This window comes from Ranitomeya imitator, chromosome 2, assembly GCF_032444005.1.
Source record: "Ranitomeya imitator isolate aRanImi1 chromosome 2, aRanImi1.pri, whole genome shotgun sequence".
Classification (NCBI taxonomy): Eukaryota; Metazoa; Chordata; class Amphibia; order Anura; family Dendrobatidae; genus Ranitomeya; species Ranitomeya imitator.
The window spans coordinates 259,880,846-260,025,024 of NC_091283.1; the positions used below are offsets into that span (position 1 = coordinate 259,880,846).

A 144,179-nucleotide genomic window follows, 5' to 3' on the forward strand; every position below is an offset into this window, starting at 1 on the left:
GGGAGGTGATTTGAACTTTATGTTTTTTTCATATTTTTAAAACACTTTTTTGTGCTTTTGCCATGCTTCAATAGCTTCTATGGGAGACTAGAAGCTGCCACAACCCGATCGGCACTGCTACCTAGAGAAGATAATCAGTTCGCCTCAATGTAGCAGATTTACTCACTTGCTATGAGCACTGACCACTGGGCGCCGCTCACAGCAAGCCGGCACGGATAACCATAGAGGTCCCCAGGAGACCTCCGGTTGTCATGCCAACACACCGGTGACCCGCGATCACGTGACAGGGGTCACCAGTGGGCGTATTTCCATCGCAATTGCCGGAAGCGCATGTTAAATGCCGCTGTCAGCGTTTGACAGCGGCATTTAACGGATTAATAGCCGCGGGTGGATCATGATTCCACCCGTGGCTATTCTGGGCACATGTCAGCTGTTCAAAACAGCTGTTATGTGGCAGGAAAGATGTGGGCTTACCGCCGTAGCCCGCATTAAAGGGAGGAAGTCCGAAATCGTCGTAAATGTACGCCCGATGTTGGAAAAGGGTTACATTTTCTCTTTTACTTTGTTCTAACTTTTTTACTTTGTCCCACTATTGGACAATCATTTTTTGCAGGCTGATCACTTCTATAGCATATAGATGAAGCAGCATCAACATGCTGTAGAAACTGTCAGCTCTGCTCTGACACAGAGGCTTACACTTCAAAAACCTGACCGGCATATCCAAACATAGACTAAGTGTGAACAGGTGCTGAACCTAGAGTCGCCAACTCGTATATAGTTAAGTAAATAAGGCAGCACACTGCAGCACTAAAACCTGCAAACTTGAAACACGAAATTTGAACTGCATTACTGCACTAGAAATATGAAAAATGAGAGCGTTTAGCGCATAAAAATGGCCAATTTTATGTGTACCTGGTAGCCCCTTTACGGCATCTCTCTTATACCAGGTCCTAAACTTGCCTTACCTCGCTGAGAATAAACATCTCCATCTGAATGGGCACATGTGAAACCTCTTCCCAGACTAAAATTCTCTCTCTCTGTGGAGGGGTATTGGACCTGCTGTAATTAAAACACCTGAGGCTAGGAGGCGGAGTGCACGATCAGGAAGCTAAAGAATACATTTCAAAAACCTGACCGGCACATCCAAACATAGACTAAGTGTGAACAGGTGCTGAACCTAGAGTCGCCAACTCGTATATAGTTAAGTAAATAAGGCAGCACACTGCAGCGCTAAAACCTGCAAACTTGAAACACGAAATTTGAACTGCATTACTGCACTAGAAATATGAAAAATGAGAGCGTTTAGCGCATAAAAATGGCCAATTTTATGTGTACCTGGTAGCCCCTTTACGGCATCTCTCTTATACCAGGTCCTAAACTTGCCTTACCTCGCTGAGAATAAATGTCTCCATCTGAATGGGCACATGTGAAACCTCTTCCCAGACTAAAATTCTCTCTCTCTGTGGAGGGGTATTGGACCTGCTGTAATTAAAACACCTGAGGCTAGGAGGCGGAGTGCACGATCAGAAAGCTAAAGAATACATTTCAAAAACCTGACTGGCACATCCAAACATAGACTAAGTGTGAACAGGTGCTGAACCTAGAGTCGCCAACTCGTATATAGTTAAGTAAATAAGGCAGCACACTGCAGCGCTAAAACCTGCAAACTTGAAACACGAAATTTGAACTGCATTACTGCACTAGAAATATGAAAAATGAGAGCGTTTAGCGCATAAAAATGGCCAATTTTATGTGTACCTGGTAGCCCCTTTACGGCATCTCTCTTATACCAGGTCCTAAACTTGCCTTACCTCGCTGAGAATAAACGTCTCCATCTGAATGGGCACATGTGAAACCTCTTCCCAGACTAAAATTCTCTCTCTCTGTGGAGGAGTATTGGACCTGCTGTAATTAAAACACCTGAGGCTAGGAGGCGGAGTGCATGATCAGAAAGCTAAAGAATACATTTCAAAAACCTGACCGTCACATCCAAACATAGACTAAGTGTGAACAGGTGCTGAACCTAGAGTCGCCAACTCGTATATAGTTAAGTAAATAAGGCAGCACACTGCAGCGCTAAAACCTGCAAACTTGAAACACGAAATTTGAACTGCATTACTGCACTAGAAATATGAAAAATGAGAGCGTTTAGCGCATAAAAATGGCCAATTTTATGTGTACCTGGTAGCCCCTTTACGGCATCTCTCTTATACCAGTGTTGTGAATTCTGTGGCTGAATTCACTCCTGTGGTCACAAGTGGTATTGCAGCCTCTGGGCTTCCTCCCTCAGGTTTTTTGGTGAGCTCGTTGGCTGCCTTGCTATTTAACTCCACCTGAGTCTGTCTTCCTTGCTCCTTGTCAATGTTCCAGTGTTGGATCTGAGCTACTGCATCTTTCCTGTGGCCTGCTGCTCTGCTAGATAAGTGTTACTTTGTTTTTGTTTCCGTTTTTTCTGTCCAGCTGTGCTATTCTCTTTTGCTGGAAGCTCTGAGACGCAAAGGGTGCACCGCCGTGCCGTTAGTTCGGCACGGTGGGTCTTTTTGCTCCCCTTTGCGTGGTTCTGCTTTAGGGTTTTTTGTAGACTGCATAGTTCTCTTTGCTATCCTCGCTCTGTCTAGAATATCGGGCCTCACTTTGCTGAATCTATTTCATTCCTACGTTTTGTCTTTTCATCTTGCTAACAGTCATTATATGTGGGGGGCTGCCTATTCCTTTGGGGTATTTCTCTGAGGCAAGTCAGGCTTGTATTTCTATCTTCAGGCTAGTCAGCTCCTCAGGCAGTGCCGAGTTGCATAGGTAGTGTTAGGCGCAATCCACTGCTTCTTTTAGTTGCGTGAGGATAGGTTCAGGTATTGCAGTCTGCAGAGATTCCACGTCTCAGAGCTTGTTCTATTGTTTTTTGGGTTATTGCCATATCACTGTATGTGCGCTGATTACTGCACACTGTGTTGCCTGATAGCACAGCATAACAGTACAAGGAGCCCAAACCAATGATTCTCAATAGAGGGAAAAAAGAAGTCCTGACATCATTTTTTTTTCCTCGGCCTTCCATCCTCAGACTAATGGCCAGACCGAATGAACCAATCAGACCTTGGAAACATATCTGAGATGTTTTGTTTCTGCTGACCAGGATGATTGGGTGTCATTTTTGCCGTTGGCTGAGTTCGCCCTTAATAATCGGGCCAGCTCGGCTACCTTGGTCTCTCCATTTTTCTGCAATTCTGGGTTCCATCCTCGTTTCTCTTCAGGACAGGTTGAGTCTTCGGACTGTCCTGGTGTGGATTCTGTGGTGGACAGGTTGCAGCAGATCTGGACTCAGGTAGTGGACAATTTGACCTTGTCCCAGGAGAAGGCTCAGCTTTTTGCTAATCGTAGACGCCGTGTGGGTCCCCGACTTCGTGTTGGGGATCTGGTTTGGTTATCTTCTCGTCATATTCCTATGAAGGTTTCCTCTCCTAAATTTAAACCTCGTTTTATTGGTCCGTATAGGATTTCTGAGATTCTCAATCCGGTGTCTTTTCGTCTGACCCTCCCAGACTCCTTTTCCATACATAATGTATTCCATAGGTCGTTTTTGAGAAGATACGTGGCACCTATGGTTCCATCTGTGGAGCCTCCTGCCCCTGTTTTGGTGGAGGGGGAATTGGAGTATATTGTGGAGAAAATTTTGGATTCTCGTGTCTCTAGACGGAAACTCCAGTATCTGGTCAAATGGAAGGGTTATGCTCAGGAGGATAATTCCTGGGTTTTTGCCTCTGATGTCCATGCCCCAGATCTTGTTCGTGCCTTTCATGTGGCTCATCCTGGTCAGCCTGGGGGTTCTGGTGAGGGTTCAGTGACCCCTCCTCAAGGGGGGGGTACTGTTGTGAATTCTGTGGCTGAATTCACTCCTGTGGTCACAAGTGGTATTGCAGCCTCTGGGCTTCCTCCCTCAGGTGTTTTGGTGAGCTCGTTGGCTGCCTTGCTATTTAACTCCACCTGAGTCTGTCTTCCTTGCTCCTTGTCAATGTTCCAGTGTTGGATCTGAGCTACTGCATCTTTCCTGTGGCCTGCTGCTCTGTAAGATAAGTGTTACTTTGTTTTTGTTTCCGTTTTTTCTGTCCAGCTGTGCTATTCTCTTTTGCTGGAAGCTCTGAGACGCAAAGGGTGCACCGCCGTGCCGTTAGTTCGGCACGGTGGGTCTTTTTGCTCCCCTTTGCGTGGTTCTGCTTTAGGGTTTTTTGTAGACTGCATAGTTCTCTTTGCTATCCTCGCTCTGTCTAGAATATCGGGCCTCACTTTGCTGAATCTATTTCATTCCTACGTTTTGTCTTTTCATCTTGCTAACAGTCATTATATGTGGGGGGCTGCCTATTCCTTTGGGGTATTTCTCTGAGGCAAGTCAGGCTTGTATTTCTATCTTCAGGCTAGTCAGCTCCTCAGGCAGTGCCGAGTTGCATAGGTAGTGTTAGGCGCAATCCACTGCTGCTTTTAGTTGTGTGAGGATAGGTTCAGGTATTGCAGTCTGCAGAGATTCCACGTCTCAGAGCTTGTTCTATTGTTTTTTGGGTTATTGCCATATCACTGTATGTGCGCTGATTACTGCACACTGTGTTGCCTGATAGCACAGCATAACATACCAGGTCCTAAACTTGCCTTACCTCGCTGAGAATAAACATCTCCATCTGAATGGGCACATGTGAAACCTCTTCCCAGACTAAAATTCTCTCTCTCTGTGGAGGGGTATTGGACCTGCTGTAATTAAAACACCTGTGTTGTGAATTCTGTGGCAGAGCTCCCTCCTGTGGTCACAAGTGGTACTTCGGCTGATTCTCTCTGTGAGCTTCTGTTGGTGGAGGGAAGTGGTACTGCGGCTTCTGAGTTTCCTCCCTCAGGTGATCTGGTGAGGTCGTTAGGTGCTTCTCTACTTAACTCCACCTAATGCTTTGATCCTGGCTTCCTGTCAATGTTCCAGTGTTGGACTTGCTTTTCCCTGGATCATTCCTGTGGCCTGCTGCTCTGCATAGCTAAGTTCTTCTTTGCTATTTGTTTGCTATTTTTTCTGTCCAGCTTGTCTAATCTGTTGCTGGAGGCTCTGGGACGCAAAGGGTGTACCTCCGTGCCGTTAGTTCGGTACGGAGGGTCTTTTTGCCCCCTTTGCGTGGTTTTCTTTAGGGTTTTGTGTAGACCGCAAAGTTACCTTTCTATCCTCGCTCTGTTAAGAAAGTCGGGCCTCACTTTGCTGAATCTATTTCATCTCTACGTTTGTCTTTTCATCTTAACTCACAGTCATTATATGTGGGGGGCTGCCTTTTCCTTTGGGGTATTTCTCTGAGGCAAGGTAGGCTTATTTTCTATCTTCAGGCTAGTTAGTTTCTCAGGATGTGCCGAGTTGCATAGGCAGAGTTAGGCGCAATCCACGGCTGCCTCTAGTTGTGTTTGGAGAGGATTAGGGATTGCGGTCTGCAGAGTTCCCACGTCTCAGAGCTCGTTCTATGATTTTGGGTTATTGTCAGATCACTGTATGTGCTCTGACCGCTATGTCTATTGTGGTACTGAATTGCCTTTCACAACACACCTGAGGCTAGGAGGCGGAGTGCACGATCAGAAAGCTAAAGAATACATTTCAAAAACCTGACCGGCACATCCAAACATAGTCCTCTTCCCAGACTAAAATTCTCTCTCTCTGTGGAGGGGTATTGGACCTGCTGTAATTAAAATGTATTCTTTAGCTTTCTGATCGTGCACTCCGCCTCCTATCCTCAGGTGTTTTAATTACAGCAGGTCCAATACCCCGCCACAGAGAGAGAGAATTTTAGTCTGGGAAGAGGTTTCACATGTGCCCATTCAGATGGAGACGTTTATTCTCAGCGAGGTAAGGCAAGTTTAGGACCTGGTATAAGAGAGATGCCGTAAAGGGGCTACCAGGTACACATAAAATTGGCCATTTTTATGCGCTAAACGCTCTCATTTTTCATATTTCTAGTGCAGTAATGCAGTTCAAATTTCGTGTTTCAAGTTTGCAGGTTTTAGCGCTGCAGTGTGCTGCCTTATTTACTTAACAGAGGCTTACACTGCGCATGATCAGCAAGTTTCCTAGCTCTGGTGACCTGGATGTCATCATAATAACATTGGGTCACCATGGCAACGATCAGACCCCTATGTCATGCCGCGGGGTTTCCAATCCAAAGGCAGAGGGGCTGTCAGTCCTCTGTCGGCTTCCAGAATGCTGCGATTGTGTTCGATTGTAGTATTTCGGGGATTAATGTACCGGTGGGGGTCTGTGACCACTCCTGGCAACTAGTGCTGAGTGTGAGCTGTCAGAATGAACCCGGATGAAGGCGGAAGCCGAAACGTGCGTTGGGGCTGGCACAATCACCCACTAGGAGGTAATATTTTCTGCACTTTTTTGCTTAGTTTGTAGAGATGATTGTGCTCTTTGGAGGGACACCATGACCGCATGGTGTCTCCACTCATTGGGGATAGAGTGCCATTACTAGATGGATTTATTATGTGCAGCCTCCTTATGGCTTTATAGTGGGTTAATGGTGCCATTTTGTGGTTTCCCACTCTTTTAAACCTTGTCTTTTTTATGTGATTTTCTACCTAATAAAAATTATATCTTTTAATATTTTTGTTCTTGAGTATATTTTTTTCTGATTTTTTTTTTCCTGGCACCTAGTGCTGGGTGTCAGCTGTCAGAATCAGCTGACACCCGGTGGCGATCGCCTGCACACCTCCTGTGATAGCTGGTGATCACGATGTCGTAATGTTCCGTCCATGGTCAAATAGGCCCAGGTCACATAGATGGAATATTACGTGCAATGTCAGAAAGGGGTTAACATTCAGTATTTATTATGCACTGTCTGTGATTCTTATATATAATATTCAGCAAAGCGTCCTTAACAAGCTGATCATAGATGTGACTTCTCCATCTGTCGGTGACTTTTATAATATTTGTTTCAGGGTGAAGATCTGACCCATATTAATACTACAGAGACATATGTGAGGGGGGATGAGTGGTGTAAAGAGAAGATTCCCACATATGGCTACCCAGGTGAGTAGTGACCACTAAATGCAGAGAAGTCACAGATTCTTCTCATCACCGGCTGTGGCTGCTTTATCGGTGGTGTAGTCCAGCCGTATTACCATGATCACCATTTTGCCTCTAGACCACAACATTCTCCTCCACCCAAAACTGTTCAAATAACTTTGGTCATTGAAAGCCCTTTACTATAGATCTTACAACCTGGTAGATCCACCTACCCCCTGGGTTTAGGAGACGCTGTTACCTGCCCAGATCTGTAAACTATAAAGCCAAATGACAGCGTACGTAGAATGTGCTGACAAGATAGAAATCACCTGAAGAAAAATATTCTGATGGTCCTGTAAGAGAAAGCGGAGGGTAATGATGCTGTTGGCTTCCTAGAACCCTGAGATCTTATCGGAGGAATCTCCCTTCTCTCCCTACTGTGCTGCTGAATGTGATCATATGGTCCCTACAAGACCAGGTCCCGTCTTTCTGGCCAAACTTCACTTTTATGATCGACAACATTAAATGTGCAGTGAGGCCAAGTGTGAATTTCTGGACAGTAACAGAGTTTCCCTTTATCCTGACTTTTCCATTTCTTTTAAAACCGACTAATTTCAAGGAGGATTGTGATAATCTACATAATACACATTACACCTGTGCCAGGGTTGGTGCAGTGCAACAAATAGTCAGGGACCACATAAAAGTTCAAAGCAAATGTTTTTTAATATCCAAAACTCACAAAATGAACAGCACACAGTAATCTCTGGATTGCAGCCGGGCGTCACAACAGTCCGTATGCGAGACCGGTAGCTGAAGGCGACTGTAGCACCATGTCACGCTCAGGGGGTGCCAGGCTTTTTGATTTCGCTTGGCTCCGTGTTACTTCACACAGGCTGAACCACCTGCTCTGCAGTTTGCAAACCAAGACTGACACACCCAACCCTTGGCTGAAGAGTTTTAAATGGAATCTGTGGCCATGGGCGACTTGTAAGACTCGGCCTGCAGAGAGCAAACCACCCCACTACCATCCTGCAGTTCACTCCAAAAATAAAAGCCTATGGCGGGTTTTCTTAAATCTGCCTTGGGCAAACAGCTTGTCCAAGACCACACTTGCCGTATATACTCGAGTATAAGCCGACCCGAGTATAAGCCGAGACCCCTAATTTTGCCACAAAAAACTGGGAAAACTTAATGACTCGAGTATAAGCCTAGGGTGGAAAATGCAGCAGCTACCGGTAAATGTCAAGAATACAAATAGATACCAATAGAAGAAAAATTAATTGAGACATCAGTAGGTTAAGGGTTTTTGAATATCCATATTGAATCAGGAGCCCCATATAATGCTCCATACAGTTCATGATGGGCCCCATAAGATGCTCCATATTAAAATATGCCCCATATAATGCTGCACAAATGTTGATTATGACCCCATAAGATGCTCCATACATACATTTGCCCCATACAATGCTGTACAAATGCTGATTATGGCCCCATAAGATGCTCCATAGACACATTTGCCCCATATAATGCTGCACAAATGCTGATTATGGCCCCATAAGATGCTCCTTACAGACATTTGCCCCATATAATGCTGCACAAACGTTGATTTTGGCCCATAAGATGCTCCATAGACACATTTGCCCCATATAATGCTCCACAAATGCTGATTATGGCTCCATAAGATGCTCCATAGACACATTTGCCTTTTATAATGCTCCACAAATGCTCATTATGGCCCCATAAGATGCCCCATAGAGATATTTGCCCCATATAATGCTGCACATGGCCCCATAAGATGCTCCATAGACACTTTTGCCCCGAATAATCCTGCATAAATGCTGATTATGGCCCCATAAGATGCTCTATAGACACATTTGCCCCATATAATGCTGCACAAATGCTGATTATGGCCCCATAAGATGCTCCATAGTCTATTATGCCTCATATGCGGTTGGTGCGATAAAAAAAAAATCATACTCACCTCTCGTCGCTCAGGCCCCCGGCACTTGCTATATTCACCTGTCCGCGTTCCACCGCCAGCGCCACTGTGTCTTCCGCGTCCTCTGCACTAACGTTCAGGCAGAGGGCGGCGCGCACACTAATCGCGTTATCGCGCCATCTGACCTGAGCGTCACTGCAGAGGACGCGGAAGACGGAGGGCGCCGACAGTGGAACGGGGGACAAGTGAATATCGCGCACTGCCCCTTCATACTCACCTGCTCCCGGCGCGGTCCCTGCACGTCCCTGGTTCTCCGGTCGCCGGCAGCTTCTTCCTGTATTGAATGGTCATATGTGTTGTGAATTCTGTTATCGAACTCCCTCCTGTGGTCATGAATGGTACTTCGGCGAGTTCTGTCCATGGACTCCCTCTGGTGGCTGTGAGTGGAGCTGCTGCTTCTGAGGTTCCTTTCACAGGTGACGTAGTTAATTCTTTGGCTGGCTGCTCTATTTAACTCCACTCAGATCGTTACTCCATGCCAGCTGTCAATGTTTTTGTACTGGTTCAGTTCACTCCTGGATCTTTCTGGTGACCTGTCTACTCCAGCAGAAGCTAAGTCCCTGCTAGTTTATTATTTGTTTATTGTTTTCTTGTCCAGCCTGCTATCATGATTTTGCCTTGCTAGCTGGAAGCTCTGGGATGCAGAGTGGCACCTCCGCACCGTGAGTCGGTGCGGAGGTCTTTTTGCACACTCTGCGTGGTCTTTTGTAGTATTTTGTGCTGACCGCAAAGTTACCTTTCCTATCTTCAGTCTGTTTAGTAAGTCTGGCCTCCCTTTGCTGAAACCTATTTCATTTCTGTGTTTGTGACTTTCATATTTACTCACAGTCAATATATGTGGGGGGCTGCCTTTTCCTTTGGGGAATTTCTCTGAGGCAAGATAGGCTTTATTTTCTATCTTTAGGGCTAGTTAGCTCTTAGGCTGTGACGAGTTGCATAGGGAGCGTTAGGAGCAATCCACGGCTATTTTTAGTGTGTGTGATAGGATTAGGGGTTGCGGTCAGCAGAGCTCCCACTTCCCAGAGCTTGTCCTGTGCCAGTTTAACTATCAGGTCGTTCCGGGTGCTCCTAACCACCAAGTCCATAACACATATGGTACCGCTCATTACAGTAATTAATATGCGGCTCCACCCCTATGGGAGTGGAGTTGGGTCCATATTCATTACTGTAATAAGCGGTACCATGTGACCGCTTAACACTGGAAGAAGCTGTCAGCGCCCGGGAGAACCAGGGATGTGCAGGGACCGCGCCAGGAGCAGGTGAGTATGATTAGACAGCTGCCGCTCCCCCTCCCCTGCCGACCCCTGGGAATGACTCGAGTATAAGTCGAGAGGGGCAATTTCAGCCTAATAAAATAGGCTGAAATTATCGGCTTATACTTGAGTATATACGGTACTTTTATTCTGCGTTGCAACCACAGCTATACCTGTGACTGCAATGCATTCCAGCGGCCTTAATACACTTCTTTGCGCATCCTGGGGGACACATAGTGACCTTTGCATATAATACCTGTCACTGCCTCACACATGATATATCTCTGAGCTGTACGTGGCTTATGGCTGTAATATACATTTTTTCACACTTGTAGGAGATGTGTTGGCTCCAGCCCTGGTTTCATGGAATCAGCCAACGTCATGAATTGCATTATGTTTTCGAGCCTAAGGAACTGATATTACTGCCCAATCTCTCCCGATATGGAGAGCAAAATATAATTTCAGAACTCAGTAGCTCTTAATGGTCCATGATAAATACGTGCAACTCCGGTTTAGTGGTGGAGCTTTCCCCCAAACATATGTTGTTGGGGATATAACATTTTTTTATTCTATGTCTTTTTTTACAGGTTCATTTTGTGTAGTAGTTCAATAATGGTGGGATCGGCCTGCCTCACTTTTATGAGTCTGCAACTACCTGGTAGCCTTTAAAATAAGGTCTCTATTACCACTTCCAAATTCCTCAGATCTAAATGTAAGACACATCAGCTCTGCACTATAATAAAACGTTCTCTATGAATGTCTATTATTTCTTCTTGAAACTCATCTGACAGAAAATATTGGCCCTTACGACAGCTAAGATCGCCAAGAGCCACAAAGCTACATACTCTAATTACCCAGAGAGTTTTCACCAGGATAATAGGAAACAAATGGACGTTACAAATTATTTTCCAATGTCTCTTGAATCCGACAATACTCTGTATATGGTTATACACTACTTTCTGGGCACAAGTTAGGGTTAAGAAAGGAAGGAGCACAATTTAGCTATTTGAACTCATATCTTGCTGGAATACTTTGCAGACACAATGTATTGGGAGCACTGTTAAGGTACCTTCACACTCAGCGATGCTGCAGCGATACCGACAACGATCCGGATCGCTGCAGCGTCGCTGTTTGGTCGCTGGAGAGCTGTCACACAGACAGCTCTCCAGCGACCAACGATCCCGAGGTCCCTAGTAACCAGGGTAAACATCGGGTTACTAAGCGCAGGGTCGCGCTTAGTAACCCGATGTTTACCCTGGTTACCAGTGAAGACATCGCTGGATCGGTGTCACACACGCCGATCCAGCGATGTCAGCAGGGAGTCCAGCGATGAAATAAAGTTCTGGACTTTCCTCAGTGACCAACGATCTCCCAGCAGGGGCCTGATCGTTGGTCGCTGTCACACATAACGATTTCATTAACGATATCATTGCTACATCACAAAAAGCAACGATATCGTTAACGATATCGTTATGTGTGAAGGTACCTTTAGTGATCACCTGGCAGATCAAAGATGTCCACCATGAGAAGGCTTGGCTCTATCTATTCCATTTTCCAGATCCCGGAGATTGCCTTGCTCATCATCCTTTAACCCCTCTACATGGATCTGGACTTACATAGAGACCCCTAGGCTTTGGCCATGGTGTTACCTGGTATTCTGTGTTGTGAGATGACAAGAAGATTAGTCAAGTAGTCGGGTCAGAATCAGGAGGGCAGAGAAAGTACAAAATTGGAAGATGCAAGTGTAGTCAGTAAGCGAGCTGGGATCACAACAGGATATGAATACACTAGCAGGAGCTGAGCAAAGAAGACTGAACCAGAGGAGAACAAGGCTGTATCTGTCAGCTTCTGACAATATGCTTCAAGCTTTAGTAGTGTTTGGTGCTTAAAGCAGGTAGAAGATTGCTCCAGCTGAACAGTTGCCAAACCCATACTGCCAGACTGGATGGTACTGCTGGTCTCAGGCACCCTACTCTTAGTATAATCAACAACGTCCATGCTAATATAATAGCCCATGGACAAAAAGTGATAAGGCGACGTAAAATATGGATATATAAAAAGTTATATCTTTATTGTACACAAAAACACAAATATAAAATAAGAGACCAAAAACAATAACAGGGCTAAAATGAAACCTCCATAGGGAAGGACCAATAGTGTGACGGACGCACATACACTGTTAAATCACTGGCAGTATATATAAGAATATGCTGATGCTAAAGTATTAGAAATAACTGCGAGTGATCCAACCACAAGTGTATAACACAGGCGGATACTCAATCTCCACAGTCCACTTGTCGATACAAGACTATGATATAATACAATGTCATAGGTATATAAGATAATAAATAGAAAGGATATAAATCAAAGCCAAACAAGCGGTCATATAAAAAATTCAAGATACAAACGCGGTGTTTATAATAAACAAAATAAAGGGGAAATACAGATACCACCCTGTTAACACCGCAATAATATCACAATAATAGATAACCCAGTGGCTATATATATGAACCTAATGCCTAGACAAAAAATCAGTATCGGCAAATAGATCCGGTTCCAGACTAAATCCGAGCGCAAGTGCCGACAAGTAGACAAAAGTATAGGAGAGCTTACCGCTACAGTAAGATGCGTCCGGTGTCCTTCCCGCCTGCCCGACGGGCGCCGTTTCGCTGCTCGCTTCTTCCGGGGGCGTGTGCGGAGAGGGGTGCCGACGCTGTATTTAAGTGTCAGGAGGGGACGTGATGAGAGGTGCCTCCCGGTTAGTAGGCGCATGCGTCAGGGCAGTTACTCCCCCTGATCGAAAGATGACTTCCGGGAGATGCCCGGGTGGAACGCTGTGACACGCACAGCGGTCACCTGATGGACATCCCGGAAGTCATAGGAGACTGAACCCAGCGCATGCGCACACCGGGAGACAACTAAAAGAATGGAGATAATCAGAGTACAAATGCCGTCCGCCACTACTAGTGGTCAAATAGATAGTGACGTAAAGAAATAATCATAACGGGGGAATTGTGATGTAATAATTTGTAAAATTATATAACCCGACGAAAACAACACTTTGTGATGTGTGTAAATATGTGAACCCAAAAATATTAAAAAATTATTATTATAATAAATAAATAATTTTAATACTATAACTAGTGAACTGGGGAGGGTATAATGCAAATAAGTCCCAACCCCAGCATACGAAAACATAAATATACAGTACATGTGATATAATAATATTGTTAAATTGGTGTCCATATTTCGAAAAACAATACATGCTATTAATTCCCCCTATATAATACAATATCTGAGGATGTGCAAATCTGCTATATAACAAAAACCAAAATATATAAATAAAACTAACAGGAGTAACACGGATATCAAACAAATAACATATATATTTAGATATAATATAAAGGAGTCCAACGATGTGATGCATATAATTAATAAAACTCCACTAGTCCCCGATTATTTCTTCAATATGGTCCTCAAATTGCTGGTTATAGACTTGATAAAGGCCGTCCTTGGCGGAAGTAGATCCATCATAATAAAATATATTATACTCCATTCATACTCTCTCATAACGTATACTTCTGTAAAAATATATAAAAAAAGGACATATTAAAATCAATAAAAATAACACAGACAACAATCGCTTTAAAAAGGAACCCCTAACCTAGATTCAGGAAAATAACCATAGGAAGAGACCAACCGCCATTACAGAAATGCATTAAAACCCAAATTTTCGTTAAGCCCTTGTGGTGTTAGGGTACCAAGACGAAAAATCCATCTGCTCTCATATTGAGCCAAAACTTGGCCTAAGTCTCCTCCTCTAATGCCAAGTTCAACCTGATCAATCCCCCAGATTATTAGCCCACGTGGATTGCATTTATGATGGGCCTTGAAGTGCCTGGGGAGAGTTTTGAGGATGGAGATATCTTCAATTGTTGCTGCTTTTTCGATATCCCTTATATGTTCTCTCACCCTTATTTTTAGTTCTCGAGTGGTGAGGCCGATATAAATCATCTCACAAGGGCATTTAGCGTAATAAATAACGCCCCGTGACGCACATGTGAGGTGCTTCCTAATCTCATAATTCTTAGATCCATTCCAATTAGAAAAAGAAAAAGTTCTACGTAGATTAAGGCAGGCCTTGCAGAAGCCACACGGAAAAAACCCATCAGGTAGGGCCCTCTTTTTGATGTTTCGACTTGAGTCGTAATGGCTATGAACTAGCAAATCTTTAATGTTCTGGCTGCGTTTGGCTACCATCTGTGGAGATGTTGGAATCACTTTTCGCAGGATAGGATCTGATTTCAAAATATTCCAGTGTTTATTTAGGATTTTTCTAAGTTCATTCCACTGATTATTGAAATTAGAAATAAATCTCACTGGCTCTTCCATGTTAGAATGGCATTTCTTAATGGGAGGATGGAGTAGTTTGGCACGGGGTGTATTAATGGCTCTCTTATAGCCACGTCTAATGGATTTCTTGCTATATCCTCTGTTGGAAAATCTGCATACTAAATCCACCGCCTGTTCTTCAAAGGCTTCCTGCTGGGAACAAATTCTTCGGGCCCGAAGAAATTGACCGATCGGTATTCCTCTAATCGTAGATGCAGGGTGTGATGAGGAATAGTGCAGTAAGGAATTTGTAGATGTAGGTTTCCTATATAGGTCTGTAGTGATGGTTCCATCGTCCAGGACTTCGATTTTTAAATCTAGAAAATCAAGTTTCCTTCCACATTTATAGGTGAGGTGGATATTTAAAGAGTTATCATTGAGTTTATTCATGAGGCGATGTAATTCATCCATTGTCCCTTCCCACACAAACCATATATCATCAATATAGCGCATCCATCCCTGAACTTTATCCATTTCAGGGATGGTGCCGTCTTGGAAAATGCTTCTTATTGAGCCAAAACTTGGCCTAAGTTGGCCAACTCTCTTATAGCCACGTCTAATGGATTTCTTGCTATATCCTCTGTTGGAAAATCTGCATACTAAATCCACCGCCTGTTCTTCAAAGGCTTCCTGCTGGGAACAAATTCTTCGGGCCCGAAGAAATTGACCGATCGGTATTCCTCTAATCGTAGATGCAGGGTGTGATGAGGAATAGTGCAGTAAGGAATTTGTAGATGTAGGTTTCCTATATAGGTCTGTAGTGATGGTTCCATCGTCCAGGACTTCGATTTTTAAATCTAGAAAATCAAGTTTCCTTCCACATTTATAGGTGAGGTGGATATTTAAAGAGTTATCATTGAGTTTATTCATGAGGCGATGTAATTCATCCATTGTCCCTTCCCACACAAACCATATATCATCAATATAGCGCATCCATCCCTGAACTTTATCCATTTCAGGGATGGTGCCGTCTTGGAAAATGCTTCTCTCCCAAGCCCCCATAAATAGATTGGCATAAGAGGGGGTACAAGCAGCCCCCTTCCCAGCAGGAAGCCTTTGAAGAACAGGCGGTGGATTTAGTATGCAGATTTTCCAACAGAGGATATAGCAAGAAATCCATTAGACGTGGCTATAAGAGAGCCATTAATACACCCCGTGCCAAACTACTCCATCCTCCCATTAAGAAGTGCCATTCTAACATGGAAGAGCCAGTGAGATTTATTTCTAATTTCAATAATCAGTGGAATGAACTTAGAAAAATCCTAAATAAACACTGGAATATTTTGAAATCAGATCCTATCCTGCGAAAAGTGATTCCAACATCTCCACAGATGGTAGCCAAACGCAGCCAGAACATTAAAGATTTGCTAGTTCATAGCCATTACGACTCAAGTCGAAACATCAAAAAGAGGGCCCTACCTGATGGGTTTTTTCCGTGTGGCTTCTGCAAGGCCTGCCTTAATCTACGTAGAACTTTTTCTTTTTCTAATTGGAATGGATCTAAGAATTATGAGATTAGGAAGCACCTCACATGTGCGTCACGGGGCGTTATTTATTACGCTAAATGCCCTTGTGAGATGATTTATATCGGCCTCACCACTCGAGAACTAAAAATAAGGGTGAGAGAACATATAAGGGATATCGAAAAAGCAGCAACAATTGAAGATATCTCCATCCTCAAAACTCTCCCCAGGCACTTCAAGGCCCATCATAAATGCAATCCACGTGGGCTAATAATCTGGGGGATTGATCAGGTTGAACTTGGCATTAGAGGAGGAGACTTAGGCCAAGTTTTGGCTCAATATGAGAGCAGATGGATTTTTCGTCTTGGTACCCTAACACCACAAAGGCTTAACGAAAATTTGGGTTTTAATGCATTTCTGTAATGGCGGTTGGTCTCTTCCTATGGTTATTTTCCTGAATCTAGGTTAGGGGTTCCTTTTTAAAGCGATTGTTGTCTGTGTTATTTTTATTGATTTTAATATGTCCTTTTTTTATATATTTTTACAGAAGTATACGTTATGAGAGAGTATGAATGGAGTATAATATATTTTATTATGATGGATCTACTTCCGCCAAGGACGGCCTTTATCAAGTCTATAACCAGCAATTTGAGGACCATATTGAAGAAATAATCGGGGACTAGTGGAGTTTTATTAATTATATGCATCACATCGTTGGACTCCTTTATATTATATCTAAATATATATGTTATTTGTTTGATATCCGTGTTACTCCTGTTAGTTTTATTTATATATTTTGGTTTTTGTTATATAGCAGATTTGCACATCCTCAGATATTGTATTATATAGGGGGAATTAATAGCATGTATTGTTTTTCGAAATATGGACACCAATTTAACAATATTATTATATCACATGTACTGTATATTTATGTTTTCGTATGCTGGGGTTGGGACTTATTTGCATTATACCCTCCCCAGTTCACTAGTTATAGTATTAAAATTATTTATTTATTATAATAATAATTTTTTAATATTTTTGGGTTCACATATTTACACACATCACAAAGTGTTGTTTTCGTCGGGTTATATAATTTTACAAATTATTACATCACAATTCCCCCGTTATGATTATTTCTTTACGTCACTATCTATTTGACCACTAGTAGTGGCGGACGGCATTTGTACTCTGATTATCTCCATTCTTTTAGTTGTCTCCCGGTGTGCGCATGCGCTGGGTTCAGTCTCCTATGACTTCCGGGATGTCCATCAGGTGACCGCTGTGCGTGTCACAGCGTTCCACCCGGGCATCTCCCGGAAGTCATCTTTCGATCAGGGGGAGTAACTGCCCTGACGCATGCGCCTAGTAACCGGGAGGCACCTCTCATCACGTCCCCTCCTGACACTTAAATACAGCGTCGGCACCCCTCTCCGCACACGCCCCCGGAAGAAGCGAGCAGCGAAACGGCGCCCGTCGGGCAGGCGGGAAGGACACCGGACGCATCTTACTGTAGCGGTAAGCTCTCCTATACTTTTGTCTACTTGTCGGCACTTGCGCTCGGATTTAGTCTGTAACCGGATCTATTTGCCGATACTGATTTTTTGTCTAGGCATTAGGTTCATATATATAGCCACTGGGTTATCTATTATTGTGATATTATTGCGGTGTTAACAGGGTGGTATCTGTATTTCCCCTTTATTTTGTTTATTATAAACACCGCGTTTGTATCTTGAATTTTTTATATGACCGCTTGTTTGGCTTTGATTTATATCCTTTCTATTTATTATCTTATATACCTATGACATTGTATTATATCATAGTCTTGTATCGACAAGTGGACTGTGGAGATTGAGTATCCGCCTGTGTTATACACTTGTGGTTGGATCACTCGCAGTTATTTCTAATACTTTAGCATCAGCATATTCTTATATATACTGCCAGTGATTTAACAGTGTATGTGCGTCCGTCACACTATTGGTCCTTCCCTATGGAGGTTTCATTTTAGCCCTGTTATTGTTTTTGGTCTCTTATTTTATATTTGTGTTTTTGTGTACAATAAAGATATAACTTTTTATATATCCATATTTTACGTCGCCTTATCACTTTTTGTCCATGGGCTATTATATTAGCATGGACGTTGTTGATTATACGTTATGGGAGTGCGGTTGTTGAGGCACCACTATAGATTGTTTCTAGAGATATTTAGTAATAATACCCTACTCTTAGTGGCTGGACAGAGCCAGCCACCCAGAGCTTCTGGTTTGCAGATTCCAGTAGAGATGGGACACACCATTTGCAGATTCCCTAATATAGCAAAATTACAGAAAACTAAACCAGTAGAAATCCTATAAAGTGACTCCATTTTCGAAATTATAACCCTCAGTGAATTATTCTATGGCATTAGTGACTATTTTGACTCCACAACCACTTTAAGGAAATTAGCTTGCATTGGATGTTGCAACATGAAAATATCACTTTTGCCATTCTATTGTCCAATACATAATGCCCAGATTGTGCTTCAGGAGACACACACCGTAAATTAAGTGGGTTCATCTCACTATAGTAATGCCAAATATATGGATGCTGAATATGGTTTGGGCACACTGCAAGGCTCAGAAGCAAGCAAGAAATTTGACTTTAGGAGAGCGGATATTGCTGAATTGGTTTATGGAAGCCATGTTGCTTTTCAAGAGCTTTTGAGCCACTAATAAAGTGGAAACCTTTGTTTTTCCACTGGCAGATGATGGACCTGAGTGGTGTCTTATATTTCATGAGATGAGTAGAAGTTTTATTGGTATAATTTTCACCTATATAACATTGTTTGGTGGCTTTTTATTCTATGATTAGGAGGCAGAATGAACAAACATAGTAACATAGTAACATAGTTAGTAAGGCCGAAAAAAGACATTTGTCCATCCAGTTCAGCCTATATTCCATCATAATAAATCCCCAGATCTACGTCCTTCTACAGAACCTAATTGTATGATACAATATTGTTCTGCTCCAGGAACGCCACGATCCACTGGTTCATGCTATGAGGCCTTCGATTAGACTGTTAACTGTCATTGTCTTGGTGAATAGTTCAATATTTTTACATAAGCTTGCTGTAAAAATTACAAATTAAGTAGAAATGTTCAAAAGTATAAAATGTAAGGATATTTTATTTAAAATTAATAACTGGTTTTATTTTTAGCAGTTGACTGTACCAGGAGATCAGAGGGAACGCTGACATCTTCAGTTTTTAAATCAGATGATCTTGAGATCACACAGGATACAGTTGAAGTGAATGCCATTATCTCAGATATGGCATCATCCTTTCACAGCAAAGATCTGTCATCTGATCCTTTGAAACAGGTTCTGTTTTCTGGTTCATTACCAAATACTAAGAAAAATCAAAGTAACAATATAAGCATTAAAAAACAAATTGATTCTAAAGGAAAGAAGACATTTTCATATTCAGAAAATGGAAATAGTTTTCTCAAAAATACTTTTTTAAAACATGGAAAAATTCACAAAGCAGATAATAGATTTTCCTGTTCAGAATGTGGGAAATGTTTTAATCAAAAATCAAATTTTGTTATACAACAGATAACTCACACTGGGGAGAAGCCTTTTTCATGTACAGAATGTGGGAAATGTTTTAACAGAAAATCAGATCTTGTTATACATCACAGAACTCACACAGGGGAGAAGCCTTTTTCCTGTTCAGAATGTGGGAAATGTTTTAACCGGCAATCAGTTTTGGTTAATCACCATAGAACTCACACAGGGGAGAAGCCTTTTTCCTGTTCAGAATGTGTGAAATGTTTTAAACAGAAATCAGATTTTTTAAATCACCAGAGAACTCACACAGGGGAGAAGCCTTTTTCCTGTTCAGAATGTGGGAAATGTTTTAACCGGCAATCAGTTTTGGTTAATCACCATAGAACTCACACAGGGGAGAAGCCTTTTTCATGTTCAGAATGTGGAAAATGTTTTATCCGGAAAGCAAATCTTGATTGCCACCGGAGAACTCACACAGGAGAGAAGCCTTTTTCATGTTCAGAATGTGGAAAATGTTTTGTGAAGAAATCATCTCTTCTTAGTCACCAAAGAACTCACACAGGGGAGAAGCCTTTTTCATGTTCTTAATGTGAGAAATGTTTTACACAGAAATCAACTCTTAATAAACATCAGGGAAGTCACACAGGGGAGAAGCCTTTTTTATGTTAAGAAATATTTTAACTGAAAATTGTATCTTAACCTCTTCCCGACCTGTGACGCAGCATATGTGTCATGAAAGTCGGTGCTAATCTGACCTGTGAGGCAGTGTATGCGTCATAGCGGGATCATGTTCCTGGGGGTCGGGTGAATGGGTTAACTGAAATATCACCTGACCTCCAGGAACAGGGGACTTGTACTGGAGACCGGGGGGGTGGCTTTGCCCCCCCATGGCTATGATCGCTCTGGTGACCTCTTTGTCACCACCCCCCAGATCTGATTGGAGCTAGCGTCCATGTGACGCTATCGCTCCTATTAGATGTGGAGGGGTGGAGTGAAATATAGCTGCCCTCGCTCTGCAGCCTGATCCCTTCCATGGGAGCTTCAGAGCGATGTCCCTTCTGCTGCTGCCACTGCATCGCCGCCTGACCGCCGCCGCCTGCCATCCGATACTTCCCTCTGCTGCCTTCCGCTCCCCCGCCATCCGACTCCACCCCACGACCTCTGCTCCCTCCCCCTGCCCCAGTGATTACCCCCTGCCCCCCCTGATCACCCCCCTGCTGCTGCTGCTGCCAGCTCCATCTCCATGCTGCATTTCCTCAGCCCCTTCCTGCACCCCCACGCCTGAGACCCCCTGTCCCCCACTTATCTCCCCCCTGCCACGCTGATTTCCCCTCTGCCCCGCTGATCTACCCCTGCCCTGCAGATCACCCCCCTGCTCCGGTGATCTCCCCACTGCCCCGGTGATCTCCCCCCTGCCCCGGTGATCACCCCCTCTTGTCCCAGTTTTCCCATTAGGGTTGAGTTGGGCTAAAGTGAGTTGGGCTAAAGTTAGGGTTAGGGCTAAAATGAGGGTTGGGATAAGGGTTAGGGTTGGGATTAGGGTTAGGGGTGTGTTGGGGTTAGGGTTAGAGTTAGAATTGGGGGTTTTCCACTGTTTAGGCACATCAGGGGCTCTGCAAACGTAACATGATGCCCGCAGACAAATCAATCAAAGTCTGCATTTTAAAACGTCACTACTTCCCTTCCGAGCCCCGACGTGTGCCCAAACAGTGGTTCCCCCCACATATGGGGTACCAGTGTACTCAGGACAAATTGGACAACTTTTGGGGTCCAATTTCTCCTGTTACCATTGTGCAAATAAAAAATTGAGGGCTAAAAAATCATTTTGGAGGAAAAAAAATCATTTTTTAATTTTCACGGCTCTGCGTTATAAACTTCTGTGAAGAACATGGGGGTTCAAAGTGCTCACCACATATCTATATTAGTTCCTTGGGAGGTCTAGTTTCCAAAATGGGGTCACTTGTGGGGGAGCTATAATGTTTAGGCACACAGGGGCTCTCCAAATGCGACATGGTGTCCGCTAACGATTGTAGCTAATTTTCCATTCAATCTTCCCTTCCGAGCCTTGCCATGGGCCCAAACAGTGGTTTACCCCCACATATGTTATTGTTGTACTCAGGAGAAATTGGCCAACAAATTTTACGATCCATTTTATCCTGTTGCCCATGTGAAAATGAAAAAATGGAGGCTAAAATAAAACTTTTGTGAAAAAAAAGTAATTTTTTATTTTATGGATCAGTTTGTGAAGCACCTGGGGGCTCAACGTGCTCATTATGCATCTAGATAAGTTCCTTGGGGGGTCTAGTTTCCAAAATGGGGTCACATGTGGGGGAGCTCCAATGTTTAGGCACACAGGGGCTCTCTAAATGCGACATGGTGTCCTCTAATGATTGGAGCTAATTTTCCATTCAAAAAGTCAAATGGCACTCCTTCCCTTCCAAGCCCTGCCATGTGCTTAAACAGTGGTTTACCCTCACATATCAAGTTTCAGCATACTCAGGACAAATTGGACAACAACTTTTGGCGTCCACTTTCTCCTTTTACCCTTGGGAAAATAAAAAAAATGCTGCTAAAAGATCATTTTTGAGACTAAAAAGTTAAATGTTCATTTTTTCCTTCCATGTTGCTTCTGCTGCTGTGAAACATCTGAAGGGTTAATAAACTTCTTGAATGTGGTTTTGATCAGCTTGAGGGGTGCAGTTTTTAGAATGGTGTCACTTTTGGGTATTTTCTCTCATATAGACCCCTCAAACTGACTTCAAATGTGAGGTGGTCCCTAAATAAATGGTTTTGTAAAAAAAATAATTTTTAATATAAATTTTTATAGAAAATTTGCAGTAACAACCATGTAAAACAACAATCTATAAGCTTCAATCATGGCATATAGACATTACAATTGTTACAGTCACAGTTAAACATAAGTCAAAGTTTTAAACTGAGAATGCCATCTTTCAAAAGCAGCAATGGTAACCTTAGCCATGTTATATAACCTATATGAAATAGCCAAGAAAATTATCAATAATGCAAAAACAAACAAGAAAACAAAAATAGGAGGGAAGGTGGTAAGGAAGGGATTTAAAAAAAAAAAAGGGGGGGGGGGTGAGTCTCTACTAAGTCGCCTAACACGTCTAGCCTGCCTCCCCTCTAAATGATTAAACACCCAACCCTGATCATGTCAAGAACAATCCTCCGGTAATTCAAGTGGACTGAGATTATTCTTCAGTTTTTCCATAAGGTACCATCTAGTGGAGGAGAAGGGAGCTATCATCTTCCGCCTTTCATCAACATTACAAAGTTTTCCAATAAACTGACTCAATTTATTTGTAAGTGCGTTCCCCTGCTCAACTGCCATGTAAAGATGTAATTGGGCTATCAAATCTGACAATTGTGGGGTAGATGAATAGAGCCAATGCTTGAGAATTAGCTTTTTAGCCAAGATCAGTATAGTGTGCAGGGCCGCCATCAGGGCATTACAGCCGTTACTGCTGTATGGGGCCCAGTCAGCAGCAGTACACAGAGGGGCCCGCAGATCCTGGGCCCCACTGTTGTGCTTCTACTGATCGGGCCCCATCATGCACTAAAACACTGTGCACTGCGGCACACACGTCGGCGCTGGGGCCCGGGAGCCTTCTTGGAGCTGTGCACGGCCGTCTCACCTAGTCGGCTGCGCAGCTCCTGCTCGGCTGTAGCTAGAATGTATGGGCTCCCTGCAGGTCCTGACTACAGCCCATACATTCTAGCCATCTCAGTAGTGAATGTGATAGAATGTAGGGGCTCCTGTCCGGTCCTCTCAGCAGCCCATACATTCTAGCTGCTGCTTCACTGCTGAAGACACTAGACGCCCCGGGAACGACTGAGGTAAGTATAAAAACATTTTTGTTTTTTTTAAATAGGTGAGGTGGGGGGGTGTGAGACTGCAGATGATGAAGTGTGTTTTAGGGGGTACTGCACATGATGAAATAATAGGGGGCTGCAAATGATGAAGTGTATTTGAGGGGGTACTGCACATGAAATGATAGGGGGCTGCAGATGAAGTGAAGGGGGGATAGGGGACTGCAAATGATGATGTGGGGGGTGATGGGGACTGCAAATGATGTGGGGGTGATGGGGACTGCAAATGATGTGGGGATGATGGGGACTGCAAATGATGTGGGGGTGATGTGGACTGCAAATGATGTGGGGGTGATGGGGACTGCAAATGATGTGGGTTTGATGGGGACTGCAAATGATGTGGAGGTGATGGGGACTGCAAATGATGTGGGGGTGATGGGGACTGCAAATGATGTGGGGGTGATGGGGACTGCAAATGATGATGTTGGGGTGATGGGGACTGCAAATGATGTGGGGATGATGGGGACTGCAAATGATTTGGGGGTGATGGGGACTGCAAATGATGTGGGGGTGATGGGGACTGCAAATGATGATGTTGGGGTGATGGGGACTGCAAATGATGTGGGGGTGATGGGGACTGCAAATGATGTGGGGGTGATGTGGACTGCAAATGATGATGTGGGGGTGATGGGGACTGCAAATGATGTGGGGATGATGGGGACTGCAAATGATGTGGGGGTGATGGGGACTGCAAATGATGTGGGGGTGATGGGGACTGCAAATGATGATGTTGGGGTGATGGGGACTGCAAATGATGTGGGGGTGATGGGGACTGCAAATGATGTGGGGGTGATGTGGACTGCAAATGATGATGTGGGGTGATGTGGACTGCAAATGATGATGTGGGGTGATGGGGACTGCAAATGATGATATGGGGGTGATGGGGACAGGAAATGATGTGGGAGTGATAGCGACTGCAGATGATGAAGTGTGTTTGAGGGGGTTCTGCACATGATGAAATGATAGGGGGCTGCAAATGATGAAGTAAGGGGGACTGCAGATGAAGTGACGGGGGGATAGGGGACTAAATGATGATAGGGGACTAAATGATGAAGTGGGGGTGATGGGGACTGCACATGAAGTGAATGTGAGGGACGTGGACAGCAATTGAATTGAAGGTGGGGGTGGGAAGAGCAAATGGTGTATTGAAGGTGGGGAGAGCAAATAATGAATTTTGAGGGTGGGGAAGAGCAATTGATAATGAATAGAGAGTGGGATAGAGAGAAGACATGGCAATGAATTGAGGCAGAAGGGGCATATAACTATAATGAATTGGGGTAAGGGTTCGAGCGGGAGGTAAATAGTGGGGGTCGTTGAGGATAAAGTGACTGGTAATAAATTGGGAGAAAGAATACAGGTTCTAATTAATTTATATGTATTAAATGGGGAAAGTGGCTATATACAGATAGTGGGGGCACAGTGGTGGATTATAATTTATATTTGGAATGGTGGGTTGCATAATAACCAATTATATATTAATGGTGGGTGAACGTCTGTAGTCAGATGTGTAGTGTAGAAGAAAGGGAAAAAATGGGGAATGTGCTCTGGAAGCGGTGCTCTAGATAACTGTGTTATTTTATGCAGAGACGAGTCCTGGCAGAAAGAAGTGATAGCGGTCTGCGCTGGATTAAAAAGAAACGCAAAGATGAAGGACTTTAGGTAGAGACGTCACTGGTGAGTATCCTACCTGTACACAGACACCATACACTGTATACTGTATACAGAGCTCCTGTGTATAATGTCACTGGTGATCACTATATTATCTGTACACTATACACTATATACAGAGCTCCTGTGTATAATGTCACTAGTGATCGCTGTATTACATGTACACTGTACCCTATATACAGAGCTCCTGTGTATAATGTCACTGGTGATCCCTGTATTACCTGTACACTGACACTTTATAAAGAGCTCCTGTGTATAATGGCATCGGTGACCACTGTATTACCTGTACACACACTGCATACTAAGTACAGATCTCCTGTGTATAATGGCCCCTATTGGTGATAGTATTTTTTTAAATTAATGATCAGTATTGTACTATTTAGTCACAATGTGGTGGTAATATGTTGTCCGGCTATGTTGTAGCGGTATTTGTTCCTTGTATGTGCTATTATTCGGTCACTGTGTGGTGGTAATATGTGGTCTGTTCATGTTGTGTTGGTATTTGTTCCTTATATGTAGTTGGTTACCATGTGATGGTAATATGTGGTCTGGACATGCTGAGGTGGTATTTGTCCCTTGTATGTGGTATTGTTCAGTCACTGTGGTGGTAGTATGCAGTCTGCACATGGTGTGGCGGTATTTGATCCTTGTAGATAGTATTATAGGTCACTATGTAGTAATAATATGGTGTCTGGTCATGGTGTTGTGGTATTTGTCCAATTGAAAATAAATAAAAATACATCTAAATTGTATTGCATATTTTATCAAATGTTTAATAGGTTAGAGTAGAGTGGGGCCCGGCCAAAAGAGTCTACCTTGTTGTCATCTCAGATTAAAAAAAAACCTTTTGGCCAAAACAAAAGCTGCTGGCTATGTGTTTGATCTGGTGATGGGAACTGTTAATATGTGATTTGTGGGAAGTGGAGTTTTGCCAAGAGACAGCGGTGGGGCTGTGGACAGTTCGAGGGGTGGAGGCGGGGCTGGGTGGAGCCTGGGCGGAGTCTTAAGGGGCCCTGAAATTCCTAGTGGCAGCCCTGATAGTGTGTATTAGTATTGGGGGCTCTCCGTAACCCTCACCTCTCCAATTCTCCCAATAATGTAAGATCGCCATTGGCAGGGAAAGCGATGTCACATTGCTTCAGAGGATACCAAGCAATCCAGAAACTGAGTCCCAAAATGGGACTATGTTACCGCAGGACCACAAACCAAGTAATAAGTCAGAGTTAGATTGATGGCATCTAGGGCAGGCCGTAAGTCTGTCAGGTCTACATCTGGTTTATGAATGTTAAAAGTGTAGATTGCTCCGTGCATGATTTTAAATTGAGTTACCCTCCAATTCTCATTAATTATGTGGTTCTGGAAGAGAGACCAACCTTTTCTTATTAAGGAGGGGGTTTCGGTATCTTCCAGTTGTTGTCTCCAATGCTTATAAAAAGTTTCTGGATGAGGGTCTAATAAGTGAGGTTTCATTATGGAGTATATTGCGGATATAGAGGGGGTCCCAGTAGGGTATTAGAGCAAATCGTCAAGCATATTATGGTTTGATTCAAATGTAACATCCTGCAGATTAGACATAACTGAGCGTTTGATTTCCTCATACTGAAGGGAGTGGGAGGGCGGGAGATGATATTTCTCAAGTACTTCGGGACAAGTTAGCCTTCTAGCCTCCATCGGATGGAGAATATGAGACATTAATAATCTCCTTTTGTTGCCAGGCAATAAATATTTTATTTTCTATACCCTGAGGGAATTCAGGGTTTGCCCACAGAGGTAAAAATTAGGATATTCTGAAAGAAAGACTACCGTATATACTCGAGTATAAGCTGAGAATTTCAGCCCATTTTTTTAGGCTGAAATCGCCCCTCTCGGCTTATACTCGAGTCATACCCAGGGGTCGGTAGGGGAGCAGGAGCGGCAGCTGTGTAATAATACTCACCTGCTCATTACAGTAATGAATATGGACCCAACTCCACTCCCATAGGGGTGGAGCCGCATATTCATTACTGTAATGAGCGGTACCATGTGACCGCTCAATACAGGAAGAAGCTGCCGGTGCCGGAGAACCAGGGACACCGCGCCATGAGCAGGTGAGTATAATGCAGTGCGCGATATTCACCTGTCCACCGTTCCACCGCCGGCCGCCTCTGCAGTGACGCTGAGGTCAGAGGGCGCGATGACGCGATTAGTGTGCGCTCCGCCCTCTGCCTGAACAGTCAGTGCAGAGGACGGGGAAGATACAGCGGTGCCCGTCGGTGGAATGCGGAGCAGGTGAATATAGCAAGTGCCGGGGCTCTGAGAGGTGAGTATGTCATTTTTTATTTTTTTTTAATCGCAGCAACAGCATATGGGGCAAATGTCTGTATGGAGCATCTTATGGGGCCATATGCAGCATTATATGGGACAAATATCTGTATGGGGCCATGTGCAGCATTATATGGGGCAAATATCTGTATGGAGCATCTTATGGGGCCATGTGCAGCATTATATGGGGCAAATATCTGTATGGGGCCATGTGCAGCATTATATGGGGCAAATATCTGTATGGAGCATCTTATGGGGCCATGTGCAGCATTATATGGGGGCAGTTATCTGTATGGGGCCATGTGCAGCATTATATGGGACAAATATCTGTATGGGGCCATGTGCAGCATTATATGGGGCAAATATCTGTATGGAGCATCTTATGGGGCCATGTGCAGCATTATATGGGGCAAATATCTGTATGGGGCCATGTGCAGCATTATATGGGGCAAATATCTGTATGGAGCATCTTATGGGGCCATGTGCAGCATTATATGGGGGCAGTTATCTGTATGGGGCCATGTGCAGCATTATATAGGACAAATATCTGTATGGAGCATCTTATGGGGCCATGTGCAGCATTATATGGGACACATATCTGTATGGAGCATCTTATGGGGCCATGTGCAGCATTATATGGGGCAATTATCTGTATGGGGCCATGTGCAGCATTATATGGGGCAAATATCTGTATGGAGCATCTTATGGGGCAAATATCTGTATGGGGCCATGTGCAGCATTATATGGGGCACATATCTGTATGGAGCATCTTATGGGGCCATGTGCAGCATTATATGGGGGCAGTTATCTGTATGGGGCCATGTGCAGCATTATATGGGACAAATATCTGTATGGGGCCATGTGCAGCATTATATGGGGCAATTATCTGTATGGCGCCATGTGCAGCATTATATGGGACAAATATCTGTATGGAGCATCTTATGGGGCCATGTGCAGCATTATATGGGGCAAATATCTGTATGGAGCATCTTATGGGGCCATGTGCAGCATAATATGGGGCAATTATCTGTATGGGGCCATGTGCAGCATTATATGGGGCAAATATCTGTATGGGGCCATGTGCAGCATTATATGGGGCAAATATCTGTATGGAGCATCTTATGGGGCCATGTGCAGCATTATATGGGGGCAGTTATCTGTATGGGGCCATGTGCAGCATTATATGGGACAAATATCTGTATGGGGCCATGTGCAGCATTATATGGGGCAATTATCTGTATGGGGCCATGTGCAGCATTATATGGGACAAATATCTGTATGGAGCATCTTATGGGGTCATGTGCAGCATAATATGGGGCAATTATCTGTATGGGGCCATGTGCAGCATTATATGGGGCAAATATCTGTATGGAGCCTCTTATGGGGTCATGTGCAGCATAATATGGGGCAATTATCTGTATGGGGCCATGTGCAGCATTATATGGGGCAAATATCTGTATGGAGCATCTTATGTGGCCATGTGCAGCATTATATGGGGGCAAATATCTGTATGGATCATCTTATGGGGCCATGTGCAGCATTATATGGGGCAATTATCTGTATGGGGCCATGTGCAGCATTATATGGGGCAAATATCTGTATGGAGCATCTTATGTGGCCATGTGCAGCATTATATGGGGCAAATATCTGTATGGAGCATCTTATGGGGCCATGTGCAGCATTATATGGGGCAATTATCTGTATGGGGCCATGTGCAGCATTATATGGGGCAAATATCTGTATGGGGCCATGTGCAGCATTATATGGGGCAAATATCTGTATGGGGCCATGTGCAGCATTATATGGGGCAAATATCTGTATGGAGCATCTTATGGGGCCATAATCAACATTTGTGCAGCATTATATGGGGTATATTTTAATATGGAGCATCTTATGGGGCCCATCATAAACTGTATGGAGCATTATATGGGGTATATTTTAATATGGAGCATCTTATGGGGCCCATCATGAACTGTATGGAGAATTATAGGGGGCGTATTTTGTATTGAGCATCTTATGGGCCCATCATGAACTGTATGGAGCATGATATGGGGCTCCTGATTCAATATGGATATTCAAAAACACTTAACCTACTGATGTCTCAATTAATTTTACTTTTATTGGTATATATTTTTATTTTTGAAATTTACCAGTAGCTGCTGCATTTTCCACCCTAGGCTTATACCCGAGTAATTAAGTTTTCACAGTTTTTTGTGGCAAAATTAGGGGGGTCGGCTTATACTCGAGTATGTACAATATTTTTTTTTCTCACCGCTTTCCAAGTTGAGATAGTGCCTCTACATAGGATTGATTGTCTTAAATTTAGGGGCAGAGAGGAAATGCGTGCGTGTAAAATGGCCGAAAGATTCAGGGGGTGAGCAAAATCCGCATCTAGTGAGGTGTCAGTATAAGAATGTCTGTTGTGCAGCCAATCAATAATATAACGCATATTACAAGCTAGGTTATAATTCCTGACACTAGGAAAGTTTATTCCTCCATCCTCCTTAGAAGCCATCAGTTTCGAGATACTAATTCTAAGACGTTTATGGTTCCATGTAAATTGATTGAATTGGCTATTTAGAAAATTAACGTCAGAATGTTTGAGCAAAAGGGGCAATGTTTGGAGAGGGTACATCAGCTTGGCCATACTGATCATCCTAACGAGGTGAGCCCTTCCTATAAACGATAATGGTAGATTTTGCCACGCTTTCAATTGGTTCGATATTTTAGATAGTGGGGGGATAGTTTAGATCGTATAGAGATGAAGGAGTCCTACCAATTTTAGTACCTAAATAGGTAATACAAGAAGAGGTAACGGAGATGCCCCCCAATGAAGTTTCCGTAGCTGGGTTTCTCCCTTCTTAGTTAGCGGCAGCAGTTCGCATTTGTCTACATCGACTCTAAAACCCGACTATGCACCAAATTCTTCCAGCAGGGTCAAAGCTTTCGATAAATAATCCTTAGGATTAACCATAAATAGGATAACATCATCCGCAAAGAAGGCTGACTGTAGCACCTGTATTCCCTCGAAAGTAGACGGCTAAGATAAAGTGAGGACCAGAGGTTCAATTGCTATATTGAACAAGAGTAGGGAAAGCGGACATCCTTGTCTGATTACCTTTTTTAGAGAAAAGGCGCCTGAGAGGAAGCCTGGAGTATAAACCTGTGCACTAGGGAGTGATATAAAGCATGTATATAATCAAAGAAGGGGCCCAATAGTGACATCCTGTTCAAGACTAAGCAGCCAATCCCACTTTACATTATCAAATGCTTTTTCCGCATCTATGGTAACTAATGCCAGAGCATCACACCCATCCGGGCAGATCTTGGTAGAATGGATCTTATCGAGTGCCAATAGAACCTTACGTACATTTAAGGTTGCTGATCGGCCTCTTATAAAACCTGCCTGAGACTGCGAAATAATATCTGGAAGGATTACGGCCAATCTGCCAATATTTTCTAAATGAATTTAATATTGGTGTTAATTAATGATATAGGTCTATAGGAGGATGGCAAAGTAGGGTCTTTTCCAGGCTTTATGATTAGATTGATATAGGCCCTATTAGCTGAAGGAAATAAGTGGTCTCCCTCAAGGATTCTATTAGCTAACTGTGTCAATATTGGTGAGAACTCAGAGGATAAAAATGTAACACATTCAGCAGAATATCCGTCCGGACCAGGGGCTTTACAATTTTTGGATTTTTTTATGGATGAAAGTATCTCTTCTTTAGAAATTGGTTTGTTTAACCCCTTCCCGACCTGTGACACAGCGTATGCGTCATGAAAGTCGGTGCCAATCCGACCTGTGACGCATATGCTGTGTCACAGAATGATCATGTCCCTGCAGATCCGGTGAAAGGGTTAACTCCAATTACACCCATTACACCCGATCTGCAGGGACAAGGGGAGTGGTAGTACAGCCCAGGGGGAGTGGCTTCACACCCCTCCCCCCGTGGCTGCGATCGCTCTGATTGGCAGTTTCACTTTCAACAGCCAATCAGAGCGATTTGTAATATTTCACCTATTAAAACTGATGAAATATTACAATCCAGCATCGGCCATGGCTGGAAACACTGGTCTGCCCCCCCACCACCACCGATCCTTCCCCCCAGTCCTCCGATCAGTCCTGCACACTGCACCGCTCCCCTCCGTCCTCCTGTCCGCTCCCCCCCCGTGCTCTTGTCCGCTCCCCCCGTGCTCCAATCCCACCCCCTGTGCTCCAATCCAACCCGCTGCACTCCGATCCACACCCCTCCATGCTCCGATCCACCCCCGTGCTCCGATCCACCCCCCGTGCTCCAATCCACCACCCCCATGCTCCGATCCACCCCCCCGTGCTCCCCCTACCCCATCATACTTTCCGAGCCTCCCACGGTCCGTCCGTCTTCTCCATGGGCGCCGCCATCTTCCAAAATGGCGGGCGCATGCACACTGCGCCCACCGAATCTGCCGGCCAGCAGATTAGTTCCAAAGTGCATTTTGATCACTGTGATAAAACCTATCACAGCGCTCAAAATAAAAAAATACTAAATGACCCCCCCCCCCCTTTGTCACCCCCATAGGTAGGGACAATAATAAAATAAATAATTTATTTATTTTTTTCCCACTAAGGTTGGGGTAAGAATTAGGGTTAGGGTTAGGGTTTCGGTATGTGCACACGTATTCTGGTCCTCTGTGGATTGTTCCGCAGCGGATTTGAAAAATCCACAGTGCTAAACCGCTGCAGATTTATCGCGGATTTACCGCGGTTTTTCTGCGCATTTCACTGCGGTTTTACAACTGCGATTTTCTATTGGAGCAGTTGTAAAACCGCTGAGGAATCCACAGAAAGAAGTGACATGCTGCGGAATGTAAACCGCTGTGTTTTCGTGCAGTTTTTCTGCAGCATGTGTACAGCGATTTTTGTTTCCCATAGGTTTACATTGAAATGTAAGCTCATGGGAAACTGCTGCGGATCCGCAGCGTTTTCTGCAGCGTGTGCTGCCTTTAGAATTAGGCTATGTGCACACGGTGCGGATTTGGCTGCGGATCCGCAGCGGATCGGCCGCTGCGGATTCGCAGCAGTGCTCCATCAGGTTTACAGTACCATGTAAACCTATGGAAAACCAAATCCGCTGTGCCCATGGTGCGGAAAATACCACGCAAAAACACTGCGTTGTATTTTCCGCAGCATGTCAATTCTTTGTGTGGATTCCGCAGCGTTTTACACCTGTTCCTCAATAGGAATCCGCAGGTGAAATCCGCACAAAAAACACAGAAAACTTTTTCAAAAATGGTGCTGAAAAATCTCACACGAATCCGCAACGTGGGCACATAGGGTTAGGGTTGGAATTAGGGTTGTGGTTAGGGGTGTGATTAGGGTTACGGGTGTGTTGGGGATAGAGCTGTGATTAGGGTTATCGCTACAGTTGGGATTAGGGTTAGGGGTGTGTTGGGGTTAGTGTTGGAGGTAGAATTGAGGGGTTTCCACTGTTTAGGCACATCAGGGGGTCTCCAAACGCAACATGGCGCCACCATTGATTCCAGCCAATCTTGTATTCAAAAAGTCAAATGGTGCTCCCTCAGTTCCAAGCCCCGACGTGTTCCCAAACAGTGGTTTACCCCCACATATGGGGTACCAGCATACTCAGGACAAACTGCGCAACAATTATTGGGGTCCAATTTCTCCTGTTACCCTTGTGAAAATAAAAAATTGCTTGCTAAAACATCATTTTTGAGGAAAGAAAAATGATTTTTTATTTTCACGGCTCTGCGTTGCAAACGTCTGTGAAGCACTTAGGGGTTCAAAGTGCTCACCACATATCTAGATAAGTTCCTTGGGGGGTCTAGTTTCTAAAAGGGGTCACTTATGGGGGATTTCTACTGTTTAGGCACACCAGGCAAACGCAACGTGACGCCCGCAGACTATTCCATCAAAGTCTGCATTTCAAAAGTCACTACTTCCCTTCTGAGCCCCGACGTGTGCCCAAACAGTGGTTTACCCCCACACATGGGGTATCAGCGTACTCAGGAGAAACTGGACAACAACTTTTGGGGTCCAATTTCTCCTGTAACCCTTGGGAAAATAAAAAATTCTGGGCTAAAAAATTATTTTTGAGAAAAGAAAACGTATTTATTATTTTCATGGCTCTGCGTTATAAACTTCTGTGAAGCACTTGGGGGTTCACAGTGCTCAACACACATCTAGATAAGTTCCTTTCAGGGTCTAGTTTCCAAAATGGGGTCACTTGTGGGGGGTTTCTTCTGTTTAGCCACATCAGGGGCTCTGCAAATGCAACGTGACGCCCGCAGAGCATTCCATCAAAGTCTGCATTTCAAAACCTACCTACTTCACTTCCGAGCCCCGGCATGTGCCCAAACAGTGGTTTACCCCCACATATGGGGTATCAGCGTACTCAGGAGAAAGTGGACAACAACTTTTCGTTCAAATTTCTCCTGTTACCCTTGGGAAAATAAAAAATTGCAGGCTAAAAAATCATTTTTGAGAAAAGAAATTTTTTTTTTTATTTTCATGGCTCTGCGTTATAAACTTCTGTGAAGCACTTGGGGGTTCAAAGTCCTCATGACACATCTAGATTAGTTCCTTTGGGGGTCTAGTTTCCAAAATGGGGTCATTTGTGGGGGATCTCCAATGTTTAGGCAAACAGGGGCTCTCCAAACGTGACATGGTGTCCGCTAATGATTGGAGCTAATTTTCCATTTAAAAAGCCAAATGGCATGCCTTCCCTTCCGAGCCCTGCCGTGCGCCCAAACAGTGGTTTACCCCCACATATGGGGCATCAGCGTACTCAGGACAAACTGGACAACAACATCTGGGGTCCAATTTCTCCTATTACCATTGGCAAAATAGGAAATTGGGAAAATAAAAAATTGCAGGCTAAAAAATCATTTTTGAGAAAAGAAAGGTTATTTTTTATTTTCATGGCTCTGCGTTATACACTTCTGTGAAGCACCTGGGGGTTTAAAGTGCTCATTATGCATCTAGATAAGTTCCTTGGGGGGTCTAGTTTCCAAAATGGGGTCACTTGTGGGGGAGCTCCAATGTTTAGGCACACAGGGGCTCTCCAAACGCGACATGGTGTCCGCTAACAATTGGAGCTAATTTTCCATTCAAAAAGTCAAATGGCGCGCCTTCCCTTCCGAGCCCTGCTGTGTGCCCAAACAGTGGTTTACCCCCACATATGAGGTATCGGCGTACTCGGGAGAAATTGCCCAACACATTTTAGGATCCATTTTATCCTATTGCCCATGTGAAAATGAAAAAATTGAGGCGAAAAGAAATTTTTTGTGAAAAAAAAGTACTTTTTCATTTTTACGGATCAATTTGTGAAGCACCTGGGGGTTTAAAGTGCTCACTATGCATCTAGATAAGTTCATTGGGGTGTCTAGTTTCCAAAATGGGGTCACTTGTGGGGGAGCTCCAATTTTTAGGCACACAGGGGCTCTCCAAACGTGACATGGTGTCCGCTAAGGAGTGGAGCCAATTTTTCATTCAAAAATTCAAATGGCGCTCCTTCCATTCCAAGCCCTGTCGTGCGCCCAAACAGTGGTTTACCCCCACATATGAGGTATCAGCGTACTCAGAACAAATTGTACAATGACTTTCATGGTTCAGTTTCTCCTTTTACCATTGGGAAAATAAAAAAATTGTTGCTAAAAGATCATTTTTGTGACTAAAAAGTTAAATGTTCATTTTTTCCTTCCATGTTGCTTCTGCCGCTGTGAAGCACCTGAAGGGTTAATAAACTTCTTGAATGTGGTTTTGAGCACCTTGAGGGGTGCATTTTTTAGAATGGTGTCACTTTTGGGTATTTTCAGCCATGTAGACCCCTCAAACTGACTTCAAATGTGAGGTGGTCCCTAAAAAAAATGGTTTTGTAAATTTCGTTGTAAAAATGAGAAATCGCTGGTCAAATTTTAACCCTTATAACTTCCTAGCAAAAAAAAAATTTGTTTCCAAAATTGTGCTGATGTAAAGTAGACATGTGGGAAATGTTATTTATTAACTATTTTGTGTCACATAACTCTCTGGTTTAACAGAATAAAAATTCAAAATGTGAAAATTGCGAAATTTTCAAAATTTTTGCCAAATTTCCGTTTTTATCACAAATAAATGCAGAATTTATTGACCTAAATTTACCACTATCATGAAGCCCAATATGTCACGAAAAAACAATCTCAGAACCGCAAGGATCCGTTGAAGCGTTCCTGAGTTATTACCTCATAAAGGGACACTGGTCAGAATTGCAAAAAACGGCCAGGTCCTTAAGGTCAAAATAGGCTGGTAAAAAAAGCAATACTCTATAAATCCACTTGGATATATCCAACAAGATCCTACCAATATATTCGGAACACAGCTCTAGTAGGAATTAAAACTTAACCTTTATTTTATACCAGGTAAAAATACTAATATGACAATAACAAAGACAAAAAACGTCACCCCAAAACAAGAAAACTATAATGGTATTAGATGATGTAGCCTACAGGATAAGACATCACTATGGGTGATACCAAAAATAGAAAGTGAGTGAGAACAGTAGTTATAAATACAAAATATACTGTCCCACACATTCAAGATACCTCTGGTTAATAGCACAAGTACATAAGTGCGCAAAATGCTAAGCCAGGTAACCCTGTGTGTATAGGTATTGGCAGGTATCAGAAAAAATGATAAACAGGCAGGAGGGGTATAAAGCAAACAAGGTGAAAATCATATATAACATGAATATAAAAAACAGGAACGATCTCACCAAATGCCGTGGCTCAGGTAGGTATAGCCCATGGTTCGCAGAGTGGAAAAATCCATAAATCAGCGATGTAGGGAGACAATACCCTGTCAAACCCTAAAAAGGCTAACTGTAACCTACGTTCCCGAGCTCCCGCCCTTACAAGGGCAGTCCACAACTACCCCTGAGCAATATCATGCCCTGCACTCTCCCTATTGGAATGTCCCGACGCGTTTCTTCGCAGGCGGAATCATCAGGGGACTTGCCTGCATGGGAGCTAAAGTGCATAAGTGCTATACAAAAGGACAAAGAGACCTGCCACCCTCCATGTTGAGCTGAGGAGAGTGGGAGGAGTTATACATCCACTTAAGTAATTTGGTGAAAGGCATGATTGGCCAATCACATGCTGAACACAGAGCATGTGATGTAAATAAAAATGAGCAAGTACTTAATACAGCGATATGTGCTAAACCGATAATCAAACAAGAGAGACCCAACGGTAATAAAGACCGCATGGTACTGCATTCAATAGTACCTGCAAAGCACTGATCCGGCATGTGTGCGCCATAATCCGATGAAAAAACACGAGAGAGAGACTTCCGGTAAAAGCGGAAGTTACAGTTGCCAGGATACAGGGACGCTAACAAGCGCTAGTACGCGCCGGAACCCAGAAGCTTCCCAATAGACCGGAAGTAGTGGTTGCTGGGTTACCAAGACGCTGCCCAACGCTGAGACGCGCTGAGGACAAACCGAAGATGATTTTAATCGGAACGCCACAGAACCGCCGGAACTCTCTTGTTTTACACAATCAACAAAAAATTCTAATATGTATAGGTGGAAATAATTGATCAATTAAACACCACCACTCCACCCAAATAAACTGATTTTATCGAGGCACCCCAGTGCTACCGGGACCCTCTTACTTTGCACAGACGCCAGAAAAAAAGAGAAATGGGTGGAAATAATTGGTCATTTACACACCACCCCTACAACGGTATGTACCTGTCATAGAGAGAAAGCGGAAAATATAGTTGCCAAGATACACTGACGAGCGCTAGGACGCGCCAGACCCACAAGCTTCCTGATCGACCAAAAGGAGAGGTTGCTGGGTTACCAAGACGCTGCCCTGCGCTATGGCGCGCTAAAGACAAACCAAAAATGGTTTTAATCAAAACGCCGCAGCGTTACCGGAGCTCTCTTATTTTACACAGTCGCTAACTGGGCATAGTAGACATGGGTGGAAATAATTAATTAACTAAGCACCACCACTCTATAAGTATACACCTATCATGGAGATACCTCTACGTAGCTGATGTGCACTGATCAAGTGCCAAGATGTAACTATCCAAAACCCATAAAGGTACAAACACAGCTGCTATAAAATTAGAGCGCATGAGAGCCATGACTGTATAGACATTACCAAGTTAGCGATATATACTTAAATGTGTAAAATAAAACAAAATAGACAGGGACTACAAACTTGCTCACAGAAATAACCCCACCAAAGAAACAGAAAAAGGATGGGGGGTATATGATGGTGATAACGGACAATACTTATACAAATAGATGAAGGGGGACAACAAACAGGATTTTGGAAGGGCACAAAAAACATGTACACTAACACCTGGATCAACAACAAGAGGAAACACAAAAAGTCTTCACAGAAAACAACCATAATTAATTTGGTCATTAAGGCCACAAGGTGAAATGGTATTTAGATAAAAAATCCACTTCGCCTCCTTCTGGAGCAGCAACTAATCCCAGTTGCCTCCCCGAACGGGCATAGTAACCTTTTCAATTGCTATAAACTGTAAGTTCTTTATTTGTCCGTTGTGCAGCTGGTTGATGTGTCGGGGCACAGATGTGTCTCTATTATGAGACACATCAGCCACATGTTCCCCAATTCGCTTTTTAAACTCTCTGATCGTTTTGCCTATATATTCCATTCCACAAGTACAAGAGGCCCTGTAAATAACCCCTTTGGTGCTGCAGTTGATGAACTGTTTGATGGAATACTCCTTGCCAGTAACATTACTGACAAAGGATTTACTGTTATCAACATATTGGCATGCCGTGCAGTGCCCACACTTATAGCACCCCACGACGTTACTTTTGAGCCACGTATCACTGGAGGGGTTAGCGAAGTGGCTATGGACGATTCTGTCTTGTAGCGATCTAGATTTTTTATGGGTAATTGTGGGAGCATCCCCCAGATGATCAGAAATATCCGGGTCCATCTGAAGGATAGACCAATGTCTCCTGAGGATGTCCCTTACTCGACTAGCCCCATTGTCATAGGTGGTAATGAAACGGACCGAGGTATCATCCTGTTTTTTGTCTTTGTTATTGTCATATTAGTATTTTTACCTGGTATAGAATAAAGGTTAAGTTTTAATTCCTACTAGAGCTGTGTTCCCAAAATAGGCTGGGTCATGGAGGGGTTAAAAAAAGAGCTGGACTGCCATCACTATTTCCTGAGGCCCCTGATCACGTGACCCCTGACTCCTCCCCCTGTGACCTCATCACAGGTCCTGTGCGCACAGAGCAGCCATATATGTGGAGTGCAGCTCTGCAGGTGAAGGTATGTGGAGATTCCCCATTACTGAGCGCGGGGACATTAACCCCTTCTGCACGGAGACTCTTTATAAGAATCATAACGTTGTTGTTCTGTTTCCTGTAATAGATACATACGAGCCAACTATGGAGGACAGGAAGTGAGGGAGCGGATTGTTCTCCTAGTACAGGGCCCCTTTCTTGGTCCCACACAGTGTAATGCCCCCATTATGCCCTGTAAGCAGGTTCTGCCCCACACCCAGCTGCCTCGGGCACTTTACCATGAGCTGGTGGGTTGCCTTCTTGGGCTGTGGGGTACTCGGTATTGGGTTCGGTCGCACTTGACGATGTCACGGTGTCTACGACCCGGTCCGTGGCCCTGGGCACCCATTTAAAGGGAAAGGTCTTTTAAAGGGAACCTGTCACCCCCTCAAAGTGTTTTTAACTAAAAGGGCCACCTTGTGCAGCACTAATGCTGCATTCTGTCAAAGTGGCTCTTTTAGTTCGGGTCCCTGAAAATGCTGAAATAATGTGCCCCTCATACCTGAATTTGTTAGGACAAACATCTATATATCTACCTATTCTATTTGTATTTACTGTATGTAATCCATGTCTTCTATCCTGTCGGCTCCTGCGGTGATTTTAGACCGCGGCTGCTGAATTACCGGCTTTTCTTCTATCTGTCTACTTATGTAACATACAAATATAATATATATATATATATGTGTGTGTGTGTCACTGACATCTATATATCTGTGTATATATCTGTTCTATCTATCTATTCTATCCTGTCACGCTGTGATTTTACTGAACGCGGCACATGAATTGCGGCTTTTGGGGGGACCCTCTATTCTTGATAACCAGCCTTGCTGAAGCTGACAGCTGAGGGTTGCAGCTGTGAGTTTTTCCTGGCTGGTTATCAAAAATACAGGGGAACCCACGCAGTTTCTTTTTTTTTATTATTTATTTACAGCGCAGTAGCGGTTGAATACACCAATCAGCCGCTCCGGCTCTCACTGTTATTAGCGGCTGTAGGTGTCGGATGATGGGAGCTGTAGTCCCATCAGCTGACACCAGTGACCTGATGTAAACTTTTTACCTCCGATCACGGATGAGTGATCACGCTGTCTTCTGACAGGTTGGGAACCGCGGCTCTCTGACCGGCGGTGATGATTTTATCGCCGATCAGAAGCGCTACGCCGGTGATTACCACGCAGTCACACAGCTTGGGAAACACCGGCTTTTGTACTGTGCATGTTCGGCTATACTCGATGATTTAATCAACGATTAAACGTGAGCCGAACAGAACATTGAAATATTCGCTCATCTCTAGCCATAATACTGTGTGAGGGGCTGTGGGGCCGTCATACTGTGTGCAGACCTCATACTGAGCTACATGGGCTCCCTGTGATGAGTCAGATAGAAAATGAGAAGTACAGACCTTTGGTCTATATGATTGCCGTCCTCCTGAATTGATAGGGTGTTGTGTGCCAGGAGGGAGACATCAGATAGTACGTCCTGAAGGTAAGCAAAGATATAATGGCAGTAAGAATTCAGATTCCAGGCAGGGAGCATAGTGGAGACAAAGAGCAGGAAGAGGTCATTAGCTCAGGTTTGCTACTATTGTGGCTTATAACAAAAGTTATGTACAGCCACATGTAACCGGAAAGTTCCTGACTCTGCACAATGCAGAAGAAGCATTCATAAAGTGTTGTGCCTGCTATCTGATGTATATACTTCTCATCAAGTTCTTGTTAAGTGAAGGAAAGTTTATTTTTGAACTTTGGTCCCCCTCATTCATCTCCATACCATCTGGTCTGGGCCTACAACGACAGCATGCAATCTGCAGAGTTGGGAGATATGACTAATATATATATATATATATATATATATATATATATATATATATATATATATATATATATATATATATATATATTATACTAGCTGAAGAGCCTGACATAGTAACTAACTGTGGTTAGTTATAACAAATTTACAATGATTATTCTCCATCTCATAATCCAGTGCCCCTATACTATTATTATTATTATTTATTTATATAGCACCATTGATTCCATGGTGCTGCAGATGAGGAGGGGTTACATACAAATTACAGATATCATTTACAGTAAACTAACAATGACAGACTGATACAGAGGGGCGAGGACCCTGCCCTTGCGGGCTTACATTGTACCGGATGGTGGGGATGGAGACAGTAGGTTGGGGGGATGCAGGAGCTCCGGTTATGGTGAGGCGGTAGCTCCGGTAGTGGTGAGGAGGCAGCAGGGTCAGTGCAGGCTGTAGGCTTTCCTGAAGAGATGGGTTTTCAGGTTCCGTCTGAAGGATCCGAATGTGGTTGATAGTCGGACGTGTTGGGGCACTGAATTCCAGAGGGTGGGGGATATTCGGGAGAAATCTTGGATGCGGTTGGCTGAGGAGCAAATAAGTGTGGAGGACAGAAGGAGGTCTTGGGAGGACCAGAGATTACGTGAGGGAAGATATCGGGAGATTAGTTCAGAGACGTATTGAGGAGAGAGGTTATAGATGGCCTTGTAGGTCAGTATTAGTAATTTGAACTGGATATGCTGAGGGAATGGGAGCCAGTGAAGAGATTTACCAAGGGGAGAAGCGGAGGAGTAGCGAGGAGAGAGATGAATTAGTCGGGCAGCAGAGTTAAGGATGGACTGGAGAGGTGCAAGGGTGTTAGCAGGGAGGCCACAGAAAAGGATGTTGCAGTAGTCATAGCGGAAGATCATCACACATCCTCCATCCCATAGTCCAGTGCTCATATACCCATCATACATATCCTCCATCCCATAGCCCAGTGCCCATATGCCATCATACATCTTTCATCCCAGAGTCCAGTGCCCATATCCCAATCATACATATTCTCCTTCCCAAAGTCCAGTCCCCATAATATACCCATAATAAATATCCTCGATTCCATAGTCAAGTGTCCATATACCCATCACACATCCTCCATCCCATAGTCCAGTGCCCATATACCCATCATACATATCCTCTATCCCATAGTCCAGTGCCCATATACCCATCATACATTTCCTCCATCCCATAGTCCAGTGCCCATATACCCATCACACATCCTCCGTCCCATAGTCCCGTATCCATATACCCATCACACATCCTCCATCCCATAGTCCAGTTCCCATATACCCATCACACATCCTCCATTCCATAGTCCCGTGCCCATATACCCATCACACATCCTCCATACCATAGTCCAGTGCCCATATACCCATCACACATCCTCCATCCCATAGTCCCGTGCCCATATACCCATCACACATCCTCCATCCCATAGTCCAGTGCCCATATACCCATCACACATCCTCCGTCCCATAGTCCCGTATCCATATACCCATCACACATCCTCCATCCCATAGTCCCGTATCCATATACCCATCACACATCCTCCATTCCATAGTCCCGTGCCCATATACCCATCACACATCCTCCATACCATAGTCCCATGCCCATATACCCATCACACATCCTCCATCCCATAGTCCCGTGCCCATATACCCATCACACATCCTCCATCCCATAGTCCAGTGCCCATATACCCATCATACATCCTCCATCCCATAGTCCCGTGCCCATATACCCATCACACATCCTCCATCCCATAGTCCCGTGCCCATATACCCATCACACATCCTCCATCCCATAGTCCCTAGCTGGGTGGCGCTGAGCAGGGAGTTTCTGGAGATGTGCTGTTATGTAACCTGGCAGTGCGGCTCTGTGTGCGGCCGCTGATGATGCGATTTTCTACGCCGGTAACAATAGAGCGCGGCAGTAATAGAGGAGGGGGATTCATTTCTGTCATGTGCTGTCTGCTCCTTTCTGGGGGGCAGACAATGGCTGGAGCTTATGTTCCCAGGGATGCTAGATTTCTCCCACCCGGTCAGTGTCTGCTGAGGTGTTGTGGAGTGGGAAAACCGCTGCTCATAGCAACCAATCACAGCTCAGCTTCTTCTAAACAGTTCTGGTGAAATGAAATATGGTTAGTAATTGGTTGCTACGTGGAATGGGCGTGGTTACATACATACATACATACATACATACATACATACATACATACATACACACACACACACACACACACACACACACACACACACACATACATACATACAGTACATACACTCAGCTTTATATATATATATATAGATTTTTTTTCTTTACGTTTGAGGGCCCAATTCCAGCTGTTGCTGTCGGACCTGTGATTTCTATCTCCTCCACTGTGTACAGGATAATAGAGTATAATAAAGTAGTTATGGATGAGACTAAGGCTACTTTCACACTAGCGTCGTAAGACGCACATCGCAATGCATCGTTTTGGAGAGAAAACGCATCCTGCAAAGTTGTCTGCAGGATGCGTTTTTTCCCCATAGACTAACATTAGTGACGCATTGCCACACGGTTGCGTCGTGTTGTGGCGGACCGTCGGAACAAAAAAACGTTCCATGTAACTTTTTTCGTGCGTCGTGTCCGCCATTTCCGACTGCGCATGCGCGGCCGGAACTCCACCCCCTCCTCCCCGCAACTCACAATGGGGCAGCGGATGTGTTGTAAAACTGCGTCCGCTGCCCCCGTTGTGCTGAGTTGTCACAGGATGCGTCGGTACATCGGCCAGACGCACTGTGACGGGCCGACGCTAGCGTGAAAGTAGCCTTAACTAACATTGTGCAGTGACTCTGCTTTCCATATAGTGATGGATATTTCTTGTTGCTGAAACTATGATGTTTTTCACTTTAACCCTTTGTTAACCCCCTCTGATCAGTGCGATCATACAACATACAAGCCTCTGATGGCTCCGGTGATGCCCTGTACTACTGTAGTGCCGTGTATCATCACTGCTGTCAGTGCAATACTAACGGCCCCATACACATGAGATAAGGCTAGGTTCACACTGCGTTAATGGTGTCTGTTAGACAGACTACGTTACACCGCGGCATAAACGCGGTGTAACATAGTCCATTACGGCCGCCATTGACTACAATGTCGGACGCATCGCAAGCGTATGCCCACAATGGGCGTGCGCTAGCGATGTGCCGTCATTGAGTGACGGACCTTGAGACGCAGGCTGCAGCGTTACCAGGTCCGTCACTGCTAGCACAGATAGAGCTAGCAGATGCTAGCGATGTGCCAAAGTCGGCACTTGCGTTACAACAGCCCGTTTAACGTATGTGTTGAACGGGCCGCTGTAACGCAGTGTGAACCCGGCCTAAGAGTTGGCTGAACGGTCATTTGGCAGATGGCCATCTCTCCCGACTCCCCCATACACACAAATATTCCAGCTTTCCTGGGGTCTGTATGAGAGAGTCGCCTCCAGACTCCTCTAGCGGAGGATTATCTACATGAAGAACAAACGGATTATCCTCTGAAATTCAGGATGTCAGATCCTTCTCTGCCCTGACATCATCTGTCGGGAGGCCCTCAAATACATTATATAGTCGCCCAAACCCGCCGAAATCAGTGATTTCACGGAACTTTAGTATGTGTATGCAGCGTCGGACTGGAGTAGCTTGGGCCCAGCAGAGAACATCATTCTAAGGGCCCACCATGCTTAAAGGGTGCTAGCTGCAGAGTTAATTTTGGATAAACAAGACAAGTGCTGCCGAGAACAATGATATTCTATAAGAACAGAAAGATTTTATTATTTAGACATGTGCCACATACACACACTAGACATGACACATACGCACCAGTCACACGCTAGACACAGGATACATACAAAGGACACACACCAGTCACACGCTAGACATGACACACTCACACAGCATACAAACACCAGTCACACACTAGACACAGGATTAGAGATGAGCAAACCCTTGGATGTTCGGGTCCGGCTGAATAGTTTAAAAAAAGTCCAGGATCGGGTACAGAACAGTACCCGGACCCCATTCACTTGAATGTTGGGCCCGAACATCCAGTGTTTACCACTCTGTGAGGTGCAAGACAGCGTGGCAAACACTGCTTCTGATCGGCGGTAAAATCATCCTCGCCAGACAGCTGAGGTCCACATGCTGTCAAATGACGTGAGCCCGCAGCTGTTATCGGAGGTATAAAGTTTACCTCCAGTCACTGGCGTTGGCTAACCTCATTGAGGTTACGGCAGGTCACTGAGGCTGTGTTCCCAGCTGGGCCCCTGAACTACGGTGACCTTGGTGAGATCCCCACTAGCACAGTGAGAAAGTCCCACGGTGCAGAGGTGAGTTCACAACAGTTCACTTTGCAGAGTTCACTAATAGAAATTACTCAATGTACCAAGATGCTTTTTCTCACTCCCCCATTCTCCACACAGCCCGTGATCACCCTCCTTTTCCACAAAGCTCATCATCTCCCCTTCTCCACACAGCCCCCTCATCATCCCCCCTTCTCCACACAGCCCCTCATCATCCATCCTCCACACAGCCTCATCATCCCCCCTTCTTCACACAGCCCCTCATCATCCCTCCTTCTCCACACAGTCCCCTCATCACCACCCCTTTTCCACACAGTCCCTCATCATCCCCCCTTCTTCACACAGCTCATCATCCCTCCTTCTGCACTCAGCCCCTCATCATCCCTCCTTCTGCACTCAGCCCCTCAGCATCCCTCCTTCTGCACACAGCCCCTCATCATCCCTCCTTCTGCACACAGCCCCTCATCATCCCTCCTTCTGCACACAGCCCCTCATCATCCCCCCTTCTTCACACAGCTCCTTATCATCCCTCCTTCTGCACACAGCCCCTCATCATCCCTCCTTCTCCACAGCCTCCTCATCATCCCTCCTTCTGCACACAGCCCCTCATCATCCCTCCTTCTGCACACAGCCCCTTATCATCCCTCCTTCTCCACACACCCTCCTCACCATCCCTCCTTCTGCACACAGCCCCTCATCAGGCCTCCTTCTCCACACAGCCTCATCATTCCCCCCTTCTCCACACAGCTCCTCATCATCCCTCCTTCACACAGTCCCCTCATCACCCCCCCTTTTCCATACAGCCCCATCATCATCCCCCTTTTCACACAGCCCCTCATCATGACCCTTTTTCCATGCAGCCAGTCATTATCATTTCCCCTTCTCCACACAGCCCCTCATCATCTTCCCTATACAAGCCCCACTCAAGTTACATCAACCCTTTCCAAAATACATCGTCTCACCACTCTCACTGAATCCTGGGTCTTCATTCCTATTTGTTCAAGGGTCCATTGTGCAGCCCCTCGGTCCTCTCCTCACGGGGCTCCATGGTGCAGCCTCTCATTTCATTCCTCTCCAGCAGCCTCAAAACAACGCTGCTTCCTGGTCACTGGTCTGATGGAGCCCCACCCCTTCTGGTGACATCATGCCATTGCCTTCAAAAAATCTACTCCGCTCTAGAGGCTCTGTGCTGTGTGCAGTCTCGCAGCCTGTGGCTCTGTGCTGTGCGTGGTCTGTTATTCCACACCCAGTGCCGGCTGTCTGCACTGCTCAGCAACAAGTGATGTGAGGTGAGCGCTTTCTCATCACCTGCTGCTGCCACTGCTATTGATCTCATTCAGCACGCCACAGAGCGGTGAGCGCCGAGATCAGTAGAAGCCGCAGCAAATGATGAGGAAGCGCTCACATCACTTGTTGCTGAGCAGTGCAGACGGCTGGCACCGGGTATGGAATAATGAACTCACCGCTGGGTGCACTCAATCCTAATACAGGGCAGAGCACGCACTAATGAATGAGGCAAGACTCAGAGTCTGTTGCTGGTGAGGGGGAGAGCCCACTTTGAGGCGGGCCTACCAGAGGATTCTCCGATCTCCCGGTGGGCCAGTCCGACCCTGTGTGTATTGGGGCGTTAAAAGGTAACTTATTGGACGCTGCCTCTGGCCCGGCCTAAAAGACCTTCATACATTGCTGCCCAGACGCCATTATTAGGCATGTAAGTATCATAATAACTAGGCCGCCCCATACTATCGAGTACTTGGGGGCGGGGGGCATTCAGCCAAACTCTGTCACCTTCTTAGAGGCCATGTTTGCTTTTCACAGCAGCAAGTGGATAAACTACCAGGGTTTTTTTTTAATCCTCATCTGTGCCGTCCCTGCGGTGCACATCTATGTTCTGTGCACAAAATGATTAATTTCTTTTTAATAAATGTTTAACATGTTAAAAATTATAAAATGTGTCTTCTGCTTTTTACATGTTTTTTTCTTTTTACAAGAATTGTTGGAGCCAATTTTCTTTAGAAACATTTCAATATCTGTTTTTTTCTGGTGTTTCTCCTGCAATATAGGAAAGCCTAAGGCTAGGTTCACATTGCCTTAATGGGTTAACGCTAACGGACTACGTTGCACGGCGAAAATGTCGCAATTAACGTTAGCGCACCCATTGACAGCAATGTGATTTTTGCCTCTAGCGCATGCCATTTTCAGCACGCGCTAGCGATGTGCCGTTCTTTTGTGACGGACCTCGGACGCTGCTTGCAGCATCCGAGGTGCGTCCGAGGTCCGTCCCTCGCTAGCGCAGATCGGGGATCTGCGCTAGTGGGGACGGCGAACCCGGTCCCAAAATAAACATTGCGTTAGCGCAATCCGCTAGCGCTATGCGCTTAACGGATTGCCCTAACGCAATGTGAACCTAGCCTAAGGCCAGAAATAAACCCCATAAACCACTGTACATTGAGACTTTGGGATCAGATCATTTCTCTCCACGTTGATTGTGGTAAAAATCTTTTCTAAAAGTCTCAAACTTCTGTGTGTGAATCAGAGCTGAGATCTAACGTGATAGAAGATTACAGTGCGGGGAAGACGGGAAACCTTCATATAGAGGCCGGTGGTGATGCAGTCAGTGACCGACTCTGGCCAAATCGGTTTCTAGAGCCGTAGTAGAAGATGAAGATGTCGTCCTCATCATGAAGTAGTTATTTCTCATGTCGCGTGTAATGAATATCTCCTGCAGTATTGCTAATGCCGATTCCAGGGTCGGTAAATGAGACGAGAATTAGCGTTATGGAAGATGAGTCTATGAGAAACGTATTCAGCTGCCGACTCCGAGGAGGAAACTGCTTGTTGTCTGTGGCCTAAATATATAGGATTTATTAGTAGATGTAAAGAAGGAAACTAAATACTGTAAAATAATAAATCTCCTCATATGTTTCCCTTATTATCTCCAGTAATTGTATTATTACAGGATTCTTATGATGTTACATCAGCTCATCTTCTCATTCAGGTCTCTACAATATCGGATCCTCTCAGTGAAGATCTTCTACAAAAGAAAATTGTCCTGATTTACCCATCAAAGATGGATATGGACAGAGACAAGATGGCGGAGAGGATATTACACCTCACCCTAGAGATCCTCTTCCGGCTTACTGGAGAGGTGAGAGATTCTGATGACGTCACATTACATCATTCTTATCTATGGGAATAACAGATGGACAGAACTGGAGAGGTGAGGACTCTGGAAATGTCTGTAGTGAGATTTATTAATGTGTCTCTCCATTACCAGGATTACACAGTGGTGAAGAAGACCTCTAGTGATCGCTGTCAGGACCCTGTGTCTGAGGGATGGGGAAGACCCCTGAGCCCAATCACGGGGCCTCCACCTCACCCCCTGATCCATGAGGACATCAATGACCAGAATATCCTAGAACTCACCTACAAGATGATTGAGCTGCTGACTGGAGAGGTGACACTGCTGGGAATGCTGGGACATTATACAGTAACGCTATGAAGGGATCGGGGGATGACGGTATCATTGTATGTGTCAGGTTCCTATAAGGTGTCAGGATGTCGCTGTCTATTTCTCCATGGTGGAGTGGGAGTATTTAGAAGGACACAGAGATCTGTATAAGAACGTCATAATGGAGGTTCCCCAGCCCCTCACATCTCCAGGTAATAGACAGGACTAAATACACACGGCCTATAATTATCTGTATGTAAAGAATGAATTCACTCCCTGTATGTGTTTCCTCCAGATCTATCCAGTAAGAGGACAACACCAGAGAGATGTCCCCGTCCTCTTCTTCCACAAGACTGTAACCAAGAAGATCCCAATGCTCCTCAGGATCATCAGGTAGATGGAGAGAAGGTGTCAGGAGATCTCCCCTATGATGTGTAGACGCCGGTGAAGGTCTTGTGCTCAGTCTTGTTTTATCCACCAGTATTATATGTTTTATACTTGTGTAATGAGAACTGTGGAGATGGCAGGATTAGAGCTGATCATAGATGGGACTTCTCCATCTGTCGGTGACTTTTATAATATTTGTTTCAGTGTGAAGATCTGACCCATATTAATACTACAGAGACATATGTGAGGGGGGATGAGTGGTGTAAAGAGGAGATTCCCACATATGGCTACCCAGGTGAGTAGTGACCACTAAATGCAGAGAAGTCACAGATTCTTCTCATCACCGGCTGTGGCTGCTTTATCGGTGGTGTAGTCCGGCCGTATTACCATGATCACCATTTTACCTCTAGACCACAACATTCTCCTCCACCCAAAACTGTTCTAATGACTTTGGGCATTGAAAGCCCTTTTCTATAGAACTTACAACCTGGTAGATCCACCTACCCCCTGGGTTTAGGAGACGCTGTTACCTGCCCAGATCTGTAAACTATAAATCCCAATGACAGCGTACGTAGAATGTGCCGACAAGGTAGAAAATCACTTGAAGAAAAATATTCTGATGGTCCTGTAAGAGAAAGCGGAGGGTAATGATGCTGTTGGCTTCCTAGATCCCTGAGATCTTATCGGAGGAATCTCCCTTCTCTCCCTTCTGTGCTGCTGAATGTGATCATATGGTCCCTACAAGACCAGGTCCAGTCTTTCTGGCCAAACTTCACTTTTATGATCGACAACATTAAATGTGCAGTGAGGCCAAGTGTGAATTTCTGCACAATAACAGAGTTTCCCTTTATCCGGACTTTTCAATTTGTATTAAAACCAACTAACTTCCAGTAGGATTGTGATAATCTACATAAACCCCTCACACCGGTGCCATGATATATCTCTGAGCTGTGCGTGGCTGATGGCTGTAATATACATTTATTCCCGCCTGCAGGAGATGTGTTGGCTCCAGCCCTGGTTTCATGGATTCACTCCACCTCATAAATTACATTGTTTTTGATCCTAAGAAATTCAGATTACTGCACAATCTCTCCTGAAATGGGGAGCAATATTATTTTCTCTAATCTTCTGGTCAGGATTCATAGTAGCTCCAATGGTCCACCATAAATGAATGCAACTCTGGTTTACTGTTGTGTAATCTGTATTTGTAGTTTTCAGTTAATGAGATTCTCGTGCTCTGGGGTGGGGCTGTGGGCGGGGCTTTATGTGGTGCTCTGTGGCGGGGCTTTATCTGATGCTCGTGGGCGGGGCTTTATGTGGTGCTCTGGGGCGGGGCTGTGGGCGGGTCTTTATGTGGTGCGCTGATTACATATTCATTTGTATTGGCTTATGACAGGTCGCTGATCCCTCCCTGACCTGTCCCCCATTTTTACATAATGCATATAATAGTGTTGATATTATTGTTGATAATGCCTATAATATTGTGGGGCTTAGAAAAATAATTACATCCAGCAAAACACAATAAAATCCCATTTTTACATATCCATCAACGCCTTTCTTTCTTCTGGTGTTAGATTAGATGTCTCATGTGGTCTAGATGGTCGGGATGCTTTATCCTCAGAGACTATTTTGGCAAAAACATCAACTGCTGAGACAAAAGACAAATGAGGAAATGTTTTGGATTTTTTAATTAGATGTGTGGGGAAATGGCTCACCTCAGAGACTTGTTCATCCAATAAATATTGAAATGTTAGCAAGGGCCTCCTGTTCCTCCCTTGTAGGAAAAAGATCCTATTGATCAGATTAATAATGCAATTTTTTTAAATCAATTTTTTCAAAAATAGATGTAAATGCTTAATTATTGTGAATGAATCTAGGCGAGATGAAGGTGAGAACATTCGCCCTTTCGGCAGCACGGTCATCTGTGTGGTTGTCCATTCATGATGTGATAAATTCCCTGTAAATGGTCCTCGTGCCGATCTTTATTTGAGGATGCGAGATTCTGATTCCTTTTCCCAAATTGCCTCGTTCGAAGAGCCTTTTCAGGGTCAGTGATTTGACGTCACATTCTCTCACAGAAGATATGGATTGAATGGATGAGGTCCTGGAAAGGTTCCTTTCAATGGAACTTTTCTTTATTTGCCAGCGGAAAATCTTACCGGTGGCAAAATCTGAACTCTCACGTTGATATTTGTTGGACTTAAGGTACCGTCACACTAAGCGACGCTGCAGCGATACCGACAACGATCCGGATCGCTGCAGCGTCGCTGTTTGGTCGCTGGAGAGCTGTCACACAGACAGCTCTCCAGCGACCAACGATGCCGGTAACCAGGGTAAACATCGGGTTACTAAGCGCAGGGCCGCACTTAGTAACCCGATGTTTACCCTGGTTACCATCGTTAAAGTAAAAAAAAACAACCACTACATACTTACCTACCGCTGTCTGTCCCCGGCGCTGTGCTTCTCTGCTCTGGCTGTGAGCGCCGGTCAGCCGGAAAGCAGAGCGGTGACGTCACCGCTCTGCTTTCCGGCCGCTGTGCTCACAGCCAGTACAGGAGGAGTGCAGAGAAGCACAGCGCCGGGGACAGACAGCGGTAGGTAAGTATGTAGTCGTTGTTTTTTTTTACTTTAACGATGGTAACCAGGGTAAACATCGGGTTACTAAGCGCGGCCCTGTGCTTAGTAACCCGATGTTTACCCTGGTTACCAGCGAAGACATCGCTGAATCGGCGTCACACACGCCGATTCAGCGATGTCAGCGGGAGATCCAGCGACGAAACAAAGTTCTGGACTTTCTTCCCCGACCAGCGATATCACAGCAGGGGCCTGATCGCTGCTGACTGTCACACTGGACGATATCGCTAGCCAGGACGCTGCAACGTCACGGATCGCTAGCGATATCGTCTAGTGTGACGGTACCTTTACTGTTTGTTCCCATCTTTCCATGTCTTTCTCCATGTTGGTTGTGGTCTCTTGAAAAGATACTGCTGTCATTTCTGATTGTACCTTATTGTGGAGATCCTGTATCTCCTCCTCCATTTTGGCCAATGATGCAGTATTGTTTTCAATAATTATGTGGATAAATTCCGAGGAGTATGTATTCGCTGCCTTAATCCACCTTTGAGTTACATTTTCATCTTCAAGATCAGAAGTCGGATAATCTTGTATTCTTAGCCCCCGTGGTCTGATTTTCTGGCCCCAATAATTTTCCAGTGCCGTTTTCATCCACCGCAGTTTAGTGTTTTTATGTAAAGTATTTTTATATTAGAATCTCTTGGCTGGTGATTGAAGTGTGGCCGGTGCCAGATCCTTTACCTAGCCAGGAGCTTTCCCTGGTCTTGGTCCGTTCTGTGCGGCCCCAATGTTAAGATAACAGTATTCTAATAATATTAATACACAACTTGGTCCTATTTAACGTGGTAATCCTATTAGTTAGTGCCAACTCACAGTGACATCAACAAAACATCCTGAGGACAATAAACCTCAATGGATAAAGGACTGGAGCCAGAAGAATGGTTTTTATAAAAAAAAATCTTATTTTATTTTTATTAGATCAACAAACATGATAAATACATGGATACAAATAGTAAGAAGGGTTCAGAAAGAAAAGAGGGACTTTAGGACTCACAATTAGGGTTGAGCGAAACGGGTCGAACATTTTCAAAAGTCGCCGACTTTTGGCGAAGTCGAGTTTCATGAAATCCGATCTGACCCCTGTGCGTTGTCGGCCATGCGGTACGCGACTTTCGCGCCAAAGTCGCGTTTCAATGACGCGAAAAGCGCCATTTCTCAGCCAATGAAGGTAAACGCAGAGTGTGGGCAGCGTGATGACATAGGTCCTGGTCCCCACCATCTTAGAGAAGGGCATTGCAGTGATTGGCTTGCTGTCCGCGGCGTCACAGGGGCTATAAAGGGGCGTTCCCGCCGACCGCCATCTTACTGCTGCTGATCTGAGCTTATGGAGAGGTTGCTGCCGCTTCGTCAGAAGCAGGGATAGCGTTAGGCAGGGTCCATTAACCACCAAACCGCTTGTGCTGTAGCGATTTCCACTGCCCAACACCACCATCGGTGTGCAGGGACAGTGGAAGCTACATTTTTTTTTTTTTTCCCCCCTCAGCGCTGTAGCTCATTGGGCTGCCCTAGAAGGCTCCCTGATAGCTGCATTGCTGTGTGTACGCCGCTGTGCAAACCAACTGCTTTTTTTCAAAGCACAAATCCTGTTGTTCCTTCCTTTCTGCACAGCTATCTTGTTTGTTTGTCCACACTTTTGATTTAATTTGTGCAGCAGTCCACTCCTTGTTATTGCTGCCTGCCATACCTGGCTGAGATTACTGCAGGGAGATAGTAATTGTAGGACAGTCCTTTTTTTTTTGTTTGTTTTGTTATATCTCTTCAAGCCACTTTCTGCCACAGAAAATAGACTCTCATACAGTGGGCGAGATTTATTCACTAGTCTCCCTGAAGAAAAAAAAAGGGTGCAGATTAAAATTGGCAAATCTGTATCAGTGGCAGTCCTGTGTGTGGCATCTGTGTCTCATTTTCTGCCACAGAAAACAAAAAAAAAACACAAATCTGTGGGAGATTCATATTGCCCTTTCTGCTTGTGTGCCAGTCTTGACTCCTGGGTGTGCCATCTCTCTCTCTCTCTCCAATTGTGGGCCATAGAAAGCCTATTAATTTTTTTGCTTGATTTGGGTTCCAAAATCTTCCTGAAAAAATCACTAAATCAATCAGTGGGAGATAAATATTGGCCTCTGGGCTTGTGTGCCACTCCTGACTCCTGTGTGCGTCATCTCTCACTCAGTGGGCCCTAGAAAGGCTATTTTTTGTTTTATTTGTTTTCTAAATTCTCCCTGAAAAAATCATTTTTTTTTATTTGGTTTCTAAATTATTCCTGAAAAAATCATTTTGTTTGTATTTTTTTTTTTTTTTCTAAAGTCTCCCTTTTAAAAAAAAAAACACAAATCAGTGGGAGATTAATATTTACATTTGCGCTTCAGTGACAGTCCTGCGTGTGTGGCATCTCTCTCATTTGTTGCCAACAACAACAGAGTGTGTAACATTGTGGCTGATTTTCGTTGTGGTCTCACCCACCTGTAAAGGGGTAGCTAAATCATACTGAAGTTATAGCTCACCGTGTAAGTTGTGTGACAGCAACAAATACCGTTAGTTTGTTAACGTTTTTAAAACAATGAGGAAGTCTGGTGGAAGAGGTCGTGGCCGGGGGCGTTCATTGTCAGCTGGTAATGAGGGTAGTGGTAGTGGTGGAGCATCAGGTGGTCGTGGGAAAAAAAATATTGCACCTAAGTCTGGAGCTGTGGAGCCAGGTTCGTCGTCTGGCTACACAAGGCCTCGAACGCTCCCTTTTCTGGGAGTAGGAAAACCGCTTTTAAAGCCGGAGCAGCAAGAGCAAGTTTTGGCTTATCTTGCTGACTCAGCCTCTAGCTCTTTTGCCTCCTCTCGTGAAACTGGTAAAAGTAAAAGCAGCGCGTCGTTAGTGGATGTTCACGGTCAGGGACAAGTCGCTTCCTTGTCCTCTTCAGCAAAAACAACAACAGAGAAGAATGCAGCAGGCGACACAACGGGTTACTCCATGGAGCTCTTTACACATACCGTCCCTGGCTTAGAAAGTGAAGCAGTTAACAGTGCATGCCCATTAAAAGTTGAATCTGACATGGAGTGCATTGATGCACAGCCACAGCCAGACTACTATGCTGGTCCTTTGACTCAGACCACAACATTGCCCTCGCAGGGTGCTGATCAAGAATCAGACCCTGATGAGACTATGTTGCCCCATCACGAACGCTATACCACCGACCGACACGGTGACACAGACGAAGTTGCACACGAGCTACAAGAAGAGGTAATAGATGACCCAGTTCTTGACCCCGATTGGCAGCCATTGGGGGAACAGGGTGCAGGCGGCAGCAGTTCTGAAGCGGAGGAGGAGGGGCCGCAACAGGCATCAACATCGCAACAGGTTCCATCTGCCGGGCCCGTATCTTGCCCAAAACGTGTGGCAAAGTCAAAACCTGTTGGAGGACAGCGTGGCCATCCGGTTAAAGCTCAGTCTGCAATGCCTGAAAAGGTATCCGATGCTAGAAAGAGTGCAGTCTGGCATTTTTTTAAACAACATCCAATTGATCAGCGCAAAGTCATCTGTCAAAAATGTTCAACTAGCTTAAGCAGAGGGCAGAATCTGAAAAGTCTCAATACAAGTTGCATGCATAGACATTTAACCTCCATGCATTTGCAAGCTTGGACTAACTACCAAACGTCCCTTAAGGTGTAGCACCCTCGGCCAATGAAGCTAGTCATCAACGCAACATCCCTTCCGGCAGTGTAGGGCCAACATTTTCTGCACCACCTGCAGTATCTGTGCAGGTTTCTTTGCCAGGCCAAAGCAGTCAGGGTCAGGGAATCACCAGTTTCGTAGTAGGAAACACTGCATCTAGGGCACCGGCGGCAACAATACCATCTCCCACCGTCTCTCAGTCTGCCATGTCCACCGGCACCCCCGCTAGTTCCACGATCTCCAGCTCTCCAGTCCAGCTCACCCTACATGAGACTATGGTTAGAAAAAGGAAGTACTTAGCCTCGCATCCGCGTACACAGGGTTTGAACGCCCACATAGCTAGACTAATCTCGTTAGAGATGATGCCCTACCGGTTAGTTGAAAGCGAAGCTTTCAAAGCCCTGATGGACTACGCTGTACCACGCTACGAGCTACCCAGTCGACACTTTTTTTCCAGAAAAGCCATCCCAGCCCTCCACCAGCATGTTAAAGAGCGCATCGTCCATGCACTCAGGCAATCTGTGAGCACAAAGGTGCACCTGACAACAGATGCATGGACCAGTAGGCATGGCCAGGGACGTTACGTGTCCATCACGGCACACTGGGTAAATGTGGTGGATGCAGGGTCCACAGGGGACAGCAAGTTTGGGACAGTTCTGCCTAGCCCACGGTCTAGGAAACAGTTGGCTGTAGCCGTTCGCACCCCCTCCTCCTCCTCCTCGTCCTCCTGCAGAAGCGAGACCTCGTCCACAGACCGCAGTCGCACAACCACTCCATTCGAAGCTGCCACTGTTGCACACCAGGTCTCCCATTATGGGGCAGCTACTGGCAAACGTCAGCAGGCTGTATTGGCTATGAAGTGTTTGGGCGACAACAGACACACCGCTGAAGTTCTGTCCGAGTTCTTGCAGAAAGAAACGCAGTCGTGGCTGGGCACTGTAGATCTTGAGGCAGGCAAGGTAGTGAGTGATAACGGAAGGAATTTCATGGCTGCCATCTCCCTTTCCCAACTGAAACACATTCCTTGCCTGGCTCACACCTTAAACCTGGTGGTGCAGTGCTTCCTGAAAAGTTATCCGGGGTTATCCGACCTGCTCCTCAAAGTGCGTGGACTTTGCTCACATATCCGCCGTTCGCCCGTACACTCCAGCCGTATGCAGACCTATCAGCGTTCTTTGAACCTTCCCCAGCATCGCCTAATCATAGACGTTGCAACAATGTGGAACTCAACACTGCACATGCTTCAGAGACTGTGTGAACAGAGGCGGGCTGTTATGTTTTTGTGGGAGGATACACATACACGGGCAGGCAGTAGGATGGCAGACATGGAGTTGTCAGGTGTGCAGTGGTCGAAGATTCAAGACATGTGTCAAGTCCTTCAGTGTTTTGAGGAAAGCACACGGCTGGTTAGTGCAGACAACGCCATAATAAGCATGAGCATCCCCCTAATGCGTCTGCTGATGCAAAGTTTGACGCACATAAAGGATCAGGCGTCTGCAGCTGAAGAAGAGGAAAGCCTTGATGACAGTCAGCCATTGTCTGGCCAGGGCAGAGTACAGGACGAGGTAGCGGGCGAAGATGAGGAGGAGGACGAGGAGGATGATGGGGATGATTATATTTTTAATGAGGAAGCTTTTCCGGGGCCAGTGGAAATTGTTGGCGCGGCAAGGCCGGGTTCTGGTTTTTGGAGGGACACAAGTGACTTGGATTTGCCTGAAACTGCCCCTCAACCAAGCACAACCACAGATTTGAGAACTGGAACTTTGGCCCACATGGCGGATTATGCCTTACGTATCCTCAAAAGGGACACACGCATAACAAAAATGATGAACGATGACGATTACTGGTTGGCCTGCCTCCTTGATCCTCGCTATAAAGGCAAATTGCAAAATATAATGCCACATGAGAACTTGGAACTAATATTAGCAACCAAACAATCAACTCTTGTTGACCGTTTGCTTCTGGCATTCCCTGCACACAGCGCCCGTGAACGTTCTCACACGAGCTGCAGGGGCCAGCAGACCAGAGGTGTTAGAGGGGCAGAAATCAGAAGTGGCGTTGGCCAGAGGGGTTTTCTGACCAGGTTGTGGAGTGATTTTGCTATGACCGCAGGCAGGACAGGTACTGCAGCATCAATTCAAAGTGACAGGAGACAACATTTGTCCAGTATGGTTACTAACTATTTTTCATCCCTTATCGACGTTCTCCCTCAACCGTCATTCCCATTTGATTACTGGGCATCCAAATTAGACACCTGGCCAGAATTGGCAGAATATGCATTGCAGGAGTTTGCTTGCCCGGCAGCTAGTGTCCTATCAGAAAGAGTATTCAGTGCTGCAGGTTCAATACTAACAGAAAAAAGGACTCGTCTGGCTACCCAAAATGTAGATGATCTAACCTTCATTAAAATGAACCACAACTGGATTTCGAAATCTTTTGCCCCACCTTGCCCGGCTGACACCTAGCTTTCCTATGTAAAGGTCTTGCCTGTGGACTATTCTGAACGACTTTTCCAATCTCGTAATTTGCAGCACCTGATTGTCCAGCATCCAACATGTTAACACCTCCCTAAATGGCCAAAGTCCCCACACGGGGCCATGGTATCGCCACTTGGCGCCAGCACCCGTGAGAGTACTGTTTGTCTGAAGAGGTGGGTGTGCCCGCTTTTGGTCGACGGCACTGCCACTAGGTCCCTCATAGTACAATAAAGTGTCTGGCGGTGGTGGTGCGCACCCAACGTCAGACACACCGTTGTAATATGAGGGGCCCTGGGCCTGTACCGCCGGCCACAAGACAGTCCCCCCCCCAGCTCAAACAGTGCTCTACCACTTGCAAAATTTTCTCTCACAGCTCCACCAATGTTTAGTCTATGCGCTGACATCCTTCAATGCCTGGCACTGTCAATACCATTGTATTGACATTTTTGTTATGTTAGGCCTTCGAAGCCTGTCTGCGGTCCCTCCTTCCACTAGGCCTCCACTGACCTGTCTACTGCTGTCCGTGTTCCCCTGGAACTCATTGTAAATTGCCTACATCCCAATTTTTGTTATGTTAGGCCTTCGAAGCCTGTCTGCGGCCCGTTCTTTCCACTACTACTACACTGACCAGGCCACTGCTGCCCGTGTTCCCCTGGAACCAATTTTAAATTGCCTACAGCCATCCCAATTTATTATGTTAGGCCTTCGAAGCCTGTCTGCGGTCCCTCCTTCCACTAGGCCACCACTGACCTGTCTACTGCTGCCCGTGTTCCCCTGGAACCAATTGTAAATTGCCTACAGCCAGCCCAATTTATTATGTTAGGGCTTCGAAGCCTGTCTGCGGTCCCTCCTTCAATAGGCCTCCACTGACCTGTCTACTGCTGCCCGTGTTCCCCTGGAACCAATTGTAAATTGCCTACAGCCAGCCCAATTTATTATGTTAGGCCTTTCTCAGCCTGTCTGCGGTCCCTCCTTCCACTAGGCCTCCACTGACCTGTCTACTGCTGCCCGTGTTCCCCTGGAACCAATTGTAAATTGCCTACAGCCAGCCCAATTTATTATGTTAGGGCTTCGAAGCCTGTCTGCGGTCCCTCCTTCCACTAGGCCACCACTGACCTGTCTACAGCTGCCCGTGTTCCCCTGGAGCCAATTGTAAATTGCCTACAGCCAGCCCAATTTATTATGTTAGGGCTTCGAAGCCTGTCTGCGGTCCCTCCTTCCACTAGGCCACCACTGACCTGTCTACAGCTGCCCGTGTTCCCCTGGAACCAATTGTAAATTGCCTACATCCCAATTTTTGTTATGTTAGGCCTTCGAAGCCTGTCTGCGGTCCCTCCTTCCACTAGGCCACCACTGACCTGTCTACTGCTGCCCGTGTTCCCCTGGAACCAATTGTAAATTGCCTACAGCCAGCCCAATTTATTATGTTAGGGCTTCGAAGCCTGTCTGCGGTCCCTCCTTCAATAGGCCTCCACTGACCTGTCTACTGCTGCCCGTGTTCCCCTGGAACCAATTGTAAATTGCCTACAGCCAGCCCAATTTATTATGTTAGGCCTTCGAAGCCTGTCTGCGGTCCCTCCTTCCACTAGGCCTCCACTGACCTGTCTACTGCTGCCCGTGTTCCCCTGGAACCAATTGTAAATTGCCTACAGCCAGCCCAATTTATTATGTTAGGCCTTCGAAGCCTGTCTGCGGTCCCTCCTTCCACTAGGCCTCCACTGACCTGTCTACTGCTGCCCGTGTTCCCCTGGAACCAATTGTAAATTGCCTACAGCCAGCCCAATTTATTATGTTAGGCCTTCGGAGCCTGTCTGCGGTCCCTCCTTCCACTAGGCCTCCACTGACCTGTCTACTGCTGCCCGTGTACCCCTTGAACCAACATCAGAAAATAAAAAAAAAGTATTTTGCTGATAAAAAAGAAAATACTGGAAAGATATCAATTGCAGACATGTTAAAATTAAAAACAAACACATACAACAAAAATCTGGTACAGTACTAAAAATGGCCACCAGCTACAATAACTTTCTCCTGCAAGTAGTTAACTGAAAGTTTTTTTAAATTTAAAACACAGATATGGCATCCACCGAGTGTTGTCCTGTCGCGTCTTCTTTATATTATTGCCAAGAAGATGCAAAACAATGAAAACAATAAAATCATTATTTACCAAAAAAAAAGAGTAAGTCAAAAGCATATTGCAAATAAACATTCATTACAAATAAAGAAGCAGGGCGCGTCCGAGGGTGAGTATATACCTAATAAGAATATAATCACCCTCGGACGCGCAATGCTTCTTTCCGACAGCCTTCATTCTTAAGAATCAGCCCTTCCGTGGTGTAGAGAGAGGGTGTGTTACACTCCAAGGTGTTCCCCAGGTTGCCTTTCCTGAGCTTCGATCTTCATGCTCTCGTTTAGTAGTTGTCGGAAACTACGCTGCATTAGGCCTACACATTGGGTATGGGGTGTAGAGAGAGGGTGTGTTACACTCCAAGGTGTTCCCCAGGTTGCCTTTCTTGAGCTTCGATCTTCCGGCTCTCGTTTAGTAGTTGTTGGAAACTACGCTGCATTAGGCCTACAAATTGGGTATGGGGTGTAGAGAGAGGGTGTGTTACACTCCAAGGTGTTCTCCAGGTTGCCTTTCCTGAGCTTCGATCTTCCGGCTCTCGTTTAGTAGTTGTTGGAAACTACGCTGCATTAGGCCTACAAATTGGGTATGGGGTGTAGAGAGAGGGTGTGTTACACTCCAAGGTGTTCTCCAGGTTGCCTTTCCTGAGCTTCGATCTTCCGGCTCTCGTTCAGTAGTTGTTGGAAACTACGCTGCATTAGGCCTACAAATTGGGTATGGGGTGTAGAGAGAGGGTGTGTTACACTCCAAGGTGTTCTCCAGGTTGCCTTTCCTGAGCTTCGATCTTCCGGCTCTCGTTTAGTAGTTGTTGGAAACTACGCTGCATTAGGCCTACAAATTGGGTATGGGGTGTAGAGAGAGGGTGTGTTACACTCCAAGGTGTTCTCCAGGTTGCCTTTCCTGAGCTTCGATCTTCCGGCTCTCGTTTAGTAGTTGTTGGAAACTACGCTGCATTAGGCCTACAAATTGGGTATGGGGTGTAGAGAGAGGGTGTGTTACACTCCAAGGTGTTCTCCAGGTTGCCTTTCCTGAGCTTCGATCTTCCGGCTCTCGTTTAGTAGTTGTTGGAAACTACGCTGCATTAGGCCTACAAATTGGGTATGGGGTGTAGAGAGAGGGTGTGTTACACTCCAAGGTGTTCTCCAGGTTGCCTTTCCTGAGCTTCGATCTTCCGGCTCTCGTTTAGTAGTTGTTGGAAACTACGCTGCATTAGGCCTACAAATTGGGTATGGGGTGTAGAGAGAGGGTGTGTTACACTCCAAGGTGTTCTCCAGGTTGCCTTTCCTGAGCTTCGATCTTCCGGCTCTCGTTTAGTAGTTGTTGGAAACTACGCTGCATTAGGCCTACAAATTGGGTATGGGGTGTAGAGAGAGGGTGTGTTACACTCCAAGGTGTTCTCCAGGTTGCCTTTCCTGAGCTTCGATCTTCCGGCTCTCGTTTAGTAGTTGTTGGAAACTACGCTGCATTAGGCCTACAAATTGGTTATGGGGGAAACATTGGCGCATCTGCGGTCCCTCCTTCCACTAGGCCTCCACTGACCTGTCTACTGCTGTCCGTGTTCCCCTGGAACCAATTGTAAATTGCCAACATCCCAATTTTTGTTATGTTAGGCCTTTGAAGCCTGTCTGCGGCCCATTCTTTCCACTAATACTACACTGACCAGGCCACTGCTGCCCGTGTTCCCCTGGAACCAATTTTTAATTGCCTACAGCCAGCCCAATTTATTATGTTAGGCCTTCGAAGCCTGTCTGCGGTCCCTCCTTCCACTAGGCCTCCACTGACCTGTCTACTGCTGCCCGTGTACCCCTTGAACCAACATCAGAAAATAAAAAAAAAGGATTTTGCTTATAAAAAAGAAAATACTGGAGAGATATCAATTGCAGACATGTTAAAATTAAAAACAAACACATACAACAAAAATCTGGTACAGTACTAAAAATGGCCACCAGCTACAATAACTTTCTCCTGCAAGTAGTTAACTGAAAGTTTTTTTTTAAATTTAAAACACAGATATGGCATCCACCGAGTGTTGTCCTGTCGCGTCTTCTTTATATTATTGCCAAGAAAATGCAAAACAATGAAAACAATAAAATCATTATTTACCTAAAAAAAAGAGTAAGTCAAAAGCACATTGCAAATAAACATTCATTACAAATAAAGAAGCAGGGCGTGTCCGAGGGTGAGTATATACCTAATAAGAATATAATCACCCTCGGACGCGCAATGCTTCTTTCCGACAGCCTTCATTCTTAAGAATCAGCCCTTCCGTGGTGTAGAGAGAGGGTGTGTTACACTCCAAGGTGTTCCCCAGGTTGCCTTTCCTGAGCTTCGATCTTCATGCTCTCGTTTAGTAGTTGTCGGAAACTACGCTGCATTAGGCCTACACATTGGGTATGGGGTGTAGAGAGAGGGTGTGTTACACTCCAAGGTGTTCCCCAGGTTGCCTTTCCTGAGCTTCGATCTTCCGGCTCTCGTTTAGTAGTTGTCGGAAACTACGCTGCATTAGGCCTACAAATTGGGTATGGGGTGTAGAGAGAGGGTGTGTTACACTCCAAGGTGTTCCCCAGGTTGCCTTTCCTGAGCTTCGATCTTCCGGCTCTCGTTTAGTAGTTGTCGGAAACTACGCTGCATTAGGCCTACAAATTGGGTATGGGGTGTAGAGAGAGGGTGTGTTACACTCCAAGGTGTTCCCCAGGTTGCCTTTCCTGAGCTTCGATCTTCCGGCTCTCGTTTAGTAGTTGTTGGAAACTACGCTGCATTAGGCCTACACATTGGGTATGGGGTGTAGAGAGAGGGTGTGTTACACTCCAAGGTGTTCCCCAGGTTGCCTTTCCTGAGCTTCGATCTTCCGGCTCTCGTTTAGTAGTTGTAGAAAACTACACTGCATTAGGCCTACAAATTGGGTATGGGGTGGAGAGAGATGGTGTGTTCCACTCCAAGGTGTTCTCCAGGTTGCCTTTCCTGAGCTTCTATCTTCAGGCTCTCGTTAAATTGTGGTTAAAAGGGAACAACTGCATTTGGCGTACTAGTTGGTTTGGGGCCTACTAACAGTGTCTGCCGCTCCTTGCTGTTCTCCTGGTTTCCTGTCCTGAAATTCCGTTTTCAGGCGCTCGTTAAGTAGTTGTTAATGTTAGACTGCATTTGGCCTACTAGTTGGGTTGGGGCCTACTATCGGTGTCTGCCACTCCTTGCTGTTCTCCACTGAACAAAGCTGTGCCGCCTGTTTACTACGGTTGCCAATTTTGAACTGCATTTCGACTACTTACTGATTTGGGCCTACTCTCTGTGTCAGCCTCTCATTCCAGTTGTCCTCCACTGCAATGCCCCCTGGTTAGTCTTGTGTTACCAATTTTGAACTGCATGTAGCCAACTTTATTCTTTGGGCCTATATCTGTGTTTCCTCCTCATCCTGCCCATTGCCCAGCCAGTGATAGATGAGTCTGCTGGTACATTGATCCATAACGCAAAATTCCCCGTGCACGCTACACAGCAAGATTGTGACCCTGCTGAAAGTCAGGTTCCTCTTCCCGCATACCATACCACCTTACACGGGGACAAAGAGGAAGGTGCAGATGAAAGTGCAGGTTCCTTCATCAGGTGGGGGGAGGAATACTAGTTGGCGACGTCACTGGCACAGGGCCTCTCATAGTACGCAAAAGTGTTGCTGCCGGTGGGAGGCGCCCCCGCCGTGCAAACACACCGCTGTACTTTGAGGGGCCCTGTGCCAGTGCCAATGCCAACGAGTGGGCCCCCCCTGCTTGCTCAGGTTCACAGCACTTGCAAAGTTGAAATACTTACCTCTCCCTGCTCCACTGGCGTGACGTGGTCCAGATTTCCTGGGCCCACTAATTACTTGAACCAGCCCTACCCACCACAACTTTAGCCAAATGACCCCCAATTTCAAATGCCTTCCAATTATTATAATGTTAATTACGCTTGACAAGCTTCATTAAGAAGAATGGATGGTTTTGACATTAAAATGGGCACTCTAGGTGTTTTCCTGGCCCCCACTCACTGCCGACTATGCTGCCCCATTGACTTGCATTGGGTTTCGTGTTTCGGTCGATCCCGACTTTACGTCATAATCGGCCGATTTCACTCGACCCGACTTTTGAGATAGTCGGGTTTCGCGAAACCCGGCTCGACTCTAAAAAGGTCAAGGTCGCTCAACTCTACTCACAATAGTTACATTTTGCTGTCTAGTAATTAGCATGATCCGAATCTCAGATACAAAGTGATCAAACAATAAGTGACCTTGCTAAAACAATAGGTGCTTCAATGTTGTGAACACTAAGAACAAATGACAAATCTTTAATAAATAGTGTATAAATTATAGCAGGCAGGTGATTATTAGTAAAGCTCAAGATACAAGTGCAATATTATAATCCTATTACCAGATTGGCATGTTTAGATCATACATGCATCCTAGACTTCCCCATAATTTATATATCCGGAATAGCGTAGGATAGATTTTCCCAAGGGCCCCCAGAGACCCATCTTCCAAGCACTGTACCGCAGGACATCTTGTCGTCACCCTCTCTATCAGCTGTTGTACCACGCTTGAAGACGCCTCACACTCCCAGCCCTTGAAGTGCCGGCACTGAGCCGCCAGGAAGTATATTTCAGGGTTAGGCAAAGCCAAACCTCCTTCATCCTTAGGTCTCTGAAGCGTCTCCAACTTAATGCAGGGATGCTGCTTCCCCCACACCAAATTCCTAAATAAGGAGTTAATCAGCTTAAATTTCCCACATGGTATCCAAATAGGTGAGTTATGGAGAACATACAGAATCTTAGGCATGAGAATCATTTTAATAAGGTTGACTCGGCCCACCACTGACAAGTTCAATTTAGACCATGCCCCTACTTTTGCCTTAAGAACCCCCAACACGGGAGTCAAATTCTTATGCAAGTAATCTGTAATCGGCAGAGAGATCCATATCCCCAAATATTTGAACTGATCAGCCACTTTAAGTCTGCCTCCCTCCGCAACATCTCCTTCCTCATCCCCTACGTCATCTACCTTAAACAGAGTTGATTTATTCCAATTTATCCTCAACCCCAACAATGCTCCAAATCTTTCCATAAGCCAAATTGCATTTCCCAATGAAATATGTGTATCGCTCAGGAACAGCAGTATGTCGTCCGCATATAACGCTATCTTTTCTTCAATTGACCCATACTTAAACCCAGATACTTCAGCAGACTGCCTAATCTTGGCGGGCAACGGCTCAACAGCCAAAGCAAACAGGAGAGGGGAGAGTGGACACCCCTGTCTCGTCCCTCTATGTAACTTTACTCCATTCACCCTAATTCTAGCCACTGGTTGCGCAAACAGCAGTTTGACCCAGGACACAAATTGTGGACCAAAACCCAAACAGTGTAACACCTGCCACAAATACCCCATTCTACACTGTCGAAAGCCTTATGGGCCTCTAAGGATGCAATAACTTTCTGGCCGCAGTTATCAGCACCCAGCTGTACATTCATAAAAAGCCTTCTCAAGTTAATTGCCGTAGACCTGTCGGGCATAAAGCCTGACTGATCCAGATGTATTAATTTAGAGAGAACACCTCACAATCTGGCTGCCAACACCCCGGCCAGAAGATTGACATCTGTTGTAAGCAAAGTCTTTATCCTCCTTCGGGATTACCACTATTATGGCTTCTCTCATGGAGGCTGGCAGCATTCCCCTACTCTTAGTCTCCGCCAATACCACTCTTAATCTAGACATCAACACTTCCTCCATATCTTTGTAAATTTCGGCTGGTAGTCCATCTATCTGCTCCTGGCGCCTTACCCCTTGCCATTGACCTTAATGCCCGGCTTAATTCCTCATCCATAATAGGTGCCTCCAAACTTTCCCTGTCATCCTCACTCAGCTTGGGCAACTCAAGTCCCCCTAAAAAAGCCCCAGTGTCTCCCATCAATGCATCCGTAAAGACCTCCAAGATCTCAGAAGTATCCAGCACCTTCGCACCGTTTGCTGAAACCAATGAATGCACAAATGATGTACTCCTCTGAGCAGAGGCCACCAGCTACAGCATATGACCCACCGCCTCCCCTCCTGATAAAAAGCTAGTCTCTGAAACTTTTTTGCTCTCCGCCCTCTCCAAAAGAATTATATCCATTTTATTCTGAGCTTCTTTTAACTGTTTCCCAGCCTCAAGGTTACCCAGAGCAATCATTTCGTCCTCCGCTACTCTCAGCCTCTCACTTGCCGTTCTTTCCGCCTGTTTTGCCCGCCGCTTACATCTACTATTATCGCTAAACAGCAATCCCCTCAAATACGCTTTCATAGTCTCCCAAATAGTGTGTATATCAGCACTCCCATCATTAAACTCAAAAAGCTCCTCTATCTCCCGCTGTACGTTGTCTATATCAATACTGCGCAACCAGTTGAGGAGAGTTTTCCACTCACCCCTGCACCCTGCCCGCGCCTCCATCGGCCGCAGCTCCACCTCAATCGGATTATGATCCGAAAATGCCTGTGAAAAGGTATCTCACGTCTCCCACTATTGTATCTAATATTTCATTTCCAAGAGCCATATCTATTCTAGATAAGGTATCATGGGCTGGTGATTAGCAAGAATACCTCCTCTCCCCAACGTGTCGAACCCTCCCCAGATCAATCATGCCAATTTCCTGAACATATGTACCAAACGTAGTAGTATGACCTTCAGACCTATTCTGTAAGTTTTTGTTCCTATCCCAGAAGTCATCACATATATTCTTGAGGTCTCCAATAATTAGAAGTGGTATCTCGTCTCCTCGCCCCACCAGCTCCAACACTTCTCTAATTTTCTTACTGGAATAGGGAGGTGGAATATACATAGCCACTACACACAGCAGCATCCCAAGCAATTAACATTTCACCACCACATATTGACCATCTGCATCAACATACACCTTTATCTCCTCAAATCGCACCCCCGCAGGAATCCGTACTGACACTCCCCTCGAGTACGTAGAGAAAGTAGAGTGATACGCTTTCTGTATCCAGCGCCTAGACAAGACATCAACCCTCACACACTGAATGTGTTTCATGCAGACATATCAATGAGGCCCTTTGATCATGAGCATACTGTAAAACTGCCGCCCGCCTGGTTTTATCCGCTAGGCCTCTTATATTCCAACTCAATATTTTAATACAGTCCCCCATCATATCTCTCATCAACCTTCAGAGTAACCTTGTTTCTTGGCCTGAGCTGTCTAACCCCCCCACCCACCCTTTGAACTCCCAACTCCCACCCCTACCCTCCCCCCAACTAAATATTTTTCCTCTCATCTAGAATGGGGCTCCTCTGCCCATTAGAGACACTCTCCCTTGGATTACTTTCTCCTTCCCCTTCCCGCCAACATTAAGGTCACAACTCTTTTTATTCATCTAAAACATTTCAAAACATAGAACAAAGAAAAGAGGTATAATACACATTCGCAGAACACCTTTTTCTAAAGCACTCCTCTGCCCTCCATATTATCTATTGCTGCATTGTCTGACCAAAGAACCAGAATGGCTAAACTCAGCTTTTTCATAATTGAAAAGAATACAAGCAGTAAACAAGTATGCAATTAACCCAAGAGAAACCAATATCCCATATCCATATCTCAACGAGTTCTCAGTCTCCTTTAGCTTGTATTTTCTTAGCATTAATATCAATCCACTGGGTAGTGTCCCCTGGTGTCAGGAAAAAATGAACTCTATTAAAAGCCACCCCTCTTAGTCTCACCAGAAAAAACATGGAGTATTGCAACCCCAGTTCTGTCGCCTCTTGACACCAGTAAACTGCATTCTCTGTTTCTGGACCACAGCGGAGTAATCCGGATAAATGGCGATCCTCTGTCCTCCAACCGTGAGATCCTCCATTTCTCTGGCCTTTCTAAGAATGTCTGTCTCTATAGTTTAATATCTTGGCCAACATGGTACGGGGATTAGCTCTGGGGGGAGGGGGCTATGGTGGAACCCTGTGAGCTCTTTCAACTGCAAAAACTTTCGTCAGAGCCTCAACCCCAACCTTTTCCCTCAGCCAGTTTTCAGTATATTCCGTAAGATTTCTCCCCTCAGATTTTTCAGGCAGACCCACTATTCGGAGGTTATTTCTTCTGGATCTATTTTCCAGATCCTCATTTTTTGCCGCCAGTTCTGATATCTTTTGAGCAAACGTTTTCTCTGTCTTTTGTAACTTTGCAACATGATCCTCTGCATTGTTCACCCTCTTTTCCACCTCTCTCATGCGGTTGTCCATTTTCTGTATGGCATCCTTTATCTGTACAATCTCCCCTTTAACCTCCTTCATCTGTAGGGTCAAGTCATTTAGGGACTGTCTACATGAGGATATGAGTATAAATACGTCCTTTAGGGTCAGCTCTGTTGTGAATTCTGTGGCTGAATTCACTCCTGTGGTCACAAGTGGTACTGCAGCTTCTGAGCTTCCTCCCTCAGGTGTTCTGGTGAGCTCGTTAACTGCTTCATTACTTAACTCCGCCTGATGCTGCTATCCTTGCTCCTGGTCAATGTTTCAGTGTTGGATCTGAGCTTCTCCTGATTGTTCCTGTGACCTGCTGCTCTGTATAGCTAAGTGCTTTTTGCTTTTTTGTTGCTTTTTTTCTGTCCAGCTTGTCTTTTGTTTTGCTGGAAGCTCTGAGACGCAAAGGGTGTACCGCCGTGCCGTTAGTTCGGCACGGTGGTTTTTTTTTGCCCCCTTTGCGTGGTTTTGCTTTAGGGTTTTTGTAGACTGCAAAGTTCGCTTTACTGTCCTCGCTCTGTCCTAGAATATCGGGCCCCACTTTGCTGAATCTATTTCATCCCTACGTTTTGTCTTTTCATCTTACTCACAGTCATTATATGTGGGGGGCTGCCTTTTCCTTTGGGGAATTTCTCTGGGGCAAGTCAGGCCTATTTTTCTATCCTCAGGCTAGCTAGTTTCTTAGGCTGTGCCGAGTTGCCTAGGTAGTTGTTAGGCGCAATCCACAGCCGCTTTTAGTTGTGTTTAGGATAGGATCAGGTGTGCAGTCTACAGAGTTTCCACGTCTCAGAGCTCGTTCTTGTATTTTTGGGTATTTGTCAGATCACTGTGTGCGCTCTGATCGCTAAGCACACTGTGTTTCTGGATTGCCTTCATAACACCTGTCATTAGCAAACATAACAGTACCAGGAGCCAAACTAATGATTCTCAATAGAGGGAAAGAAAAAGTTCTGACATCATTTTTTTTTTTTTTTTCTGCTCTGTGTTCACTTTTTTTTTTCCCCTAGACATTTGGGTGATTCTGGACACAGGTGTGGACATGGATATTCAGGGTCTGTGCTCTTCAATGGATAATCTCGTTATAAATGTACAAAAAATTCAAGATACTATTGATCAGAAATCTATGTTAGAACCAAGAATTCCTATTCCTGATTTGTTTTTTGGAGATAGAACTAAGTTTCTAAGTTTCAAAAATAATTGTAAGCTATTTCTGGCCTTGAAACCTCATTCTTCTGGTAATCCTATTCAACAGGTTTTGATTATTATTTCTTTTTTGCGCGGCGACCCTCAAGACTGGGCATTTTCTCTTGCGCCAGGAGACCCTGCATTGAGTAGTGTCGATGTGTTTTTCCTGGCGCTCGGATTGCTGTACGATGAGCCTAATTCAGTGGATCAGGCTGAGAAAAATTTGCTGGCTTTGTGCCAGGGTCAGGATGATATAGAAGTATATTGTCAGAAATTTAGGAAATGGTCAGTACTCACTCAGTGGAATGAATCTGCGCTGGCAGCTTTGTTCAGAAATGGTCTCTCTGAGGCTCTTAAGGATGTCATGGTGGGATTTCCTATGCCTGCTGGTTTGAATGAGTCTTTGTCTTTGGCCATTCAGATCGGTCGACGCTTGCGCGAGCGTAAATCTGTGCACCATTTGGCGGTACTGCCTGAGGTTAAACCTGAGCCTATGCAGTGCGATAGGACTATGACTAGAGTTGAACGGCAGGAATACAGACGTCTGAATGGTCTGTGTTTCTACTGTGGTGATTCCACTCATGCTATTTCTGATTGTCCTAAGCGCACTAAGCGGTCCGCTAGGTCTGCCGTCATTGGTACTGTACAGTCCAAATTCCTTCTGTCCATTACCTTGATATGCTCTTTGTCGTCGTTTTCTGTCATGGCGTTTGTGGATTCGGGCGCTGCCCTGAATCTGATGGATTTGGATTATGCTAAACGTTGTGGGTTTTTCTTGGAGCCTTTGCGGTGTCCTATTCCATTGAGAGGAATTGATGCTACACCTTTGGCCAAGAATAAACCTCAATACTGGGCCCAGCTGACCATGTGCATGGCTCCTGCACATCAGGAAGTTATTCGCTTTCTGGTGTTGCATAATCTGCATGATGTGGTCGTGTTGGGGTTGCCATGGCTACAAACCCATAATCCAGTATTGGATTGGAATTCCATGTCGGTATCCAGCTGGGGTTGTCAGGGGGTACATGGTGATGTTCCATTTTTGTCGATTTCGTCATCCACCCCTTCTGAGGTCCCAGAGTTCTTGTCTGATTATCAGGATGTATTTGAAGAGCCCAAGTCCGATGCTCTACCTCCGCATAGGGATTGTGATTGTGCTATCAATTTGATTCCTGGTAGTAAATTCCCTAAAGGTCGATTATTTAATTTATCCGTGCCCGAACACGCCGCTATGCGCAGTTATGTGAAGGAATCCCTGGAGAAGGGACATATTCGCCCATCGTCATCGCCACTGGGAGCAGGGTTCTTCTTTGTAGCCAAGAAGGATGGTTCGCTGAGACCGTGTATTGATTACCGCCTTCTTAATAAGATCACTGTTAAATTTCAGTATCCCTTGCCATTGTTATCTGACTTGTTTGCTCGGATTAAGGGGGCTAGTTGGTTCACTAAGATAGATCTTCGTGGTGCGTATAATCTGGTGAGAATCAGGCAAGGAGATGAATGGAAAACTGCATTCAATACGCCCGAGGGTCATTTTGAGTATCTAGTGATGCCGTTCGGACTTGCCAATGCTCCATCTGTGTTTCAGTCTTTTATGCATGACATCTTCCGTGAGTATCTGGATAAATTCCTGATTGTTTACTTGGATGACATTTTGATCTTCTCAGATGATTGGGAGTCTCATGTGAAGCAGGTCAGAATGGTTTTTCAGGTCCTGCGTGCTAACTCTTTGTTTGTGAAGGGATCAAAGTGTCTCTTCGGTGTGCAGAAAGTTTCATTTTTGGGGTTCATCTTTACCCCTTCTACTATCGAGATGGATCCAGTTAAGGTCCAAGCCATCCAGGATTGGATTCAGCCGACATCTCTGAAAAGTCTGCAAAAGTTCCTGGGCTTTGCTAATTTTTATCGTCGCTTCATCTGTAATTTTTCTAGCATTGCCAAACCATTGACCGATTTGACCAAGAAGGGTGCTGATTTGGTTAATTGGTCTTCTGCTGCTGTGGAAGCTTTTCAGGAGTTGAAGCGTCGTTTTTGTTCTGCCCCTGTGTTGTGTCAGCCAGATGTTTCTCTTCCGTTCCAGGTCGAGGTTGATGCTTCTGAGATTGGAGCAGGGGCGGTTTTGTCAGAGAGGTTCTGATTGCTCAGTGATGAAACCATGTGCTTTCTTTTCCAGGAAGTTTTCGCCCGCTGAGCGTAATTATGATGTGGGCAATCGAGAGTTGCTGGCCATGAAGTGGGCATTCGAGGAGTGGCGTCATTGGCTTGAAGGAGCGAAGCATCGCGTGGTGGTATTGACTGATCATAAGAACTTGACATATCTCGAGTCTGCCAAGCGCTTGAATCCTAGACAGGCCCGTTGGTCGTTTTTTTTTGCCCGCTTCGACTTTGTGATTTCGTACCTTCCGGGCTCTAAAAATGTGAAGGCGGATGCTCTGTCTAGGAGTTTTGTGCCCGACTCTCCGGGTTTATCTGAGCCAGCGGGTATCCTCAAGGAAGGAGTCATTGTGTCTGCCATCTCCCCTGATTTGCGGCGGGTGCTGCAAAAATTTCAGGCGAATAAACCTGATCGTTGTCCAGCAGAGAAACTGTTCGTCCCTGATAGGTGGACTAATAAACTTATCTCTGAACTTCATTGTTCGGTGTTGGCTGGTCATCCTGGAATCTTTGGTACCAGAGAGTTAGTGGCTAGATCCTTCTGGTGGCCATCTCTGTCATGGGATGTACGTACTTTTGTGCAGTCCTGTGGGATTTGTGCTAGGGCTAAGCCCTGCTGTTCTCGTGCCAGTGGGTTGCTTTTGCCCTTGCCGGTCCCAAAGAGGCCTTGGACACATATTTCGATGGATTTCATTTCTGACCTTCCCGTTTCTCAAAAGATGTCAGTCATTTGGGTGGTCTGTGATCGCTTTTCTAAAATGGTCCATCTGGTGCCCTTGGCTAAATTGCCTTCCTCCTCTGATTTGGTACCTTTGTTCTTTCAGCATGTGGTTCGGTTGCATGGCATTCCTGAGAATATTGTTTCTGACAGAGGTTCCCAGTTTGTTTCAAGGTTTTGGCGAGCCTTTTGTGGTAGGATGGGCATTGACCTATCCTTTTCCTCGGCTTTCCATCCTCAGACTAATGGCCAGACCGAACGAACCAATCAGACCTTGGAAACATATCTGAGATGTTTTGTTTCTGCAGACCAGGATGATTGGGTGTCCTTTTTGCCGTTGGCTGAGTTCGCCCTTAATAATCGGGCCAGCTCGGCTACCTTGGTTTCTCCATTTTTTTGCAATTCTGGGTTCCATCCTCGTTTCTCTTCAGGACAGGTTGAGTCTTCGGACTGTCCTGGCGTGGATTCTGTGGTGGATAGGTTGCAGCAGATCTGGACTCAGGTAGTGGACAATTTGATCTTGTCCCAGGAGAAAGCTCAACTTTTCGCTAATCGCAGACGCCGTGTGGGTCCCCGACTTCGTGTTGGGGATCTGGTTTGGTTATCTTCTCGTCATATTCCTATGAAGGTTTCCTCTCCTAAATTTAAACCTCGTTTTATTGGTCCGTATAGGATTTCTGAGGTTCTCAATCCTGTGTCTTTTCGTTTGACCCTCCCAGACTCCTTTTCCATACATAATGTATTCCATAGGTCGTTGTTGCGGAGATATGTGGCAACCAATGGTTCCATCTGTTGAGCCTCCTGCCCCGGTTTTGGTGGAGGGGGAATTGGAGTATATTGTGGAGAAGATTTTGGATTCTCGTGTTTCTAGACGGAAACTCCAGTATCTGGTTAAATGGAAGGGTTATGCTCAGGAAAATAATTCCTGGGTTTTTGCCTCTGATGTTCATGCTTCCGATCTTGTTCGTGCCTTTCATGCGGCTCATCCTGGTCGGCCTGGGGGCTCTGGTGAGGGTTCGGTGACCCCTCCTCAAGGGGGGGGTACTGTTGTGAATTCTGTGGCTGAATTCACTCCTGTGGTCACAAGTGGTACTGCAGCTTCTGAGCTTCCTCCCTCAGGTGTTCTGGTGAGCTCGTTAACTGCTTCATTACTTAACTCCGCCTGATGCTGCTATCCTTGCTCCTGGTCAATGTTTCAGTGTTGGATCTGAGCTTCTGATTGTTCCTGTGACCTGCTGCTCTGTATAGCTAAGTGCTTTTTGCTTTTTTGTTGCTTTTTTTCTGTCCAGCTTGTCTTTTGTTTTGCTGGAAGCTCTGAGACGCAAAGGGTGTACCGCCGTGCCGTTAGTTCGGCACGGTGGTTTTTTTTTGCCCCCTTTGCGTGGTTTTGCTTTAGGGTTTTTGTAGACTGCAAAGTTCGCTTTACTGTCCTCGCTCTGTCCTAGAATATCGGGCCCCACTTTGCTGAATCTATTTCATCCCTACGTTTTGTCTTTTCATCTTACTCACAGTCATTATATGTGGGGGGCTGCCTTTTCCTTTGGGGAATTTCTCTGGGGCAAGTCAGGCCTATTTTTCTATCCTCAAGCTAGCTAGTTTCTTAGGCTGTGCCGAGTTGCCTAGGTAGTTGTTAGGCGCAATCCACAGCCGCTTTTAGTTGTGTTTAGGATAGGATCAGGTGTGCAGTCTACAGAGTTTCCACGTCTCAGAGCTCGTTCTTGTATTTTTGGGTATTTGTCAGATCACTGTGTGCGCTCTGATCGCTAAGCACACTGTGTTTCTGGATTGCCTTCATAACACCTGTCATTAGCAAACATAACACAGCTCCCCTCCTGCTGCTGCAGCCCTGCCACAGTCTCCCTCCCCCTTCTGTACCTCAGCCTTTCCTTCGGCAGTCATTTCTTCATCCTCCTCCTCCCCTTCAGATCAAACTTCAGCAGATAACTTCGCTTCCACTACATCATCTGCCCGGGAAAACTTTTCTCAATTTAGCAGCAGCCTCCAAGCGTCTCTGACATGCAGTGTTAACCTTATTAACGTCTTCCCTGGCCGCGGCGCTATCTTGGAATGCACCGGCCTCTCCAGCTCCCGCATCTTTCTGCCATCTCCGGGTCATTTCGTCCTCCCCACCGTGCTCCAGCGCTCCCGAGACCTTCAGCCAGCAGATATATCACACTTTAAAGCAGACAGCGGCGTCTGCACAGGATTAGAGCAATAATGGCAGTGGGAGCTCTCTCCTATGCGACCGCTCACCTGGCCAGCTAGGACACACCCAGAGTATAATGTAACTTGTTTTTCTTATCTTTCAGGTTACATCGGGGGGGGGGGGATATTATGAGAATTCCGATTTAGTTAATTTAGGAATTGTGCACATTCCATCTCAGTACCCACCCAAAGAAAGAATGTCGTCAATATAGCGATGCCAATTGCGAATCTGTTCCTTGAAAGCCTTGGAGGGATACACCACATTCTCCTCCCACCATCCAAGGAAGATATTAGCATACGCTGGTGCGCATCGAGCCCCCATGGCGACTCCAGAGATCTGTCGAAAAAATGCCCTATCAAAGATGAAGTAATTATGGTGGAGAATAAAATTCAATAGATCAATAATAGTCATGCCTGCAGTCTATATGATTACATCTGTCCAGAAAAAAGCAACAACATTGACTCCGTCACTGTGATTGATGTTGGAATACAACGACTCGATATCGCAAGTCATGAAGAGAGCATTCGTCGGCACAACAATATCCCGGCAGATCTCAATTAAATGAGTCGTGGCCCTGATGAAGGAAGGTAAAGTTAGTTCTAAGGGTTGTAGAAAAAATCCGCATAAGCGCAGGCTTTTTCACATATGCTTCCAATGCTTGAAAGTATTGGACGGCCGGGCGGTTTGTTGGCATTTTTGTGGATCTTTGGCAACATGTAAAAGGTGGAAATAACAGGATGTTCTACCCACATGTATTTTTTCTCATTGGAGGTAATGATACCATATTGTTCCGCTTTCATGAGTAGTTTATGAAATTGGGTGAGAAAAACTGATGTTGGCTCAGAAGGGAATTTCAAATAAAACCTAGAATCCCCCAATTGTCTGGTTGCTTCCTTCAAATACATGTGGGTAGGCCAAAGAACCACATTGCCACCCTTGTTGGCCTCCTTAATTAGGAAGACATTGTTTTTGAGCGAAAAGAGTGCCTGCTTCTCAGCCCTAAACAGATTGGGCGAAGTACTAACCTGAGGAGACATAAGCAAAATGTTTCGTTTGACCAATTCTAAAAATATCTTCACTGTGGGTACCAATGAAAATGAAGGGGCTTTTGTGGACTTATTCCTGTATGGAAAGGGACTTCTGATGGTGGTGGAATGATTTTCTTCAAGAAGTTCAAGCAGATCTAGAAAAGCTTGATGTTCCTCCTCTGGAAGTGTTTGCATAATGTCAAGTTTCTAGTACACCTGGAATATCAAATTTCTGCAGAACATCTGCAAAACAGAAATCTGAGAAGACAAGACGTGATCAGAAAGATTAATGACTTGTAACGATAGAAAGCTCACCTCTGGACCTTCCATTGTAGGGGATGGCTTATGCCCAGGGGTTACTTGCGCCTGGTTCCGTAAGTCTGTTGAAAGGGCGATGTCCGACTCCGGTACCTGGTTGGCCTCCTTCTTGTTGTTCTTGGTGTGTTTTTCACCCCGTCGGGTCCGATGTCTAGCTCGCTTCCAGCTGATGACGAAAAATCACTAGAGCTGGCTTCACCCGACGAGGGATCCATTGTGGCCATAGTTTGGAAATTTTTGTTATTAGCCTTGGTGTCACGGGCGCTACCACTATGCTTCCACCTAAAAACTGTGTGTTGCTCAAAGTCCAGTTTATCTCTCTGAAACTTTTTCGGTTTTCTGGAAGTTACATCCGACTCATATTTATCTAAAATCTCCTTTAACTTTGCCCTGAAACTCATGACCTGTGCTGAGTCAACTTTACTCAGCTTGGACTCCAGCTCTTTAACATGGATTTTGGTGATGGAAAAGAGTTTTTTTGTCATGTTCAAGCAGCATATTATTTAATATATTGGAACATTGTGTGAGCCCTTGCTCCCAAGATTTACGGAAATAATCGGAGGGTTCCCAAGTGGGAAAAATAGCCACATGTAAACCCCGAGGTATAAGTCCTGCCTTGAGGTATTCAAGTCTCATCGTTTTTTCAATTTTTAAAATCTGAGGTGTGTCACTTTATGTGGGGATAACTTTGGAATTCTTCACAAAGGATAATAGAAAACAAATGGATCTTACAAATTATTTTTCATCTGCTCACAATACCCTACATACGATTGTACACTACTCTCTGGGCACATGGCAGTGTTCAGAAGGGAAGGAGCGCCATTTAGCTGTTTGAATGCAGATCTAGCTGGAATAGTTTGCAGATACAATGTATTGGGAGCACTGTTCGTGGTCAACTGGCAGCTCAAAAGATCTCCACCATGAACATGCTTGGCACTATCTTCTCTGCTTTCCATATCCCAAGGATTGCCTTGCTCATCTCCCTTTATCACCATTACATTGATCTGGACTTACACTGGGACCCCTAGGCTTGGACCATGGTGTTACCTGCTATTCTGTGGTATTAGATGGTAAGATGAATAGTCAGGTAGCTGGATCAGAACCGGAAGGACAGAATCGGAAGACACACGATTAGTCAGTAAACAGGCCACGGTCACACAGTAAACAAATACACAAGCCACAAGCTGAGCACAGAGGACTGAACCAGAGGAGAACAACGCTGTTTTTATGGCCATGTGCTTTGAGCTTTAGTAGGGTGTGGTACTTTCCAATTGGCTGAAGTAGGGAGCTGATTACTCCATCTGGACAGCAGGAACAGATTCCAGATGAGATTGGACACATCATATGCAGAAGCCCTAATATGACTAAATTACAGAAAGCCAGATTAGTCGAAATCCCTGTGAAGTGATTCAATTTTGTAAATTAATTCACTGAGGGTTATAATCTATACATATGTAGTCAAAATTGTTGGTACCCCTCTTTTAATGACAGAAAACCCCACAATGGTCACAGAAATAACTTGAATCTGACAAAAGTAATCATAAATAAAAAATCTATGACAATGAACAAATGAAAGTCAGACATTGCTTTTCAGCCATGCTTCTACAAAATTAAAAAAAATAAAACTCATGAAATAGGCCTGGACAGAAATGATGGTACCCCTGAAAATAATGTGACAAAGGGACATGTTAAATCACATTGTGTTCACTAACTAGCATCACAGGTGTCTACAATCCTGGAATCAGTGAGTGGCCTGTATATAGGGCTACAGATACTCACTGTGCTGTTTGGTGACATGGTGTGTATCACACTCAACATGGACCAGAGGAAGTGAAGGAAAGAGTTGTCTCAGATTAAAAAGAAAATTATAGACAAATATGTTAAAGGTAAAAGTTATAAGAACATCTCCAAGCAGCTTGAAGTTCCTGTGACTACAGCTGCAGATATTATTCAGAAATGTAAGATCCATGGGACTGTAGCCAACCTCCCTGGACGTGGCCGCAGGAGGAAAATTGATGGCAAATCAAAGAGACGGATAATACGAATGGTAACAAAAGAGCCCTGAAAAACTTCTAAACAGATTAAAGGTGAACTTCAAGCTCAAGGAACATCAGTGTCAGATCGCACCATCTGTCATTGTATGACCCAAAGTGGACTTCGTGAGATACGACCAAGGAGGACACCATTGTTTAAAAAAAATCATAACAAAGCCAGACTGGAATTTGCTAAACTACATGTTGACAAGCCACAAAACTTCTGGGAGAATGTCTTATGGACAGATGAGACAAAAATTTAACTTTTTGGCAAGGCACATCAGCTCTATGTTCAGAGACGGAAAAATGAAGCATCTCAAGAAAAGAACACTGTCCCTACTCTGAAACAAGGCGGAGGCTCTGTTATGTTCTGGGGCTGCTTTGCTGCATCTGGCACAGGGTGTCTAGAATCTGTGCAGTGTACAATGAAATCTCAAGACGATCAAGGGTTTCCAGAGAGAAATGTGCTACCCAGTGTCAGAAAGCTTGGTCTCAGGCGCAGGACATGGGTCTTGCAACAGGATAATAACCCAAAACACACAGCTAAAAACACCCAAGAATGGCTAAGAGGGAAATATTGGACTATTCTGAAGTGGCCTTCTATGAGCCCTGACCTAAATCCTATTGAGCATCTTTGGAAAGAGCTGAAACATGGCGTCTGGAAAAGGCAACCTTCAGACACGAGACAACTGGAGTAGTTTGCTCTTGAGGAGCGGCCAAAATACCTGTCGAGAGGTGCAGAAGTCTCATTGACAGTTACAGGAATCGTTTGATTGCAGTGATTGCCTCAAAAGGTTGTGCAACAAAATAATACGTTAAGGGTACCATCATTTCTGTCCGGGCCGATTTCATGAGTTTTATTTTTTTTAATTCTGTGGAGGCATGGCTGAAAAGCAATGTCTGACTTTCATTTGTTCATTTTCATAGATTTTTTATTTATTATTACTTTTGTCAGATTCAAGTTATTGCTGTGACCATTGTGGGTTTTTCTGTCATTAAACGAGGGGAACCAACAGTTTAGACCACGTGTATAGGAGGAATGAATATTTTGACTCCACAGCCACTTTCTGGAAATTAACACACAGTGGATGTTGGAGAGTGAAAATTACACATTTGCCATTTTATTACCCAGCACATAGTGCCCAGATTGTGCTCCAGGAGACACACTCTGTAAATTAAGTGGATTCTTCTCACTATAATATTGCTAAATACAGGGATCCTAAATGTTGTTTGAGCACACTGCAAGACTCAGAAGTGAGAGAGGATTTTGCTGGATTGGTTTATATAAACTCTGTTACTTTTCAACAGCCTTTGAGCCACTAATAGTGTGGGAACCTCTGTTTTTCCATTGACAGATGATGGACCTGAGTGGGGACAAAACAGTCATTGGTTTGGTAAATAACACCATGTAACACAATTTTTGTTCCTGGCTTCCAAGTGAAATATTTCAATTGCTTATGTTTAAAGACTATGGAAAAACGACTACATTCAACAAAAACTTTGATTTTATGATCACAACCCAGAAAAATTTTGTATTTATTTTGACAAAAAAGGAAATTATTATATTTTCGTTCATGCGGTCTGATAAAAAAACAACACTTGCATTGTAAATTGACAAAGACAGTCAAAAATCTCTCAAAGGTTCAGAAATGAGTACAGTACAGACCAAAAGTTTGGACACACTTTTTCATTTAAAGATTTTTCTGTATTTCCATGACTATGAAAATTGTAAATTCACACTGAAGGCAGGTGGAATTACATGCTTAACGAAAAAGTGTAAAACAACTGAAAATATGTCTTATATTCTAGGTTCTTCAAAGTAGCCACCTTTTGCTTTGATTACTGCTTTGCACACTCTTGGCATTCTCTTGATGAGCTTCAAGAGGTAGTCACCGGGAATGGTTTTCTCTTCACAGGTGTGCCCTGTCAGGTTTAATAAGTGGGATGTCTTGCCTTATAAATGGGATTGGGACCATCAGTTGTGTTGTGCATAAGTCTGGTGGATACACAGCTGATAGTCCTACTGAATAGACTGTTAGAATTTGTATTATTGCAAGAATAAAGCACTTAAGTAAAGAAAAACGAGTGGCCATCATTACTTTAAGACATGAAGGTCAGTCAGTCAAAAAAATTGGGAAAACTTCGAAAGTGTCCCCACTTTGCAGTTGCAAAAACCATTAAGCGCTACAAAGAAACTGGCTCACATAAGGACCACTGTTATGATCTGGTGGCCTAGGAGCAGCATGAGACGTACTCTGGAGAAGGTGGTACCTTTACTGACCGCAAACCCTGAACTAGCAGCGCAACTAGAAGTAGCCGTGGGGGGTACCTAACACTCCCTAGGCCCCTGGACACAGTCTAAGAACTAACTACCCCTAAAGACAGAAACGGGAAAACTATCTTGCCTCAGAGAAAATCCCCAAAGGATAGACAGCCGCCCACAAATATTGACTGTGAAAGGAGAGGGAAATAACATACGCAGACATGAAATCAGGATTTAGCATAGGAGGCCATACTAGCTAAAAAGGAAGAATAGGACAGAGTACTATGCGGTCAGTATTAAAACACTAGAAAATATCCACCACAGAAAATACAAAACACCACATCTGACTAAAGACATGGAGGGTATATCTGCATCTCCAGAGACACAGCTAGGCTGCAAAAAATCCTTCACAGACAAAGCTGGACAAAACAAAACAAGAAAATGCACAGACTATAAGGTCCACAGCAGGTGGACAGCAAAAAACAAGGCCAGAACTTATCTTTGAAGAAATGAACAGCAGACCAGGAGAGACCAAATATGGATGTGAATCCTCCAAAAACAGTGGACAACTGGCACTGACTAAAGGATAAAGCAGGACTTAAATAGCCCAACCCAAATTGCAAAAAATGGATACACCTGATAAATGCTGCGATCCAACTACCGCAGCACTACCACTCATAACCACCGGAGGGAGCCCAAGAGCAGAATTCACAAAAGTACCCCCCCCTTGAGGAGGGGTCACCGAACCCTCACCAGAGCCCCCCAGGCCGATCAGGACGAGCCAAATGAAAGGCACGAACCAAATCGTCAGCATGAACATCGGAGGCAACAAACCCAAGAATTATCCTCCTGGCCATAACCCTTCCATTTGACCAGATACTGAAGCTTCCGCCTCGAAAAACGAGAATCCAAAATCTTCTCAACCACATACTCCAACTCCCCATCAATCAACACCGGGGCCGGAGGATCAGCAGAGGGAACAACGGGCACCACATACTTCCGCAACAAAGATCTATGGAACACATTATGGATGGAAAAAGAGGCTGAAAGGGCCAAATGAAAAGACACCGGATTGGTAATCTCAGAAATCCTATAAGGACCAATAAACCGAGGCTTGGACTTAGGGGAAGAAACCTTCATAGGAACATGACGGGAAGACAACCAGACCAAATCCCCAACCCGAAGCCGGGAACCAACACACCGACGACGGTTAGCAAAATGCCGAGCCTCCTCCTGAGACAACACCAAATTGTCCACCACATGAGCCCAAATCTGCTGCAGCCTGTCAACCACTGAATCCACACCAGGACAATCAGAAGGCTCAATCTGCCCTGAAGAAAAACGAGGATGAAAACCAAAATTACAAAAAAAGGCGAAACCAAGGTAGCAGAACTAGCCCGATTATTAAGGGCAAACTCGGTCAATGGCAAGAACGCCACCCAATCATCCTGATCAGCAGACACAAAGCATCTCAAATAAGTTTCCAAAGTCTGATTAGTTCGCTCCGTCTGGCCATTTGTCTGAGGATGAAATGCGGAAGAAAAAGACAAATCAATGCCCAGCCTAGCACAAAAGGCCCGCCAAAACCTAGAAACAAACTGGGAACCTCTATCGGACACAATATTCTCCGGGATGCCATGCAAACGAACCACATGCTGAAAAAACAACGGAACCAAATCAGAAGAGGAAGGCAATTTAGGCAAAGGTACCAAATGAACCATCTTAGAAAACCGGTCACAAACCACCCAGATAACCGACATCCTCTTGGAAACCGGAAGATCTGAAATAAAATCCATAGAAATATGCGTCCAAGGTCTCTCAGGGACCGGCAAAGGCAGAAGCAACCCACTAGCGCGGGAACAGCAAGGCTTAGCCCGCGCACAAATCCCACAGGACTGCACAAAAGAACGCACATCCCGCGACGAAGAAGGCCACCAAAAGGACCTACCAACCAAATCTCTGGTACCAAAAATCCCAGGATGGCCAGCCAACACAGAACAATGAACCTCAGAAATCACTTTACTAGTCCATCTATCAGGAACAAACAGTTTCCCCACAGGACAGCGGTCAGGCTTATCAGCCTAAAATTCCTCAAGAACCCGTCGTAAATCAGGGGAGAAGGCAGAAAGAATCACCCCTTCCTTCAGAATGCCGACCGGCTCAAGAACCCCAGGGGAATCAGGAAAAAAACTCCTAGAGAGGGCATCCGCCTTAACATTCTTAGTACCAGGAAGGTACGAGACCACAAAATCAAAACGGGAGAAAAACAGGGACCATCGAGCCTGTCTAGGATTCAGTCGTTTGGCAGACTCGAGGTAAATCAGATTCTTATGATCGGTCAAGACCACAATACGGTGCTTGGCCCCCTCAAGCCAATGATGCCACTCCTCAAATGTCCACTTCATAGCCAACAACTCCCGATTGCCGACATCATAATTGCGTTCCGCAGGCGAAAACTTCCGAGAAAAGAAGGCACACGGTTTCATCAAGGAACCATCAGAATTCCTCTGAGACAAAACGGCCCCTGCCCCAATCTCAGACGCGTCAACCTCAACCTGAAATGGAAGAGAAACATCCGACTGACGCAACACAGGGGCAGAAGTAAATCGGCGTTTAAGCTCCTGAAAGGCAGAAACAGCCGCAGAGGACCATTTCGTCACATCAGCGCCTTTCTTCGTCAAATCGATCAGAGGTTTAACCACACTGGAGAAGTTGGCAATGAAACAACGATAAAAATTAGCAAAGCCCAAGAATTTCTGAAGGCTCTTCACAGATGTGGGCTGAATCCAATTATGAATGGCCTGAACCTTAACCAGATCCATTTCTATAGATGAGGGAGAAAAAATGAAGCCCAAAAAAGAAACCTTCTGCACTCCAAAGAGGCACTTCGACCCCTTCACAAACAAAGCATTATCACGGAGGATCTGAAATACCATCCTGACCTGTTTCACATGAGACTCCCAATCATTGGAAAAAAATCAAAATATCATCCAAATATACAACCATGAGCTTATCAAGATAACTCCGAAAGATATCATGCATGAAGGACTGGAACACAGATGGGGCATTAGAGAGTCCGAATGGCATCACTAGGTATTCAAAATGGCCTTCGGGCGTATTAAATGCAGTTTTCCACTCATCACCCTGTTTAATACGAATAAGATTATATGCCCCTCGAAGGTCAATCTTAGTAAACCAGCTAGCCCCTTAATCCTAGCAAACAAATCAGTAAGCAAAGGCAAAGGGTATTGAAATTTGACCGTGATCTTATTCAAGAGGCGATAATTAATACACGGTCTCAAGGAGCCATCCTTCTTGGCAACAAAAAAAAACCTGCTCCCAATGGTGAAGAAGATGGCTTAATATGCCCCTTCTCCAAAGACTCCTTAATATAGCTCTGCATGGCGGCATGTTCTGGCACAGACAGGTTGAAAAGTCGACCCTTAGGGAACTTACAACCTGGAATCAAGTCAATAGCACAATCATAGTCCCTATGTGGTGGAAGGGAATTGGATTTAGGCTCATCGAATACATCCTGGAAATCTGACAAAAACTCAGGAATTTCAGAAGAGGGGGAAGAGGAAATAAACATCAAAGGAACGTGATCATGAACCCCCTGACAACCCCAACTAGTCGAAGACATGGATTTCCAATCTAACACCGTATTATGTAGCTGTAACCATGGAAAACCCAGCACAATATCATCATGCAAATTATGCAACACCAGAAAACGACAATCTTCCTGATGGGCTGGCGCCATGCGCATGGTCAGCTGTGTCCAAAACTGAGGTTTATTTTTAGCCAACGGTGTAGCATCAATCCCCCTTAAAGGAATAGGGTTCTGCAAAGGCTGCAAGGGGAAACCACAACATCTGGCAAATTCTAAGTCCATTAAATTCAGAGCGGCGCCTGAATTCACAAATGCCATGACAGAAAATGACGATAATGAGCAGATCAAGGTCACAGATAACAGAAATTTTGGTTGTACAGGACTGATGGTAACAGAACTAGCGATTCTCTTTGTACGCTTAGGGCAATCAGAAATAACATGAGCAGAATCGCCGCAGTAAAAACACAACCTATTCTGACGCCTAAATCTTTGTTGTTCAGCTCTAGACAAAATCCTATCACACTGCATAGGCTCAGGGCTCCTCTCGGAGGACAACGCCACAGTGTGCACAACTCTGCGCTCGCGCAAGCGCCGATCAATCTGAATGGCCAGAGACATAGAATCACTCAGACCAGCAGGCGTGGGGAACCCCACCATAACATCTTTAACGGATTCAGAAAGACCCTTTCTGAAAATTGCCGCCAAGGCATCCTCATTCCATTTAGTCAGTACAGACCATTTTCTAAATTTCTGGCAATACGATTCTGCCGCTTCTTGACCTTGACACAGGGCCAACAAGATCTTCTCAGCTTGATCCACAGAATTAGGCTCATCATACAATAACCCCAATGCTTGAAAGAAAGAATCAACATTAAGCAAAGCAGGATTGCCAGATTCCAGGGAAAATGCCCAATCCTGTGGGTCACCACGCAGCAAGGATATGATGATTTTAACCTGCTGAATGGGATCACCAGAAGAACGGGGTCTCAATGCAAAAAACAGTTTACAATTATTTTTGAAACTCAAAAATTTGGATCTGTCACCAAAAAATAAATCAGGAGTGGGAATCTTAGGTCCTAAGGCAGGAGTCTGAATAATAAAATCTGAAATACCCTGTACCCTAGCAGCAAGCTGATCCACCCGAGAAACTAACTCCTGAATATTCATGTTAATACTATACTAGGTTCCGTAGCCACCCAGAGATTAAGAGGGAAGAGAACACAGAATAGACTGGAGAAAAAAAATGGCTCAAGAGCTTCCTTCCCTTCTTCTGAGATGCATTTAACTCATTGTTGGCCAGTTGTACTGTTGTGATCTGGTGGCCTAGGAGCAGCATGAGACGTACTCTGGAGAAGGTGGTACCTTTACTGACTGCAAACCCTGAACTAGCAGCACAACTAGAAGTAGCCGTGGGGGGTACCTAACACTCTCTAGACCCCTCGACACAGCCTAAGTACTAACTACCCCTAAAGACAGAAACGGGAAAACTATCTTGCCTCAGAGAAAATCCCCAAAGGATAGACAGCCGCCCACAAATATTGACTGTGAAAGGAGAGGGAAATAACATACGCAGACATGAAATCAGGATTTAGCATAGGAGGCCATACTAGCTAAAAAGGAAGAATAGGACAGAGTACTATGCGGTCAGTATTAAAACACTAGAAAATATCCACCACAGAAAATACAAAACACCACATCTGACTAAAGACATGGAGGGTATATCTGCATCTCCAGAGACACAGCTAGGCTGCAAAAAATCCTTCACAGACAAAGCTGGACAAAACAAAACAAGAAAATGCACAGACTATAAGGTCCACAGCAGGTGGACAGCAAAAAACAAGGCCAGAACTTATCTTTGAAAAAATGAACAGCAGACCAGGAGAGACCAAATATGGATGTGAATCCTCCAAAAACAATGGACAACTGGCACTGACTAAAGGATAAAGCAGGACTTAAATAGCCCAACCCAAATTGCAAAAAATGGATACACCTGATAAATGCTGCGATCCAACTACCGCAGCACTACCACTCATAAACACCGGAGGGAGCCCAAGAGCAGAATTCACAACAGACCACCCCAGGAAAGGAAGACCAAGAGTCACCTCTGCTTCTGAAGATAAGTTTATCCGAGTCACCAGCCTCAGAAATCGCAGGTTAACAGCAGCTCAGATTAGAGACCAGGTCAATGCCACACAGAGTTTTAGTAGCAGACACATCTCTACAACAACTGTTAAGAGGAGACTTTGTGCAGCGGGCCTTTATGGTAAAATAGCTGCTAGGAAACCACTGCTAAGGACAGGCAACAAGCAAAAGAGACTTGCTTGGGCTAAAGAACACAAGGAATGGACATTAGACCAGTGGAAATCTGTGCTTTGGTCTGATGAGTCCAAATTTGAGATCTCTCGTTCCAACCACCGTGTCTTTGTGCGACGCAGAAAAGGTGAACGGATGGACTCTACATGCCTGGTTCCCACCGTGAAGCATGGAGGAGGAGGTGTGATGGTGTGGGGATGCTTTGCTGGTCACACTGTGGGGATTTATTCAAAATTGAAGGCATACTGAACCTGCATGGCTACTACAGCATCTTGCAGCGGCATGCTATTCCATCCGGTTTGTGTTTAGTTGGACCATCATTTATTTTTCAACAGGACAATGACCTCAAACACACCTCCAAGCTGTGTAAAGGCTATTTGACCAAGAAGGAGAGTGATGGGGTGCTACGCTAGATGACCTGGCCTCCACAATCACCAGACCTGAACCCAATCGAGATGATTTGGGGTGAGCTGGACCACAGAGTGAAGGCAAAAGGGCCAACAAATGCTAAGCATCTCTGGGAACTCCTTCAAGATTGTTGGAAGACCATTTCCAGTGACTACCTCTTGAAGCTCATCAAGAGAATTCCAAGAGTGTGCAAAGAAGTCATCAAAGCAAAAGGTGGCTACTTTGAAGAACCTAGAATATGACATATTTTCAGTTGTTTCACACTTTTTTGTTTAGTATATAATTCCACATGTGTTAATTCATAGTTTTGTTTCCTTCAGTGTGAATTTACAATGTTCGTAGTCATGAAAATACAAAAAAATCTTTAAATGAGAGGTGTGTCCAAACTTTTGGTCTGTACTGTAGGTGTTCTAGATTTGCAAGTATACTGCAAATCACTTTCCTGAACAAGCCCCCAAATGTCGTTCCCTGTCATGTTTTCGGTATACTGTCCTTGGTAATGAAGTTTAAAGTCCAATATATCTTGATGAAAGCGCTCGCCTTGCTCCTCAGAGTTCTCTTGTTCTCCTTGAACTTGTCAATATGATCATCAAGGATATGCACTTGGAGAGACATTCTGCATCCCATTATGGCATAATTCTTTGAGCGTCTGAACCAACTGCACATAGTTTTCAGCCTTGTGATTTCCCGGAAGCCATGATCCACTGTAATGAAACTGTTCCAAGCCATTTTCTCCATCCTGTTCAGCAGCTTGCCGAACTCGTCACATTCTATGATCTTCTTGATTTGCTGTTCGACGAAGATAACAGCCTTGACCTTTGCCTCCGACAGCTTTGGAAAGAGACCTTAGAGGTACTTGAAAGCTTCTGACTCCTTGTCAAGAGCCATGACAAATTGCTTTATGAGGCCTATCTTGATATGCAATGGTGGCATCAGCACTAGGGTTGAGTGAAACGGATCGGTCATTTTCATAAGTCGCCGACTTTTGGCAAAGTCGGGTTTCATGAAACCTGACCCGATCCCTGTGTGGGGTCGGCCATGCGGTACGCGACCTTCGCGCCAAAGTCGCGTCTCTATGACGCGTTCAGCGCCATTTCTCAGCCAATGAAGGTGGACGCAGAGTGTGGGCAGCGTGATGACATGGGTCTCTTTTTCTTTTCAATGATCTTTTTATTGAAATGAAATATAGACAGATAAGGAATCAAAAACATTTGTAGTACAACAAGTGGTTAAAGTAACAGACTCTTTTTAACGCTTAAACAGGAAATAGGGCTCCTTCTCCAATAGAGTCATTAACTGGATGAAAGTGTTGAGAAAACATCATAAAGTCTGTCAAGTAATGCGGATAATACAGAAACTCCTTAAAGTTTAATATAACAAAGAACAAAAAAAGAAAGATAGAGGGAAAGAGGAAAGTGGGAGGTAGGAGGAAGGATGGAGGGATAAGAAAAAGGCGGGAGATTGAGGGGGGTGAGGGGGTGGAGGGGTGGCACCATGAGTATACTTCCCAGATTGATTAATCTTCAACAGTGTCTAGCTTGGCGGACGACCTAAGCGAGATCCAAGGGAGCCAAATTCCTTTAAATTTAGTTTGTGAGTGGTTTACCAATTCAGCCATGCGATATAGTTGGTCTATTTTCTTCACCATTGATGATGCGTCGGGATATTCGTGGTTTTCCAGCATGTGGGAATTAACAATTTAGCTGCAGCTAGAATATTTTGAGCTAAAATGGAGAGCCACACATATTTGGGCCACGCAGGAAAGTTCAGAAGCGCCAATTCTGGTGTTAATTGTACCTTTTTCCCTGTGATGTCTTTTATCAATTGTTCTGTCATTGTCCAGAAACCACGAATTCCCGGGCATGACCACCAAAGGTGTAAGAAGTCGCCTTCCCCTGATTCGCATCTCCAGCAATTAGCGTGTGGGCTCACTCGCCAGGCCCGGAGCTGCGTTTGAGTGATATACCATCTGGACACTATCTTATAAGAATTTTCCTGGGTTTTAACACAACTTGTAGGACCATGGGAGTTTTTGTAGATGTGGGACACTTGTGCTTGCGTGAAAGTACACCCTAGATCTTTTTCCCACCTTAAAACGTAGGCTCTCTTGAGGCTTAATTCATCTGTCAATAGTGTTTGATAGATTGTGGAGAGGACCTTTGTGGGTCTAGAAGCTTTGGCGCATAAAGTTTCGAATGGGGTAGGATTACGTGCAATGTCTGAGTAGTATTGTGTTCTTTTCAATGTATCTTTGAGAGATGAGTATTGTAAAAAATTGAAATTTGCTAAACCTGGTTTTTCACGCAATTCTGCCAGAGATCGTAGCGATCCCTCAGCCATCAACTGGTCTATTGGGATATTTTTAGCTCGGTTCTCAATTGTATGGGTTACAATATCAGAGAGGGTTAATAGCGGTGACGAAGGGGGTATAAGAATGTTATGCGTTTTTGACCATATTTTTATTAGTGTATGGGTGAGTGGATTAGGGTGATAGGGGAGAGGGTGGGCTCCCCCGCGAGTCAGCAAGTATGGTCGGAGAGGGAAAGGTGAGGTCTCTTTCTCTATGGCTATTGCCAGGCTTCCCTGTGTTTGTCTGATTAGGTTTACTGATCTTGACAGCACTGCTGCATAATAATATTTCTTTACATCAGGGGCCCCCATAACCCCATACCTCTAGGTAGTGTCAGCGTGCGGAATGCTATGCGAGGTATTGTACTCTTCCAGATGTATTTAGAAAATAAGGAGTTAACTTTAGTTAGGTAGGTGGTTGGAACGTGTATGGGTAGTGTTTGAAATATATACGTGAATTTGGGAAGTATCAGACTCTTTATTAGGTTTTTCCTCCCTGTCCAAGAGATGAAAGGGTCTCTCCAGGATCGAATGGTTGCAGTTGTTTGTTTAAGCAGTGAAAAGTAGTTGGACTCCAAAAGTTCTTTATCTGTTCTACTTATTTTGATTCCCAAATAGGTAATATAATGTTTGGGCCATGCAAATGGGTAAAGATTTTTCGCTTTTTTAAGGATATTTTGGGGGATATTTAGATCTAACGCCTCCGACTTAGACATGTTTACTTTGAAATTTGACATATCTCCGAAGATATCTAATATCTTCAAAAGAGCTGGGAAGCTTCTGAGAGGCTTAGTCATCGTGATCAATAAATCATCAGCGAAGGCCGCTGTTTTGTGATGTGTTTCCCTGATTTTGATGCCTTCTATTTCTTGGCATTGTTGGATAGCAGCTAGTAATGGTTCCATTGTCAGCTGTGCTGTTGGGTCTCTATACATCTTCATGATAGCGGAAATCATTTAGATCAGGAAACCAAAGCCTCTCATTGTCTCTTCAAGGTAGGTCCAGTCCACTCTGTCGAAGGCTTTCTCTGCATCTGTCCCCAGGAGAACCAAAGGGAGTTTATTCATTTTTGCATAGTGCATAAGATGTAATATTTTATGCGTGTTGTCCTTCCCCTCCCTTCCCCCCACAAAACCTGTTTGGCTCAAGGAGATTAGTGTCGGCAAGAACTCGCCTATTCTGTGGGCCCACATACTGGCTAATAGCTTCAGGTCAACGTTTAATAGTGATATCGGCCTGTAGCTACTGCATAACATTTGGTCTTTACCTTCTTTATAGATTAGTGAAATTCTTGCTTCTAGCGCTTGAGTGGGGAAACAGTCACCACTCTGTATATCATTACACATTCTTAATAAATGAGGGAGGAGAACAGAGGAGAAGGATTTATAATAAGTCACCGGAAGACCATCCGGTCCAGGTGCCCTCCCAGACTGGCTCCTCGACAGAGTGGACCGGAGCTCCTCCAACCCGAAGGGTCTAGTCAGCAAATGTTGCTGGGATTCTGTCAGGTGGGGTAGGTTTAGACGAGACAGGAAGGCTCTTATATCGTATCTTCTCTTTAAGTTATCTGAACCTGACTCTGTTGGGCGAAGATTGTATAGTTTTTTGTAATAGTCTAGAAATTCTGTTTCTATTTGTGAATAATCATGGGTGTGTTGTCCGTTGGATTTTTTTTATTGCATGTATGTATGTGCGTGCCTGTCGATGTTTTTTTCTTGATAGCATAAATTTAGAGGCCTTGTCTCCGTGTACGAACATCCTAGTTTGCCATGCGGCGTACCATTTTGCTAATTTTTTATTTAGTATGTCTTTCAGTTTCTGTCTTTTTAACGTCAACGTAGACATCACCTGAGCATTTGTTTGTTTTTTGTGTTGCTTTTCCAGTATAAATATTTCGTTGTATAGCTCTGTAATTTCCTGTTGTCTCTTTTTGTTTAAGAATGAAGTGATTGAAATTAGCTCCCCTCTAATAACTGACTTATGAGCTTCCCATATTACTGGGGTCGACAGTTCTCCAGTGTCATTGAGTTCAAAATAATGTGTGATAGCTTTTGTAATGCGCGCACATATTTCTGGATAAGCTAATATTGATTCGTTTAATTGCCATGTTCTGTTAATGTTAAAGGGTTTCGCTAGTGTTATCTGTAATGTGACTATGGAGTGATCCGAGTGTATGTTAGGAAGAATGCTGGCATTTCGGGCATTGGGAAGGAGCCGTTTGGGAATAAATATATAGTCTAAGCGGTGGTAGGTTCCGTGGGAGTAATAGGAGTAATCTCGTTCAGTCGGATTTAGGTATCTCCAAACGTCTAACATCTGCATAGACCCAAGCTGGGTTTTGATTCTAGTGAGATCCTTAAGAGAGATCGCACTTCTCCTAGCTGTGGAGTCCAAAAGGGGTTCCAGTGCAATATTCAAGTCACCCCCTATGATAAGGGTTCCCTCCCTGAATTCGTCAATCTTTTTAAGTGTTCTCAGAATCCATTTCAGATGCTTCTTGTTTGGGGCATAGAGATTACATATAGTTATCAGGTTTCCAGCCAAAAGGCCTGTGACCAGTACATAGCGACCATTAGGGTCTTCCAAAGTTTTGTGTGGTTGAAAGGGTATTCCCCTAGCTATTGCCACTGATACTCCCCTTGAGCCCGCTTGTGTTGTAGTGGCGTGAAAACATGTGTCATAATAATTGTTTTCAAAATTGGGGAGTTTATCAGGTTTAAAGTGGGATTCTTGGATCAATAAGATATCAGCTTTCTGCTTTTTGAGATTATCTAGTGTGTGTCGCCTAGGTATTGGTGAGTTAAGGCCATTTACATTGAGTGAGGCAAATGTAATTACCTTATCCTGCGCAGCCATTAGGCGGGATTTGGAAGAGGATTTGAGGTCGTTGTCTAGGTGTCTTCGGATAATCTGGGAGAACCATGATGCAATGGGGAATACGGATGGAAGGGGAGGGGAGAAGGGGTAAGATAAGAGGGTATAGAAAAAGAGTGTTAAGTTCAATTTTGTAAGAAGCATATTAGGTAAAAAACAAAAACAGGTAATGATTGTAACTTTACACAGCATTTATGCCAGCTCGGGGTAGATTATTCTAATGCAATCAGCGCCTCATGTTGGCCCCAGATACTGCAATGAAAAAGTAAAGGGAGAGAGATAGGCTTAATATATATTAACATGCAGTCCTGGGGAGTATTCCAGGGTGGCGCAAGTCATGGGGAATAACATCCTTCTAGAGGATCATCTAAGCAAGTCTGGAACAAACAAAAAAGAACAAGAGGGGGGAGGTCCCTTCATCCTATTTCTTCTTCAACCCCTTTTGAGGCCGGGGATTTAGTGGATTTCTTCTTTTGTCTCTGAGACTTTGGGGTTCCAGCCTGTTGCCACGGAGTTGGGTTTATCAGGGGAAGTTGCTGTGAAGCTGTGTGGAAAGGCTCTAGGTCGGGGTAAGTCTCCAAGGGTATGTCCAGAGATCTGCACACCTCTTTGACATCAGAAGATGTTCTAACTTGGATTTTTCTGTCACCTGCAGTGATAAAGATTCCGAATGGAAACAGCCAGCGAAACCGATGGCCTTTTTGGGTTAGGGCCTCAGTGAATGGTTTTAAGAGTCTGCGTTTTTTAAGAGTTGTGGCAGATAAGTCTTGAAAGAGTTTTATTTGGGAATCTTCATATTTAACTTCTTGCACCTCCCGTGCTCTGCGCAGGATCAAGTCCTTTGTTCTGTAATCAAGGAAGCGGCATAGCACATCACGCGGAGGATCCCCTTGTTTGGGTTTGGGACGAAGAGATCTGTGGGCTCTTATAATCTCAATATCATGTGGGTCGTCTTCCAGTAATAATTTGTTAAAGATTTCATTCGAAGCTTTTGTTAACGCATCAAATGCCACCGATTCAGGAAGACCTTTAATACGAATGTTGTTTCGTCTCTCGCGATTCTCGTGGTCTTCTAGGGTGGAGTGGATTGTGTGGATCTGGCTTTCATGCTCACTGAGACAGCTGAGCAAATTATTGGATTGCTGTGTCAATGTAGTCTGGAAGTTTTCAATTGTTTCAATTCTGTGGCCCTGCTGTGTCAGGTCCTGTTTTATCTCTGCCAACTCTCTACTTATGGGCTCCATACCTTGTGATAGGATCCTTTTGATGAAAGAACGGGTCACCAGTTTCTCTTTTATGGTGCTACCTCTATCTGAGTCACTCTCGAGATCTGAGTCCGTATCTTCTTCCATCTGGGAATCAATAATGCTTGCTGGCTTGTTATGATCTGGATACACCTTTTGCTTTTTCAAAAAATTGCCTAGGTCGGCTTGGGTGATAGATTTAGAAGTCTTAGAAGATCCTTTTGGGGTCTTAGTTCCAGTTTTCCCCATGGCTTTAATGATGCTTAATATTGAGATAATTAACTATTTTCTCCCCCTGCTAGCAAGTTGTCAAGATCAGCAGGGCATGGCTGCTTCTTTATTGAAGAAAGAAAGAGGCTATGTAAGTAGTTGCCTGTTTTTATACTGAGTGTGGGATCTTAAGGTCTTCCCCAGATGCTGTTAAGTAGAGGGCAGCGCAGATCTTGTTGTCTGAGGAGAGTTTAATAAACAGTCTGCACGAGAGAGCTGAACCCTGGGCTGATCCACCTCAGATGGTAGTGAGGTACTCAGATCTAGCTCCCTTATTTTTCAGGATTAAGGGGTAGCCAGGTGCGATCTATTTAGTCCAGTAGAACAGAGACTGATCGCCTTTTGCAGGCGTGTGTGCCTAATGCGCGCCGTTTGGATCTGGGCTGCAGTGTGTGCCAGGCATTCAAGATGGCGCCGGGTCTGGGACAGAGGGATCTCCCGCCCGGGTCTGCCTTACCGGTCTGGGGCTCCTGGTGGTATATAGGAGTGTGGGCGAACGCACCTCCCGACCCATCGCGGTAGGCAGTGACCCGGAGATGCCTGAGCGGCGATGCGGCCTGTCTCAGAGGCTCCATTCAGCTTCGCGGATCCGAGCGTATTGCCGGAGAATCACCCAGCGCACCGGGGGGTGGTCGGGGCAGGCAGGGCGGGAGCTGCGTCTGGGTCTGAATCGCCGCAGGTACCTTTGTTGTCTGGTTTTCCTGCCCGACCTCTGCGCTGGGAGCAGCTCCTCAGGTTTCCAAAATGGCGCCTGTCTTCTCCCGTCTCTTCCTCCCTTCAAGCGCTCAGTCTGGAGGCACACACTTGGTCTTTTCTGATCGCCTCTTCACTCCTGCGGTGGGCAGGAGTTATTAGGGGATATCTTGGGGATCTTTATTCCTTTGTGGGAGTCCTGAGTCTCCTCTTTGTCCCGAGATCCTCAGGAGCTCACTTTCAGCACGTCTTTCCTCTCATGCAGTTAGGCCACGCCCCCGATGACATGGGTCTCAGTCCCCACCATCTTAGAGAAGGTCATTACAGTGATTGACTTGCTTTCTGCGGCGTCACAGGGGCTATAAAGGGGCGTTCCCGCCGACCTCCATCTTACTGCTGCTGATCTGAGCATAGGGAGAGGTTGCTGCCGCTTCGTCAGAAGCAGGGATAGCGTTAGGCAGGGTACATTAACCCCCAAACCGCTTGTGTTGTAGCGATTTCCACTGTCCAACACCACCTTTTGTTTGCAGGGACAGTGGAGGCAACATTTTTTTTTCCTCAGCGCTGTAGCTCATTGGGCTGCCCTAGAAGGCTCCCTGATAGCTGCATTGCTGTTTGTACGCCGCTGTGCAAACCAACTGCTTTTTTCAAAGCACAAATCCTGTTGCTCCTTCCTTTCTGCACAGCTATCTTGTTTGTCCACACTTTTGACTTTTTTGTGCAGCAGTCCACTCCTTGTTATTGCTGCCTGCCATACTTTGCTGAGATTACTGCAGGGAGATAGTAATTGTAGTACAGTCCCTTTTTTTTCGTTATATCTCTTCAAGACACTTTCTGCCACAGAAAATATACTCTAATACAGTGGCCCAGATTTATTCACTAGTCTCCCTGAAGAGAAAAAAAAGGGTGCAGATTAAAATTGGCAAATCTGTATCAGTTGCAGTCCTGTGTGTGGCATCTGTGTCTCATTTTCTGGCACAGAAAACATAGAGTCTAACAGCAGGCCTGATTTTTTGACAATTCTCCCATAAATAAAAAAAAAATAGTGGGAGATTAAGATTGGCATTTCTGCCTCAGTGCCAGTCCAGTGTGGGCCATCTCTCATTTTGTGCCACATAAAACCTAGTGTGTAACACTGCGTCAGATTTTTTGACAATTCTCCCATAAATAAAAAAAAAATAGTGGGAGATTAAGATTGGCATTTCTGCCTCAGTGCCAGTACAGTGTGTGCCACCTGTCTCTCATTTTGTGCCACAGAACATTTTATTGTATAAGAGTGGGCCACATTTTTTCAATATTCTCCCTGAAAAAATAAAAAGGGGGAGATTTTTATTGGTAGTGTGTGCATCTGCGTCAGTCCTGTTAGTGGCATATCTGTCTGCCACTGAAGCTGTGTACTGTTATACATTGGGCCTGATTTTCCCTGCAGTCTCACCCACCTATAAAGGGATATATAAATCCAACAGAAGTTTGAGTTCACCTTGTAACTGGTTTTAGAGTAAGCAATACCGTTAGTTTGGTTACGTTTTTCAAACAATGAGGAAGTCTGGTGGAAGAGGTCATGGCCGTGGGCGGTCATTGCCAGCTGGTAATGATGGTAGTGGTGGTGGAGCATCAGGTGGTCGTGGGAAAAGCAATATAGCACCTAAGTCTCGAGTTGTTCAGCCACCGTCATCGTCTGGCTACACAAGGCCTTGAACGCTCCCTTTTCTGGGAGTAGGAAAACCGCTTTCAAAGCCGGAGCAGCAAGAACAAGTTTTGGCTTTCCTTGCTGACTCTGCCTCTAGCTATTTGGCCTCCTCTTCTGAAACTGCTAAATGTAAAAGCAGCGCGTCGTTAGTGGATGTTCACGGTCAGGGACAAGTCGCTTCCTTGTCTTCTTCACCAAGAGCAACAGAGAAGGATGCGTCAGGTGACACAACGAGTTACTCCATGGAGATCTTTACACATACTGTTCCTGGGTTAGAAAGTGAAATAGTTAACAGGCCATGCCCATTACAAGTTGAATCGGACATGGAGTGCACAGATGCACAGCCACAACCAGATTACTATGCTGTTCCTTTGACTCAGACCAGAACATTGCCTTCGCAGTGTACTGATCAAGAATCTGACCCTGATGAGACTATGGTGCCCCGTCATGAACGCTATACCACTGGCTTACACGGTGCACTGACGAAGTTGCGCACGAGATAGAAGAGGAGGTCATAGATGACCCAGTTGTTGACCCCGATAGGCAGCCATTGGGGGAACAGGGTGCAGGCGGCAGTAGCTCTGAAGCGGAGGAGGAGGAGCCGCAGCAGGCATAAACATCGCAACAGGTTCCATCTGCCAGGCCCGTATCTGGCCAAAAAAGCGTGGCAAAGCCAAAACCAGTTGTAGGACAGCGTGGCCATCCGGTTAAAGAAGCTCAGTCTGCAATGCCTGAAAAGGTATCCGATAGTAGAAAGAGTGCAGTCTGGCATTTTTTAAACAACATCCAAATGATCAGCGCAAAGTCATCTGTCAAAAATGTTCAACTACCTTAAGCAGAGGTCAGAATCTTAAAAGTCTAAATACAAGTTCCATGCGTAGACATTTAAGCACCATGCATTTGCAAGCCTGGACTAACTACCAAATGTCCCTTAAGGTTGTAGCATCCTCAGCCAATGAAGCTAGTCCGCAACGCTACATCCCTTCCCTCACTGTAAGCTCACCATTTCCCGCACCACCTGCAGTAAATGTGCAGATTTCGTCGCCAGGCCAAAGCAGTCAGGGAATCACCAAGTTCGTGGTAGGAAACACTGCATGTAGGGCACCAGCAAGAATACCATCTCCAACCCTCTCTCAGTCAGCCATGTCCACCGGCACCCCCGCTAGTTCTACGATCTGCAGCTCTCCAGTCCAGCTCAGCCTACATGAGACTCTCGTTAGGAAAAGGAAGTACTCATCCTCGCATCCGCGTACACAGGGTTTGAACGACCACATTGCTAGACTAATCTTGTTAGAGATAATGCCCTACTGGTTAGTTGAAAGCGAAGCTTTCAAAGCCCTGATGGACTACGCTGTACCACGCTACGAGCTACCCAGTCGACACTTCTTTTCGAGAAAAGCCATCCCAGCTCTCCACCAGCATGTAAAAGACCGCATTGTCCATGCACTCAGACAATCTGTGAGTACAAAGGTGCACCTGACAACAGATGCATGGACCAGCAGGCATGGCCAGGGACGTTACGTGTCCATCACGGCACACTGGGTTAATGTGGTGGATGCAGGTTCCACAGGGGACAGCAATATTGAGACAGTTCTGCCTAGCACACGGTCTAGGAAACAGTTGGCTGTGGGCGTTCGCCCCCCTCCTCCTCCTCCTTGTCCTTTTGCAGAAGCGAGAGCTCGTCCACAGACCGCAGTCGCACGAACACTCCATCCGCAGCTGCCACTGTTGCACACGAGGTGTCCCATTATGGGACAGCTAGTGGCAAGCGTCAGCAGGCTGTATTGGCAATGAAGTGTTTGGGCGACAACAGACACACCGCGGAAGTTCTGTCCGAGTTCTTGCAGAAAGAAACTCAGTCCTGGCTGGGCACTGTACATCTTGAGGCAGGCAAGGTAGTGAGTGATAACGGAAGGAATTTTATGGCTGCCATAGCCCTTTCACAGCTGAAACACATTCCTTGTCTGACTCACACCTTAAACCTGGTGGTGCAGTGCTTCCTGAATAGTTATCCGGGGTTAACCTACCTGCTCCTCAAAGTGCGCAGACTTTGCTCGCATATCCGCCGTTCGCCCGTGCACTAAAGCCGTATACAGAACCATCAGCGGTCTTTGAACCTTCCACAGCATCGCCAATCATCGAAGTTGCAACAAGGTGGAACTCCACACTGCACATGCTTCAGAGACTGTGCGAACAGAGGCGTGCTGTTATCTATTTGTGGGAGGATACACATACACGAGCAGGCAGTTGGGTGGTAGAAATGGAGTTGTCAGTAGGGTTGAGCGACTTTTACTTTTATAGGATCGGGTCGGGTTTCACGAAACCCGACTTTCTCAAAAGTCGGGTCGAGTGAAATCGGCCGATCCTATAGAAAAGTCGGGGTTGGGGTCGGCCGAAACACGAAACCCAATGCAATGCATTGGGTTTCTAATAGTTCCCAGGGTCTGAAGGAGAGGAAACTCTCCTTCAGGCCCTGGGATCCATATTTAAGTGTAAAATAAAGAATTAAAATAAAAATATTGCTATACTCACCCTCTGACGCGCCCTGGTACTAACCGGCAGCCTTCCTTCCTTAGAATCAGCGCGTGAAGGACCTTAGATGACGTCGCGGCTTGTCATTGGTCGCGCGACCGCCCATGTGACTGCTCACGCGACCAATCACAAGCTGCGACGTCACCGAAGGTCATTCAAGCGCTGATTCTTAGGAAGGAAGGCTGCCAGAAAGAAGCAGGGCGCGTCCGAGGGTGAGAATATTCCTATTAGTATAGCAATATTTTTTATTTTAATTCTTTATTTTACACTTAAATATGGATTCCGATACCGATTTCCGATATTGCAAACATATCGGAACTCGGTATTGGAATTCCGATACCAGATTCAGAAGATCGCCGAACTCATGGCCGACCCCACACAGGGGTCGGGTCGGGTTTCATGAAACCCAACTTTGCCAAAAGTCGGCGACTTCTGAAAATGGCCAACCCGTTTCGCTCAACCCTAGTTGTCAGGTGTGCAGTGGTCGAAGGTACAAGACCTGTGTCAAGTCCTTCAGTGTTTTGAGGAATGCATACGGCTGGTTAGTGCAGACAACGCCATAATAAGCATGAGCATCCCCCTAATGCATCTGCTGATGCAAAGTTTGACGCACATAAAGGAGCAGGCGTCTGCAGCCGAGGAAGAGGGAAGCCTTGATGACAGTCAGCCATTGTCTGGTCAGGGCAGTCTACAGGACGAGGTAGCTGGCGAAGAGGAGGAGGACGAGGAGGATGATGGGGATGAGTATTTTTTGAATGAGGAAGCTTCTCTGGGGCCAATAGAAACTGGTGGCGTTGCAAGGCCGGGTTCAGGCTTTTTGAGGGAGACAAGTGACGTAGATTTGCCAGAAACTGCCCCTCAACCCAGCACAAGCGCACAATTGACAACTGGAACTTTGGTCCACATGGCGGATTATGCCTTACGGATCCTCAAAAGGGACCCACGCATTATTAAAATGATGACCGATGACGATTACTGGTTGGCCTACCTCCTTGATCCTCGCAAATTGCAAAATATCATGCCACATGAGAACCTAGAACAAATATTAGCAACCAAAAAGCAACTCTTGTAGACCGTTTGATTCAGGCATTCCCAGCACACAGCGCTGATGTGATGGTTCTCACACGAGCTGCAGGGGGCAACAGGGCAGAGGTGTTAGAGGTGCACAAATCAGAAATGGCATTGGACAGAGGGGTTTTTTGACCAGATTGTGGAGTGATTTCGCAATGACCGTAGACAGGACAGGTACTGCAGCATCAATGCAAAGTGACAGTAACCATACTGGACAAATGTTGTCTCCTAACTACTTTTCATCCCTTATCGATGTTCTCCCTCAACCGTCATTCTCATTTGATTACTGGGCATCCAAAATAGACACCTGGCCTGAATTGGCAGAATATGCTTTGCAGGAGCTTGCTTGCCCATCAGCTAGTGTGCTATCAGAAAGAGTATTCAGTACTGCTGGTTCAATATTGACCGAAAAAAGGACTCGTCTGGCTACCCAAAATGTTGATGATCTAACCTTCATTAAAATGAACCACTCATGGATTTCAAATTATTTGGCCCCACCTTTCCCGGCTGACACCTAGCTTTACTATAAAAAGGTCTTGCTTGTGGACGGGTCTTACTGACTGTTCCAATCTCTTAATTTGCAGCAGCTGTTTGTCCAGCATACAACAGGTTTACACCTCCCTAAATGGGCTAACTCCCCCCACGGGGCCGTGGGCTCGCCACTTGGCGCAAGCACCCGTGAGAGTGCCGTTTGTCTGAAGAGGTGAGTGTGCCCGCTTTTGGTCAACGGCACTGCAACTGGGTCCCTCATAGTACAATAAAGTGTCTCTGGCGGTGGTGGCGCGCACCCAACGTCAGACACACCGTTGTAACATGAGGCGACCTGGGTCTGTACCGCGGGCCACAAGAGAGTTTCCCCCCCAGCTCAAACAGTGCTCTACCACTTGCAAAATTATCTCTCACAGCTCCACCAATGTTTAGTCTATGCGCGGACATCCTTCAATGCCTGGCACTGACAATACCAATTTGTTGACATGTATGATGCTAGTTAAAATAGTCAGGGTCAGTGTCCTATATTGACACCAGTAAATACTTAGCGCCAAATTACTATGTCTGAAACTCAGCAGAGGAGCCCACCCCTGTACCTAAGTATGCCACCCTTTTTTTTTGGGTTCTGTTGTTTTTACGAGATAGTAACATCTATTTATTTTTTGGGAGTACTAACTGTGTCAGACACTCCTTCCAATTGTCCTCCGCTGACCACACCAATGCTGCCTGTGTACCCCTGCCACATAATCAAAGGTGCTTTGAGCCTATTTTTTTTTTTATTTTAGGCCTACTAAGTCTGTCTGCGGTCCATCCTTCCAATTGTCCTCCACTGAGCGCACCAATGCAGACCGTGTACCCATGTAACCTTTTTTAAACCTGCGTCGAGCCAACTTTGTGGTGTAAGGCCTACTAGCAGTGTCTGGCTGCACCACTCAATACAGCTGTCCTCTTTAAAAAAAAATAACCTGCAATTATAAGGTTTTCAGCCTATCGGAATTTTAAAACTGCAGTGGGGCTACTAGTTTGGTTGGGGCCTACTAACAGTGTCTGCCGCTCCAAGGTGTTCTCCTGGTTGCCTTTCCTGAGCTTCTATCTTCAGGCTCTTGTTAAATAGTTGTTAAATGGAACAACTGCATTTGGTCTACTAGTTGGGTTGGGGCCTACTAACGGTGTCTGCCGCTCCTTGCTGTTCTCCTCCACTGAACAAAGCTTTGCCACCTGTTTACTACTGTTGCCAATTTTGAACTGCATTTAGACTATTTACTGATTTGGGCCTACTCTCTGTGTCAGCCTCTCATTACAGTTGTCCTCGACTGAACAAAGCAATGCCACCTGGTTAGTCCTGTTACCAATTTTGAAATGCATTTAGCCCACTTTATTATTTGGGCCTATATGTGTGTTTCCTCCTCATCCTGCCCATTGCCCAGCCAGTGCTAGATGACACTGCTGGTACATTGACCCAGACCGCTACATTCCCCTTGCACGCTACACAGCCAGATTCTGACCCTGCTGAAAGTGAGGTTCCACTTCCCGCATACTATACCACCTTACACGGGGACAAATAGGAAGGTGCAGATGAAAGTGCAGGTTCCTTAATCAGGTGGGGGGGGCCCACTCGTTCGCATTGCCACTGGCACAGGGCCCCTCATAGTACGCAAAAGTGTCGCTGCGGGTGGGAGGCGCCCCCGCCGTCTAAACACACCGCCGTACTTTGAGGGGCCCTGTGCCAGTGGCAATGCGAACGAGTGGGCCCCCGATGCTTGCTCTGGATCACAGCACTTGCAAAGTTGAAATACTTACCTCTCCCTGCTCCACTGCCGTGACGTGGTCCACGTTTTCTGGGCCCACTAAATACTTGACCCAGCCATACCCCCCACAAATTTTGCTAAATTACCCCCAATGTCCAATACTTAACTATTATTATAAGGTAAATTAAGATTGACAAGCTTCAGTACCAAGAATGGATGTTTTGGCCATTAAAATGGGCACTGTAGGTGTTTTCCTGGCCTCCACTCACTGCCGACTATGCTTCCCTATTGACTTGCATTGGGTTTTGTGTTTCGGTCGATCCCGACCCCGACTTTACGTGATAATCGGCCGGTTTCACTCGACTCGACTTTCGAGATAGTCGGGTTTCATGAAACCCGACTCGACCCTAAAAAACTAAAAGTCGCTCAACCCTAATCAGCACCTTCAGGTTCTATCAGCGGCTCCCACTTCACGTTACTCTTCCCCACAGAGAACTCGGTCTGCTGTGGCCAGTCCTTTCTGTGATAATGTGCCTTAGTGTCACAGCTCTCCCTGAGACAAAGGAAATTTTGTGAAACCGCCTTGAAGGCCCATCAGGAATGACACCATTTTGAAGTCTCCGATGACCTCCCATCTATAGTCATCATACTTCAAGGCTCTCCGCAACATCTTGACACTGGTGTAGTCCTTTTTGAGATACAAAGAGTGAGCCAGAGAGAGAGACAGGTAGTTTCCGTTGTGAAGCAGCACGGCTTTCAGGCTGTGGTTTGAACTGTCTATGAATAGGTGCCATTCACTCGGGTTACAGGTGATACCTATAGCCTCAAAACGACCGGCCACATTGTTGCAGAAGCACAACCCATCTTCTCAACAGAAGTTGGAAAATATTTGGTGACACTTTCTTTGATCTGTGGCTTGCACATTTTCATCCAACAAGTTCCACTGCTTGAGCCTGGATGTCAGAAGCTCAGCATTAGACTTGGTAAGACGAAGGTCTCTGATTAGATTGTTGACATCTTTCTAGTTAGGAAAGTATGGCCTTCTCTCCTCAACCGCATCTGTGAAAACGTAATCTTGATCACCAATACCTTCCTCACTGTCCGACTTGCTGCTTTTTCCTGAAGATGGTTGATCCCTCTCTGGGGGAGTTGGAACAGTCATCTCGTGGCAGTGTGGTACTGGGGCAATGAAAGAAGGAATGTCTGGATAAACAATTTGAGGTGCACTCTTGCCTGTGCTCCGTTTGGCAGGATCCACCATGCAGAAGTAACAATTGCTTGAGTGGTCGGTCGGTTGCCGCCAAATTTGCGGGTTAGCAAACTTTGTGGCTCTCTTTTATCCCTTGTACCAACCTGTAACATAGCAGATATAATTAATCATATAAATTTAAAGGCATTACATTTTACACATTACTTAATACATATTTTACTATTGTGCATTGACATATGTGAAAATGTTGTCAATTGCAACTCCTTAAACTGTACTAGATCTAAATCATTGAAATTCTACAAAAATAAAGCACTGCCATCTAAATGAGCTGCAATTGTTCACCGTACCTTCAAGAGTTTTCTTCCAATATTCGCATGTGAAATGAGGTACCCAGGACTTGTCTTGATGCGCTACATGCATGCTGAAATATGCCTTTTAGGCCTCGCATATCATACGACGTGCTTTCATGGAATACTTTCTCGCTCTTGTCTTTATAAATTGTCCACACACGTAGCAAAATGCATCTGCTGGGTGCAATCAACCTCTTGATTCCAGCTAAAAACAGAAATTGCTCTTTATCTACAATTTGTTATTCTCTTAAGGTACCTTCACACTGAACGATATCCCTAGCGATCCGTGACGTTGCAGCGTCCTGGCTAGCGATATCGTTCAGTGTGACAGCGACCAACGATCAGGCCACTGCTGGGAGATCGTTGGTCGCTGCAGAAAGTCCAGGACTTTATTTCGTCGCTGGACTCCCTGCAGACATCGCTGAATCGGCGTGTGTGACGCCGATTCAGCGATGTCTTCACTGGTAACCAGGGTAAACATCGGGTTACTAAGTGCAGGGCCGCGCTTAGTAACCCGATGTTTACCCTGGTTAACATAGTAAAAGTAAAAAAAACAAACACTACATACTTACCTTCCGCTGTCTGTCCCCGGCGCTCTGCTTCCTGCACTGACTGTGAGCGCCGGTCAGCCGGAAAGCAGAGCGGTGACGTCACCGCTCTGGTTTCCGGCCGCTGTGCTCACAATCAGTGCAGGAAAGCAGAGCGCCGGGGACAGACAGCTGAAGGTAAGTATGTAGTGTTTGTTTTTTTTACTTTTACGATGGTAACCAGGGTAAACATCGGGTTACTAAGCGCGGCCCTGCGCTTAGTAACCCGATATTTACCCTGGTTACCGGCATCGTTGGTCGCTGGAGAGCTGTCTGTGTGACAGCTCTCCAGCGACCAAACAGCGACGCTGCAGCGATTGACATCGTTGTCGGTATCGCTGCAGTGTCGCTGAGTGTGAAGGTACCTTTACTCAGCAATAACATAAACTGAAATGTTGGTTCGAGTCACCTGTGCTTTTATACTTGTATGACTACTATTGAACAGTCAGAGAATGTTCTAGAAAATTCTAAAAGTTTGTAGAAAATAATAATTGTTTTTTTATCTTAGATGACTGTACCAGGAGATCAGAGGGACTGCTGACATCTTCAATTTTTAAATCTGATGATCTTGAGATCCTACAAGACACAACTGAAGTGAATGCCATTACTCCAGATATATCATCATCCATTCACAGCAAAGATCTGTCATCTGATCCTATGAAACAGGTCCCATCTTCTGATTCATTACTGACTACTAAAGAAAATCAAAGTCACAAAAGAGGCATTAAAAAACAAACTGCTCCTAAAGCAAAGAAGTCATTTTCATGTTCAGAATGTGGAAAATGTTTTAACCAGAAATCAGATTTGGTTAATCACCATAGAACCCACACAGGAGGGAAGCTTTTTTCCTGTTCAGCATGTGGGAAATGTTTTACCCTCAAAGATAATCTTGTTAGACACAAAATAACTCACACAGGGGAAAAGCATTTTTCCTGTTCAGAATGTGGGAAATGTTTTAAACAGAAATCAGATTTGGTTAATCACCATGGAACTCACACAGGGAAGAAGCCTTTCTCCTGTTCAGAATGTGGGAAATGTTTCACCCTCAAACAAAATCCTGTTAGACACCAAAGAACCCACACAGGGGAGAAGCCTTTTTCCTGTCCAGAATGTGGGAAATGTTTTATCCAGAAAACAGCTTTGGTTTATCACCATAGGACTCACACAGGAGATAAGCCTTTTTCCTGTTCAGAATGTGGGAAATGTTTTACCGTCAAAGAGAGTCTTGTTAGACACCAAAGAACCCACTCAGGGGAGAAGCCCTTTTCATGTTCAGAATGTGGGAAATGTTTTACCCAGAAAACAGCTTTGGTTTATCACCATAGGACTCACACAGGAGATAAGCCTTTTTCCTGTTCAGCATGTGGGAAATGTTTTACCCTCAAAGATCATCTTGTTAGACACAAAATAACTCACACAGGGAAGAAGCCTTTTTCCTGTTCAGAATGTGGGAAATGTTTTACCCTCAAACAAAATCTTGTTAGACACCAAAGAACCCACACAGGGGAGAAGCCTTTTTCCTGTCCAGAATGTGGGAAATGTTTTACCCAGAAAACAGCTTTGGTTTATCACCATAGGACTCACACAGGAGATAAGCCTTTTTCCTGTTCAGAATGTGGGAAATGTTTTACCGTCAAAGAGAGTCTTGTTAGACACCAAAGAACCCACTCAGGGGAGAAACCTTTTTCATGTTCAGAATGTGGGAAATGTTTTACCCAGAAAACAGCTTTGATTTATCACCATAGGACTCACACAGGAGATAAGCCGTTTTCCTGTTCATAATGTGGGAAATGTTTTACCGTCAAAGAGAATCTTGTTAGACACCAAAGAACCCACTCAGGGGAGCAGCCTTTTTCATGTTCAGAATGTGGGAAATGTTTTACCCAGAAAACAGATTTGGTTAATCACCATAGAACTCACACAGGGGAGAAGCCTTTTTCCTGTTCAGAATGTGGGAAATGTTTTAAATGGAAAGCGCTTCTTGTTAGACATCAGAGCAGTCACACAGGGGAGAAGTCTTTTTCATTTTCTTAACGTGGGAAATATTTTACTTGGAAATCATCTGTTAATAAACATCAGAGACGTCACATAGGAGAGAAGCCTTTTTTATGTTCATAATTTTGGAATAGTTTTAACCAAAATTGAATCTTCTTAAATGGGTTGTCTCTTGTCATTCCTCATGTTTGCTGAAAAAAAGGATAAAACTAAACTTTATTAATTCCAAATTAAAACTATACCCATTTTTTACCCCCTGAAGGTTAGTCAGTAGGTGACTAATAGAAAAAACATGTACCCCACAGTTCAGTATATAGGGTGAGGTGACATATACACACTCACTCTCCATGCCTTTCATTTCTACGGGTTTCATTGTCCACACCAAAGGCGACTCAACAGGAGACTATTTAATATTGACCTATATTCAAGCGAGACTAGACGAAACTAAAATCATGTATCATGTTATCCGAAACAGTCAGAAATCCAGCCACATATTGGCAGATCCCAGACCTCAAACTATATACTTCGTAAGTTTATAAGCCACTCCAGTGTCAGGAATAGATAGTATGTGACAATATAGTATAATTCTTGTGTTTTTCTCCTATAGGGACTGCCCTAGTTTGGTATTGTAACACCGTTTTCAGACGGCCCAATATGTACCACTCAGTGAAAACTTACCTGCTCCAAAGATCAATAGCAGCTTCTAACTAATGGCCATGCTGCGGTCTGTCAAGGAATGAGTGCAATATCGTTATAAAGACTACGGATGTGCAATCATAATGTCTGGAAGATCTGTGCCATTATTTAGTATGAATATGGAGATTATCTCTGAAATTTAAGTGTTCCCTGAGCGGTATATACTGTATTGTCACATACTATCTATTCTTGACACTGGAGTGGCTTATAAACTTACGAAGTATATAGTGTGAAGTCTGGGATCTGCCAATATGTGGCTGGTTTTCTGACTGTTTCGGATAACATGATACATGATTTTAGGGTTTTCTTCGTCTAGTCCTGCTTGAATATAGGTCAATATTAAATAGTCTCCTGATGAATGAATCCAATGAATATTCATTTCTCTTAAGTAGCGGCACATGTGACCGCCGGCAGCAGCAGGAAGCCGGTGGCTGACACTGCGCTCTACTGAAGAGCAATGAATACTCACCGCTCTCTGTGCGCACAGTCCCGGCGAGTACTTCGGCAGCTGTGCTCTGCTTGTGACGTCCCTGCCATGTGCTGCTTACAAGCATAAAGCATCTGCTGGCACCGGAGCAGGATGCTGGGAGGGAGCGCAGGGTAGGTAAGTGTAATGTTGTTTTTTTAATGTTTTCCGATGGGGCCATGCAGATCAGGATGGGGAGGGGGCCAATTATAAGGATTGGGCCATGCATACCACGACCGGGATGGGGGCCAATCATACCAGAATAGGGATAGGGCCAATCATACAAGGACAAAATGGGGCCCTGCACACCAGGATAAGGATGTGGCCATGCATACTAGTATAGGGATGAGGGCGATCATTCCTGCCAGGATAGGGATGAGGGATCCATGCATACCAGGGTAGGGATGAGGGGAAGATGCATACCAGGATAGGGGATATTAAGTAAAGAATTGACCACATTTGTTGTTTCAATTTCTTTTCCTAATGTCCTACTCTAAAACCTAGGTGCATTTTATAATCCAAAAAATATGGTATATACAGTATATATTTTTTTTTTTTTGCAGTGAACTGATTTCTCATGTTTGGCATCATTAAAATAAAAACACTCATGCTCCGCTGGCGGCCGGCTCCACTTCAGCGGTGTCGAGGCTCACTGTCCCGGGGCTTATGTGAGGTTGTTACATCACACGAGCCCTGCACCCGATCAGCGGCAGCTTCACTGTTCCTTCCTTCGGATGTATTGAACAGGAAACCAGGGCCGTGGCTGCTCTCTGCCTCATGATGGTTGATTTGTCCGAAGGTGGGGACAGTGACGTCAGCGCTGATTGGGCACAGGGATCACATGACGTAACAGGCCCAAACATGAGGAATGAGAAGGGCTTGTCCAACTAGTTGTCAACATTTATAAACAGCAAAAATCCCACACAGGGAAAAGCCATTATTATACCTAGAGGGTGAGAAATGAATTACAGGAAAATCGTATTTTGTTGACCTTCAAAACTAACTCAGACGGGGAGAACCTATATATATTATTGAAAAATTGTACAAAAATATGATGCTCAGCACGCGTTCAAGGTGAGAATATTATATGGGAGTTTTATAGGATAAACCAAATACCAACAGAAAATACACGACCCAAAACATTTATCAGTACTAATAACTCCTCTTTATTAGGTAAAGTATGAAAGTATTGCGCCATTTTCCAATACCCGTAGCATCTCCATTTTTCATGATCTTGGGTTGGGTGAGGGCTTATTTTTTGGGTGCCGAGCTGACATTTTTAATGATGCCATTTTGGTGCAGATACGATCTTTTCATCGCCGTTAATGCATTTTAATGCAATGTTGCAGCGACCAAAAAAATGTAATTCTGGCGTTTTGACTTTTTCTTGTTACGCCGTTTAGCGATCAGGTTAATTCTTTTCTTATTTTGATAGATCAAGCAATTCTGAATGCGGCAATACCAAATGTGTATGCTTTTTTATTTTATTTTATTGTGAATGGGGCGAAAGGGGGCTATTTGAACTTTTCTTAAATATCAAAAACTTTTTTTCACTTTTGGCATTGTGAAGACATACAGCATTGTATCTTAACCCCTTTATCCCATATGACGTACTAACCCGTCGAGGTGACCTGGGACTTAATTTCCAGGGATGGGATAGTACATCATAGGCAATCGGCCGCGCTCACAGGGGGAGCGCGGCCGATTGCCGCCGGGTGTCAACTGAGTATTACACGGACCGCTTCTGGCACATTAACCAATGGAACACTGCGATCAAACATGATCACAGCTTTCCGGCAGCATAGGGAAGCATCGCGCAGGGAGGGGGCTCCCTGCGTGCTTCCCTGAGACCCTCGGAGCAACGCGATGTGATCCCGTTGCTCTGAGAGTCTTCTCCCTGCAGGCCCCGGATCCAAAATGGCCGCGGGGGTCGTGCAAGGAGGTGGCCTTCAAGCGCCTGCTCAGAGAAGGCGCCGGGAAGCCTCCCTGCACTGCCTGTCAGATCACTTATCTAACACAGTGCACTGCAAAGTGTCAGATCAGCGATCTGACACTATAATATGATGTCCCCTCCTGGGGCAATATTGCAAAGTAAAAATGATAACATTTACATATGTAAAAAAACAACAACAAATTCCTAAATAAAGAAAAAAAGTATTGTTCCAATAAATACATTTCTTTATCTAAATAAAAAAACAATAAAAGTACACATATTTAGTATCGCCATGTCCATAACGGCCTGACCTATAAAACTGTCCCACTAGTTAACCCCTTCAGTGAACACCGTAAAAAAAAGAGGGAAAAAAACGCTTTATTATCATACCGCCGAACAAAAAGTGGAATAACACGCGAACAAAAGACAGATATAAAATAACTATGGTACCGCTGAAAACGTCATCTTGTCCCGCAGAATACGAGCCGCCATACAGCTTCATCAGCGAAAAAATAAAGTTATAGCCCTCAGAATAAAGCAATGCAAAAATAATAATGTTTTATATAAAATAGTTTTTATCGTATAAGAGCGCCAAAACATAAAAAATATAAATGAGGTATCGTTGTAATCGTACTGACCCGAAGAATAAAACTGCTTTATCAATTTTACCAAACGTGAAACAGTATAATGGCCCCTCAAAGAAAGTCATGAATAGCTGGTTTTTGGTCATTCTGCCTCTCAAAAATCGGAATAAAAAGCGATCAAAAAATGTCACGTGCCCGAAAATGTTACCAATAAAAACGTCAACTCGTCCCGCAAAAAACAAGACTTCAGATGACTCTGTGGACCAAAGTATGGAAAAATTATAGCTCTCAAAATGTGGAGACGCAAAAACTATTTTTTGCAATAAAAAGCGTCTTTTAGTGTGTGACAGCAGCCAATCATAAAAAACTAAAAAAAAAAGCTATAAAAGTAAATCAAACCCCCTTTATCACCCCTTTAGTTAGAAAAAAATTATAAAATTTTAAAAAATGTATTTATTTCCATTTTCCCATTAGGGTTAGGGTTGGGGCTAAAGTTAGGGTTGGGGCTAAAGTTAGGGTTTGGATTACATTTATGGTTGGGATTAGGGTTAGGGGTGTGGTTAGGGTTATGGTTGGGATTAGGGTTAGGGGTGTGTTGGGGTTAGGGTTTCAGTTAGAATTGGAGGGTTTCCACTGTTTAGGCACATCAGGGGCTCTCCAAACGTGACATGGCATCCGATCTCAATTCCAGCCAATTTTGCGTTGAAAAAGTAAAACAGTGCTCCTTCCCTTCCGAGCTCTCCCATGCGCCCAAACGGGTTTATCCTGACATATGGGGTATTGTACTCAGGGCAAATTGCACAACAACTTCTGGCGTCCAATTTCTCTTGTTACCCTTGAGAAAATACAAAACCGGGGGCTAAAAAATAATTTTTGTGGGAAAAAAAAGTTTTATTTTCACGGCTCTGCGTTATAAACTGTTATAAAACAGTTGGGGGTTCAAAGTTCTCACAACACATCCAGATAAGTTCCTTGGGGGTCTAGTTTCCAATATGGGGTCACTTGTGGAGGGTATCTGCTGCTTAGGAACATTAGGGACTTTGAAAATGCAACGTGACGCCTGCTGACTATTCCATCCAAGTCTGCATTCCAAACGGCGCTCCTTCCCTTCCGAGCTCTGCCATTCACCCAAATGGTGGTTTCCCCCCCCCCCCCTCCACATATGGGGTATCGGCGTACTCAGGACAAATTGGACAACTTTTGGGGTCCAATTTCGCCTGTTACCCTTTGGAAAATACAAAATGGGACAAAAAATTAATTTTTGTGGATAAAAAAAGATTTTTTTTTTCACGGCTCTGCGATATAAACTATAGGGGTTCACAGTTCTCACATCACATCTAGATAAGTTCCTTAGTTGGTCTACTTTTCAAAATGGGGATTGTGGGGGATTTCAATGTTGAGGCACATCAAGGGCTCTCCAAACGCGACATGGCGTCTCATCTCAATTCCTGTCAATTTTGCATTGAAAAGTCAAACGGCGCGCCTTCCCTTCCGAGCTCTGCCATGCACCCAAACGGTGGTTTCCCCCCTTACATATGGAGTATTAGCAAACTCAGGACAAATTGCACAACAGCTTTTGGGTCCAATTTCTCCTGTTACCCTTGGTAAAATAAAACAAATTGGAGCTAAAGTAAATTTTTTGAGAAAAAAAAGTTAAACATTCATTTTTTTAAAAAAAAATTCCAAAAATTCCTGTGAAACACCTGAAGGGTTAATAAACTTCTTGAATGTGGTTTTGAGCACCTTGAGGGGTGCAGTTTTTAGAATGTTGTCACACTTGGTTATTTTCTATCATATAGACCCTTCAAAGTGACTTCAAATGTGATGTGGTCCCTAAAAAAAAAATTGTGTTGTAAAAATGAGAAATTGCTGGTCAACTTATAACCCTTATATCTCCCTAACAAAATTGTGCTGATGTAAAGTAGACATGTGGGAAATGTTACTTATTAAGTATTTTGTGTGACATATCTCTGTTATTTAAGGGCATAAAAATTCAAAGTTGGAAAATTGTGAAATTTTCTAAATTTTCCCAAATCTCCATTTTTTTCACAAATAAATGCAGGTAATATCAAATAAATTTTACCACTATCATGAAGTCACAAGAAAACAATGTCAGAATCATCGGGATCCGTTGAAGCGTTCCAGAGTTATAACCTCATAAAGGGACAGTGGTCAGAATTGTAAAAATTGGTCCGGTCATTAACGCGCAAACCACCCTTGGGGGTTAAGGGGTTAATTAAACAGACAACTATTTTGCAAATGAAGAATAATAGAATGTTATCTATATGTTGGCTTTCAAATTAAGTGTTGATTTCTGGATGGTCAAGAAAACAGACTTTTGTTTGTGTAAGCCAGGAATATTGACTTTTATTGTGTGCTTATCCTTGATTACTAGTGATGTTTGCTGATATGCTAATTATGCAGTGTATTATGGAGCCAGTTTGATGACTTCTAAAGCAGAGGGGGAAAAATTATGCAAATAGTTTAAATAATGTAGTAAAGCTACTTAATCTCGTCTCCATTCTTACCCTTTAGGTAAATACTGAATGAGGGACACGTTAAGGCTATGTGCACACATTGCGGATTCTCTGCGGATCCGCAGCGTTTTTTGCCGTGCAGAATCACTGCAGATCCACAATTAATTTACAAAACAATGTAAATCAATGAGAAAAAAAAATGCTGTGCACACTTTGCGGTAAATCCGCTGCGGAAATGCTGCGGTTTAAAAGAAGTAGCATGTCACTTCTTTTTTGTGAATCTGCAGCATTTTTGTACCCATTCTATTATAGAAAACCACAGGGATAAAAACGCAGCAAATCCGCAAGAAAACCGCAGCAAAAATGCACAAAAAATGCGACAAATCAGCAGGTGCGTTTTTTGCCAGGAGAGGCAGAATCTGCACCAGAAATTCCTAAGCCTAATCCGCAATGTGTGCACATAGCCTTAGTCTAAAAATAGGTTACATGTCTCTGTAGAAAGAGACTCAGAGAAACAGCCAGAGAGATTCTGCCAAGACATTCATACATCTCAAAAGGACCAGAGACAGGACAGCAGCCAGTTTAGATCATGGCTCCATTATGAGGGACACGGATCTATCATACTATAGGAAATCACTTGGTAGAATCCAGATCTCAATTGACCATCGCTGAACCATGGATACATTTGTAGAAGTCGGGTTGTAATTCTCAGATCAACTGGCCTTGTACCTTGTATGGACTCAATGGACTGTCATTTTCCTATACTTGTTGTTCCTTCCTGTGTGCGTGCCACAGGTGAGGTAGCAACCCTGGAAGATCTGTAGTCACAGCTGCTATTATCCCGGTGAGTCAGCGGGTGATACTCTGAGATGTGCACCATCTTGGGTACTGTGCTGGGACTGTTCTATATGTTATCTGCCTGTTTTCTGGTACTATAAAGCATTGCCACACTGGTTTACCCTCACCATATTTTGCCTGAGTAGCGATTTGCCCATGTTAAAAGGAGAGTAGGACTTCGGCGAGATGATCCCTGGTCCATGCGTTTTCAGCTAGTGGACAGCGCTCATAGCAATCCGGCGGTGACAACCATAGACGTCTGCTGGATGCTGGAGACCTCTGGTTTTCATGCCAACCCATCGGTGACCCACGATCATGTGACGCAGTCACTGGTGGGCGGTGTTTCCGGTGCACTTGCTGACATGTGCAAGAAAAGATGTGGGCTCACTGATGGAGCCCACATCAAAGGAAGGAAGTCCGACATCGGCATACATTTACACCTGATGTCGGAAACGGGTTAAGGGGGATTGTTTTTACAGAGACAAGTGGTAATCAATCATGTATACATACGTATATGTGTGTGCGTATGAAGCCACGCCCACTCCACATAGCCTCGCCCACTCTGCATAGCCACACTCACTCCACACGCAATGCCCCGTATAATAAATATCTAATATATCTTATTTCATAGGCACATCTTCTTGACCACAACAGCTTACACTACCTGTGTTGCCCATAGCAACCAATCGCTAAGCATCTTTCATTTCATCAGATCTGTTTAAAAGATGAAAGCTGAGCTGTGATTGGTTGCTAACTGAGTTGGTAACTGAGGCCTATTACACAGGTCAACAAAAAAAAAAATTTTTCTGGTGTCCAAAATATTTTAATGAATTTGGGGTATTTTTGGGGTGCTGATTCTGAATATGCTATCAGTTTTGCCAGATTGGCTCAAGTTTTTGAGATTTTTGGTATCTTATTTATAGCACTTGTTGGTAAATGCGACGCATCATCTCATTAATTTCTTTGGATTAGTACTTGAACTGAGCAGTTCTCAATATAGTTTTGTGTTAATTAGTGTTCTAAAAGTTTGTTCATAGCTTGATTTTTGCACTAACTTTATGTTGTTGTCTGTTTTCCAGTGAAAAGCATGAACTCATCAAGAAGAAGTTGTCTTAACGATCCAGACTCATTCTGTTACATTTGTGGTGAATACACACTGCCAATACACACTTCATCATCATCAGGTGGGGGAAGGTCAGGTAACATGGTAAACACAGGTACAGGCACATCTTCACAATGAGGGACAGGCCTTCTTGCAGATTCCATGTTAGGTTACTCCCATTTTCGTTTCTTATGCTTATTGAATCCTTGCACTTGCACTGCACAGAAATAACAGTCATCATGATGATTTTTTTGCTCTCTCCACACCATTGGAACACCAAATTTGAAGCTTTTTCTTTGTCCTTTGCTCCATTTTCGTAATAATTCGATACATGCTTTGCACACTATGTGTGGTGCCCAAAACTTGTCTTGGTCCCCAAGCATAACCCCAAAATAGGCAAAATACACTTTTTTTTACGAAGTCTGTTATGTTACTTCTATGTTTTGGCAGTGTGTATTCACCACAAATGTAACAGAATGAGTCTGGATCGTTAAGACAACTTCTTCTTGATGAGTTCATGCTTTTCACTGGAAAACAGACAACAACATAAAGTTAGTGCAAAAATCAAGCTATGAACAAACTTTTAGAACACTAATTAACACAAAACTATATTGAGAACTGCTCAGTTCAAGTACTAATCCAAAGAAATTAATGAGATGATGCGTCGCATTTACCAACAAGTGCTATAAATAAGATACCAAAAATCTCAAAAACTTGAGCCAATCTGGCATAACTGATGACATATTCAGAATCAGCAGCCCAAAGTTACCCTAAATTCGATGAAATATCTTTGGCACCAAAAATGCTGTTGACCAGTGTTATTCTTCTAATTTCAATGGAGTTATCGTCCTTCTCTAAAGCTGGAAATAACACAATTTATTACCGTGCCGACACAGACCCCCCTCTGCCACAGACTGCAGGGGGCCCAGAATCAGGAACTTCTCTTTGGGATGAAGCATCTCATTAACTTCAACCACAGATTAAAGAAAGAAACACAAGATGGATTTCTCCAACCCAGGAACCATTTTACTCGGTGTAACAGCGTCACCCTGACAAGGCCGGGTTCACTGTATACCTATTTATACAGCTACAACTAATGCCGCTCTACATGACTCCTTCTATACAATGTCTAACTAAATGCGGGGACACCATGCACAGACAGGAGGAACCTGGGGATGACACACAGGTATATACTATATACAGGGGAGAGGACACACAGGTATATACTATATACAGTGGAGAGGACACACAGGTATATACTATATACAGGGGAGAGGACACAAAGATATATACTCGTAATATATACAGGGGAGATGACATACCGGTATATACTATATACAGGGGAGATGACACACAGATATATACTATATACAGGGGAGATTACACATAGGTATATACTGTATACAGGAGGAGATGACACAGGTATATACTATATACAGGGGCGATGACATACCGGTATATACTATATACAGGGGAGATTACACATCGGTATATGCTGTATACAGGAGGAGATGACACAGGTATATACTATATCCAGGGGAGATGACACAGGTATTTACTGTATACAGGAGATGACAAACAGGTATATACTATATACAGGGGAGATGACACACAGGTATAAACTATATACAGGAGGAGATGACATACAGGTATATACTATATACAAGAGAGATGACGTACAGGTCTATACTATATACAAGGGAGATGACGTACAGGTATATACTATATGCAGGGCAGATGACGTACAGGTATATACTATATACAGGGGAGATAACCGACAAGTATGTACTATATACAGGGGAGATGAAACATAGGTATATACTATATATGGGGAGATGACATAAAGGTATATACTATATACAGGAGATGACACACAGGTATATACTAGTACAGGAGGAGATGACACACAGGTATTGTCACGGATCCCACCGTGCTGCCACCAATATGTCACGGTTTCCACCGATATGTCAGGAATCCCGGGGAGGATATCTTTATCGTCCCCACTCCTCACACCAATTTGTCACGAACCGAGGTTGTTTGGTTGCCCCTGGTTCATTCTGAAGGGGATTTATCTATATCCCACTTCCCAGTTCCGGTTTGGAACTTGCAGCTCTCTGGCGCCCCCTTACCCTCAGGTCAGATTAGGTACTGCAGCTAGGGTAATTATGTGAACAAGGAGTACATAAGGAGCATAAAGGTAGTCAGAAAAAGATAATAATGCTTTATTAAATTACATGTAAAAATGCGACATGCACATAGTAACAATACAAAAATATATATATGTAGTGCTCAAGGATGGTTTAAAACATGAGTGGACATCCCCCGGTGTACACCGCCTATAGGGCCAATATACAAGCATAAGGTTTAAAGGGACACTGTCACCTGAATTTGGAGGGAACAATCTTCAGCCATGGAGGCGGGGTTTTGGGGTTTTTGATTCACCCTTTCCTTACCCGCTGGCTGCATGCTGGCTGCAATATTGGATTGAAGTTCATTCTCTGTCCTCCATAGTACACGCCTGCGCAAGGCAATCTTACCTCGCGCAGGCGTGTACTATGGAGGACAGAGAATGAACTTCAATCCAATATTGCAGCCAGCATGCAGCCAGCAGGGAAGGAAAGGGTGAATCAAAAACCCCAAAACCCCGCCTCCATGGCTGAAGATTGTTCCCTCCAAATTCAGGTGACACATGAGTAGCTGCACCAGTGTATAAATAATGCCTAGTGGTATCAAAAGTGAAAATCTAGCATAGCCACACTTACCAAATCAAGGCACCGAGGCAGGGCACACCGGGCGGGGACTACCAACGCAACCCCCGACGCGCGTTTCGCCCAAAGGTTAATTAGCTTTATCAAGGGGATGACGCTGAATGAGTCTGGTAGCTTTAAATAAGGCCGGCACACCACCATGTGACCGGTCACATGCTACGTGACCAGCCAATAGCTGCGACGTCTACGGCGCATGCGCGTGCTCGATACCAAGTGCCGCATCGCAGAAGGCATCATGCACCGCGGGAGCGCCTGGAAAAAATCCAGAACGCACACGCGATGCAAAAAAGACGCCGCTACGACGGGGAACGAGGAAAGAAACACGACGCATGCGCGCTGCCGCGGAAAACCAGGTACTGAATTGAAGGAGCCTCCCATATGTAAAGACACAACAGATACCTGATAAAGGCAAGAGATAAATGCCAACATGTCAGTATATAAGGACCACAAATATAAATAAGTACCAATGATACAATTCAGGCAATATATGCCAGTACAACAGCCCCATAGACCGTCACAAAAAACCATATGCAACAAGATGGTGACATTACATATGTGAGCGGCAACTATATTCTGGCGTATACATAAACAAGATGGTATAGTCCAAGCGAAATATGCCGCACCAACTTTCATGATCGGTATCTGTTAGAAGGAATAAATGAAGGGATGGCGTCCTCAGGATGTTTTGAGAGGGAGGTCCATCCCGGTCAACGGTACTCAAAGAATATATGGTGGATGCCAGTGACTCAATCCAGGGTGAATATGGCTAAAAAACATACAAAAATAATAAAGTGAAAATAAAACAATAATTAAAACCATAACAAAGGAAGGGGGACATCCCGAAATGGAAGTCCACTTAAAGGGGGAGATTAGAACAAAGGAAGGGCCATAGAAGCCCAAACGCAGGAGACACGTACAAAAAAGAAGAGAAAAAGTAAAAAAGTCATAATAATATGAGTCGGGTAGACCGCCAACCACGGTACCCCCAAGACCCACAATATCATCTTAGAGGAAAGAGGGGAAGCTAAGGGACTCATTGAGTCCTTTGGGCGCCATAGTGTCCACACGAACAATCCAGCCCGTCTCACGCTGGGCAAGAACCTTTTTATAGTTGCCTCCCCTAGTACCAAGATGGATGCTCTCGATGCCCCTGATCTGAAGAGTCCCCGCGTCACAGTCATGAAATTGTTTGAAGTGGCGGGGAATAGTCTTCAGATCAGAGGCATCGTCAAGAGTCCTAGCTGCCCGTATGTCCCTAACGTGTTCGCATACACGTACTCTTAGCTCCCTAGATGTCAAACCGATATAGATCAGAGAGCATCCACATGTAGCATAATAGACAACGTTTGAGGTGCTACACGTGATGTGTTGCCTGATCGTAAACTCTTTTCTACCATCGGAAGATTTGAATGTGGTGGCCCGCACGATGTTGTTACATGCCATACAATGGCCACATTTAAAGGAGCCGAGCACCAGGCCCCTAGAACTAAAGGGGTTGGCAACATCAGGGACATAATGACTGCGGACAAGTAAGTTGTTTAAGTTAGGGGATCTTTTGGCGGTCATTAACGGGATGTCACCCAGGGCTTGGGCTAAAGAGGGTTCGGTCATCAAGACCGACCAGTGCTTCTTAAGTATGTTTCTCATATTGGACCATTCGTGATTGTATGTTGCGATGAAACTAATTTTATCTCCATCGGTTTTCTCCCTACGTCCCGTACTGTTAGTGTACAGAAGATCTCTCTGGGGCGTCCTCCTTGCCCTCTCAAAACCCCGCCTAATGCTTCTGTGGCTATATCCGCGATCCCTGAAGCGCCCCTCCAGGTCAGCCGCCTGTGCAAAAAATCTATCATCGGCGGAACAGATACGCCTCATCCTTAGGAACTGTCCGATTGGGACGGCCCCAATGGTTGAAGGATTATGTGCAGAAGCGGCATGCAGTAAAGCATTAACTGCAGTGGACTTCCTGAAAACGTCCGTCTGGATTCGACGTGTAGCGTCGATCTCCAGCTTGACGTCCATGAAGTCAATATGCCGTGAATCAAAGTTGTATGTCAATTTGACGTTAAAGGGGTTCTTATTAAGTTGATCCATAAAATCCCCGAGCTGCTGCGCCGATCCCCCCCCACAAAAACAAGACGTCATCGATTTATCTAAGCCAGCACAGCACATGGTCCGCGGCCCGCATCCCCCCGTCGCCAAAAATCTGTCTCTCCCATGAGCCCAGGAAGAGATTGGCAAACGAGGGCGCACAGGCCGCGCCCATGGCTGTGCCACACCTCTGTAGATAGAACCCGTCTTTAAAAGTAAAAAAGTTGTGGGTCAGGATAAAACGCAGCAGCTCGAGGATTAGCTCACACATGGGGCCGCCCAGATCGGAGGTCCCCAAGAAGAGGCGAACTGCAGCCAGACCTTGATCATGATCAATACACGTATATAATGTCTGCACAGCGGCGGTGACCAGGAGGACGCCAGGGTCCACAAGGACGCCGTCAACCCGCGAGAGAACGTCCGTCGTGTCCCTGACATAAGATGGTAATACCTCAACAAGAGGTTTCAAATAGTAATCGATGAATTTGCAAATGGGGTCACATAGCCCCTCAATGCCGGACACGATCGGACACCCCGGCGGGCTGACGGCGTCCTTGTGAATCTTTGGAAGCAGGTAAAAAGTTGGTACTTTTGGGGACTTCACCGTCAAGCCCTCCAACACCTTTCTATCAATGATCCCTTCATCAAAAGCCCTCCCAAGGATAGCCTGCAGCTGAGAGGAGAAGGAAGACAAAGGGTTATACATCAGTTTTGTATAGGTGGTGGTATCCCTTAACTGGAGAAACGCCTCTCTCGCATATTTGTCACATGGCCAGATGACTATGTTCCCCCCCTTGTCTGCTGGCTTAATAACAATATCCTTGAAGGACTGTAATTCTTTTATAGCCTTTCTCTGCTTGAATGAGAGATTGTCAAACTTCCGTCTCGATGATAAACGTCTGAAATCCTCAGTAACCAGCCTGGTAAAAATCTCCATGGCAGGGCACAGAGACAAGGGGGGGAACCTAGCCGATCTAGGCATGCATGCAGGAGGGAACCTACCTTGAGGGTTACCTGATTGTTCCTCTAGGAGGTCTTCCAAAGCCTGCAAAGCTTCCCTCTCCACTTCAGATACAGGCCCCTGGGCTTGATGATTTTTATGGTGTAGTTTTTTAAGCACCAATTTACGGGAAAATAAATGAAGGTCCTTCATAGCTAAAAAGAAATCAAAAGAGTTAGTAGGCGAAAAACTTAAACCCCTACTGAGTACTTCAGTCTGAGCATCAGAGAAGGATCGTGTAGACAAATTTAATACCTGAAGGCCCCCATTATTACTGGTCCCCTGTTGCTTGCCTGCCGCCGTCATGGCCTTTGAGGCCTGTCGTGTGACAACCTTTTTGACATATGGGTTAGATCCGGGTTGTTCCACTCTAGCTTCTATACGTGAAGTACTTGCATCCTCAGAAGGGGCATTTGATCTGGTTGATCTGGAACGTGATCTGGAGCTTGAGAAGTTTCGAAAGCGAGGGCGTGACCGATTTCCCAAACCCCGCCATCTATAGATGTTAGAGGTCTGTTTGTCATACAAATCACGCTTAAACTTTTTGGCTTTAAAACCCTGGATCTTATTAACCCATTTTTGAAGTTCTATGTCCATGTCATCGTTCAGTTTTTTTATGGTGTCCCCAGACATCTCCTTTTTAAATTTCGTTTGAACAGCTTCAATCTCTGTCTCTATCTCACCAAGTTTGGATAGATCCAAGCCCTTCAATAATGTCATGAACCCAAAGGAACAGGTGTTTGAAAGCTCCTCCCACTTATTTTTGAAATCCTCATCTAACACGGGAAATGAAGGGAAAACTTGGATTCTGAGTCCACGGGGGATGAGTCCCCCCTCCAGATACTTTTCAAGGTTCCACCAAACCTTTGTTCTCTTCTTTAAGAGATCTTTAAAATGCCCAATCGTCTCCTGCAGATCGGCACTTGATCCCTCCATACCCCGTTAAAACCATCCTTGAATGTATCATTGATTTGAGCACGCCATGTGGAGTCTCGTGCTCGGAAGTCCATAATAGGCCTGTAAAAGACTGTGATAAACACAGAAACAATAATAATAACACAACCAGGCAACATAATAGATGCAGGAGGGGGATTAGGGCACTAAATAGTGCGAAATAACCCCCCACCCAACAAAAGAACCAACTCCATAAAATATGTGAACAAGGAGTACATAAGGAGCATAAAGGTAGTCAGAAAAAGATAATAATGCTTTATTAAATTACATGTAAAAATGCGACATGCACATAATAACAATACAAAAATATATATATGTAGTGCTCAAGGATGGTTTAAAACATGAGTGGACATCCCCCGGTGTACACCGCCTATAGGGCCAATATTCAAGCATAAGGTTTAAGTGTGCTAGTTCAGGTGCACATGAGTAGCTGCACCAGTGTATAAATAATGCCTAGTGGTATCAAAAGTGAAAATCTAGCATAGCCACACTTACCAAATCAAGGCACCAAGGCAGGGCACACCGGGCGGGGACCACCAACGCAACCCCCGACGCGCGTCTCGCCCAAAGGTTAATTAGCTTTATCAAGGGGATGACGCTGAATGAGTCTGGCAGCTTTAAATAAGGCCGGCACACCACCATGTGACCGGTCACATGCTACGTGACCAGCCAATAGCCGCGGCGTCTACGGCGCATGCGCGTGCTCGATACCAAGTGCCGCGTCGCAGAAGGCGTCATGCACCGCGGGAGCGCCTGGAAAAAATCCAGAACGCACGCGCGATGCAAAAAAGACGCCGCTACGACGGGGAACGAGGAAAGAAACACGACGCATGCGCGCTGCCGCGGAAAACCGGGTACTGAATTGAAGGAGCCTCCCATATGTAAAGACACAACAGATACCTGATAAAGGCAAGAGATAAATGCCGACATGTCAGTATATAAGGACCACAAATATTAATAAGTACCAATGATACAATTCAGGCAATATATGCCAGTACAACAGCCCCATAGACCGTCACAAAAAACCATAAGCAACAAGATGGTGACATTACATATGTGAGCGGCAACTATATTCTGGTGTATACATAAACAAGATGGTATAGTCCAAGCGAAATATGCCGCACCAACTTTCATGATCGGTATCTGTTAGAAGGAATAAATGAAGGGATGGCGTCCTCAGGATGTTTTGAGAGGGAGGTCCATCCCGGTCAACGGTACTCAAAGAATATATGGTGGATGCCAGTGACTCAATCCAGGGTGAATATGGCTAAAAAACATACAAAAATAGTAAAGTGAAAATAAAACAATAATTAAAACCATAACAAAGGAAGGGGGACATCCCGAAATGGAAGTCTACTCAAAGGGGGAGATTAGAACAAAGGAAGGGCCATAGAAGCCCAAACGCAGGAGACACGTACAAAAAAGAAGAGAAAAAGTAAAAAAAGTCATAATAATATGAGTCGGGTAGAGCGCCAACCACGGTACCCCCAAGACCCACAATATCATCTTAGAGGGAAGAGGAGAAGCTAAGGGACTCATTGAGTCCTTTGGGCGCCATAGTGTCCACACGAACAATCCAGCCCGTCTCACGCTGGGCAAGAACCTTTTTATAGTTGCCTCCCCTAGTACCAAGATGGATGCTCTCGATGCCCCTGATCTGAAGAGTCCCCGCGTCACAGTCATGAAATTGTTTGAAGTGGTGGGGAATAGTCTTCAGATCAGAGGCATCGTCAAGAGTCCTAGCTGCCCGTATGTCCCTAACGTGTTCGCGTACACGTACCCTTAGCTCCCTAGATGTCAAACCGATATAGATCAGAGAGCATCCACATGTAGCATAATAGACAACGTTTGAGGTGCTACACGTGATGTGTTGCCTGATCGTAAACTCTTTTCTACCATCGGAAGATTTGAATGTGGTGGCACGCATGATGTTGTTACATGCCATACAATGGCCACATTTAAAGGAGCCGAGCACCGGGCCCCTAGAACTAAAGGGGTTGGCAACATCAGGGACATAATGACTGCGGACAAGTAAGTTGTTTAAGTTAGGGGATCTTTTGGCGGTCATTAACGGGAAGTCACCCAGGGCTTGGGCTAAAGAGGGTTCGGTCATCAAGACCGACCAGTGCTTCTTAAGTATGTTTCTCATTAATTAGTCGCCAGAAAGGCTGCCTGCTATGTACTGGCTTTTGGGCTCACTGCAGGGAGGGCAATTTAACTACTCCCACTCAGCTGGGAACAATAATTAACAACGCCACTGTTGGTACAAAGCTTCCCAAACGCACAGAACAAAGTAAGCTGCCACCAGCTCCAATTCCACAAGGGTTAATGGGTCCAAAGCCAACCCAAATCAGTAGCGTAATTCACTTCAAAGGAAGCGATAGTTCGTTTATAGAGCAGAGATACAAGCTAGTAAGTTATATATTTTACTCCATAAAAAGGTAGGCAGTGTTAACAAAGTAAAAGGATATTATAATGGAGACAATACATGCGTACATTAGAGATTACAAATAAAAAAGGCTTAAAATTGAATAGAACACTTACAGGTCATTCAGATTATTTTCAGTTGGTGACTGGCCATATGATATGGAGGAGAAACGGCTTTCTTATATCCAGATGCATGGGCAGCTTTGCCGAGCTGTTGCTAGCTCGCGTCCTGGACCAACTCTCACTCCCAACTCAGCAGGGGTAAAGATATGCCCTCCGGTCGTGACATCAATGAGAGGGCTGAGTAATAATATGCATTCCTTGTTGTACTATTTTACACTTCTGAGCTTTCAGACAAAGGCATTCCTGGGCCAGTGGGAGGGGGAAATGAGTGGCTGTAGGGGATTGGTCCAGTGATTCTAGGGAGGGTTTTCAATTACACACATATAAGCAGGCAGAAGTGAGAGAAGAGGGGGGTCGGAACAGCCCGCAACGTGTCTTGTCAGCTTTAGGGGACTTAGCAGAGCTCAGTGTGCATGATAATACACAATCAAATACCTCATGTTCCTGACAGGTATATACTATATACAGAAGATGACATACAGGTATATACTATATACAGGAGATCATATACAGGTATATACTATATACAGGAGATGACATACAGGTATATACTATATACAGGAGATCATATACAGGTATATACTATATACAGGAGGAGATGACATACAGGTATATACTATATACAGGAGATGACATACAGATAGACATACAGGTATATACTGTATAAAGGAGGTGATGACATAGGTATATAATATTTAACGGGGAGATGACATGTATATACTATATACAGAGGGATGACACAGGTATATACTATATACAGGGGAGATGACATACAGGTATATACTATATACAGGAAGAGATGACACACATGTATATACTATATACAGGAGAGAGGACACACAGGTATATACTATATACAGGAGGAGATGACATACAGGTATATACTATATACAGGGGAGATGACATACAGGTAGGTGAGTCGCCCCGCGTGCTAGAGATACTCGATACCGGGTCCTGCGGTTCACAGGGGGATGTCACGGTTGCTGCGACCCGGTCCGTGGCCCAGGGCCCCCATGTAAAAAGGGAAGGTCTTTAAAGGGATAGCGTTTATGTTCATGATGCTACCTGTGGTATTCGGTCAGGGTGACCGAAGCTGCTTTAAGGGGTCCGCTGGGGTGATGTTATGGCAGTTAAATGGTATACCTTCCCACAGGTGAAGTAGGTCCCCAGGGCTTCCCGGTGTGTAGATGATGGTATGGTGAGAGGCGCCGATAAGAACGAGGACACAAGGTTGCAGTCTCTTTACCTTTACTGAAGACTTCAGTGTCCACAGTCCAGAGCACCAGATCACAGGGCAGGCAGAGACCGACAGGTTTGGAGGCAAGTCCAGAGTCCCTTTGTCCAGGTGGAAATCAGTAGCCTTCCCTTGCGCTGCAGTGGTGTAGTCCCTTACTGCCTATGGCTTCACATAAGGGTCTCACAGATGTGGTGTTTTGCTCTCTCTGTCTCCCATATAGGATAGGACAAAACCCGTATCACTGGTGACTTGAGCCTGTTTATAGGGTCTCTTAGATAACCCGGCTCTGTAGGTGTCACTGTGCCTCCTGGGTGTAGGTGTGTCCAGGTAACCTGCAATTAGCTGTCCTGCCGGTCTCTGAAATTAGGCGTAGAGGTCCTTACTCCCTCGGTGTTCTGGCTACCGGGATTTTGCACCTCGGAGGCAGCCTGAGCGGGGCTGGTCCCCTTCTGGTATCCTCTTCTTTGCTGTGACTTTCTTCATGCTCGCTGCGATACAATTCTCCTTCTGAATGTCTCTTTCTGGGAGCTGCAGCTCTGAGGGCATGCACAGCCCCGTTAACCTTCTGTCAGCAACTCAACTGCTGTCTGGAACTCACTGTCCCAGGAACTGAACTGAGCTGAGCTCAGCCAGTAACTAACTTTCCCTACAGACTTAACAAAAAAAAAAAACACTTGCACATCCAAACTAGTGTGAATAGGTGCATACCAGGAGCAGCTACCTCCATACATAAATATACAAAAAAGGTTGCACTCTATTGTGCAAAAGCATGTCTAATCTGGAGTATATGAAATAGGAATAGCAAAATGGCTTTTGAACATTAGGAAAATATTTAAGAGACGCTTTGCACAGAATTTGATATAATCAAATAGTGTGAGCCCATCAACCGTCGTCAAGGTGGTCTCATAAAACTGATGGGTCCCTGACCCCCCTGTCCAAATGTGAACACTTACCGAAGGCCAATGTCTGTATGCCTGGGTGAATGTGGACACCTCTGTTCAGCAAAGCCTACATATGAGTTAGCCAGGACCAAGTGTGATGAGATGCAATTAAAAACCACATGGTGATGGGAGGAGTGCTGAGTCAGTCAGCTACCATAGAAATAACAAAAAAAAAACTCGCACATCCAAACTAGTGTGAATAGGTGCATACCAGGAGCAGCTACCTCCATACATAAATATACAAAAAAGGTTGCACTCTATTGTGCAAAAGCATGTCTAATCTGGAATATATGAAATAGGAATAGCAAAATGGCTTTTGAACATTAGGAAATGTATGGAGGTAGCTGCTCCTGGTATGCACCTATTCACACTAGTTTGGATGTGCGAGTTTTTTTTTGTTATTTCTATGGTAGCTGACTGACTCAGCACTCCTCCCATCACCATGTGGTTTTTAATTGCATCTCATCATATTTGGTCCTGGCTAACTCATATGTAGGCTTTGCTGAACAGAGGTGTCCACATTCACCCAGGCATACAGACATTGGCCTTCGGTAAGTGTTCACATTTGGACAGGGGGGTCAGGGACCCATCAGTTTTATGAGACCACCTTGACGACGGTTGATGGGCTCACACTATTTGATTATATCAAATTCTGTGCAAAGCGTCTCTTAAATATTTTCCTAATGTTCAAAAGCCATTTTGCTATTCCTATTTCATATATTCCAGATTAGACATGCTTTTGCACAATAGAGTGCAACCTTTTTTGTATATTTCCCTACAGACTATCAGTTATATATATATATATATATATATATATATATATATATATATATATATATAACTGATAGTCTGTAGGGAAATATACAAAAAAGGTTGCCACAGGATGACACACAGGTATATACTATATACAGAGGAGATCACTTACAGGTATATACTTTATACAAGGGAGAGGACACAGGTATATACTATATACAGGAGGAGATGACACACAGGTATATACTATATACAGGAGGAGATGACACACAGGTATATACAGATGAGATGAAACACAGGTATATACTATATACAGGGGAGAGGACACACAGGTATATACTATATACAGGGGAGAGTACACAGGTATATACTATATACAGGGGAGAGTACACAGGTATATACTATATACAGGGGAGAGGACATACAGGTATATACTATATACAGGGGAGGGGACATACAGGTATATACTATATACAGGAGCGGAGGACACAGGTATATACTATATACAGGAGGAGAGGACACGGGTATATACTATATACTATATAAAGGAGGAGATGACACAGGTATATACTATATACAGGGGAGAGGGCACGCAGGTATATACTATATACATGGGAGAGGACACAGGTATATACTATATACAGGGGAGAGGACACACAGGTATATACTATATACAGAGGAGATCACTTACAGGTATATACTATATACAGGGGAGAGGACACAGGTATATACTATATACAGGAGGAGATGACACAGGTATATACTATATACAGGAGCAGATGACATACAGGTATATACTGTATACAGGAGGCGATGTCACACAGGTATCTACTATATAATTGTCTAAGGGTCACTTCCGTCTTTCTGTCTGTCTGTCCTTCTGTCTGTCACGGATATTCATTGGTCGTGGCCTCTGTCAGTCATGGAATCCAAGTCGCTGATTGGTCATGGCAAAATGCCCACGACCATTGCCACGACCAATCAGTGACGGGCGCAGTCCGGTGGCAACATGGCCGCTCCTTCCTCCCCGCAGTCAGTGCCCACTCCGTACTGCCATCCAGTCATCGCTCACACAGGGTTAATGGCAGCGCTAATGGACCGCGGTGTAACGCACTCCATTAACACTGCTATTAACCCTGTGTGACCAACTTTTTTGCTATTGAAACAGGAACACATGGGCTACTTGCACAGTGAACAAGTCTGTATGATCATGTTCACACACCACCAAGAAACCTGAAGACACAAAAGAGAATAGTAAAACCAAAAACACTCAGTTTGAAAAAATGTTGCAGTAATCCGCAAGTGCTAGTAAAAGATGTAAAAAACAGGGTATTTGGTTGATACGTTTTTTGCAAAAAATGTATACTAAGCTGCTCTACCAATCTTCACGGTATACCCTTATCAGAGCAGTCCTAACTAATGTATGCAATCCCTATCTGATGTATTTAAAAACCTGATCATCTGTATATAACCTGTGTGAACAGGGTTCAGAGAGGAAAAATCCATGTGTGCATACAGGGTAGAACAGCTATTGTGCAGATAGCCCAAGAGGAGTGGTGGAACTCCCCAGTCTTGTAGACACAAGAGAACAATTATGGAAACAGGAACACATGGGCTACTTGCACAGTGAACAAGTCTGTATGATCATGTTCACACACCACCAAGAAACCTGAAGACACAAAAGAGAATAGTAAAACCAAAAACACTCAGTTTGAAAAAATGTTGCAGTAATCCGCAAGTGCTAGTAAAAGATGTAAAAAACAGGGTATTTGGTTGATACGTTTTTTGCAAAAAATGTATACTAAGCTGCTCTACCAATCTTCACGGTATACCCTTATCAGAGCAGTCCTAACTAATGTATGCAATCCCTATCTGATGTATTTAAAAACCTGATCATCTGTATATAACCTGTGTGAACAGGGTTCAGAGAGGAAAAATCCATGTGTGCATACAGGGTAGAACAGCTATTGTGCAGATAGCCCAAGAGGAGTGGTGGAACTCCCCAGTCTTGTAGACACAAGAGAACAATTATGGAAACAGGAACACATGGGCTACTTGCACAGTGAACAAGTCTGTATGATCATGTTCACACACCACCAAGAAACCTGAAGACACAAAAGAGAATAGTAAAACCAAAAACACTCAGTTTGAAAAAATGTTGCAGTAATCCGCAAGTGCTAGTAAAAGATGTAAAAAACAGGGTATTTGGTTGATACGTTTTTTGCAAAAAATGTATACTAAGCTGCTCTACCAATCTTCACGGTATACCCTTATCAGAGCAGTCCTAACTAATGTATGCAATCCCTATCTGATGTATTTAAAAACCTGATCATCTGTATATAACCTGTGTGAACAGGGTTCAGAGAGGAAAAATCCATGTGTGCATACAGGGTAGAACAGCTATTGTGCAGATAGCCCAAGAGGAGTGGTGGAACTCCCCAGTCTTGTAGACACAAGAGAACAATTATGGAAACAGGAACACATGGGCTACTTGCACAGTGAACAAGTCTGTATGATCATGTTCACACACCACCAAGAAACCTGAAGACACAAAAGAGAATAGTAAAACCAAAAACACTCAGTTTGAAAAAATGTTGCAGTAATCCGCAAGTGCTAGTAAAAGATGTAAAAAACAGGGTATTTGGTTGATACGTTTTTTGCAAAAAATGTATACTAAGCTGCTCTACCAATCTTCACGGTATACCCTTATCAGAGCAGTCCTAACTAATGTATGCAATCCCTATCTGATGTATTTAAAAACCTGATCATCTGTATATAACCTGTGTGAACAGGGTTCAGAGAGGAAAAATCCATGTGTGCATACAGGGTAGAACAGCTATTGTGCAGATAGCCCAAGAGGAGTGGTGGAACTCCCCAGTCTTGTAGACACAAGAGAACAATTATGGAAACAGGAACACATGGGCTACTTGCACAGTGAACAAGTCTGTATGATCATGTTCACACACCACCAAGAAACCTGAAGACACAAAAGAGAATAGTAAAACCAAAAACACTCAGTTTGAAAAAATGTTGCAGTAATCCGCAAGTGCTAGTAAAAGATGTAAAAAACAGGGTATTTGGTTGATACGTTTTTTGCAAAAAATGTATACTAAGCTGCTCTACCAATCTTCACGGTATACCCTTATCAGAGCAGTCCTAACTAATGTATGCAATCCCTATCTGATGTATTTAAAAACCTGATCATCTGTATATAACCTGTGTGAACAGGGTTCAGAGAGGAAAAATCCATGTGTGCATACAGGGTAGAACAGCTATTGTGCAGATAGCCCAAGAGGAGTGGTGGAACTCCCCAGTCTTGTAGACACAAGAGAACAATTATGGAAACAGGAACACATGGGCTACTTGCACAGTGAACAAGTCTGTATGATCATGTTCACACACCACCAAGAAACCTGAAGACACAAAAGAGAATAGTAAAACCAAAAACACTCAGTTTGAAAAAATGTTGCAGTAATCCGCAAGTGCTAGTAAAAGATGTAAAAAACAGGGTATTTGGTTGATACGTTTTTTGCAAAAAATGTATACTAAGCTGCTCTACCAATCTTCACGGTATACCCTTATCAGAGCAGTCCTAACTAATGTATGCAATCCCTATCTGATGTATTTAAAAACCTGATCATCTGTATATAACCTGTGTGAACAGGGTTCAGAGAGGAAAAATCCATGTGTGCATACAGGGTAGAACAGCTATTGTGCAGATAGCCCAAGAGGAGTGGTGGAACTCCCCAGTCTTGTAGACACAAGAGAACAATTATGGAAACAGGAACACATGGGCTACTTGCACAGTGAACAAGTCTGTATGATCATGTTCACACACCACCAAGAAACCTGAAGACACAAAAGAGAATAGTAAAACCAAAAACACTCAGTTTGAAAAAATGTTGCAGTAATCCGCAAGTGCTAGTAAAAGATGTAAAAAACAGGGTATTTGGTTGATACGTTTTTTGCAAAAAATGTATACTAAGCTGCTCTACCAATCTTCACGGTATACCCTTATCAGAGCAGTCCTAACTAATGTATGCAATCCCTATCTGATGTATTTAAAAACCTGATCATCTGTATATAACCTGTGTGAACAGGGTTCAGAGAGGAAAAATCCATGTGTGCATACAGGGTAGAACAGCTATTGTGCAGATAGCCCAAGAGGAGTGGTGGAACTCCCCAGTCTTGTAGACACAAGAGAACAATTATGGAAACAGGAACACATGGGCTACTTGCACAGTGAACAAGTCTGTATGATCATGTTCACACACCACCAAGAAACCTGAAGACACAAAAGAGAATAGTAAAACCAAAAACACTCAGTTTGAAAAAATGTTGCAGTAATCCGCAAGTGCTAGTAAAAGATGTAAAAAACAGGGTATTTGGTTGATACGTTTTTTGCAAAAAATGTATACTAAGCTGCTCTACCAATCTTCACGGTATACCCTTATCAGAGCAGTCCTAACTAATGTATGCAATCCCTATCTGATGTATTCAAAAACCTGATCATCTGTATATAACCTGTGTGAACAGGGTTCAGAGAGGAAAAATCCATGTGTGCATACAGGGTAGAACAGCTATTGTGCAGATAGCCCAAGAGGAGTGGTGGAACTCCCCAGTCTTGTAGACACAAGAGAACAATTATGGAAACAGGAACACATGGGCTACTTGCACAGTGAACAAGTCTGTATGATCATGTTCACACACCACCAAGAAACCTGAAGACACAAAAGAGAATAGTAAAACCAAAAACACTCAGTTTGAAAAAATGTTGCAGTAATCCGCAAGTGCTAGTAAAAGATGTAAAAAACAGGGTATTTGGTTGATACGTTTTTTGCAAAAAATGTATACTAAGCTGCTCTACCAATCTTCACGGTATACCCTTATCAGAGCAGTCCTAACTAATGTATGCAATCCCTATCTGATGTATTTAAAAACCTGATCATCTGTATATAACCTGTGTGAACAGGGTTCAGAGAGGAAAAATCCATGTGTGCATACAGGGTAGAACAGCTATTGTGCAGATAGCCCAAGAGGAGTGGTGGAACTCCCCAGTCTTGTAGACACAAGAGAACAATTATGGAAACAGGAACACATGGGCTACTTGCACAGTGAACAAGTCTGTATGATCATGTTCACACACCACCAAGAAACCTGAAGACACAAAAGAGAATAGTAAAACCAAAAACACTCAGTTTGAAAAAATGTTGCAGTAATCCGCAAGTGCTAGTAAAAGATGTAAAAAACAGGGTATTTGGTTGATACGTTTTTTGCAAAAAATGTATACTAAGCTGCTCTACCAATCTTCACGGTATACCCTTATCAGAGCAGTCCTAACTAATGTATGCAATCCCTATCTGATGTATTTAAAAACCTGATCATCTGTATATAACCTGTGTGAACAGGGTTCAGAGAGGAAAAATCCATGTGTGCATACAGGGTAGAACAGCTATTGTGCAGATAGCCCAAGAGGAGTGGTGGAACTCCCCAGTCTTGTAGACACAAGAGAACAATTATGGAAACCGGAACACATGGGCTACTGTTTTTTACATCTTTTACTAGCACTTGCGGATTACTGCAACATTTTTTCAAACTGAGTGTTTTTGGTTTTACTATTCTCTTTTGTGTCTTCAGGTTTCTTGGTGGTGTGTGAACATGATCATACAGACTTGTTCACTGTGCAAGTAGCCCATGTGTTCCTGTTTCCATAATTGTTCTCTTGTGTCTACAAGACTGGGGAGTTCCACCACTCCTCTTGGGCTATCTGCACAATAGCTGTTCTACCCTGTATGCACACATGGATTTTTCCTCTCTGAACCCTGTTCACACAGGTTATATACAGATGATCAGGTTTTTAAATACATCAGATAGGGATTGCATACATTAGTTAGGACTGCTCTGATAAGGGTATACCGTGAAGATTGGTAGAGCAGCTTAGTATACATTTTTTGCAAAAAACGTATCAACCAAATACCCTGTTTTTTACATCTTTTACTAGCACTTGCGGATTACTGCAACATTTTTTCAAACTGAGTGTTTTTGGTTTTACTATTCTCTTTTGTGTCTTCAGGTTTCTTGGTGGTGTGTGAACATGATCATACAGACTTGTTCACTGTGCAAGTAGCCCATGTGTTCCTGTTTCCATAATTGTTCTCTTGTGTCTACAAGACTGGGGAGTTCCACCACTCCTCTTGGGCTATCTGCACAATAGCTGTTCTACCCTGTATGCACACATGGATTTTTCCTCTCTGAACCCTGTTCACACAGGTTATATACAGATGATCAGGTTTTTAAATACATCAGATAGGGATTGCATACATTAGTTAGGACTGCTCTGATAAGGGTATACCGTGAAGATTGGTAGAGCAGCTTAGTATACATTTTTTGCAAAAAACGTATCAACCAAATACCCTGTTTTTTACATCTTTTACTAGCACTTGCGGATTACTGCAACATTTTTTCAAACTGAGTGTTTTTGGTTTTACTATTCTCTTTTGTGTCTTCAGGTTTCTTGGTGGTGTGTGAACATGATCATACAGACTTGTTCACTGTGCAAGTAGCCCATGTGTTCCTGTTTCCATAATTGTTCTCTTGTGTCTACAAGACTGGGGAGTTCCACCACTCCTCTTGGGCTATCTGCACAATAGCTGTTCTACCCTGTATGCACACATGGATTTTTCCTCTCTGAACCCTGTTCACACAGGTTATATACAGATGATCAGGTTTTTAAATACATCAGATAGGGATTGCATACATTAGTTAGGACTGCTCTGATAAGGGTATACCGTGAAGATTGGTAGAGCAGCTTAGTATACATTTTTTGCAAAAAACGTATCAACCAAATACCCTGTTTTTTACATCTTTTACTAGCACTTGCGGATTACTGCAACATTTTTTCAAACTGAGTGTTTTTGGTTTTACTATTCTCTTTTGTGTCTTCAGGTTTCTTGGTGGTGTGTGAACATGATCATACAGACTTGTTCACTGTGCAAGTAGCCCATGTGTTCCTGTTTCCATAATTGTTCTCTTGTGTCTACAAGACTGGGGAGTTCCACCACTCCTCTTGGGCTATCTGCACAATAGCTGTTCTACCCTGTATGCACACATGGATTTTTCCTCTCTGAACCCTGTTCACACAGGTTATATACAGATGATCAGGTTTTTAAATACATCAGATAGGGATTGCATACATTAGTTAGGACTGCTCTGATAAGGGTATACCGTGAAGATTGGTAGAGCAGCTTAGTATACATTTTTTGCAAAAAACGTATCAACCAAATACCCTGTTTTTTACATCTTTTACTAGCACTTGCGGATTACTGCAACATTTTTTCAAACTGAGTGTTTTTGGTTTTACTATTCTCTTTTGTGTCTTCAGGTTTCTTGGTGGTGTGTGAACATGATCATACAGACTTGTTCACTGTGCAAGTAGCCCATGTGTTCCTGTTTCCATAATTGTTCTCTTGTGTCTACAAGACTGGGGAGTTCCACCACTCCTCTTGGGCTATCTGCACAATAGCTGTTCTACCCTGTATGCACACATGGATTTTTCCTCTCTGAACCCTGTTCACACAGGTTATATACAGATGATCAGGTTTTTAAATACATCAGATAGGGATTGCATACATTAGTTAGGACTGCTCTGATAAGGGTATACCGTGAAGATTGGTAGAGCAGCTTAGTATACATTTTTTGCAAAAAACGTATCAACCAAATACCCTGTTTTTTACATCTTTTACTAGCACTTGCGGATTACTGCAACATTTTTTCAAACTGAGTGTTTTTGGTTTTACTATTCTCTTTTGTGTCTTCAGGTTTCTTGGTGGTGTGTGAACATGATCATACAGACTTGTTCACTGTGCAAGTAGCCCATGTGTTCCTGTTTCCATAATTGTTCTCTTGTGTCTACAAGACTGGGGAGTTCCACCACTCCTCTTGGGCTATCTGCACAATAGCTGTTCTACCCTGTATGCACACATGGATTTTTCCTCTCTGAACCCTGTTCACACAGGTTATATACAGATGATCAGGTTTTTAAATACATCAGATAGGGATTGCATACATTAGTTAGGACTGCTCTGATAAGGGTATACCGTGAAGATTGGTAGAGCAGCTTAGTATACATTTTTTGCAAAAAACGTATCAACCAAATACCCTGTCTGAACAGGGTTCAGAGAGGAAAAATCCATGTGTGCATACAGGGTAGAACAGCTATTGTGCAGATAGCCCAAGAGGAGTGGTGGAACTCCCCAGTCTTGTAGACACAAGAGAACAATTATGGAAACAGGAACACATGGGCTACTTGCACAGTGAACAAGTCTGTATGATCATGTTCACACACCACCAAGAAACCTGAAGACACAAAAGAGAATAGTAAAACCAAAAACACTCAGTTTGAAAAAATGTTGCAGTAATCCGCAAGTGCTAGTAAAAGATGTAAAAAACAGGGTATTTGGTTGATACGTTTTTTGCAAAAAATGTATACTAAGCTGCTCTACCAATCTTCACGGTATACCCTTATCAGAGCAGTCCTAACTAATGTATGCAATCCCTATCTGATGTATTTAAAAACCTGATCATCTGTATATAACCTGTGTGAACAGGGTTCAGAGAGGAAAAATCCATGTGTGCATACAGGGTAGAACAGCTATTGTGCAGATAGCCCAAGTCTTCTTTTTTGCTATTGAGGCTGCCTATGCAACCTCAATAGTAAAAAGATCTAATGTTAAAAAAAATAAAAAATCATCATATACTCACCCTCCGGCGCCTTTCCCGCTCCTCGCGGTGCTAAGGATGGTATGCGACAAGGACCTTCCATGACGTCACGGTCATGTGACCGCGACGTCATCACAGGTCCTGCGCTCATCCAACCCTGGGACCGGAAGCTGCCGCCTGCACCGCACACAGGCGACAGGACTACAAGGGCTCCCTCGGAAGGTGAGTATGTTTATTTTTTATTTGTAGTCTTTTTTAACCTGTTACATACGTGTCTGGGCAATATACGTGGCTGGGCAATATACTACGACTACGTGGCTGGGCAATATACTACGTGGCTGTGCTGTGTACTACGTGGCTATGCTGTATACTATGTGGCTCTGCTGTATACTACGTGGCTCTGTGCTGTATACTACGTGGCTGGGCATTATACTACGTAGCTCTGTGCTGCATACTACGTCGCTGGGCAATATAATACGTGACTGGGCAGTATAATGCGTGGCTGGGCAAAATAGTACGTGGCTCTGCTGTATACTACGTGGCTCTGTGCTGTTTACTACGTCGCTGTGCAATATACTACGTAGCTGGGCATTATACTATGTGACTGGGCAATATACTACGTGTCTGGGCAATATACTACATGACTGGGCAATATACTACGTGGCTGGGCAATATACTATGTGGCTGGGCAATATACTACGTGGCTGTGCTATATACTACGTGGACATGCATATTCTAGAATACCTGATGCGTTAGAATCGGGCCACCATCTAGTATACTATATACAGACGAGATGACATACAGGTATTTACTATATACAGGAGAGATGACATACAGGTATATACTATATACAGGAGAGATGACATACAGGTGTATACTATATACAGTGGAGATGACATACAGGTATATACTATATACAGGGGAGAGGACACAGGTATATACTATATACAGGAGGAGATGACACAAAGGCATATACTATATACAGAGGAGATGACACCCAGGTACTATATACGCTCAGCTGGCCCCATGTACAGAATTGTCTTTGGTTTAGAGGCTCTATTTTATCTATTTTTGTATGTATATTTTATATGTGTTTACATAAAGTTGTATTTTTTATTTAAAAATCAAAATACACTCGTTGATTAAGTATAATTTAATAGCTATCTAGTCAGTATGTTTGAAGACATGGCACAAAACTAAAGTAATTTCAAATGGCAACTTTCTGGGTTTAATAAACACACAAAAAAATTAAAGGGAACCTGTCACCTGAATTTGGCGGGACTGGTTTTGGGTCATATGGGCGGAGTTTTCGGGTGTTTGATTCACCCTTTCCTTACCTGCTGGCTGCATGCTGGCCGCAATATTGGATTGAAGTTCATTCTCTGTCCTCCATAGTACACGCCTGCGCAAGGCAATCTTTCCTTGCGCAGGCGTGTACTACGGAGGACAGAGAATGAACTTCAATCCAATATTTCGGCCAGCATGCAGCCAGTGGGTAAGGAAAGGGTGAATCAAACACCCGAAAACTCCGCCCATATGACCCAAAACTGGTCTCGCCAAATTCAGGTGACAGGTTCCCTTTAAGAACAAAAAATGTGGTAGTCAGTAATGGTTACTTTTTGTAACCACCCATCGACCAAACCGCTGCATGACCAGCTATACCCTCACCTACTGTATCCTCACCCATCCCTTGTAGATTGTGAGCCCTCGCGGGCAGGGTCCTCACTCCTCCTGTACCAGTTATGACTTGTATTGTTTAAGATTGTACTTGTTTTTATTATGTATACCGCTCCTCACATGTAAAGTGCCATGGAATAAATGCTGCTATAATAATAAATAATAATAAAAATAGGGTAAAAATTATGGAATCACTCAATTGTGAGGGAAAAAATTATGGAATCACCCTGTAAATTTTCATTCCCAAAACTAACACCTGCATCAAATTAGATCTGCTCATTATTCTGCATCTAAAAGGAGAGATCACACCTTGGAGAGCTGTTGCACCAGGTGGACTGATATGAATCATGGCTCCAACAGGAGAGATGTCATTTGAAACAAAGGAGTGGATTATCAAACTCTTAAAAGAGGGTAAATCATCACGCAATGTTGCAAAAGATGTTGGTTGTTCACAGTCAGCTGTGTCTAAAATCTGGACCAAATACAAACAACATGGGAAAGTTGTTAAAGGCAAACATACTGGTAGACCAAGGAAGACATCAAAGCGTCAAGACCGGAAACTTAAAGCAATATGTCTCCAAAACAGGAAATGCACAACAAAACAAATGAGGAACGAATGGGAGGAAACTGGAGTCAACGTCTGTGACCGAACTGTAAGAATCTGCCTAAAGGAAATGGGATTTACATACAGAAAAGCTAAAGAAAAGCCATCATTAACACCTAAACAGAAAAAAACAAGGTTACAATGGGCTAAGGAAAAGCAATCGTGGACTGTGGATGACTGGATGAAAGTCATATTCAGTGATGAATCACTAATCTGCATTGGGCAAGGTGATGATGCTGGAACTTTTGTTTGGTGCCGTTCCAATGAGATTTATAAAGATGACTGCCTGAAGAGAACATGCAATTTTTATTGATATGGGGCTGCATGTCAGGTAAACGCACTGGGGAGATGGCTGTCATTATATCTTCAATAAATACACAAGTTTATGTTGATATTTTGGACACTTTTTGTTAGGACTGGCGGAACGCACCAAGACAGATGATAAAGGTGCGTTCGCAGTCCGGGGTCCACCGTGCAGGTGGAGACCTGCTGCTAGTAATTGGCAGACAATATGGCGGTACACTAAAGTATACACGCGTGGGTTAAACCTCACCCAGCGTGAAGAAAGCGATCCTGTTAACTCACAGGACCGCAGTACCGCACTAAAGTGCGAGCAAGTGGTCAGCGGACTTAACCCCAGAAGGGATTGAAGCCCGATTAGACCCTTGCTGGCGTAACACCGCAACTGGGTGTGTAGAGAACCTTAGGACAAATATGTGCACAAGAGTGCGAGCGATGCCGCACTAACGGACGCCACTAACCACCCAGACTCGGGTATGGAAAGCGCAAGGCAAGCGCACGGCGCCGTACTGGCAGGCACAGCTATAGGACGCTGAGATGTGTGTATCGTGTAGATGGCAAGTCGGGCGCTAGATAGCTACCATCATCCGCGAACAGTCAACAACACTAGGGAGGGATATTTAGGAGCTTTCATCCTTCGACATACATCCATCTACACACACACATAATAACAAGACAATACTAGCGCATGGCCGTGCGGTCATGCGCAGTTTATATAGGAGCAGCACAGGAAGTGGCCACAGCACTTTTGCCCTTCTAGGACCTGCCAAGAGGACCAATGGAATGTGCTGCAGAGCCTGAGCACATGACCCTCGATCTCCAACGGGAGACCTTACGCTGGGCATGCTCAGTACATGCAGACAAGGACTTAGTCCCAGAGAAGTCCGCTCGCTGCTGACCAGTACTGACTTTAATGGCAGAGACTGGAGAAGCAGCACTAACTCTCTGAACAGAGTGAGAATGAGCAAGACGCTGGGACCGACGTCCTTGCTGAGCAGGCTCCACTGCGGCTGGACAAGAATGGGAGACCGCAGCGGAAGTGGCTCGAGATTCCCCCAGTGCAGAAGCGGGAACTCGACCCCTAACATTACCCCCCCTCCTAGGGCCCCCTCCTCCTTGGGCCTCGCTACGTTCAAAGGCAGCAATGAGCTGCGGAGCCCGAATGTGCTCCACAGGCTCCCAGGTTCTATCCTCTGGACCATGACCCTTCCAATCCACCAAATAAAATTTTTTGCCACGTACCACCTTGCTTCCCACAATAGCATTCACCTCAAATTCATCCGTGGATGAACCCGATGTCCCAGCAGATGACTCAGAAAAGCGAGACAAACGAACGGGCTTTAAGAGGGAAACGTGAAAGGTATCGGTGATACCAAGGCGTGGAGGAATGGCCAAACGGTAAACCACAGGGTTGACCTGTTCCAGAACTTTAAACGGGCCAATGTAGCGAGGAGCAAACTTAGTGGACTCAACTCGCAGCCTGATGTTACGGGCGGAGAGCCACACTAAGTCGCCGGGAGCAAAGACCGGAGCGGGGCGCCGGTGTGTATCAGCCGAAACCCTCATTCTCTCCTTGGAGGCCCGGATAGCATCCTGTGTGCGGTCCCAGATGTCACGTGCCTCCACCGCCCAGTCTGCCACCCTAGAATCGGTGGAGGACACGGGCATGGGCACAGGGACACGCGGATGCTGGCCGTAATTAAGGAGAAAAGGAGTTTGACCAGTGGAATCGGCTACGGCGTTGTTCAGGGCAAATTCCGCCCAAGGTAGCAAAGATGCCCAGTCATCCTGCCTAGCAGAGACGAAATGTCGCAAATATGTCACCAGAGTCTGATTGGTTCTCTCCACCAACCCATTCGTCTCGGGATGGTAAGCAGAGGAGAGGTTTAACTCTATGCTGAGTAAACGGCAGAGCTCTCTCCAAAACCGAGATGCGAACTGGGGACCCCGATCGCTGACAATTTTATCAGGCATACCATGCAAACGGAAAACGTGTTTAACGAACAACACCGCCAAGGCCCGTGCTGAGGGTAACCGAGGAAGCGGCACCAAATGCACCATCTTAGAGAAATGGTCAGTGACAACCCAAATAATGGAGCAGCCACGCGACTTGGGTAGACCCACCACAAAGTCCATCCCGACCATCTCCCAGGGCCTGTCTGCCACCGGTAGAGGGTAAAGCAACCCAGCAGGCCGTTGCCGAGGAGACCGATTCTGGGCGCAAGAAACGCACGCCTGAATGTAGTCCCTGACATCTCGGGCCATATGCGGCCACCAGTATGTTCTCGCCAAAAGCTCTGATGTCCTCTTGGTCCCAAAATGCCCCCCCACTCTGGAGGAGTGAGCCCAAGAGAGAACCTCCGGTCGCAAGTTAGCTGGCACGAAAGTCTTGCCCGGGGGCACAGACTCCAGCGAAACCGGAGCTACAGTTCTCAGGCTCTCAGAAGGGACAATAAGCCGAGGCTCCTCCTCCTCCTCCTCAGATGACACTACGGAGCGGGAGAGAGCGTCGGCACGAACGTTCTTCTCCCCGGAGAGAAAATGGAGAGTAAAATGGAACCGGGAGAAGAACAGGGACCATCTAGCCTGGCGAGAATTCAGCCGCTGGGCCGTCTGTATATACACCAAGTTCTTGTGGTCAGTGAAGACTTGGAAGGGAAAGCGAGCTCCCTCCAAGAGGTGTCTCCACTCTGAAAAAGCCAACTTCATGGCTAGCAACTCCCTGTCCCCGATGGAATAATTCCTCTCCGCTGGTGTGAAGGTCTTGGAGAAGAAGAAGCAAGGATGCTTCCGACCTTGAGCATCCTTTTGGAAAAGGACTGCTCCAGCACCAACGGATGAGGCATCCACCTCCAAGATGAATGGTTTATCTACATCGGGGCGATGTAGGATGGGAGCGCTAGCGAAGTGTGACTTAATCGAGAGAAAGGCCTTGGAGACCTCCTCTGACCACAACTTGGGATTTGCTCCCTTCTTGGTGAGGGCGACCAAGGGAGCTACCAAAGTTGAGAAGTGTGGAATGAACTGGCGATAATAATTAATGAACCCCATAAAGCGCTGCACCGCTTTAAGAGAATGGGGTTCCTGCCAGTCCATTACAGCCTGTAGCTTGGCAGGATCCATAGCCAAACCCTGGGCAGAAATGATATAACCAAGGAAAGGCAAGGACTCCTGCTCAAACACACACTTCTCCAACTTAGCGTAGAGGGAGTTTGCCCGTAAGAGGTCGAAGACTTTGCGAACATCTCTCCGATGGGAGTCTATATCTGGAGAGTAGATGAGAATGTCATCCAGATAGACTACGACCGAGGTGGTGAGCATATCCCGAAAGATGTCGTTCACAAAGTCTTGGAAAACGGCTGGGGCATTACAGAGCCCAAAGGGCATCACTAGATATTAATAGTGCCCATCCCTGGTGTTAAAAGCCGTCTTCCATTCATCCCCCTCACGGATGCGAATCAGGTTGTAAGCACCCCGCAGATCTAACTTTGTAAATACCTTTGCTCCCCGTAGCCTATCAAAGAGCTCAGATATCAGGGGTAATGGGTACTTGTTCTTAACGGTAATGGCGTTAAGACCCCTGTAGTCTATGCATGGACGTAAGTCTCCAGTCTTCTTCTGTACGAAGAAGAACCCAGCCCCTGCCGGTGACACTGACTTCCTAATGAATCCTCTTGCCAGATTCTCCTGAATATACTGGGACATTGCCTCCGTCTCCGGGAGAGATAACGGGTAGACTCGACCCCGGGGAGGCTCAGCACCAGGCAAGAGGTCAATAGGACAGTCATAGGGGCGGTGAGGCGGAAGGGTCTCCGCAGCTCTTTTGGAGAACACGTCTGCATGGGACCAATAGTGCTTGGGGAGAGAGGAAAGATCTGCGGGTACCTGTGTAGTAGCAACCTGAACGCACTCCCTCTGACATCTACCCTCACAGGATTTACTCCATCCCAAAATTCTCCCAGAGGACCACTCAATATGAGGAGAATGGTAGCGAAGCCATGGCATCCCCAACAGGACCTCATCAATTCCCTCAGGAATGACTAATAGGGAGATTATCTCCTGATGTGATGGAGACACAGATAGGGTGAAAGGAATGATTTGGTGGGTAATCTGTGAAGGTAGTGTTGACCCATTTACCACTCGAACGGTCACTGGCTGGGCGAGCATCACCAAGGGTATTGCGTGACGCTGGGCAAAGGCGGAGGACATAAAGTTACCCTCTGCCCCAGAATCCAAGCATAGCTCGACCGTGAGAGTGGATGGGCCTATGGTAATTGTCCCCTTGAAGGACAACTTTGAGGCAAACGTCGCCGTGTCTAGTGTACCTCCTCCAACTGCCACTAGACGCTGACGTTTCCCCGACCGCTGAGGACTCTTGGAGGCAAGACGTCCTGACTGCTGGCAAACATGACGAACCTTATGTGCACGAGCGGACTGAGACTTGGATCCCGCTCGTGTCACCTCCAAGGTCTCATGTGACTCAGATGCCTGGACTGGAGATTTCAAAGGTTTGGCGAAGGTAGGAGCCAGCCGAAACCTCTGCCTACACTGGGCTCGTTCCAACCTCCGCTCGTTAAAACGGAGGTCTATACGAGTAGAAATAGATATTAACTCCTCCAGTGTGGCAGGAATCTCCCTAGTGGCCAGAGCGTCCTTAACATGGTCAGCCAGGCCCCTCCAGAATATGGGGATAAGGGCTTTATCCGACCACTCCAGCTCGGAAGCTAAAGTACGGAATCGGACGGAAAAATGGCTGACCAAGGACTCACCCTGAGTTAATGCCAGTAGTTGGAGCGCTGTATCATGGGTGAGTTGAGGTCCTAGAAAGACCTTTTTCAGCGTGCCCAGAAACAACGGAGCACTCTGCACCACATGATCATCACGCTCCCACAGCGGCGTAGCCCACTCCAACGCCCTGCCCGACAACAGCGAGACAATAAATCCCACCTTAGCCCGCTCTGTAGGAAAACGTGCAGCCAGGAGCTCGAGATGGATAGAGCACTGGCTCACGAATCCACGACAATGTTTGCTCTCTCCAGCAAACTTGTCAGGTAGTGGGAGACGGGATAAAGTCGGAGCAGGGGTGGCAGTGGACAAACTGGCTGCGGCTACACTTGCAGCCTGCACAGCTACAGCAGTGACATCCACAGCTGAGGTTGTACGCTCAAGAGCCGCCAACCTTCCCTCCAGCTGCTGGATGTACCGCTGTAAACGCTGGTCGTCCGCCATTTTACTAGCCAGACCCTGGCGCTAGTATTCTGTTAGGACTGGCGGAACGCACCAAGACAGATGATAAAGGTGCGTTCGCAGTCCGGGGTCCACCGTGCAGGTGGAGACCTGCTGCTAGTAATTGGCAGACAATATGGCGGTACACTAAAGTATACACGCGTGGGTTAAACCTCACCCAGCGTGAAGAAAGCGATCCTGTTAACTCACAGGACCGCAGTACCGCACTAAAGCGCGAGCAAGTGGTCAGCGGACTTAACCCCAGAAGGGATTGAAGCCCGATTAGACCCTTGCTGGCGTAACACCGCAACTGGGTGTGTAGAGAACCTTAGGACAAATATGTGCACAAGAGTGCGAGCGATGCCGCACTAACGGACGCCACTAACCACCCAGACTCGGGTATGGAAAGCGCAAGGCAAGCGCACGGCGCCGTACTGGCAGGCACAGCTATAGGACGCTGAGATGTGTGTATCGTGTAGATGGCAAGTCGGGCGCTAGATAGCTACCATCATCCGCGAACAGTCAACAACACTAGGGAGGGATATTTAGGAGCTTTCATCCTTCGACATACATCCATCTACACACACACATAATAACAAGACAATACTAGCGCATGGCCGTGCGGTCATGCGCAGTTTATATAGGAGCAGCACAGGAAGTGGCCACAGCACTTTTGCCCTTCTAGGACCTGCCAAGAGGACCAATGGAATGTGCTGCAGAGCCTGAGCACATGACCCTCGATCTCCAACGGGAGACCTTACGCTGGGCATGCTCAGTACATGCAGACAAGGACTTAGTCCCAGAGAAGTCCGCTCGCTGCTGACCAGTACTGACTTTAATGGCAGAGACTGGAGAAGCAGCACTAACTCTCTGAACAGAGTGAGAATGAGCAAGACGCTGGGACCGACGTCCTTGCTGAGCAGGCTCCACTGCGGCTGGACAAGAATGGGAGACCGCAGCGGAAGTGGCTCGAGATTCCCCCAGTGCAGAAGCGGGAACTCGACCCCTAACACTTTTCTTTTCCCATCAATTGAAAGGATGTTTGGGGAAGATGAAATCATTTTTCAAGATGATAATGCATCCTGCCATAGAGCAAAAACTGTGCAAACATTCCTTAAAAAAGACACATAAGGTCAATGTCATGGGCTGCAAATAGTCCGGATCTCAGTCCAATTGACAATCTTTGGTGGAAGTTGAAGAAAATGGTCGATGACAAGAATCCAACCTGCAAAGCCGATCTGGCAACAGCAATCAGAGAAAGTTGGAGCCAGATTGGTGAAGAGTCCTGTGTGACCCTCATTAAGTCCAGGCCTCAGAGACTGGAAGCTGTAATAAAAGCCAGAGGTGGTGCAACAAAATACTACTGATGTGTTGGAGGGTTTTATTGTTTGTTTGTTTGTTTGTTTTTCATGATTCCATAATTTCTTCCTCAGAATTGAGTGATTCCATAATTTTTCCCATCTAATTGTCCTAAAAAAGTAACCATTCCTGACTACCACATTTATTGTTCTTGATTTCTTTTAGTGTTTCTTAAAGCCAGAAAGTTGCCATTTGAAATGACTTTAGTTTTGTGCCATGTATGTGATCGGCTTTTTTTTCTACAAAATTAAACAACTGAATGAACATCCTCCAAGGCCGGTAATTCCATAATTATTGCCAGGGGTTGTATATCCCAAATGTTAGGATAGGGAGGTCAGTTATCTCTCGTGGTTAATACAATAGAGGATCCCATAGGCAAAGATATGTACATATCCTATATTAACTAACCGAGAGATGTGCTTCTCATGTATTACCGTATATACTCGAGTATAAGCTGAGATTTTCAGCCCACTTTTTTGGGCTGAAAGTCCCCCTCTCGGCTTATACTCGAGTCATACTCAGGGGTCGGCAGGGGAGGGGGAGCGGGGGCTGTCTAATTATACTCACCTGCTCCTGGTGTGGTCCCT

General features: G+C 44.8%; 1 protein-coding gene across 1 annotated transcript; it reads left to right on the plus strand.

Moving 5' to 3' along the window:
* Nucleotides 1-38,789: 38,789 nt before the first annotated feature.
* On the plus strand, nt 38,790-105,561 carry LOC138662992 (oocyte zinc finger protein XlCOF22-like). The gene is made up of 7 exons (XM_069749025.1): nt 38,790-38,829; nt 48,008-48,157; nt 48,287-48,466; nt 48,549-48,672; nt 48,756-48,853; nt 49,052-49,142; nt 103,833-105,561. The coding sequence occupies exons 1-7, from the start codon at nt 38,803-38,805 to the stop codon at nt 105,104-105,106; spliced, it is 1,944 nt and encodes a 647-aa protein (XP_069605126.1). The 5' UTR covers nt 38,790-38,802; the 3' UTR covers nt 105,107-105,561.
* The last annotated feature ends 38,618 nt before the right edge of the window (nt 105,562-144,179 follow it).

Excerpts from the sequence above, each read along its gene's own strand:
- LOC138662992 (XM_069749025.1), top strand. The coding sequence starts at position 38,803 with ATGTGGAGTGCAGCTCTGCAGGTGAAG. Across the intron at positions 48,467-48,548 it reads TTGAGCTGCTGACTGGAGAG|GTTCCTATAAGGTGTCAGGA; the intron begins GTGACACTGCTG and ends TGTATGTGTCAG. Across the intron at positions 48,854-49,051 it reads ATGCTCCTCAGGATCATCAG|TGTGAAGATCTGACCCATAT; the intron begins GTAGATGGAGAG and ends TATTTGTTTCAG.